Genomic DNA, 144179 nt, shown 5'->3' on the forward strand with positions numbered 1-144179 from the left:
CGTTTATTAGTATATAAGTGCTTTGTTAGTAGTTCTATCGCTCGAAGTGGAGTCGAAAGAGATGAGTTTTCAGTCTGCGCCGGAAGGTGTAATTAATTCCTTGCATTTATTATAGCGCTTTCCAGTACTCAAAGCGCTCATTCCACCATTTTGGAGCCAGGATAGCAAACCTACGTGTTTTTGCTGATGGGAACTTGGGTCCCCCTCGCAGTGCGGGTGCAGCGAGTCGTTTGGCTGATGCAGAGCGAAGTGCACGTGCTGGGATGTACGGTTTAACCATGTCCTGGATGTAGGAAGGGCAGCTGGGGACGTATCTTCCTGATGTTGTAAAGCGTGTATCTGCAGCAGCGGGTTGTAGCAGCGATGTTTGCAGTGAAGGACAGGTTGTTATCTAGGATCACACCCAGATTCTTTGCAGTCTGAGTCGGGAAAACAACAGAGGTGCCAATGTTGATTGTTAGGTCAAGAGTGGGACAATCTTTTCCCGGAAGGAAAAGCAGTTCAGTCTTGTCAAGGTTGAGCTTGAGGTGATGAGCAGACATCCACTGAGAGATGTCAGCTAGACGAGCAGAGATGCGTGCGACGACCTGGGTCTCTGAGCGGGGAAAGGACAGAATTAATTGGGTGTCGTCAGCGTAGCAGTGGTATGAAAAACCATGCGGGCTAATGACAGATCCGAGCGAGTTTGTGTACAAGGAGAAGAGGAGGGGACCAAGAACAGAGCCCTGAGGGACCTCTGTAGTTAATTGACAAGGGTCGGACTCGGACCCTCTCCAAGTTACCCTGTAGGTACGGTCTTTGAGGTATGAGGTGAGGAGGGAAAGTGCAGAGCCTGAAACTCCAAGTTCTTGGAGAGTGTGAAGGAGGATCTGATGATTCACTGTGTCGAATGCAGCAGACAGGTCCAACAGGATGATGACAGAGGAGAGGGAGGCTGCTTTAGCCGTGTGCAGTTCCTCAGTGACAGCAAGGAGGGCAGTTTCTGTGGAGTGACCTGCCTTGAAACCAGACTGGTGCGGATCCAGAAGGTTGTTCTGATGGAGATAACAGGAGAGTTGTTTAAAGACAGCGCGTTCAAGTGTTTTAGACAGGAACGGGAGGAGAGAGACAGGCCTGTTGTTTATAACATCAGACGGGTTGAGAGTGGGTTTCTTTAGGGTTTACTCTTGCCTCCTTGAGACTGTTTGGAAAGTGAGCAGAAGTTAGAGAAGTGTTGATGAAATGGTAGAATATCAGGAGCGATAGTCTGAAGGAGGTTTGAAGGGATAGGGTCCAGAGGACAGGTGGTAGGGCGGGCAGAGGTAATGAGGGTAAGAACCTCACTTGGAGAGAGAGGGGAAAAGGAGGTTAGTGTATGGGTGAAAGGAGGGTCTGGTGACCCAGCGGTGAGTAGAGGTGAGTCAGAAAAAGAAGAGCGAATATCATCAACCTTTTTTTCAAAGTGGTTAACAAAGTCGCTTGACAGAAGGGAGGAGGGGGAAGGGGCTTTGGGGGGGTCCAAGAGGGTGGAGAAGATGGAAAATAGTTTTTGGGGATTGGAATAGGAAGATTGGATCTTATCTTGAAAGAAAGTGATTTTTGCCTGAGAGATCGAAGCAGAGGAGAGGAGAGGCTGATAGGTTAGGACAGGGGTAGGCAAGTAAGTTTGGCCGTGGGCCAATTTTTTGCTGAGCCACAAAATGGCGGGCCAGAACATAATCAAAGCCTAATTCAAGGAATTGATTTTGGTAAGAGGGCGCAGCGCCACTGTTCCCCGGTTCAGAAAAAACTCTGATATCGCTGATAACCCTCCCCATCAACACTCTGATGCGCAGTCAGATCCGCTGATTGGTTCACTGATGATATAGGTGCCCAATCCAGAGCCTCTGGCTAGACCCGCCCAAAGGGAGGCTCGTCCTCTCTAGCCCCATTTCAGTCCCAAAGCCAGGGCTATTATCTGTATTTTAACAGACTTATCTTTTACATTGAGGTGTATTTATTGTTCTCTTCAAAGTAAATTTTTCTCTGAAATTGTCAGGAGGATAGTCCTCCCTTTCCTCAATGGACGAGCCTCCACTGAGTAAAGTAGAGTTATTAACTAGGTAGCAGTGTTATTTAACACTTTTATTCTGATAAGTATTGTCAAGTTCTCTGGGTTTTTGGCATTTATTTGAGTGTTTGCCCACATTTGAGAGGCTTGAGGGGCAACAGAGGACGCATGGACAACTGGAATCCTTTTTCCTTTTCTTTATTTCAACTTTTCAAGGACACATTAGGATTCTTTCAGGTTGAAAACCTTTAAAAAATATTAAAGGACAAAATAAATCAATTACAGCATTTTGCTTTGCAATTTAATATATTATAACCTAAATTAATTAGTAACCAAGTATTTTACTCAAACTCAATGTATTTAATAGTTAAATAAATACATTAATTGACCTGGTTCCCCACAACCACACATTTGCCATATGTGACCCGCTCTATCGAAATCAGTCGGAAATCGCAACGGCTCATTTAAAAAAAATAAACGTGGATTTGCGTAAAAAACTAGTTTTTCGGGTGTTTTGTTTGATTTTAAATAAACAAAGTCTTGGCTTTCAGAATATGGAACTTTTATTTCCAAAATCACACGATAAATACATGTTTGAAGCTTGTAAAGGGAAGATGACAGCTCTCCCTCGCGCTCTGCTCTAACACAGCGCCGCTTCCCCTCCCGCTGACATTATGAATGTATATTTCAGGACAGAATTTATTTTACCGGACGAATTCGAAACTTACCGGTCATGTTTCAATAATAATAATAATAATAATAAGAATGGTGTAGCAAAGTTTCCGTTAGCAGGTAATCACCGGACTATGACCGGATATGCTGATGTTTAAAACTCAGTTAATGGGAGTAATTTTTAATATTGCTTCAGTTTATAATCGTAACAGATCGAACAATTCTGATTCATTTTTCAATAAATGATTCCACAAACAACATAATTATTACATTCAAACAAACTACTTGTAGTAGATGAAGTACATTATTCAAAAGTTTACATTAACTTTGGATAATAACACGGGAGAAACGGATCCCTCTCTTCTCCCCTCTCCCTCCCTCCCTCTCCCCTCTCCCTCCCTCCCTCCCTCTCTCTCCTGACAGCCTGTCAGTTTCTCATGCAGCTCACTAAACAGTGGGCGGAGCTTCAGGTGATTATGCAGCAGCTGATCTGATCTCTCTCTCGGGTCCGGTTAAACTTCACTCACGTTTATGTCCATATCGATCAGATCCAGCTCTCTTGATCGGCCTTTATAGAGAGCACCGATCAAACTATTAAGAGTGAATATCGGCCGATAATGACCGGCGGCCGATCGATCGGAGCCTCCCTAATTAGACATTTTGACCAACAGGTTTTGAATTTACCGGTTTTTAATGAATTTTACCAGCTAAAAACAGGTAATTACCGGCTAACAGAAACCCTGATGTGCGACTCTCGGTCCTATGTTGTAAGAAAAAAAGAATCTCAAAATAATGTTTTATTTTTGATTCTCAAAATTACAGGCCAAATATTATTGCTGGCGGGCCAACAATGGCCCGCGGGCCGCCTGTGGCCGACCCATGTGTTAGGAGGTCGTCATGGTGTTTGGATTTCCACCGTTTCCGCTCTGCTGCCCGAAAGGATGGTTCTATTAGCACGCAGTGCGTCATTTAGCCAGGGAGCAGGAGGGGACTGACGAGCCTGCCGAGATGTGAGAGGACAGAGAGAGTCCAGAGAGGATGAGAGAGTAGAGAGGAGAGTTTCTGCAGCAGAGTTTGGAGGCAGGAGTTGGAACGAGTCAGAGGAAGGGAGGGCTGAGAGCACCGATGAGGCAAAGGTAGAGGGGGAGAGGGAACGGAGGCGGACAGGTGCAGGATGAGAAGAGATTAGTTCGTTATGTTTGGAAAGGGGTAGAGAGAATGAAATGAAGAAGGGATCGGAGGTGTGGAGCGGGTTTACAGAGAGGTTAGAAGTAGTGCAGTTCCTTGAGAATATGAGATCGAGGACATTGCCAGCTTTATGAGTTGGTGGGGACGGAGACAGTGAGAAAGCAAAGGCGGTTAACAGAGATGTTAGTTCGTCTATCTTCCCTGTATGGAGGTTGAAGTCTCCGAGAAGTACAGCGGGAGGACCAGTTTCAGGGATGTGTGAGAGGAGGTTATCTAATTCCTCCAAGAAGTCCCCCAAGGCGCCTGGTGGACGGTAGAGAACAACAATGGTTAATTGTATAGGATGGGTTACTGTGACGGCATGGAATTCAAAGGTGGAAGGAGCGAAGTTAGGTAGCTTGAAGAGGGAAAAGCTCCATTTGGGAGCAGGAGACCAGTGCCCCCTCCTCTGCCAGTGGGTCTGGGTGTATGGGAGAAGGAGGATGCTGTGGAGAGAGCTGCTGGGGTGGATGTGTTGAATGGAGTAATCCAGGTCTCAGTGAGAGCAAGGAAATCCAGGGACTGCAGGGAGGCGTAGCCAGAGATGAAGTCAGCCTTAGGAACAGCTGACTGGCAGTTCCACAGGCCGCCTGAAACTAGATGCTGGATCTCAGTGGAGCACGTGGGATAGACGAGAGCGGGCCGGTTATATCGATTAGGAAATACACGGGGCCAGTGATAATTGCGAGAAGACACATACACAGGAATGGAGAAAATACATATGATTATAGCATGAGGGGCTAAACAACCAAATAAAATACTAGAGATACTTAGCTCAATCAAAGTAGGATTTGCCTCCTCTTTGCCACCCTTGTGACTCCCGCAGGACTCCTCAACCCTGTATTACAATAGGCAGGGCCTCTCAGCTGTCGCCCATCAGCTGTAGAGAGTTAACCAATTAGAGGGACGTGGCCCCACAGCTGTGAGAACTCAGGAACTCAGCAATCAGGTGTCCATTTTAGGTAGCTCTTTCCTGGAGCGTCAGACATTGGAGTCCTGAGACGAGTGACTCACTGAGACCTGTGTAACAGGTTCTGTTGAGCAGGTCTGAGATTTAAACTCTCACAAAAGCGCAGTTTCAGCTACAATAACTACAGAACAATTATACAGAGTAGAATAAATGAAACAGAGAAGTCTATTTAAACAAGAATATAACTTACAGTGATTGCTGAGTCAATAGGTAGTGTCGTCACCCGGTCTAGATGCACACTGAGTTCTTCAGATTTTGAATGCGGTATTTGAGGAATTTTACCTGAGGGAAGGATTACTAAATCAAGCTGTTTGTACTTCACGCAATCAGCAGTCTTCCTGCCTATTGTAATGCAGGGATGAGACGAGTGACCCACTGAGACCTGTGTAACAGGTTCTGTTGAGCAGGTATGAGATTTAGGCTGCGGCCCCACGAGGACGAAAACGGCTAAACGCATAGGATTAACGCAAACGCAATCGCAAACGGCTTCCGTCCACATGCAATAATTATCCGGATAGTGTCTGCCCACACGAGACCGCTCCGTTTAGCTCCAACCGCTGGAGAAGCTGCAGTACATATGCAGGAGCCTCTATGTGGCGCTGTAACTTCCTCCACAAAAGCAGCGAAGAAGCATGGTTGTCATGGTTGCCCTTCTGTTTATTCTCCGCGGTGGGGGCCAAGGGAACCGGGCAGAGTTTTTCGCCAGTCAGCGTGTATTAAAGTTGAAATCTTCCGGACACAATTATAAAAGTGCCGGTCAAAGGTCTTCTTTGTTATTTATTGAGCTTTAAAACAAATGAATAACGACTCTATATATTATAATAATAAAATACACGGAGCCTCTCTTTTTCCTCCCTCTCTTCAGACAGCGTCAGTGTCTGTCTCATGCAGCAGCTGATCCAGTAATGAGTGACCCGGCCGACAGTAAAAAATAAACATATTTATAACTAGTTTAGGGAGTTTGAGAGGTAATTAAAATAGCTAAGGGTGATGATCTGACTTGAAGTGTGTGTTTTGCTGCAGAGGGAGGAGCTGCAGGTGAGCACAGCTGCGTGTCTCCGTCCTGTCAGATTAGACTTCACTCGCGAGAGAAAGATAAATAATCTGAATTCAGGGTGCAGTTTACTTTGACGTGGGGGTGAGCAGCAGAGGTGGGGAGAGGCGGGGCTATTGCCTCATCATTATTGCTGTAGATGTTGCACAAACAACTGTAGCATGGTCAATAGCGTCCGGAGCACGATAGCAACTCTGCGATCCGCCATTGTTGTTGTTGTTGGTGGCGAAACACTTCAGCACTGGCGCGGGGTAAGCGGAGGTGAGCAGAAGAGGTGGGGAGAGGCGGGGCTATTGCGCAATCACTATCAGTGATCTGAAAATGTCCGTATAGGGCGCACACACGGAGCCGTTTGACCCCCCAGAGAGTGGCGTATGCATTTCTATCCACCTTGGGACCCGTTGTCGTTTCCTCAGTCGTTTAGTGCCGTATTCGGTCGTCCTCGTGTGGCCGAACGGTCTATATGACACTAAACAGTAACGCAAACGACCGAATTCGTCCTCGTGGGGCCGCAGCCTTAAACTCTCACAAAAGCCCCGTTTCAGCTACAATAACTACAGAACAATGCATCTCTGCAAATGACTTGTCACAGACTGCTACCTATTCTCTACTGGGGCACTGTAATACGTTACATTAAAACTTTGTATATTGAGCTATTGTATATTGCATACTTTTATTAAGATGTAACTGTATTTTGGAGCAACCTGGCAATCCTTCGGGATTAATAAAGTTCTATCTAATCTAATCTACACACCTTAACATTACACCTAGATTTGACTGAATAGGGATTATAATAATAATTATATAATATTATATAATAATATATGATATAATACTATTATTATATAACACAGAGCACCTCTTTAAATAAAATGTACCACTTAAATAAACATAGCATAGTAAAAGAGGGTAGATAAAAGATTTTGAATCTTTTTCTGGATTCATGTAATGGAAAGATATGTGCCCAAAGTTAAGTGTTTTTTATATGAACAGTCATTTTGAAGTTGTTTGTAAAGCTGCCATGTTTTTGTTTTCTTCCATATAAAGGGGATCAATCTGAAAATTGACAATTTGGAAAATGAAATGAAGGAGCAAAGCAAGTGGACTTTTCCTTCCGAAGTCTGCTACAACCAGCTGCACTTCTCATGCACCTGCCTCTCAGAGGTATTACACTCTAAAACCATTAAATGCACACACATCTTGTTAAGTATGCAAAGTAGAGTTAAATACTCTGAATTATGTGTTGATGCATCATGTTTACATGACACATTGGAGCACTGTATTGTTATGACTGTTTCAGCATAAGTACTTAAACTGAGAACTAATTACCTTTTTCTTTTTTCATAGACGGAACAAAACACAGCAAACTGCACCAGTAAGTCTCATCACCTGTCAGGCTTTGTTTCATATCTAAAGGGTATTTCTGTATATTTACAAACTACTGACATTTAAAACATGCTTTAGTCAAAGTTCAATCTTTAAATGTATTTCCCGCAATGTTCTGTCATAACAATATCTTCTTTTTACAGCGGACTGCAGCAGGAAAGAAAGTAAGGCACTACAATAAATAAAATACATTTGAATGCAACACTTGTGTGCTGCTTCTAAATATTCCTGTCCTCTGTTACAAGGTGTAGGTGATCAACAAGAGATGAAGAATGACCCTACAAAGTCTGCTAAGGACAAAGGTACACACTTTATTGTTTCTTCAAAATAACATGATAAGTTAATATGTAAAATGGTATCGGGAAAACCAAAAGACAAAACTAAGAGATGTGTATATCAGAGGTCGCGTTAACCGAATATTTTCCATCTATGACGGATTTTTTTTAACAATGACGGACAAATCTGAAAGCCGTCCGTCATTTTGACAGATTAGAACAACAAACAATGAGAGTTGTTTTTTGTTTGTGTTAGTGTTTGATTGTCTGAAGGTGTTTCTCTGCCAGTAAAAAAAAGTGAAGGGATTGTACTCATGTGGTAAGTTGTCAGGAGGTGAGTCATCCAGGGGCACGTCAGCCCCGCTATCTGTTCACACTACAGTAAGCAGAACCCCCCAAAAGTACAATAGGGCCCCTTTAACTCAAGTATTGCAACCAGACATGTCCGGACATGTCCATGCCCCAGACTAAATAATGCTTAATGCCTTCCTTTGTTGTGGCTGTTAATGCTATATTTGCAACACTCTTTAACCTGACGCAAGAATATATACCACATTACAAGTATCTGATAACAGTTATCTGAAAAAAGGGATAAGATTCAGGCATAAACATTGTTTTGAACTGAGCAGAAAGGCATTAAGTGTGAATGAAATCTATGAAGTTCTCTCACACTGTTTGTGAAACGTGAGAAACCGTTGTTGTAAAGTTACATAATATTTCATGACTTCCTGTTCACTCAATATAGCCGGAAGCGGTGAAATGATTATTGTTATATCACAGATGTTGGCCTCAAATCTCTTTTCATTCATAAATCCTAGCGTGGGTTGAGGTTACAGTCATCTTACAAAGTCAAATCTTTGCGTAGTAACCCTAAACCTTTTTTGAATACGTTTGAAAACTTCTGTAGTTTTACTTGTAGGCTACTTAAGTGTTTTTAATATTAAGTAGCCTACGTGATGTTACATTTAATGATGTATTGGACATTGAAATATAAATGTTGCCTGTTGGTGGATTAACTGTCAAACAACACTCATCTCTTGACAGAGACTCCCCGCCACTACTGGATGTTGATGGGATCTGGTATCCTCTTTGTGCTGCTGCCGCTGCTTCTCGCCTTCTGGTACAGAGATCATAATTCCAGGTATTTAAAATCATCTATTTGTTTTCATGAGTTTCTCTGCCATAATCTGACATGTTTTCTAATGATCTGTTCTTGTTGTTGGTATGCTGCAGGTGGTGTAAGAAGAGCGGGAGCAACAACATGCTTGTGTAATAGTTTAGGAACATCAGGGGTTTTTAACTTTTATATGACATTTTTGTAAAAGTATCTCTTAAGGCCAATTCGTTTTGATAAGGTTGCTGCACCACAACACTCCAGTGCCTTAACTGTGTGAAGAAACATGGCTTACATACTATATATTTCTATGCTGTTGTCTTCGCTCTATGAATTTAATATATTTCTATGCTGTTGTCTTCGCTCTATGAATTTAATATATTTCTATGCTGTTGTCTTCGCTCTATGAATTTAATATATTTCTATGCTGTTGTCTTCGCTCTATGAATTTAATATATTTCTATGCTGTTGTCTTCGCTCTATGAATTTAATATATTTCTATGCTGTTGTCTTCGCTCTATGAATTTAATATTTTTCTATGCTGTTGTCTTCGCTCTATGAATTTAATCAGCTCATGACAATCATGTAAATTATTTGTGATTTTCTTCACAAATAATACTGTGCAAGCAAACCCTTGTGAGACAGATGTCAACATACACAATGCTAAATATCTACTACTATAAGCTCTGTTTTCTCTCTCAGTATTCCTACTACATTCCAGCTAAAGCCAAAACCAGTGTCCAGATGTTTTTAAAGCTAAATACTTCTTGCTCTTTTTCTGCTTATATATTTCCTTTTTTCACTTTACTAAATCAGAGTTGTAAGATTTATATTGCTTAAAATAGGATGATTAAAGGAGGGTCTGGTGACCCAGCGGTGAGTAGAGGTGAGTCAGAAAAAGAAGAGCGAATATCATCAACCTTTTTTTCAAAGTGGTTAACAAAGTCGCTTGACAGAAGGGAGGAGGGGGAAGGGGCTTTGGGGGGGTCCAAGAGGGTGGAGAAGATGGAAAATAGTTTTTGGGGATTGGAATAGGAAGATTGGATCTTATCTTGAAAGAAAGTGATTTTTGCCTGAGAGATCGAAGCAGAGGAGAGGAGAGGCTGATAGGTTAGGACAGGGGTAGGCAAGTAAGTTTGGCCGTGGGCCAATTTTTTGCTGAGCCACAAAATGGCGGGCCAGAACATAATCAAAGCCTAATTCAAGGAATTGATTTTGGTAAGAGGGCGCAGCGCCACTGTTCCCCGGTTCAGAAAAAACTCTGATATCGCTGATAACCCTCCCCATCAACACTCTGATGCGCAGTCAGATCCGCTGATTGGTTCACTGATGATATAGGTGCCCAATCCAGAGCCTCTGGCTAGACCCGCCCAAAGGGAGGCTCGTCCTCTCTAGCCCCATTTCAGTCCCAAAGCCAGGGCTATTATCTGTATTTTAACAGACTTATCTTTTACATTGAGGTGTATTTATTGTTCTCTTCAAAGTAAATTTTTCTCTGAAATTGTCAGGAGGATAGTCCTCCCTTTCCTCAATGGACGAGCCTCCACTGAGTAAAGTAGAGTTATTAACTAGGTAGCAGTGTTATTTAACACTTTTATTCTGATAAGTATTGTCAAGTTCTCTGGGTTTTTGGCATTTATTTGAGTGTTTGCCCACATTTGAGAGGCTTGAGGGGCAACAGAGGACGCATGGACAACTGGAATCCTTTTTCCTTTTCTTTATTTCAACTTTTCAAGGACACATTAGGATTCTTTCAGGTTGAAAACCTTTAAAAAATATTAAAGGACAAAATAAATCAATTACAGCATTTTGCTTTGCAATTTAATATATTATAACCTAAATTAATTAGTAACCAAGTATTTTACTCAAACTCAATGTATTTAATAGTTAAATAAATACATTAATTGACCTGGTTCCCCACAACCACACATTTGCCATATGTGACCCGCTCTATCGAAATCAGTCGGAAATCGCAACGGCTCATTTAAAAAAATAAACGTGGATTTGCGTAAAAAACTAGTTTTTCGGGTGTTTTGTTTGATTTTAAATAAACAAAGTCTTGGCTTTCAGAATATGGAACTTTTATTTCCAAAATCACACGATAAATACATGTTTGAAGCTTGTAAAGGGAAGATGACAGCTCTCCCTCGCGCTCTGCTCTAACACAGCGCCGCTTCCCCTCCCGCTGACATTATGAATGTATATTTCAGGACAGAATTTATTTTACCGGACGAATTCGAAACTTACCGGTCATGTTTCAATAATAATAATAATAATAATAAGAATGGTGTAGCAAAGTTTCCGTTAGCAGGTAATCACCGGACTATGACCGGATATGCTGATGTTTAAAACTCAGTTAATGGGAGTAATTTTTAATATTGCTTCAGTTTATAATCGTAACAGATCGAACAATTCTGATTCATTTTTCAATAAATGATTCCACAAACAACATAATTATTACATTCAAACAAACTACTTGTAGTAGATGAAGTACATTATTCAAAAGTTTACATTAACTTTGGATAATAACACGGGAGAAACGGATCCCTCTCTTCTCCCCTCTCCCTCCCTCCCTCTCCCCTCTCCCTCCCTCCCTCCCTCTCTCTCCTGACAGCCTGTCAGTTTCTCATGCAGCTCACTAAACAGTGGGCGGAGCTTCAGGTGATTATGCAGCAGCTGATCTGATCTCTCTCTCGGGTCCGGTTAAACTTCACTCACGTTTATGTCCATATCGATCAGATCCAGCTCTCTTGATCGGCCTTTATAGAGAGCACCGATCAAACTATTAAGAGTGAATATCGGCCGATAATGACCGGCGGCCGATCGATCGGAGCCTCCCTAATTAGACATTTTGACCAACAGGTTTTGAATTTACCGGTTTTTAATGAATTTTACCAGCTAAAAACAGGTAATTACCGGCTAACAGAAACCCTGATGTGCGACTCTCGGTCCTATGTTGTAAGAAAAAAAGAATCTCAAAATAATGTTTTATTTTTGATTCTCAAAATTACAGGCCAAATATTATTGCTGGCGGGCCAACAATGGCCCGCGGGCCGCCTGTGGCCGACCCATGTGTTAGGAGGTCGTCATGGTGTTTGGATTTCCCACCGTTTCCGCTCTGCTGCCCGAAAGGATGGTTCTATTAGCACGCAGTGCGTCATTTAGCCAGGGAGCAGGAGGGGACTGACGAGCCTGCCGAGATGTGAGAGGACAGAGAGAGTCCAGAGAGGATGAGAGAGTAGAGAGGAGAGTTTCTGCAGCAGAGTTTGGAGGCAGGAGTTGGAACGAGTCAGAGGAAGGGAGGGCTGAGAGCACCGATGAGGCAAAGGTAGAGGGGGAGAGGGAACGGAGGCGGACAGGTGCAGGATGAGAAGAGATTAGTTCGTTATGTTTGGAAAGGGGTAGAGAGAATGAAATGAAGAAGGGATCGGAGGTGTGGAGCGGGTTTACAGAGAGGTTAGAAGTAGTGCAGTTCCTTGAGAATATGAGATCGAGGACATTGCCAGCTTTATGAGTTGGTGGGGACGGAGACAGTGAGAAAGCAAAGGCGGTTAACAGAGATGTTAGTTCGTCTATCTTCCCTGTATGGAGGTTGAAGTCTCCGAGAAGTACAGCGGGAGGACCAGTTTCAGGGATGTGTGAGAGGAGGTTATCTAATTCCTCCAAGAAGTCCCCCAAGGCGCCTGGTGGACGGTAGAGAACAACAATGGTTAATTGTATAGGATGGGTTACTGTGACGGCATGGAATTCAAAGGTGGAAGGAGCGAAGTTAGGTAGCTTGAAGAGGGAAAAGCTCCATTTGGGAGCAGGAGACCAGTGCCCCCTCCTCTGCCAGTGGGTCTGGGTGTATGGGAGAAGGAGGATGCTGTGGAGAGAGCTGCTGGGGTGGATGTGTTGAATGGAGTAATCCAGGTCTCAGTGAGAGCAAGGAAATCCAGGGACTGCAGGGAGGCGTAGCCAGAGATGAAGTCAGCCTTAGGAACAGCTGACTGGCAGTTCCACAGGCCGCCTGAAACTAGATGCTGGATCTCAGTGGAGCACGTGGGATAGACGAGAGCGGGCCGGTTATATCGATTAGGAAATACACGGGGCCAGTGATAATTGCGAGAAGACACATACACAGGAATGGAGAAAATACATATGATTATAGCATGAGGGGCTAAACAACCAAATAAAATACTAGAGATACTTAGCTCAATCAAAGTAGGATTTGCCTCCTCTTTGCCACCCTTGTGACTCCCGCAGGACTCCTCAACCCTGTATTACAATAGGCAGGGCCTCTCAGCTGTCGCCCATCAGCTGTAGAGAGTTAACCAATTAGAGGGACGTGGCCCCACAGCTGTGAGAACTCAGGAACTCAGCAATCAGGTGTCCATTTTAGGTAGCTCTTTCCTGGAGCGTCAGACATTGGAGTCCTGAGACGAGTGACTCACTGAGACCTGTGTAACAGGTTCTGTTGAGCAGGTCTGAGATTTAAACTCTCACAAAAGCGCAGTTTCAGCTACAATAACTACAGAACAATTATACAGAGTAGAATAAATGAAACAGAGAAGTCTATTTAAACAAGAATATAACTTACAGTGATTGCTGAGTCAATAGGTAGTGTCGTCACCCGGTCTAGATGCACACTGAGTTCTTCAGATTTTGAATGCGGTATTTGAGGAATTTTACCTGAGGGAAGGATTACTAAATCAAGCTGTTTGTACTTCACGCAATCAGCAGTCTTCCTGCCTATTGTAATGCAGGGATGAGACGAGTGACCCACTGAGACCTGTGTAACAGGTTCTGTTGAGCAGGTATGAGATTTAGGCTGCGGCCCCACGAGGACGAAAACGGCTAAACGCATAGGATTAACGCAAACGCAATCGCAAACGGCTTCCGTCCACATGCAATAATTATCCGGATAGTGTCTGCCCACACGAGACCGCTCCGTTTAGCTCCAACCGCTGGAGAAGCTGCAGTACATATGCAGGAGCCTCTATGTGGCGCTGTAACTTCCTCCACAAAAGCAGCGAAGAAGCATGGTTGTCATGGTTGCCCTTCTGTTTATTCTCCGCGGTGGGGGGCCAAGGGAACCGGGCAGAGTTTTTCGCCAGTCAGCGTGTATTAAAGTTGAAATCTTCCGGACACAATTATAAAAGTGCCGGTCAAAGGTCTTCTTTGTTATTTATTGAGCTTTAAAACAAATGAATAACGACTCTATATATTATAATAATAAAATACACGGAGCCTCTCTTTTTCCTCCCTCTCTTCAGACAGCGTCAGTGTCTGTCTCATGCAGCAGCTGATCCAGTAATGAGTGACCCGGCCGACAGTAAAAAATAAACATATTTATAACTAGTTTAGGGAGTTTGAGAGGTAATTAAAATAGCTAAGGGTGATGATCTGACTTGAAGTGTGTGTTTTGCTGCAGAGGGAGGAGCTGCAGGTGAGCACAGCTGCGTGTCTCCGTCCTGTCAGATTAGACTTCACTCGCGAGAGAAAGATAAATAATCTGAATTCAGGGTGCAGTTTACTTTGACGTGGGGGTGAGCAGCAGAGGTGGGGAGAGGCGGGGCTATTGCCTCATCATTATTGCTGTAGATGTTGCACAAACAACTGTAGCATGGTCAATAGCGTCCGGAGCACGATAGCAACTCTGCGATCCGCCATTGTTGTTGTTGTTGGTGGCGAAACACTTCAGCACTGGCGCGGGGTAAGCGGAGGTGAGCAGAAGAGGTGGGGAGAGGCGGGGCTATTGCGCAATCACTATCAGTGATCTGAAAATGTCCGTATAGGGCGCACACACGGAGCCGTTTGACCCCCCAGAGAGTGGCGTATGCATTTCTATCCACCTTGGGACCCGTTGTCGTTTCCTCAGTCGTTTAGTGCCGTATTCGGTCGTCCTCGTGTGGCCGAACGGTCTATATGACACTAAACAGTAACGCAAACGACCGAATTCGTCCTCGTGGGGCCGCAGCCTTAAACTCTCACAAAAGCCCCGTTTCAGCTACAATAACTACAGAACAATGCATCTCTGCAAATGACTTGTCACAGACTGCTACCTATTCTCTACTGGGGCACTGTAATACGTTACATTAAAACTTTGTATATTGAGCTATTGTATATTGCATACTTTTATTAAGATGTAACTGTATTTTGGAGCAACCTGGCAATCCTTCGGGATTAATAAAGTTCTATCTAATCTAATCTACACACCTTAACATTACACCTAGATTTGACTGAATAGGGATTATAATAATAATTATATAATATTATATAATAATATATGATATAATACTATTATTATATAACACAGAGCACCTCTTTAAATAAAATGTACCACTTAAATAAACATAGCATAGTAAAAGAGGGTAGATAAAAGATTTTGAATCTTTTTTCTGGATTCATGTAATGGAAAGATATGTGCCCAAAGTTAAGTGTTTTTTATATGAACAGTCATTTTGAAGTTGTTTGTAAAGCTGCCATGTTTTTGTTTTCTTCCATATAAAGGGGATCAATCTGAAAATTGACAATTTGGAAAATGAAATGAAGGAGCAAAGCAAGTGGACTTTTCCTTCCGAAGTCTGCTACAACCAGCTGCACTTCTCATGCACCTGCCTCTCAGAGGTATTACACTCTAAAACCATTAAATGCACACACATCTTGTTAAGTATGCAAAGTAGAGTTAAATACTCTGAATTATGTGTTGATGCATCATGTTTACATGACACATTGGAGCACTGTATTGTTATGACTGTTTCAGCATAAGTACTTAAACTGAGAACTAATTACCTTTTTCTTTTTTCATAGACGGAACAAAACACAGCAAACTGCACCAGTAAGTCTCATCACCTGTCAGGCTTTGTTTCATATCTAAAGGGTATTTCTGTATATTTACAAACTACTGACATTTTAAAACATGCTTTAGTCAAAGTTCAATCTTTAAATGTATTTCCCGCAATGTTCTGTCATAACAATATCTTCTTTTTACAGCGGACTGCAGCAGGAAAGAAAGTAAGGCACTACAATAAATAAAATACATTTGAATGCAACACTTGTGTGCTGCTTCTAAATATTCCTGTCCTCTGTTACAAGGTGTAGGTGATCAACAAGAGATGAAGAATGACCCTACAAAGTCCTGCTAAGGACAAAGGTACACACTTTATTGTTTCTTCAAAATAACATGATAAGTTAATATGTAAAATGGTATCGGGAAAACCAAAAGACAAAACTAAGAGATGTGTATATCAGAGGTCGCGTTAACCGAATATTTTCCATCTATGACGGATTTTTTTTAACAATGACGGACAAATCTGAAAGCCGTCCGTCATTTTGACAGATTAGAACAACAAACAATGAGAGTTGTTTTTTGTTTGTGTTAGTGTTTGATTGTCTGAAGGTGTTTCTCTGCCAGTAAAAAAAAGTGAAGGGATTGTACTCATGTGGTAAGTTGTCAGGAGGTGAGTCATCCAGGGGCACGTCAGCCCCGCTATCTGTTCACACTACAGTAAGCAGAACCCCCCAAAAAGTACAATAGGGCCCCTTTAACTCAAGTATTGCAACCAGACATGTCCGGACATGTCCATGCCCCAGACTAAATAATGCTTAATGCCTTCCTTTGTTGTGGCTGTTAATGCTATATTTGCAACACTCTTTAACCTGACGCAAGAATATATACCACATTACAAGTATCTGATAACAGTTATCTGAAAAAAGGGATAAGATTCAGGCATAAACATTGTTTTGAACTGAGCAGAAAGGCATTAAGTGTGAATGAAATCTATGAAGTTCTCTCACACTGTTTGTGAAAACGTGAGAAACCGTTGTTGTAAAGTTACATAATATTTCATGACTTCCTGTTCACTCAATATAGCCGGAAGCGGTGAAATGATTATTGTTATATCACAGATGTTGGCCTCAAATCTCTTTTCATTCATAAATCCTAGCGTGGGTTGAGGTTACAGTCATCTTACAAAGTCAAATCTTTGCGTAGTAACCCTAAACCTTTTTTGAATACGTTTGAAACTTCTGTAGTTTTACTTGTAGGCTACTTAAGTGTTTTTAATATTAAGTAGCCTACGTGATGTTACATTTAATGATGTATTGGACATTGAAATATAAATGTTGCCTGTTGGTGGATTAACTGTCAAACAACACTCATCTCTTGACAGAGACTCCCCGCCACTACTGGATGTTGATGGGATCTGGTATCCTCTTTGTGCTGCTGCCGCTGCTTCTCGCCTTCTGGTACAGAGATCATAATTCCAGGTATTTAAAATCATCTATTTGTTTTCATGAGTTTCTCTGCCATAATCTGACATGTTTTCTAATGATCTGTTCTTGTTGTTGGTATGCTGCAGGTGGTGTAAGAAGAGCGGGAGCAACAACATGCTTGTGTAATAGTTTAGGAACATCAGGGGTTTTTAACTTTTATATGACATTTTTGTAAAAGTATCTCTTAAGGCCAATTCGTTTTGATAAGGTTGCTGCACCACAACACTCCAGTGCTTAAACTGTGTGAAGAAACATGGCTTACATACTATATATTTCTATGCTGTTGTCTTCGCTCTATGAATTTAATATATTTCTATGCTGTTGTCTTCGCTCTATGAATTTAATATATTTCTATGCTGTTGTCTTCGCTCTATGAATTTAATATATTTCTATGCTGTTGTCTTCGCTCTATGAATTTAATATATTTCTATGCTGTTGTCTTCGCTCTATGAATTTAATATATTTCTATGCTGTTGTCTTCGCTCTATGAATTTAATATTTTTCTATGCTGTTGTCTTCGCTCTATGAATTTAATCAGCTCATGACAATCATGTAAATTATTTGTGATTTTCTTCACAAATAATACTGTGCAAGCAAACCCTTGTGAGACAGATGTCAACATACACAATGCTAAATATCTACTACTATAAGCTCTGTTTTCTCTCTCAGTATTCCTACTACATTCCAGCTAAAGCCAAAACCAGTGTCCAGATGTTTTTAAAGCTAAATACTTCTTGCTCTTTTTCTGCTTATATATTTCCTTTTTTCACTTTACTAAATCAGAGTTGTAAGATTTATATTGCTTAAAATACACAAATATTATACTTAGTAATACAAATTGCACATGTGGTATCAAAGTTGACAAAGCTGTGGAAGCTGGAAAACTCTCTGGGGCACCAGTGAGTGCACTTTGAGAACTCACGGCTACTTATCTTTCTTTGGGTTACATAGCATTAGTGATTCTAAGCAGCTGGTTCTGTTATTTATGGTTAAATTATGAAAAAGCACTGATATCAGATAATTTTCGTTATAAATCTTAGACCATTTCTGCTGCCACAACAGAGAAGCACACAATGTTTATGTCCAATTACATGTAGCATTTAGTTATTTATTTAATTTAAGGACTCTATTAAAAGAGTAAGGATTCAAATGGTTTACTTTTTATTTCCAATTATCATCACAAAGTTGCCTCAGGGACCAAACATTTGAGTAAAGTTGAACTGAAGCTGTGGAAGCTATTGACTTGTACTGGAGCACCAGCGCGTGCGCTTTCTGTGTCTTTTAGCATTACAGCGAACCATTAAACCTCAACCTAAAGCCTTAACAAACCATAGTCTTCTCTTTTGCTAATGCTCCACTATGTAGATATTTACATATCTCTTTAAATAAATAGTATTATTCGAGTGGGGTGATATTATATTATATATATTATATAAATTATATACATATTACATAGCCTATTTATTTGTATTTACACTGTTGTTACAAGTTGGAATAACACACTTATAACCTCTTCTCATGAAATGATTGTGTGTAGAAATAGGAATAAAAAGAGGAATTTGTCTCAAACAAAACAGTGTATTATTACATGTACTTAATTATACTTTTGGGTTTTCAACTCAATATAGAAAGACAATCTTGAATCATTTGATAATGATACCTAAAGGTAGTATATGTAACTTTCCGAAATCTTTTTCTATGACATTGATAGCCATCGTTGACGTTAGCCGTCATATTAGCTAGTAAAGTAACTAGTAACTACGTAATTTGGCAAGCTAGCCAACCAACAATTCCACGTTGAGGATATTTTGTTAGCAATAAAGTTAGCGAGCCAAAGTTGGACAGCTATCATTTAGCTATGCGTTACATTATCTGTTACAGTAATCTGCCATCCACCCAACTATCTACTTGGATCGATTTCTGCTAGCGATAAAATAAACAAGTAAGCTTAGATTAAATGCTTAACTGTAACATAACAACCCTGCAAAAATGTGGCTGTTGTTTTGTAATGTTAGCTGATAAAGTCATGTGCCATCGAGCAAACAGATATAGGTCTATCCACTTTTTGCCAGCATAACGTTAGCAAGCAAGCTAAAGTTAAACAGCTAGCTATAACTTAGCTACGCTGCATACATTAGGCTGTTGTTGTTGTTTAACATTAGCTGTTAAAGTGATTTTCCGTGAAGCCAACCATTCCTTTAGATTTAAAATGTAGCTATAGCAATATAGTTAACAAGCAATCTAAGGTTAAACACCTAACTGCAATTTAGCATTGCAACAAAACTCTGGCTGATGTTTTGTAATTAGCTGATAAAGTAGTTGACCATGTGCAGTGATGTACCTGAACGAGTTCAATGAACGATCGTTCATGAACGCGTTCATATTTTGGGCGAACGTGAACTGAACGTACTGTATTTCCGCTCGATGAACGTAATTGAGAACGCGTTCATTCTCAGCGCTGTATAACGGCGTTCAAAAGTGCGTTCGTTCATTCTCAGCACTGTATTATAACGGCGTTCAAAAGTGTTCCAGATTTCATATGCCTTTCAGCCGAAACCCCAGTTAAAACACACAGTAAACAGGCTTCAAAATAATGCGGAAAACCACCCAATCTGGCAACAGCAAGCTGCCTGTGACGCGTACGCGCCTGTCACCCGTGGCTGTCGCACTAAAATATAAATATACTAAATATATCAGACTCCTCACAACAAACAGTGTGGAACCGCGGAACCGGCGAGCATTGAATGAATGAATGAATTAGTATGGACGAGGCCGAGAGCAGCTGGAGCAGCACTCGCTCAGAGTGAGACTCTACGGCAGGGGTGGGGAACCTCCGGCCTCCGGGCCGTATACGGCGTGTACGGCCCTCGAGGTAATTTATAAACACACGCAAAAAATAAAAAAATGAAAGAAATCTCGACCGCAAAAAAATTAAACAAGCGAGTGCCTGTTTTTCCTGGCCAAGGTCAGGGTCCTTGAACACAACACTCCAGCACTTCAGAAATTGCAGTACCGATAAGTCCATACACATGCCGCAGTTTCTGCGTGTCTGTGTCTTTAGTTGAAAGCCCAGTGGCGATCTGCTCATCTGTCATACTGATCAGACAGTCAATAACTGTGTTGTTATCATTAGCATCTGGTTAGCTAGCTATGCTAACGAATATAAGAAGCTTTTTCTACAACCAATGAGGTAAAGGCACATCTTTATATGATCATTATAGTTATAAAAAAATAAGAGAATAAAGTAAACAGGTATAAAATACTATATGACAGTTATTAATAAAGAAGAATACAGTTTGAAAGGGGAGTGATTTGTCAAATATCCATAAATTAAAAGAAAATCTGCTTACAGTTGTGTTTGGGTGTTGAGAGATGTGTCCATAGATCTCCTAATGTTGCTCTCAAAGTGCACCAGATTGATGCTTTTAACTTCAACATTTAAAAAAAAATCTTCCCAGGGGGGCACGCCACACCCTGCACGTGCATGCATACGCGAGTCATGGTGAGATATCTGGATTAAGAGGTTGCTTTTTCTTTGCACAGAATGAAATGAATGGGCTGTGATTTTAGTTTGTTTAAGCAGAGGTCAATAACTTGTACGGCCCTCTGAGGATATTGTAAAAATTGAAATGGCCCTTGAGAGGAAAAAGGTTCCCCACCCCTGCTCTACGGCGTCGGCGTATGAGCATTTAAAAGAGTTTTACGTTAAAGTCAGTACTGACTCAGACGGAAAAAATGTTTGATGATGTTTCTGCCAATGAGAGCTGGTGATCCTGTGGGGTGATTACTGGCATCCCACAGCCAAAACGTCACATGTCTCTAATGTCAGATATGGTAAAAGTTACATTGTCATATTAAAGAAACAGGAGGGATTGTGTCATGTGTTTGTGACCTGAATGATTTGTTGGTCTACCATCAGGAAACGCACTGTACACATGACCATGTTTGGAAGGTATGCTGTACTTCTCATGAGGTTACTTTAGGTCACACATTTGCAAAGTGATCTTTAATATCTAATGGAGTGTACAATGCAATGTCACTCAATAATGGAAGTGCCAGCTGCTGATTGTGTTGGTGTTATAGAGGGACTGTGTATTTAGTTTGTTGGATTGCATTGCATTGTGAAGGGATAATGTCCGGACATTGTTTGTCTTATAATCTGAAATTAAATATCCAGTAAGTCTGTAAACTCTGCCTGCCTAATCAAATGATGTTTCCTATTACCATGGATCGCTTTTATACAAAAACACTTTTATTTAAGAATGAGTATTTTTGTATTCTACATAAAAACATACTACTGTAGACAGAGGTGTTATTATCTGACAAACTCCCCTCTCTCTGGGAGAAACAGGAAATGCCCGTTTCAAATCGGCAACTCAAAAACTAAAAATGTAAACTTGAAGGTTTGTAATTGGGCCGAAAGGTCAGCATATCCTTCAAAGTAAACCTATTGGTTGAAAAAAACTGGGGTCATTCATCAAAATAGTTCAAACAGACTAACAGGAACTGCACTAGGCGATGAGTCAAAGCACTTTTTTTTTCTTTCTTTGTTACTAGTGGAACGTGTGTGTGTGTGTGTGTGTGTGTGTGTGTGTGTGTGGTGTGTGTGTGTGTGTGTGTGTGTGTGTGTGTGTGTGTGTCACGGTGAGCCTCTTACCTTTATTTAAAAAATGACTAACCTATCTTACGATTGTAGCTCCGCCTTTAGGACCTGTGTGAGGTTAACGTCTGTCTCTCTGCTGAATGGAGCTGCCTTTTGCTTCCTGAGCTGTTGAATCCACAGCTTTGGTAACTTTCCATGTTTTGTGTGTGTGCATGTGCGTGCGTGTGTGTGTGTGTGTGTGTGTGTGTGTGTGTGTGTGTGTGTGTGTGTGTGTGTGTGTGTGTGTGTGTGTGTGTGTGTGTGTGTGTGTGTGTGTGTGTGTGAAAGAGATACGGAAGTGTGCAGCCTTGTTGCAGTGTAATGCTTTCACTCTTCAAGAAGTCAAGCCTATTTCCATGTCTAAGTCATAACAGCAATTCCACTCTTTATTGAGAAAGTATAAGTAAGTAATCTCATTCCCACCAACCCACAGTATCAGGCAAAACCTAAAGAGATATTAATATCTAATATATAGAATTCCTATTGTTATCTAAATATCATGGGACTTTATAATAATTCAATATGTATAGTTTCAGAACCAGGAAATTATCATATGGATGTTAGGGTTGTAATTACCATGCTGTACTTCCCCTTCTTTCCCCCACCTTTCTTAAGACTGTAATGTAAACGACCTAGCTGAATTAATCCTCTTCCCTTTGTAAAGTCATCGCTTTCCTGCGTAACTTGGTCAGATCTTTGTATCACATCAGTGATGCAGGTTATCTGTCCTTCCTGGAAATAGATTGATTCTGTTAAATGCTATAACTCTTTATTAAATAACACAGCTTTGGTTTAAGCTTGTGTCTTTGTTCTTTTCTTACCAGAAGATTAAGTGTGGGATTTCCACCACGCGAAACACTTCCAACTATTTGTAAACAAAGGGAAAAAAGAAAGCATGAGGAAACATCTGTGACTCTAACAGTCTCTTGGTCCATGGAAAGATAACAGAGTTTAAACGTATTTAGAGCTGATATGAGAGTTATCCTATCAACAGAAAATCTATTTCTGTTTCACAAAAATAAGAAACCACACATCCCCCAGCTCCTCCCCCCCAGTCTGAAATCAATTATTTATCATGACTAAGCTTACCTAAAAATATCCAAGTGAATACAGATTGTGGCCTTTCTTGATCGTTTCTATTTCATATTTGATTTCAAATCCTGTATTAATTATACTTACGATATTTAGACTATGCTTGTTAAATTACTGTTATGTACCATATTAGAAAGGGGTTGCTGTCTCTTAACTCATATATGTGTAAGATTAAGATTTGTAATTGTATGATAAGTTATCTTACACTAACCCATTTGTTTTGCTGCTCCTGGGACGGTTGACTATTCTGCCTTTGTGGCTCAACTAAATGTGATCTTAATGTGTCTGCTGTATTTCACACTCAATTAGCATGGCAGTTATCGTGGTCTGGAGGCTACAGTTTCAATGTTGGTATCACGTTTCCTGGCAACACTACAGCTGTTGAAACATTTCACTGAAAAGTACACCTTAAATCCTCATGGTGGTGTCACATTAAAATGATAGGTACATCAAATGTAACCCCTTTTGTTTTGTTGCTGAAAACAGTCAATGTTAAGACTGGAAATGAAAAATGTGTTCGTTGCAGCCCTTCCTTTTATACGCCTGTATGCTGCAGGGTTTTCGGGATGATCGGAATTTGAGACTGTGTGGCTCAAAATGTCAGAGAGACAGCCAGAGAGATAGTCTAAGTGCACTCCCAGGTACCTGTAGTCCTCCACCAGTGCAATGTCCTCTACCAGAATGCACAGGGGCTGTGCAGATGTCCTCTACCTCCTGAACTGAATACAATAATAGTATAGGAATGTTGCCGTATCTGATTGATCGTAAGATATGGTGCTTGCCAACATTTACTCGCAACACACCGTCTGACAAATGGTTTCCTGAGTAACTGTCCAAACAAACACATTGAGGGCGAGGCGAGGCTGTGTATGTATGACAGTTATTCATATCCACTGTTTGTGCTTGTGCATGGGACACATATCATGATGACTCAGCTTAACAAGAAAATAAATCTGTGTAAAACATGGAGGCCTACCTCCATAACACTCGTGCTTCTTTGGAAAGAGGTGCTGCAGCACATGAGAAAAATAAAGAGCTCTTTGAACATTAAAGCATGGAGACATGTCCCAGTAGAGACACTACATACTGATATACACCTGAACATCAGCAGGAGAGGACTCTTTAAAGTAGAGACACTACATACTGATATACACCTGAGCATCAGCAGGAGAGGACTCTTTAAAGTAGAGACACTACATACTGATATACACCTGAACATCAGCAGGAGAGGACTCTTTAAAGTAGAGACACTACATACTGATATACACCTGAACATCAGCAGGAGAGGACTCTTTAAAGTAGAGACACTACATACTGATATACACCTGAACATCAGCAGGAGAGGACTCTTTAAAGTAGAGACACTACATACTGATATAAACCTGAACATCAGCAGGAGAGGACTCTTTAAAGTAGAGACACTACATACTGATATACACCTGAACATCAGCAGGGGAGGACTCTTTAAAGTAGAGACACTACATACTGATATACACCTGAGCATCAGCAGGAGAGGACTCTTTAAAGTAGAGATACTACATACTGATATACACCTGAACATCAGCAGGAGAGGACTCTTTAAAGTAGAGACACTACATACTGATATACACCTGAACATCAGCAGGAGAGGACTCTTTAAAGTAGAGACACTACATACTGATATACACCTGAACATCAGCAGGAGAGGACTCTTTAAAGTAGAGACACTACATACTGATATACACCTGAACATCAGCAGGAGAGGACTCTTTAAAGTAGAGACACTACATACTGATATACACCTGAACATCAGCAGGAGAGGACTCTTTAAAGTAGAGACACTACATACTGATATACACCTGAACATCAGCAGGAGAGGACTCTTTAAAGTAGAGACACTACATACTGATATGAGCATGACAATGAGCATAACAGGGCCCCTTTAACTTCTAAGCTCTGTTTATATTTCCTCCTCGCTGTCACCACAAAACAATCTCCACCATTGACCCCTGGCATCTCTAATAAAGTGGAGAGCTTTTGTATGATAAAATAAAACGTTACGAATAAATATTCTGCACAATTAATGTTGTTAAAATTCTGTCTATTCCTGTGAGCGTTTGATTTACATTCTCCAGCTGTGGACATATTAACATAACACATATGCATCTAAAGAGATGAAACCCAATAATAATGCACTATTGTTCCGTGATGATTTATTGTGTGTTCTGACATTTTGCTGACTATTAGCTGATGCAATCTTTTTCATTGGCCATAACCCAACACGGTGAGCAAGACAACTACAGAAAAACCCCTGCTCTTGTGGTTATGACTATGACGCAGGCCCTTCCTGTTTGTTGCAGCTTCAGGAGGTTGCTCAAAGCTAAACTCCATGACAACTGGAGAGCAAGTTATACAAGTGTTTGTGTTATCGTAATGCTTTCTCCTTTTCAGTGAGAGATAACGGAATCTTATTCTTTCTTTTCCTGTGTGTCGACAAGACTAAATATAACGTGCCTTTCATTATCAATGTAGTGGTTTCCTCAGTGGTTGTGGCTTTTTTTCTTGCATGTTATATGACTGTTTTCTTAATGTCTGAGTGATGGTTTTCAAAAAACGATTAGATTATCTTAAAGAGGAACGTTGTTGAAAAGGAGCTGTTTGCAGACATCCATGCTACAGTATAATAATCTCAAAACACCTCACAGGAAGTTGCTACTGTCCTCACATTTTGTAACATCTCCTGTCTGTGCTGATAATCACACCTTATCTTTGCTTTAACACACACACAGTGACCACAATATGCAAATGAGATCGAGTTACAGAGGAATTCAAAGGCTGAGAGAAAATATTTAGTGCAAAAGTGTCAAGACTGGTTTTGAATCACACCAGAACCGTGAAACTAAAATATCCAGCTACTGTTAATACACACTTTTACTACAACAAATTACATTGAGGTTTCAAACACGAGGCCTTTTTGACTAACATACTACGTTAACACCGCCTTTCCGTGGTGGGGATGTGATGTCATAATACGCAGGAACCTTAAAGGTCAAAGGCTCTGACTAAATAGGAAAGGAATGTATACAGGCGTGTGTAAACCATTTCAAATGTACAGTAAGTCAATCTATGCCTTTGTTTGACTTTGAATACCTTTATTTCAGAGGACAGTCCTATTATCTTGTTCAAGGATTGAATATAAAACGGTGAGGGCCTTTTTGACTAACATACTACGTTAACACTGCCTTTCCGTGGTGGGGGTGTGATCCGTTTTCCATTAAAGTCCTATTTTCCCTCACTTTCAAAAAGGAAAATGTCCAGTCTTGTCCACAGAACATTTCAAGTTCAAGAGCACACACACAAAAACACAAACTGTATCAAGGGGAAAGTACGTAGGACCATCCGATGTTGGACACTGGAATTTCCCGAGAGCAGAAGTGTAAAAGGTGTCCAATCCTGGTTTTGCAAGGTATTTGGTCCATGTGTCTTTTCTGCTTTTACTGTTTCTGTGTTTTCCAGCCAATTTCTCTGATTCATTTCACCTGCTGCCCTTCTTGTTTATATAAACAATACATGGTTCAACTTAATAGTATTGCCTTCAACCAACCTAATAAAGTTAGGTGAAATCTGTTGACATAATACATTTAATTAAAGTCAACGGTTCAGGTTTTTCAGTGTAGCCAATGTTTTCCAGGCTTTTGCCCTCCTATCAGTGCAAATGTGTATTTACAAATCAATTACATAATTTAACACCGCCCACTTCCTGACCGTGTTCATTTAGCACTTAAAGAGTCAATTTTAACACTGAGCCAGTGACCATATGGTCCTTATCTCAGAGTGTTAAATTAACACTCCAGATTTGACTGTGTACATAAAGCAAACAAACTAAATGATAAACCTGTGTCTAACAGCCTCAGGATGGTCTTATGGAAAAGGTGGTAAGAGCAATTGAGGCGAAGGAGGAAGTGCATCTTTGCCAGCAGTGCGGAGTTATCATGAGAAGAATTTACTGAAATAGCATGCAGCATTAATGAACTGTCACGTAGCAGTGTTTTAACAGACCTTAGTCATGGGTTTGTTATGAAAATATACACTCAGGCCCAACATCCAACGTCTGTGGGTTTTCTCTGGAAAAGGAAGTGACTGGTTGCTATGACAATCAATCAATCAATGAATGTTTATTTATATAGCCCAATATCACAAATGTTACATTTGACTCAGTGGACTTCACAGTTTGTACAGAATATCAGTATGACAATACGACACCCTCTGTCCTTAGACCCTCACATCGTACAAGGAAACACTTCCAGAGAAGGAATAACCCGATCAGGGAAGTATATGATGAGAATCAGGCAGGACTGCAGAGACAGGTTCAGCCACGACTCGAAATCCAGGACTCAGATCTGACTCAGGAGTCAGGACTCAGGATCCAGGACTCAGGACCGCAGCAACAGGATCAGCCACGACTCAGGATCACGGCGTAGATAGACACCAAAAAGAAATTTGGGGGAAGCTGGGTTATTCGGAACATGAGAGTACACAGGTACAGACAGAAAGAAGGAAGAAGTAAGGTGTCCCCCCCACCAGGAGCGTCTGCGCTGCGGCGTTTTTAGCGATCGCGGCCACTCTAGTCAATGGGTGCTATTCCACCAGACCGCTGCGCCGCACTGCGCCGCACTGCGCCGCACTGCGCCGCACTGCGCTGCGCCATGGCTCGAAGCGTCCCAGAAGCTCCTCGCCGCAAGGAATTTCTAAAATATAGGATAAATCCTATTTTTTACGCAACGTGTGCTGCATTGCTGTAACAAGGTTCAGACGAGGTGCATCTGGAGAAGGAAGTGCTTAAAAGCTCCAGTGCAGAAGAGAGAGGCCTCTGGTGTGGGGACTGCTGTGGTTCTGCCTCTCATTCTAGGATGGATAGTTAAACATTTGATGTGTTGGTTATAATAAATCCTATGGATTTGATGATTTTAAAAAGGTGTCTTTTGTGTTCTATTTGGGTCATTGGTGGAATTTTGTTAGCCCCATAGGCAATTTTAAGGGTGGGCGTAACAAATAGGGGCTCGTCCGGGATAGAATGAGGTCAATTTGTAAGCATGTGTCTGTATCTAGTGGCCGTTTGCTTTGTGGAGAGATTTAAGGTGAGTTAAGGTGTGGTTGTTTGTTTAGTTGGGCATGTAATTGTTTCACCAGCTTGCAATTTCAGTGTTCAGTGTTGACTAGTTAGTCACCGGGCAGGTTTGAAGATCTTGCCACTTTGGTTTTGCCTTTCTTATTTTTGGTACGCTTCAGTGTATTGCTTTAGGCTATATCTATGGTCTTCGGTGATGCACTGAGTTCAGCGTTCAATGTCGCCTCGAGCTCGGCAAGCCACTGAAGACTAGCTAGTTAGCCATCTCCATCAACAGCTCAGGGTTGGGGTGCCTCACTACTGCTTGTTTTCCCAGTTTTTGCACAGCAACTTTTGACTTTTTGTTTGGCCACTCTGTGGAGCTATAATCAATGCACGTTCAGTAACCTGTGGTATGTGACTTTAGGTGGTGGTATCTGCAGTCCACATTAGTTGGGTCAATTTCGGGTTGCTGCTTAGGTGTAAGTAGGCAACCGTTGTGTGTAGTTTACTACAGTGTGACCATGTGTGTTGTGGTTGTTGCAGTCCACTTGTTGGTGGTCACTTGTGTGTTGTTGCTGTCATGTATTTAATTATATGTATGCTGATGACACTATTGTATATTCATGTGCTCCTTCTCTGGATATGGCCGTTTCCAATCTAGAATCTGATTTTATCACGCTGCAGCATGCACTTCTTGATTCCAAACTGCTTTTGAACAGTAAGAAAACCAAAGCAATGCTCTTTGCTCCAAGTCAGCGTCCTCTTGCCTCTCCATTGACACCCTTGATGGCGTCTCTGTTGAGTTTGTCGATGCCTACAAATATCTGGGCTTTTGGTTGGACAGAAATCTGAACTTCAAACACCATATTGAAGTTCTAACTAAGAAATTGAAATGCACTCTTGGCTTCCTTTACAGACTTAAATGTTGTTTTTCAACTTCATCCCGTAAAAGGTTGGTCTCTGGCTTATTCCTGTCCCAGCTGGACTACGGTGATACAATCTATAGATTTGCCTGTCCCACTGTTTTGGCCAACTTGACCCACTCTACCATGCTGCACTGCGTTATATATCAAATGCACCCTATAGGACTCATCATTGCAAACTGTACAGCCTAACTGGATGGTCCTCACTTACTATGCGTAGGATGCAGCATTGGTTTTTATTAATGTATAAAGCCATTTTAGGAAAGCTTCCACTGTACATATGTGCCAGATTTGCTCCAGTTTGTGACTCTTACAACCTCAGACCCAGTGCCTGGATACGGGTCCAGGTTCCTGCCGTGCGGACTGAGGCTGGGAAAAGGAGTCTTTTTTATTATAGTCCTTGGTCTTGGAATGACCTTCAATCACGCCTCAAACTGAGGGAACTTGTCTCAATAGCATGTTTTAGATTGAAGTTGTCTGAAGTCCTTACCTCCAGCTGCTCTTGCAGTAATAAGTAGTGCAGCTTTCTTACTGTCCTAATGTGCACAATGTAGTGACTGCTTTTTTGTCTTTTGTTTTCTTAGTTATGTTCTCTGTATTTTATATGTTTGTGTTATGTGTTATGTGTAACGTTGCTGCCTTCTTGGCCAGGTCAGCATTGCAAATGAGATTCTATCTCAATGCTTTTATCTGGTTAAATAAAGGTTAAATAAAAAAAAAAAAAAAAAAAAGTTGTAGCAAATTAGTAGTTTGGTGTGCTCATGCCGGTTCGTCAAGTGGGCTTGTGTTGCTGGTTTCCTGCATCCATCACTTGTGTATGCGGTTGGAAGATCACATGGTGTCCATTTTCGTGTTGTGGTAGTGGCAGTTCACTCTTGTTGGATCATAGTGTTGCTATTAGTGAATGGCAGCAACTTTGTAGTTGGTCTACTTGTGGTGATCCTTAAGGTTTGTGGCTGTTGCACTCCACATTGTGTTGGACATGTCTGTTGCGGTTTGTGTGTTGGTAAACGCAGTAACTTGGTTTGGCTTTGTAGTTTGTTTGTCACCTCATGGTGGTAGCCATTTAGTTTCATTGATTTGGCTACTCGTGTGGGTGCTGCTCATTCTGTGTGGCAGCATCTTAGTTGGCCCTGTTTTAGAGTTTTAATATATCTTGTTGTTCCACATTTGACCCAGGTTGACCTTTTGTCAGCAGTCCTTAATCTGTTGTCTGATCTAATGCATTCATTTCATATTGATATATTAAGTCTGGTGTGCTTAAGTGTATGCCTGCATACAGCCTTGATAAAAGTCACTGAAATTCCACATTCATTTCAATGAATAGAATAGTATGCTGTTAGTTTTCTATTTATTCATTGTTTTAAGGGTGTTACGGCTGTATGTATTCCCTGTTTCTTTTCCCCTTTGGTTCCTCTACCCAGGTGTGCTGCATTGCTGTGACGAGGTTCAGCCGAGGTGCACCTGGAGAAGTAAGTGCTTAAAAGCTCCAGTGCAGCAGCAGAAGAGAGAGGCCTCTGGTGTGGGGACTGCTGTGGTTCTGCCTCTCATCCTAGGATGGATAGTTAAACATTTGATGTGTTGGTTATAATAAATCCTATGGATTTGATGATTTTAAAAAGGTGTCTTTCGTGTTCTATTTGGGTCATTGGTGGAATTGTGTTAGCACCATAGGCAATTTTAAGGGTGGGGCGTAACAGCCTATATCAGCAAAACTAGGGGCTGAATCTAATCAGCCCTAACTATAAGCTTTATCGAAAAGGAAGGTCTTAAGCGCACTCTTAAAACGGATAGGGTGTCTGCCGCCCGAACACAAACTGGAAGCTGATTGCACAAATGTGGAGCGTGATAAGAAAAGGCTCTGGCTCCCATTGTACTTTTAGAGACTCTAGGAACAACCAACAACCCTGCATTCTTGGAACGCAATGCCCTAGTACAGTAGGGTATAATGAGTTCTGACAAGAGCATGTATGTGAAAATGTCTCATATGATTTCATTGCTCTCTCGGTATTTCTACATTTTCAGAATACAGCATGAGTCATAATGTCATAACACGCAGGAACCTTAAAGGTCAAAGGCTGTGACTAAATAGGAAAGGAATGTATACAGGCGTGTGTAAACCATTTCAAATGTACAGTAAGTCAATCTATGCCTTTGTTTGACTTTGAATACCTTTATTTCAGAGGACAGTCCAATTATGTATGTGTGTTGATTAAGAGGAAAAGGTGCTTGGTATTTTTATTGTTGTTACTATCAGGAAATGTACAGCCAAATCCAGGTCCACCGAGCAGTATTAGTCAAATAGCTACTCCTGCTGATTTTATATCTAGATCTGGGCTAGGTTTAATTCATTTAAATGTGCGTAGTCTGTTACCTAAATTAGATTTTGTCCGTATTTGGGCGAGTTCTACTGATGCTGATGTCATTGTCTTATCAGAAACGTGGCTAGATAAATCCATTTTGGCCTCTGACATTTACATAAATGGTTACAGTGTATATCGTACTGACCGGCCTAAAAAAGGTGGTGGCGTTGCCATTTACAGTATGTGAAAAATAAGTTTTGTGTAACTAATATGGTTTCCAAATCTGTTAGTAAACAGCTAGAATTTTTAGCCGTGAATATTGAGGTAACAAAGGGTCAACAGCTCATGGTGGTGGGCTGCTACAGGGCCCCTTCGGCTGTCAAGGACTCTTTATCGTCATTGGCAAAACTGTTATCGCAACTTTCCTACAAGGAAATAGTGCTGCTTGGTGATTTTAATTGGGACTGGTTAACTTCTGTGTCAGAGGATTTTAAAAACCTGTGTACCTCTTTGAATTTTACCCAGATTATAGACAGTCCTACTCGCCCAAATATTAAGTCCCCAAATAAATCCTCCTTAATTGATCTAATTTTAACAAATGTTCCACATAAATACTCATCTGTGGGAGTATTTGCTAATGATGTGAGTGACCACTGTGTTGTAGCCACAATTAGGGACACTAAGGTCCAAAAGGTTAAACCACGTGTCATCACAAAGAGAGACAAAAAACACTTTGTGGAGCAGGGTTTTGTGCATGATCTGTTTGATTTTGATTGGGGTAGAATCAATTTGTGTGCTGATGTAGAAACTGCATGGTCTTATTTTTATCTTGGTTTTATGAAAATTATAGATAGACATGCACCTCTGCGTAAATTTAGAGTGAAGGGACGAAACAATCCCTGGTTTTCTGCTGAGCTGTCCAGTCTCCTTCATGAGAGAAATAATGCTTGGGCTAAGGCTAGGAAATCAGGCTCAGAGGTAGAATGGCTACATTTTAGGCAGCTAAGAAATAGCTTCACATCCCAAATAAAAAGTGCTAAATCAAAGTACTATTTGTCAGTTACCACAGAAAACCTGAATAATCCTAGGAAATTTTGGAAAGCCATAAAATCGATTTCCACTGGTGATATCCCAAATGAGCTACCTCCGTGCCTTACCACAGCATCTGGCACTATATCAGACAGGGCTACTATGCTAAATTGTTTTAATAAGCATTTTGTGTCTTGTGACTCTCTGTTTGGCTGTGTGGCTCCTGTGAACGCTCCAATCCTTGACTCTGAATGTGGTCTGGAAAACCCTTTCAGTTTTACTCCTTTTACTGTTAATGTTGTTCATGAAGCCTTATCTAAGCTAGATCCTAGGAAACCGGCTGGCCCGGACAACGTAGAACCTTTCTTTTTAAAGATAGCTGCAGATTTTATTGCTCCACCTCTTACTTCTCTTTTTAACCTCTCCCTCAGCACGAACACAATTCCAAAAGTATGGAAGTCTGCTTATGTCTTGCCTTTACTGAAAGGAGGGGAGGCAACTATTTTAAATAACTATAGGCCAATCTCTAAATTGTCAGTTCTGGCTAAGGTGCTCGAACGACTTGTGAGTGAACATGTAAAGGAGTTTTTATGTATAAATGACATCCTGTCTAAACATCAGTCAGGATTCAGAAAGAAACACAGCACCATCACTGCCACGATGAAAGTGGTAAATGACATTACTACTATTTTAGATAATAAGCAGAGTTGTGCAGCTCTGTTTATTGACCTTTCCAAAGCGTTTGACACCGTTGATCATCGCATTTTAAAGCAGAGGCTACTCAGTATTGGCATATCCAGCCATGCAGTGGGGTGGTTTGTGAACTACCTCTCTGAAAGGTCCCAATGTGTTCACTTTGATGGGCTGTCTTCTGAGTGGTTAAACATTTCTAATGGTGTACCACAAGGTTCTGTTTTAGGACCACTTTTATTCTCCATATATATTAACAGCGTAGGTGATAAAGTGGATGAAGCTACTTTACATTTTTATGCGGATGATACTGTGATGTATTGTGCAGGTCCCTCTATTAAAGAGGCTGTTGTTAAATTACAGGCTGTTTTTAACACTATTCAGACTCAGCTCTCTGAACTAAAGCTTCTTTTAAATGTGGATCAAACCAAGGTAATGCTCTTTTCAAAAGCTAAAAAGACTCCAGAGCCTGTTTTAGATATTGTAACTACGCAAGGAACAAAACTTGAAGTTGTTGCCTGTTACAAATACCTTGGTATCTGGCTTGATGATTGTCTCTCTTTTAAACTTCATGTCAATAACCTGCTAAAAAAACTGAGGGTTAGGCTAGGTTTCTTTTTCAGGAACAAGTCCTGCTTCTCGCTTGAGGCCAGGAAAAGGCTAGTCACTGTGACCTTTTTACCTGTGCTGGACTATGGGGATCTGGTCTATATGAATGCACCTGCCAATTACCTGAGCAAATTGGATGCTGCGTATCACAGTGCTCTGAGATTTGTCACAAATTGTAAAGCGCTTACTCATCACTGTACACTGTATACCAAGGCAGGTTTACCATCTCTCTCTGTACGGAGGCTCAGTCATTGGTACACTTTTATCTATAAATCTTTGTTGGGTAAACTCCTGTATTATATCTGCTCGCTGATAACACAGAGAGTTGCAAGCAGCTATTGTCTGAGGTCACATGATGTGGTCTTGTTAGATGTGCCAAGAGCAAGGACTGTCTCAGGTAAGACAGCTTTTATGTGCGCAGCTCCACTTGCTCGGAACAATCTTCAGCAAGAATTGAAACTGAGCAATCTCATTCCTCTGCATGTTTTTAAAGCTAGGCTAAATGAAATGCTTGCCGATACAATGGGCACTTGTAAATGTCTATAACTATGTATCCTGTAAATATAATGTATAATGTCCTTTATTGTTTTATGTTTCATGTGGAACCTATATGCTGCAGGTCTCCCTTGAAAAAGAGATCTATGATCTCAATGGGACCAATCTGGTTAAATAAAGGTTTGAAATGAAATGAATCTTGTTCAAGGATTGAATATAAAACGGTGAGGGAAACGGGGTCACAGTCTGTGGGTTTATCTGAATCGGAAACGACTGGTTCGCAGTGCAGCATGACAAGACTGAGTATATAAAAGACAAACAATGCATCCGCTTCAATCAGACTTATTGAAATGACAAAGAAAACACAACCTTGTCTCCTGTAGATCACTAGCTGGTTACACAGGAGCTCCTCTCAACCTACAGTTATCAGATTTACAATTAACCGTCAAAACTGTGTGTGAAAATGTGTCTGCTCTTGCCAGCTGATCAGAACCTCGTACATACATACAGTCTAAAAATACGTCTTTGTTTCCAATATCGATTTTAAGGATTTCATAATTAAATGACGAGGGAACCCGGGTCACAGACTGAGTTTTCTCTGGAAAAGGAAGTGACTGGTTGCTTTGACAAGAGCATTTCAGTCAGACAACTCACGTGTTTCTTAATGTTTATTAGAAGCAGCATATAGTTTGAGTTTGGCGTCGGCTCGGGCCTCATCACTCCAAAGATTTACAAAGAACATTCATTGAGTGATGATTAGATAACTATCCCCCGAGCCTACAGGTGGAAGCTGGGGTGGTGGTGGGGCCGGCGAGCAGCAGCAACATGAACGCAGCAATAGCAAGTGAAGACAGCAGTGGCAGCATGAGCGAGGCAGAGGCAGGAAGGGACTATCTGTCAAAAAATACTGTGGTACATGTACCGTGGTAAATATACCATGGTACTACTATGGTACGAGTACTACATTTCATATGGCTGTTGGAGGGCTTGATAACCCACTACCCCTGACACCATAACAATTCCCATGGTAAATACATATGTTCTTGTATTTGTGTCATATAGTGTACTAAACTGTAGATACTGTAGAATGTACAATGGTAGGCTATATCAAATAAAAATCATGGACTGAGGCAAATACAAATAATACATGGACTCAACATGTATTAACATTTTTTATTTATACTACAGAACATACAATATTGCATGAAAAAACATAATGGCCGAACAAATAGATTTTTTTTATAAATGTTTTCCTTTTGAGGATCTTCGCCAAATTGGAGAGTTTCTGGCATATGTAGCCCTTGATCTCCGCCTCTGTCTTCTCTTTGAAGACAGATTCAACTTCACCTAATGAGAGAAAGAAATAAAGAAAAGGGGAATTAAGAGATGAAGAGACAAATTACAAAAACAGACGGACGGACAGACAGACAGACAGACAGCAGGGATGCAAACTCATCAGGTATGAAAAAGGTGACAAGGATCCGAGCCCCCCGACCCCACGGAATATCGGCTTTAAAATTAAGAATAACAGAGGATTTAACAGAACTACTAAAGCAGCAGTATCAATAATAACAGAAACGCTAAAGAGTCACATCTAATAGAAATATATAAAAGCATTTATTTTAATTGTGTAGCAGTCAATTTATAATTTTGGCAGCACTGTTGAGCATTTTGAAAATGTATTTTCATGCCTCTGTGCAAGGCTTAGTCTTTCTATCTGTATAGCCACTGGTGTAACTAAGTTCATAAACTCAACAAGTAGGCCTACTATACTTGAGTACAATTTTGAGATACTTGTACTTTACTTACCTGAACTACCTCGCAGGCTTTGCCCCATGTACGTGAAAGACAATGCATCTATTTTGATCAGATGTATTGAATTAACAAAGAAAAGCAACTTTGTTGACTGTAGATCACTATGGTTGCACATGTGCTCCTGTCAACCTACAGTTTTCAGATTAAAACAATAATCCGTCAAAACTGTGTGTGAAAAAGTCTTATATGATCTCATTGCCCTCGTGATTGTATTTCTCTTACAATTCCATTTGAAGTAAATGATCCAATGCTGCCACCTTGTGTCTAATGGATATAATGTGTATACAAGTGTGACTTTTGCTCTGTTTCTAGTCTGCCGAGTCATAAACCAGTAGATGTCCCTACTTTCTTTGAGAAAACTTTAGGAAACACAACCACATTAGTGTACACAATGTGGTTTTGCGTAATTGGGACACAATGTAATCAAAAAGTGAAGCCGCCTGAAACCTAGAAAGAGAGAAAAGGAAATAAGCTTAATGCTTTATAAAATCAAATCAAAGTTTATTAATATAGCCCAATATCACAAAACAGGTTTGTCTCAGTAGATTTTAGAGATTAAACATATGAGCATGCTAAAATATAAATAATGAGATTTAATGATATCATTGTGAGAATACAGACTGAATATTGTTGGAGATCAAAGAGAGAGCATGACGGTAAATAAACACACTCAGAAATACAAATGGACGGGACAAAGGAAACAAGGTAATTCAAAGAGAATCAGGGCCGGGGAATCTCTCCGTGGTGAAATGAAAACAAAGAGAAAGTGAAGATAGAGGGAGGAAGAGGAGACAGGCGGCGAAAGATCAGAGTCGTCAAGGTAGACAAAGGAGAAGAAGCTCCTCCTCCTCCTCCTCCTCCTCCTCCTCCTCCTCCTCCTCCTCCTCCTCCTCCTCCTCCTCCTCCTCCTCCTCCTCCTCCTCCTCCTCCTCCTCCTCCTCCTCCTCCTCCTCCTCCTCCTCCTCCTCAATCATGAAAAGGAAACAAAGCAATATATCCTGCAGAGTTTCAACCCCAGCTCTTCATTTGGAAAATATGAAATGTCTTCACAAGTAAAACCCACAAGATACTTACAGTGTAGGCTACACCACATTTGCTGCACCTTTACCAGCTTGATGAATGCATCAATAATTATTATCACAATTATATATATTATTCGGCATAATGAGTACTTTTGATACTATACTTTTGATGCTGATACTTTTGTGGTTTTACTTAAGTAACATTTTGAATGCAGGACTTTCACTTGTTGAGTATTTTTCTACAATGTGAGTACTTCTACTTTTACTTAAAGGTGGGGTAGGTAAGTTTCAGAAAACAGCTCGAGATACACTTTGTTATATTCCATGGAATACTCTTAACATCCCGATAGCAATGAATATCTGAAGTGCTTTGACAAAAAATCCATAACAAAATGTCATCTGTGGAAGCCGTGATGCTGTAAAAAGTACAACCAATCCATTTAGCCGGCCTACCTGCCTGTCAGCCTTCCATCGGGGCACAAACTTATCTCGTGCCCTCATTGGTCATGTGCGCGTTCGTGTGTGTTGGAGGAGGGGCTCTGTGAGGAAGTGGCAGATTTTCTCCGGTTGTGTATTTTCAAATTCTAGCGATCTCGAGCCGGTTTCTCAAATGTACCTACCCCACCTTTAAGTACAAGATCTGAGTACTTCTTCCACCTCTGCTGATACGGTAAACAAGCTTCAGACAGAGCGGAAACAGTGTGTTTCTCCAGAGCCTCCCAAACACCACATAACACCAGACCAATGCCCCCCCCCAACCCCCCCGACACAGCACTCTGCTGATTAATGGGATTAATGGGGCGCTGCTGTTTTAACTTGGTGATGTCTTTACAAAAGCTGGGATGGAAACAGACGGGGATCAGTGGAAGAGAGAGAAGAACAGCAATGCATTTAACACCTTCATTTATATCCAATTAGTTCATTACCTCTCCTGTGAGCATATGGAATAAATGGTGAGAAAATATGTGCATCAAATACATTAGAAATGTAATTAAGCAAAACACCCATGAACTGATTTCTTCAGCTGCCTGCATGCTAGTTCCTTTTTAGTATTTCACCTGGAAAGATAGAGGCCCCACGCTCAGTTACTCCTCCTGCTGAGTGCCGTTTACCGCGGTAATTAAAAGCTAATTAAAAAAGGGGATCAGAGCAATCAGCTGCTGTGTAACACATCATTGGGGAATCCAGCGTTTATATTAGTTTCTCCTCGTTGCCGAGCGTGAATGTAAATGAACATCCCTCGTACTATTTTGGAACATTTCCTTAGAAAGCAAGCAAATTGTCGGTGAACATTTGAGCTGACACGGTTTCCTTTGCACCCAAAATGAGCTCATCTGCATAAAAGTCAACTGGAAAAGGCTCAGGACATCTTGTAAGAGTGCTACTGTCTCATATGTTAGATCTGTTTCCATGGCTACATATCAACACACTCAGTTAGGTGCGTTTATATAAGCATTTACTCACAACACAAAAAGGGTAAGAAAGGAAATTCACCAGACAGAGACCATCTTGTTTCTTGACCCGAACCCTCCAACAAACCAACTAAAATTGCAATACTTTTGAGATGTGCTGCAAACTACAAACAAACACAATGGGGACTCAGCTTTCCTCTGTGTGAGGAATCTTTTTTTGACACACACACACACACACACACACACACACACACACACACACACACACACACACACACACACACACACACACACACACACACACACACACACACACACACACACACACACACACACACACACACACACACACACACACACACACACACACACACACACACACACACACACACACACACACACACACACACACACACACACACACACACACACACACACACACACACACTTTGGTTTTAGTGCTTGAATATATTTTGATGCCAATACTTTTATACTTAAGTGAGAAATTCAAAGCAGGACTTTTAGAGTACCCTACAATTTAGTTGTACTCAAGTCAAGTGTACAAGTTCTTCCACTACTGGATATAATAATATAGCGGAGGAAGATGAGGGAGGTTGATTATGGCAGCAGGCTGATTCTTTCATCTCACAGCGGTGTTTTTTCAGTGACTTAGTTTCTCCTCCAGGATCATGACGTCCACATCAAACACAGAAAATCTGAGGCTAGTTTTCCTCCAGGCACTCAGAGGTGTCAATAAACACTCTCTTTCTTGATTGGCTGAAATCTGTCACTGTCCTGCAGAGGTCAGGGATCTGTGAAGAGTAATCCATCAGTGCCTCGGCTCTCTGGCCTCTCGGCTCCGACCTAGGGCCAGAAACAGCGTGACTCGTGTATTTCAGCCACTGAGAGTGAAGGATCATGGGAGACGAGCGGACCTTCACCTCATGCTTGGCTATACATATGGATCGAGAGCTGAGAGTCATCCATCACATCGCTGATTACATGCAGAGCGAAAAGCAACGTGTGGGTGGTAATTGGGATGGAGCTGGAAGCAGAGCTGTCAGTCACAACCCTCCCATCTGTGTTGAATGAATATGTGCATGGCCGAAGGTGTGATGTGTAACACAACGAAGGTGTGATGACTGCTGTGATACAATACAACATAAGGCAAGATGGTTTTGCGATTTCTAAATGAAGCTTGGGCAGAGGTGCTTTTTGTATTTTAAGTCTTTTAAAGAGGACATATCATGCTAATTGTCAGGTTCATATGTGTGACATGTCTCCATTACATTACATTGCATTTAGCTGACCCTTTTTCCAAAGCGACTTACAATAAGTGCGTTCGACCAACAAAATACAATCATAAAGTACATCAGGTTTCATAGAGCCAAAACATTTAAAGTGCTACTCAACTGGCTTTAGATAAACCAGTCCTTTATTAGTATATAAGTGCTTTGTTAGTCATTCTATCGCTCGAAGTGGAGTCGAAAGAGATGAGTTTTCAGTCTGCGCCGGAACATGTGTTTCTGCTGTCCTGATGTCAATGGAGAGCTCATTCCACCATCTTGGAGCCAGGATAGCAAACCTACGTGTTTTTGCTGATGGGAACTTGGGTCCCCCTCCATGCTTTAATGTTCTTTATTTCTCTCATACTGCAACACATCCTGCCTGTTCATCGTCTGCGATGTTTTGAAGCGCTAGCCAAAAGGAGCGATTGGGTTGAATAGTGAGCAAGAGAAACTCACTTTGGGATTAAAGCCTTTGCCGACCGTTGACATGCACAGAAACCTATGACTACAGGAAAGGCAGAACCCCAAAAAGCATAATGATGCCTCTTCATAACACCGTGTAGCCCTTTAAAATACATTTGAACGTGCCAATATGTTATAAAAGTTTTATTTGCGGCATTTGGTGAAATGGAGATAAGCGGATGAAGGGCTGAGGGAATATCTTTGTGATTCCGAACCTGGTTTCTAAACTAAATTAAAACGCAAAGACAACCGTGCACCTTTCATTTGCTAATCCGAGTTTAACTTCCAGTGTCACTGATTTGAATCCAGTTGCACGGAAAAAAACGAAACCAGGGATGACAGCTACGATGTGAGAAAGTAGCAACTACCGCTGTGATTCTGGTGTCATGTGGCGAGTGAAAACAAAAGTTGTTATGAGTACATTTATCTCAGCTGCGGTTACGCTTGAGCGGTTCGACCTTTAACCTCTGTGCTGCTGATCCCTGACGACCGCTCTGTCTAAACCAACACACTCTCACTCCCTAAGCGTCCAATAGCGACGTTTGGTCAGTGTCCGTGGCGTCCAATTGTGACGCTCCTAGGCTCCTTCAGCGTCATAAAAGGGACGCAAATAGCTTTCAACTGATTGCAATGTATTCCCATCTGCGTCAGGATTTGACGCTCATGGAAGCACGGCATTCGTTTATGCCGGCTGCCCTTAAAGGCAATGTGAGCATCCATTCCCATTGGATAACGGAGAATTTTACACCCGGAAGTAAGTACTCCTCTTAGGCCTACTGTCGATTGATTTTACAGTGATATCTGCACTACTCATCGACTAAAAAACACCAGATTATCCTTGTTAATTACACAACATTGATTGGTTTAAATTGTGTGCAATGCTTTTGTATTTTTCCCCTTCGATTCGGAGAAACAAATATGTTTTCTGAGTAAAGGATGGCAGAAGACACTACCCAGAATCCCCAGCTAGCATTTGGACTACACCATGTGCTCTGTTTGACAAACCCCGTTTTTTTCACCATTCATTCCGATGGCTGGCGTCTATGTCACGTGATCTTCAAATTTCTCCCTGCAGAAAAAGAAAACATGGCCGAAATTCGTTTTATTCTGGGTGTAAAATGCCTATTTTAAAGTTAGTTTGGCCATTAAAATGCGTTTTGATGTCATTTGATGCGAGAAATATGAGTTGTTATTTCAGATTATGTGTGCAGTGGATGTACATGATCTTTAGTTTGCTAGTTATTACGAAGATTACTTCAGGAAATCGCGACGTTTTCATTGTTACCAAGGTGGTTGCTAGGGACGCTGCTATCGATATTATTTCTGTTATGTTGTGTAACTGTTTAATGGTGTTATCTTTATTGCTACCCCCTTCCCCGTCAATGTATAGTGTTGGTCCACAGCCTAAACATATTAGTTTAACAAAATCCGCATCTAAAGATACGTTATTTTCCCCTGTGCAATTCCAGGCTCACATCTCAGAGCACATCGTCATTAACAAATACCGGAAACAGACCAAAATAATAATAATACCTTATTCCGAGTGTGGTTGCTTTTCTCTTTGAAAGTCATTACATAACGGCATTGTAATACACGGTTCGGCTGCATTACATATTAGCCGTAGTTCTGTATTTATAGAGCCCTGATGAGAAGACAAACATGAGGAACTGAAAACGTGACTTGGATCATAAATATATCAGCCATTAAACAACATCTTACATTTCTTTTCACACAATACGTCTCCTTGCAGTATCAACACTAATTCGGCTCACTTTTATATTTGATCCAGTTGGTAGATAGGCTGTATTTACACCATAAAGGTGCACAGTTGATATAAAGGGACACCTGGTGGTTAAAGCATGTTATTGAATTTCAATATTTTTAATATTAGATATTAATACGATCCCTATAAAGTATATTCATTACTCGTTATTCTCTACTAATTGTTAATTAAAGACTGTATGTAATGACTATTTTGCACATCCCTTTCAAGATTTCAAGATTTTCTAAGGTTTATTGACATATCATATAGGCCTACACAACTGTGGTGTAATTCTGCACTGAATGAAAAACTTGGGTTGCAGGTTCCTCAATAGTGCATTACAAGACATCTATCAATATTTGTGCATACCTCCAGCAATGTTAACTATGTTGAAGCACTTATTTTAACTGATATTATACATAATGTATTATACTCTTATGAGATGTATGTAGATATTTCATCTCCGGCCTTGTCAGGTATTGAACAATCAATAAAGAACACAGAATTGTTGAATATAAAACACAGAATTGATGTGATTATACTAAATGATTTTCAAATAAACACAACTGCATATTTAACTGTTACACATGCTGATGTAACGCAAATGTTCCAACTTCGGATCAATAAAGTATATCTTATCTTAAGCTGATCGATGGCTACTGCCATATTTGCAAAATGTGCCTCTGAACCTTGACAAGTGCATGTTTCAGGCTTATCAATTAATGTAATGTAATGTTATCACAGGGGTCACACACATAAGACCAGCTGTTAAATAAAGCTCTTCTGACCTTAGCTGGCATGTGGGTATATATATTAATACTGCCCATAATGGGCACCATTTATTAATTATATGTTTTAAATGTGAGTGTTTCCTGTCCCCTAAACCTCCAGGGATGTACACAGTTTCATACTGGCAACTTCTTATTATGGGAAATACGAAAACGTCTTTTAAAACTACAACTCCCAGTAGAGACGTGCCATAGAGAACATGTTGCGAAACAGAATAGCCAGCATGTGTAGTTCTGGGGACGGGGTGGGGGAGGGGGGATGCGGTGGACCCGTTCAAATCCAGTTTTGGACAGTCTGCCGTGGTTCCATCCCATTTCAAGTGCTGTTCGAGAATCGGCTTAACCCTCGGAGCACACTCTCCAATCACAGAGCTTGAGGACTATCATGGGGTTTGGCAAGAGCACATGGTGTAGTCCAAACGATAGCTGGGGATTCTGGGTAGTGTAGTGTCTTCTGCCATCCTTTACTCCTGGGAATGGACGCTCACATTACCTTTAAGGGCAGCTGACATAAACGAATGCCGTGCTTCCATGAGCGTCAAATCCCGACGCAGATGGGAATACATTGCAATCAGTTGAAAGCTATTTGCGTCCCTTTATGACGCTGAAGAAGCCTAGGAGCGTCACAATTGGACGCCACGGACACTGACCAAACGTCGCTATTGGACTGGGAGTGAGAGTGTGTTGTCTAAACACCGTCTGCAGCGCCTCGAACAACGGCACCAGCAACAGCAGGACACACGAGACATCTCTTAACACCATGCCACTTCAGGCGGTCTTTGGGGCTGATGGTGCTGCAGTCTGTGGGGACCTTTAACCAACAGCAGGAGGCGGTTCGTTATCTGCAAAGCGCTCCACTTCACTCCTTTATTAAATGGACAGTGATGACATGAGATAATACTCATATCATTGTATCACTTTGAACACCTGTGGAGATCATCTTGACTCATGTTCTAAATTGTTTTCCTCTTGTGGTGCAGCAGCACGTGTCATCACAACACGGCCTCTTGTTGTTTCCGTGTTATTTGAAGCGTGAGTGAATCCCTCTTTGTAAATAATACCAGCTGACAACCACGCTGTCACCTGGACCATCAGGGGACATAATGGAGGTCCCCATCATTAATTTTAGGGTGAAGACTTGGTAAGGGTGTAACGATCAACTATCTAAACTAGTTGTGTTAATTAAACGCACAAGGGGTTCTTGAATGAAATAAGATTATAAAAGGTAAACAGAAATAATAAGCGGATAATCTGCGCCTTAAACAAAATAAACAGAGACAGATTTCATGCATGGATCCATTATATTGACAGTTTTCCAGCCAAACAACGCAAACAAAACTAAACAGTCCGCTCTGCGATACACAAAAAGTGTCTTTACTGCCTAATCCAGGCTATTGTTCATTGACAAAACAACTGTTGCTCCTGCGCCCGTCGGCGGCAAAAACAGAAATGTTTGTAGGCCTTTTCAGGCTATATTCCACACAAAAAAGGAAACACGAGGTCCTGCGTGGCACACAGGAGCGATCTCACCCTGTGTCGGAGAGAATCTCTCTCTCTGTGCGCGTCCTCTCCAAGGAGACGTGCTTCCAGGTCGGTCGATGCAATATCCACATACGGTTACTTTCAGTTACTTCCCCATTTTACATATATACACATGCTGAGAAACCGTAACTATCCCGCTGAATACCCGCATTCACCACACACAGGCTTCCTCCTCCCGTGAGAACCACCCCTGGCATCCTGTTGACGTGCCCACTAAAAAGCCTCTGGGCGCGCCGCGACAGGTGAATATGCAAATGAGGCTTGCAGAACCACACCCTCAAACCTTACATAAAAGTGGACATTTTAACGACTGTAGTTGCGAGGATAATACACATGCATCATAGATTCTAATTTCATTTGAATCTAAACGACATGCCTTAACCCTTTCCCCTGCCCCTACAGTTTATAAGAAACACTGAGATCAATCTGCGACTGTCACAAGGGTAAGGGTTAGGGTTAGGCATGTGTTGGTTATGGTTAAGGTTAGAATAAGTCTCCAGAAAATGCATGTAAGTCAGTGTAATGTCCCCTGAACTGTGTGTGTGTGTGTGTGTGTGTGTGTGTGTGTGTGTGTGTGTGTGTGTGTGTGTGTGTGTGTGTGTGTGTGTGTGTGTGTGTGTGTGTGTGTGTGTGTGTGTGTGTGCGGGGGAGGACAGCAGGCAGTGGGAGGTTTTCATCATTTCAGCCGGAGAGAGTTTCATTAAAGAGGTTCTATTATACTTTTTGGGGTTTTCTCTTTCCTATAGTGTGTTATATAGGTTTGTGTGCATGTAAACGGTCTGCAAAGGCTACAATTCCTGTGTTCCCTTTGTTTACTGCCGGAACATAGTGACATCACTATTTAACACAAGCGCTTCTATTGGCTAGCGCTCAAACACATCGTACGTGATAGGCTAAGGGGCGGGACATCTCTAAGCGGTTGACCAATCACAACAGAGCCGGCCAGCTAACCAATCAGAGCAGCTCTGGTTCCAGACAGAGGGTGAAAAGAGCTTTCTGAACATTAAAGCATGGAGACTTGTCCCAGTAGAGACACGACATACGGCCCCTATGAATAGAGAAATTAATACACATTTAAACGTTTGCCAACCTAAGAGTTTAAAAGGTATCTATGGATCTAACTTATAATCTTGTGTCTCAACTCTAAAACATCTCTGCATTTATAAAACACGGTGTCTGAGTCAGCAATAAAGGTGAAGGATTGTAATCGACTCAAAAGAAGAGAAAAGTCCGTCTCATAAAAAAAATCACACGTTTATTTTTCACTGAACAGTTTTGTATTTCTTACTAAAATATCTGTACAAGTTAAAATCTCACAGCGAGTCACTCCAACACTCTGACACTACAAACATCCTCCAGACCATGATGATGTGTTTCCAGGAGAGGAACTAAACCACAAACTCATTCCTCAATTTAAAGTGACGTTCAGTAAACGGTTCACTCTGCATAAAGCTTCCTCCATTGTCTCTGTGTTTAGACGAGTTGTGTTTCTGATTTTCCCCCTCCAGTAGATCTGCAGTGAGGTGCATTATGAGTGTATATTTTACATTGTTATAAATACTATGGATTAGATACTTTTAAAGGTGTCTTTCTGTGTTGTATTTGGGTCAATGGTGGAATGTGTTAGCCCCATAGGTCCACCTAAGGGTGTGGCGTAACACTTGGTAACAGAAAGTTGCATCCTTCTCACCGCAATACCTACTGTTTGAAACAAAACTGTACGCTGGAGGCACAGGAAAGCCACAGAAAACAACAAAACAAGCAAAAGGAATATACAGGAAGTACAATAAATAAAGATTTCAGTTTTTCATAGAGAAGCGAAGTCCCTCCCTTTCCGGTGGAGCTCCATGAGACCTTATTTTGGAAAATTATGTATTGAAGTCAATGGAGAGAGAAAGATTGTGCCACGAATTACACAATTTAAAAGAGAATTTTGCAAGTCAAAAAAAAAAAAAGTGTAGTAAACTGTGAAGTAACACTTTTTGTGTGTGAAACGCTCAATGAACTACATCTCCCATCTCGCACCACACACCAAGACGGCCGTCACGTTGGAACATTTCACTTCTTTCTTTCAGAATGAGGCGGAAAGTATTAAAAGAGGTGAAAATCACTCCAAGTCTGGGCATGTTGAGAGCTGTGCATACACACAAGGGGAGTTAGTCTGTTCGTAAGAGCCAGCATGCGGGACCGGGATTCTGGGATTTGTAGTCTTTCTAGTTGCGTATTTTTCATAGTCTTATATTTCAACAGTTTTACGACAAACTGTGACTTTTTTGACACGGAAATAATTATTTAAGATTGACAAACATCATATGTGTAATTCGTGGCACAATTCAAACGGGATGGAAAGATAATCTTTCTCTCTCCATTGACTTCAATACAAACTTTTTCCGAAATAAGGTCCCATGGGTCGGAAGTAGATGGGCGGGACTTCGCCTCTATTTCATTTTTTCAGCGACAACATAATGAAAACATAATACTGATAGGAAAAACTTTGAGATAAAATGAAAACATTTCAATGTGAACGGATCAATTTAGCCTTGCCACAGTTCAAACAGTAAGCAAACAAAATTACAAAACACAAACTTTAAATATCCAGCAATCCAATGTGTTTAAATAACTTAAAACCAAACACTGCTTCCTTTACTTTCAAAAAACAGTTCCTTTTATAATCGTTTCAAACATTTCAACACGACCGATTTAAATAAAGTAATTACTTTGAAGATTCACATCATTAATTAAATATTTACAATTTCACTGCCAGTATTGACATATTATAAACACGTTGTAGTTGTGCATCTATTTACAGTCTTTACAAACGTACAACCACAGGAAGAGAAAAACCAAACGAGTGTAAAGTGTGTGTGTCAGTCTGTAAAGCACAGAGGCTTGACAAGGCGTCGGTCCGTCGGGGTCAAAGCCCCTCCTAAATGTAATATTCTCTCTGGCTCTCGCTCTGCACACCGCCCTGCAGGCTGTCCTCAGGCTTCACTTCCTGGTTCCGACACGTCCCTTTCCGCCCGTGGACGAGTCGGGCCGTCACGGCTAACGCTGACACGGTCACAAAGATCACCACCGCGATCACGCCTGAGAAGACGAAGCGGAAATAGCAAAAATAATTAGCTATACTATAATACTAAATACTATAATACATTTGATTTACATAGCACACTTTAAAAACAACGTCATCTCAAGGTACTTCACAATGCTATAAGGAGAAAATAATAAAACAAATACAATTAAAATATATATTTAAGAACATATTGAAATATGGTACAAAAAAAAGAAAAAAGGTGAAGAGTCGAGCAATGTTTTACGTGATAAAGATTGTTTTCCCACTCTGAATCACTTGATTGATAAGGACGGGTTAACATTTACTTAAATACAATGTTATGACAGCTCAAGGCTTTTATAGAAACTATCACCAAAACACACAGATTTTTTATCAGCTTTGTGTACTTGTATTGTTTCTAACCGAGTGAGGTTTGAATACCCTACATTCACCAATTTGACGTAACATACATGACATTTCTTTCCCCCAAAATAAGCAAACAAACATAATAAATTATATAATAAATCAATAAATAAAATTAAAGAAAACATTTGTTGTCATCACATCCAATTGCGTCCCCACTCACACAGGGACGCTTTCTGTCCGAGTGACATTAACATTAGTGTGAGAGTGAAACACGTTGCTGCTACCTCCAATCAGAGCCGAGTCGCTCCTCATGGCGTTCACCAGAGGCTGACCTGCTCCCACTGATCCGGACTGACCTGCAGCACAGAGGCCAGAGACACGAGGGACAGAGACAGGAGGGACAGAGACATGAGGGACAGAGACAGGAGTCAAGAAAGCACAAAGAGAAACCCTCTCCCACGGGGATTTTAGGCTTTGCAGACCCTTTACATGCACTAAAACCTATATAACGCCAGATAGCATAATAGGGCCTCTTCAAAGGTCACCTATTATACAAAATCCACTTCTTCATGTCTCTTCTACTTCAACATGTGTCCCCTCTTCTTAATGTCTCTTCTACATCAACATGTGTCCCCTCTTCTTCATGTCTCTTCTACTTCAACATGTGTGCCCTCTTCTTAATGTCTCTTCTACATCAACATGTGTCCCCTCTTCTTAATGTCTCTTCTACATCAACATGTGTCCCCTCTTCTTCATGTCTCTTCTACATCAACATGTGTCCCCTCTTCTTCATGTCTCTTCTACATCAACATGTGTCCCCTCTTCTTCATGTCTCTTCTACATCAACATGTGTCCCCTCTTCTTCATGTCTCTTCTACATCAGCATGTGTCCTCTCTTCTTCATGTCTCTTCTACATCAACATGTGTCCCCTCTTCTTCATGTCTCTTCTACATCAACATGTGTCCCCTCTTCTTCATGTCTCTTCTACATCAACATGTGTCCCCTCTTCTTCATGTCTCTTCTACGTCAACATGTGTCCCCTCTTCTTCATGTCTCTTCTACATCAACCTGTGTCCCCTCTTCTTCATGTCTCTTCTACATCAACATGTGTCCCTCTTCTTCATGTCTCTTCTTCATGTCTCTTCTACATCAACATGTGTCCCCTCTTCTTCATGTCTCTTCTACATCAACATGTGTCCCCTCTTCTTCATGTCTCTTCTACATCAACATGTGTCCCCTCTTCTTCATGTCTCCTCTCCATCAACAAGTGTCCCCTCTTCTTCATCGTCTCTGCTACATCAACATGTGTCCCCTCTTCCTCATGTCTCTTCTACATCAACATGTGTCCCCTCTTCTTCATGTCTCTTCTACATCAACATGTGTCCCCTCTTCTTCATGTCTCTTCTACATCAACATGTGTCCCCTCTTCTTCATGTCTCTTCTACATCAACATGTGTCCCCTCTTCTTCATGTCTCTTCTACATCAACATGTGTCCCCTCTTCTTCATGTCTCTTCTACATCAACATGTGTCCCCTCTTCTTCATGTCTCTTCTTCAACAACATGTGTCCCCTCTTCTTCATGTCTCTTCTACATCAACATGTGTCCCCTCTTCTTCATGTCTCTTCTACGTCAACATGTGTCCCCTCTTCTCCATGTCTCTTCTACATGTCTCTTCTACATCAACATGTGTCCCCTCTTCTCCATGTCTCTTCTACATCAACATGTGTCCCCTCTTCTTCATGTCTCTTCTACATCAACATGTGTCCCCTCTTCTCCATGTCTCTTCTACATCAACATGTGTCCCCTCTTCTCCATGTCTCTTCTACATCAACATGTGTCCCCTCTGTGTAAAGAGACTCTGAAAGTTTCAGGAACAAAGATTCTCTCTCTTTTTGTCCTGATCCATTTCTATAAAAACCTGTCTGAAATTGAGCTGATCAGATTTTGGCTACTTAATGATGTCATAACAATGTGTTGTCGTGTGTAACCATTAGCCAATCAGCAACCAAGGTAACCCCCCCCCCCCCCCCCCCCTTATCACCTGAATCTCCTCCTATCGAGCACCATTGAGTTCTTTGTAACCAAATGTCTCTCAGAGGGGCTCCTTATTTTCATCTAAAGTAACAGACAGAGAATCAGCACTTTGGAAACAGGGCTGAAACAGAGGGGATTATGGGTAATGCTGCAATGATCTGTTTGGTGTTTGGAGCCACACACTTCAGAGACAGGTTCTGTATATATCTGAGAGCTGTAATGTATTGATGAGAAACAGTATAATAGGAGACCTTTAAAGTGTGAATGAAGTGACCACTAAAACACACACATTTCTCCTCTGACCTGACAGGTGGTGTGTGGTTTCTGCTGCGTAGGGATTGGCCGAAGTGGAGCCACATGTGTTCGGGAGCAGAGGGCCGGTGACGAGGTCCGGGTGGAGCAAAGCGGCTTTCAGAGGGCTGACGGAGTTAAAGAGGACGGCCGACAGACAGCCTGTGAAACCCAGAGAGGAGAGACGAGACATCTCCGGGTCCAACTCAACAGAGTCTGGAGAGGAGAGAAGCATGCTTTAAAGACGGATCAGGAATCAGGAGACACCTGACATTTGTGTTTCTGAAACGTATTACAACGATATACCGCCTTTTAAACGGTTGTTTTTTGGCCAAATAGCAGCGCAAAACATATTTGGAAGCAAAAAAGAAACAACTACAACATACAGCGCACCTTCAGTGTCTAATTTACTCAACCACAACTTTATTTCGATGTATTGACCCCTTCCTAACATAACAATACATACATCTGACTTGCACAATAATGAACATAATAATAATTCCTTACATTTATTATAGCGCTTTTCCAGATGCTCAAAGCGCTTCACAGATACACATTACACATATTTTTTATACATGCAATGGTCACTGTGGAGCAAGTGCAGGTGAAGTGTCTTGCCCAAGGACACACGGCTTTACAGACGCTGCAGCGACGGGTTTCACCCCTTGATCTGATGATCAGATGCACAGTGCACTGCGCCACACCGTCCATCTTCACGCCTCGAGGTCATCGAGGCGCTTTTACAAGTACACATTGATATTATACATGTACTGTGGACAATACCAACAGGAGCAAATCCAGGTGAAGTGTCTTGCCCAAGGACACAACGGCCTGACGCAGTGGGGGCGGGAGCGGGGTTCGAACCGGAGTTCCCCAGCACCCCTTGATCAGATGCACAGACCACTGCGCCACCCGTCCTTGACATAATAATAATAATAATAATAATAATAATAATAATAATAATAATAATAATAATAATAATAATAATAATAATATATTTAATTCATATAGCGCTTCTCATCTGCCAAGTGCTTCACAACAAGGGATACTGATACGCTTTGAGATAATAAAAGACAAATAATTGTAATAATAATAAGAAATCAAAAAATCAAAAATAAAATAGAGTACAAAAATAAAAGTCGGACATGCAGGTAATTCACTTGAAGTGAGCATCTCCACTGTAAGTGTTGCTGCATTAAATACAATGGAACCCCGATAACCCGACTGCGTACGCCGGCACAAACTATTATTGTTCGGTTGTCGGAGAAAATGTAATGTTTTGAGTGTTTGTTGTTTAGTGTGTAACTTCCGGGAAAAGAAGGAAATCCAATTATAGCCAAATCTAGCATAAATCATGTCTTCTCTTGTTGAGATGAATGTATTTTATGCACGGTCCTTGTTGAATAAAGACATAATAATAACAATAATAACAACAATAAAGAACACTTCAGCTTTTCAGAACAACTGACGATGCAACGTCTTCCTCCAAAGAAGATGCATTATGTAAGAAATAACAGAAGCATCATGAAAGAACATCTTAACGGGAACATCCTGAACGTTGTTGTGGCTTTTGTTTCCTCTCGCTTCACAACTGTGCGAACAGTTTGAAAACTAGTTGGGAATATGTTTTCTAAAAGAACATATTCAGAACATCTTGAATAATAGATACAAACTTCAGTTCATCCGGCTGAGTGGTCGGAATATGAAGGATCTTTGTCGTGTGCCCTTTCTGTTAGTCGTCTGTCTGCCTTTTTCTCTGAAGCAATTCTCTCAGTTAAGAGCTAGTCCGTGGCATCCATTGTGTGTGTGTGGTTTTAATCACATCACATCTTAGTGCTTAAAGGCTCCAGTATTTATATGTATGAGTACAAACAACAGCTGTCCCTGGGATGAGCAGCGGTCTGAGAGACTGTCTGAGTGCTCTGAGCTGAAGGCCTCGCCTGGTTTCTACAGACTCACCTGGCACTCTGCCGAGCACCAGAGACCGGGGGCTGTTCAGTTCTGCATCCGACGTCAGGTTGAAGTCCTCTCTGGTGTTCTGGTCAATCTAAAAGAGATTATAAAGAAGCGTCTTCAAATGGAATATAAATACTTAAAAGGGTTATTACACAACTTTGACAGAAGTCATATGAAATCTCCATGTTTTTGCAGAAAGGATGCTTTTGTTTTCTGTGATTTTCCTTATTATTGCACAGTTATGTGTGATATAAAAACAACCACAAAGCAAAAGGATGCAACATACTAAGGATGTGTTGAACTTCTTACAATTGTACCGACAGGACCTCAGAATCAGTGAGACAGTTTCATCTGGTTGGAACACAGTTGAAGAACCAGCTATGTATCATCAGCATACCACCTGTTTTCTTCAAGGTTGTGTCTTCCTGGTCGAATGTACTTCTTGTGAGTCGCTTTGGATAAAAGCGTCAGCTAAATGTAATGTAATGCATCCTGTCTAACTGCAAAGCGCTCTCATGTATTTCCCTCTGCAAGCTATTTTTAACAAATGATGCTTATAAAAAGTGGGGTGTACAGAATTGGCAATTTCCAAAAGTGAGGCGGACATGTCTCCAGCATCCCCAGCGTAAACAACACGGACCTGACAACTAACATGAGACATGTTAAGCATGAGGCTCTGGTGCTCAAAGCTTAGAAAGCTAGTCTTACTTTGCAGGTAAGAGAAAGAGCCTGTTTGTCGGAGCTGATAACGTGAGAGTCCGTTGTTTCACTGCAGATTTATGATCTGTGAGTAATTCCAGCAACTCGTCCCTGCATGTCGTCTTCTTGTAGATTCTCCCGCTGGTCGCTGCAGTCGACTGACAGAGAGGCTGCTGGGAATTGCAGGGTGACTCTGGTTTTAGTACTGACAGAGTGTGAGTGTGTGTGTGTGTGTGTGTGTGTGTGTGTGTGTGTGTGTGTGTGTGTGTGTGTGTTACCTGCAGAGAGACAGCATCTGCCCTCCTGCTGATGCTGACAGCATGAAGCTGTGCGTTGTTGAGGTTCCTCACTTTGCTCCTCAGGATCTCTGCCTCTCTGCTGCCGTCCAGCCTGTAGCGCACCTCCAGCATGTCTGCGCGCGCACACACACCACACACACACACACACACACACACACACACACACACACACACACACACACACACACACACACCACACACAACACACACACACACACACACACCACACACACACACCACACACACACACACACACACACACACACACACACACACACCACACACACACACACACACACACACACACACACACACACACACACACACACACACACACACACACACACACACACACAGAGAGGCAGACGTTAACCTCACACAGGTCCTAAAGGCGGAGCTACAATCGTAAGATAGGTTAGTCTTTTTTAAATAAAGGTAAGAGGCTCACCGTGCTTGTTGAGCAGCACAGCCAGGTACTCTCTGTGGAAGGAGCTGACGAAGAGGAGCAGAGCCGGACTCTGACTCGTCCTGAAGCTCAGGGAGATGTTCTCTCCTCTCGGGGAGATGTTCTCTCCTCTCGGGGAGATGTTCTCTCCTCTCGGGGTGAAGTCAGAGGAAACGGAGCTGCCGTTCAACACCGACTCCCTGAAGGTGTAGCTGACGGATGTTCCCGACTTGAAGCTGGCTGAAACCTCTGCAGAGAGGGAGATGATGTCCGGAAGTTTAACAACAGGGTGGTAGGAGCGATTGTCTCCTTTGTAGCTTTACAGTAAGTAGGTGTAAAGCATAATAGGGCCCTTTAAACGCAGATACTTCGATGAGGTTACTGTCCATGATAGCAAACACATGAAGGTAAACTAAATCAGTTCATCTGGGGATTTTTCACTATCCATTAGGCAACGCAAGTTAATTGATACAACTAGTTAGTCAATTTATTGAAAAAAAATATAACAATAATATATATATTCTCTTTTTTTCTTTTTTTCACTCAGATTAATAATTATAACAAAGTACCAAAAATAATAATAATAACAACAAAAAAAAATAAAAATAATTTTCAGATAGTCTCTGTTCATGTTCAACAGGGGCAAGAAGAAGCTTAAAAAAACTTTTCTGGTCCTCCCCCCTCTAACATATATGTTTCATATAAAACATTAGGTCATTGTCATCAGCGACATGTTTGTCTTGTTAATCTTTTTTTTTACAAAACAATCAGAAAGAAATTACTTTTTACAATTACAAGAAATAACAACAAATGGGATTTTACAGGTCCTGTTATAACCATTAATGATTTGACTCCTAAATAATACTTTCATTTTTAGATAGACTTGTACAATCTTTCAGTGCATCGTTACAGTTATTCCACAGACTAACACCTTTTGATGAGATGCAATGAAGTTTGGCATTTGTTCGTACGGGTGGTTTTTTGAAAATGCAGTTTCCTCTCAACATGTGTATGCTTTCTCTCTGTGTGAAAAGTCCCTGGATGTTATGTTATACTAGTTTCAACACAAGGCAATTCAAAGTGCTTCTCAAAAAACATTAAAAGCATTAAAACAGTGTTGATGAAACACAACAAACAGTCACAACAAGCTTAATTAGTTTCATTTGGCAGAAAAAGAGAGAAATGAACACTAAGCAAAGATAAAGTCAAGTATAACCCTATTGTTTTTCTTTTCGAATACAGATTTTACTGCTATTATAAGTTTTCTGTGAAAATGTGAATAGTTTCAGTTCGCTGCCTTCAAGGTGTTTTCACACACACACCTAGTGTTCTCGTTAATTACGTTATCACGGGAACAAAGAGTCGTCACATCAGAAACACAACCACTTGTAAAAAAGCACACCAGCTGTTTTTTTATGCGAAGACATTACAGGAAATCACAGCTCTGAGTGTTTAATTATCAGATTCCTTTCGTCAGCTGCTTTCTGCTGGAAGAGGAGCAGCAATTAGAGTCGTCAGAGCGGCTGTTCAAACACTACATGTATCAGTTATAAGATGCAGAGCGAAGACATAGTGGCTTTACTCATTCAAAATTAAATGCAAATGATACGATACCTGCAAAACTGTGAACCAAACTTTAACTTAGTCAAACTCAACTTTTAACAGTCGAGGCAAAAGGAAAATGCAGGCGGTAAGCCAAAGCTATTTGAATGAGTGAAAACACACAGAAAATTAATCTGTAAAAGCTTCTTCAAATTAAATGTTGACCCTTTGAAGCAGCTTTTACTGTATGGTAATGTTGTTCCTAATTTCTCGTGACATTTCCACCCTGACCCAAAGTCTGACCCGTTACTCCCCAAGCTTGTTTGCAATGTAACACATTCAGTATTCAGGCTGTGATTTTGGGGGTCAGCAGTTTTTGGACATCAGCCACACACCAACAGTTTCCAAAGATAAGCATCTGTCAGGATTAGTTCTCGGGGAGATGTTCATCAAACAAATATTGGAAGAGGAAGAAATTGTAGCACGATCATTTTGCCACAAAAAATACTTGAAGGTAAAATGATTTCTCCAAATGTTCATACTGGTACAGCCGACAATAGGGTCCTTACATCCCCATCATTATGCTCCAGGTGCTGCTGGGAGATTAGGCGTACCTCCAGAGATGGCACAAGTACACACATCCTTTACTCAAGTAGAAGTACATGATACTCGTGTTCAAACAAACATGGTGAAAGTAGAAGTACTGCCTAAACTTCTTTACTCAAGTCAAAGTAAAGAGGCTTTGAAGTGTACTTCAGTAGAAAGTACCCATAACTAGCAGCTGCTTTAAAGACTACCTGACCTCCCTTTATATTAATAGAACAATAATGTCATTGTTAGCTAATGAATGTTTCCATGCTGAACAACGGCAACATGACAACGTTTCCATTGGTCCCTCTTCTTTAGAGAAGACCAGGAAGTGATGGATACACGGATCGTGTTCCAACCAATAGGCACGCAATGACTCTAAAGAATAATGAACACGCACCAACACACATTCAGACTAAAGGAACCAGCTGTTTGGGAAATGAGAGAAGTAGAAAGTACAGGTATTTTGGTTCAACATGTGAGAAGTAGAAAGTACAGGTATTTGAGTTCAACATGTAAGAAGTAGAAAGTACAGGTATTTGTGTTCAACATGTAAGAAGTAGAAAGTACAGGTATTTGAGTTCAACATGTAAGAAGTAGAAAGTACAGGTATTGGGTTCAACATGTAAGAAGTAGAAAGTTCGGTATTTGAGTTCAACATGTAAGAAGTAGAAAGTACAGGTATTTGTGTTCAACATGTAAGAAGTAGAAAGTACAGGTATTTGAGTTCAACATGTAAGAAGTAGAAAGTACAGGTATTTGGGTTCAACATGTAAGAAGTAGAAGTTCAGGTATTTGTGTTTAACATGTAAGAAGTAGAAAGTACAGGTATTTGTGTTTAACATGTAAGAAGTAGAAAGTACAGGTATTTGTGTTCAACATGTAAGAAGTAGAAAGTTCAGGTATTTGTGTTTAACATGTAAGAAGTAGAAAGTACAGGTATTTGTGTTCAACATGTAAGAAGTAGAAAGTACAGGTATTTGTGTTAGAAATGTAAGAAGTAGAAAGTACAGGTATTTGTGTTAGAAATGTAAGAAGTAGAAAGTACAGGTATTTGAGTTCAACATGTAAGAAGTAGAAAGTTCAGGTATTTGAGTTCAACATGTAAGAAGTAGAAAGTACAGGTATTTGTGTTAGAAATGTAAGAAGTAGAAAGTACAGGTATTTGTGTTAGAAATGTAAGAAGTAGAAAGTACAGGTATTTGAGTTCAACATGTAAGAAGTAGAAAGTTCAGGTATTTGAGTTCAACATGTAAGAAGTAGAAAGTACAGGTATTTGTGTTAGATATGTAAGAAGTAGAAGTAAGAAGTCGTCACAAAAATAAGTAGTGGAGTAAAGTACTGAAACCAGAACAATGTACTTAAGTACAGTAACGAAGTATTTGTACTGCACTACTTCCCACCTCTGGGCGTACCTGTGTGGCAGAAGGCTCCGGTGAAGGCAGAGGAGGAGCAGTCGCAGGAGAAGCTGAGCGCTCTCTCCACACAGCGACCCTGGTTCTTACAGAGCGAGCCGTAGCTGCTGCAGTGACCCGGACAGCCGGCCTGGACCCCGGGGGTGATCCTCGCCCTCTGATCCAGATCCAGGGTGACCCCGTTCAGCTGCAGAGAGCGAATACACCCCCGAAAACCCTTCTGCCTGGACGCTGTGCCCCCTGAAGAGAAGACGCAGAGGAAACATTTCAGCATGCCTTTTCTCTTTTTATATGACTGTTAGAAAAATATCACTCGTCCCCGTCTTGAGCTTCAATCTCAGGATCCATGTATCTGTGATCCTCTCCAGATCGAAGCAGTCATCACATACAGAGCATCAACTAGTTCCTGAACAGTGTCCTTCACATGCTGATATCCAAGAGAGGGATTCAATGTTTACTTCAGATTAGCTCCACGTCAGAAATGAGCATGCTTGCCATATGTCTCTCTCCATAGAGGCTGAATCATCATGTTAATCACATAGCTATCATATGCCTCAAACAGTGCTGATGCTCTTCTAGGTCATCATACATCCTGTCAAGTACACAGCTACAGTTGGGATACCTTTGTTATCATGTGGACTCTGATATTGGAAGAGGACATTCAGTATTTTCCCAACAATGTCTCACTCTCTTCTTCACTGCAAAAGCCGTCCTTCTTATAACAAGGAAAAAGGAGTGTGATTTGAGGAGATACAGATTTAAAATAACCGGTCTCGTGCGGAAGTACAGCGCCACTTACAGGCCCGGCATATGTACTACAGCGTCTCCAGCGCTTTCGTGCGGTCTCGTGCGGAAGTACAGCGCCACTTACAGGCCCGGCATATGTACTACAGCGTCTCCAGCGCTTTCGTGCGGTCTCGTGCGGAAGTACAGCGCCACTTACAGTCCCGGCATATGTACTACAGCGTCTCCAGTGCTTTCGTGCGGTCTTGTGCGGAAGTACAGCGCCACTTACAGGCCCGGCATATGTACTACAACGTCTCCAGCGCTTTCGTGCGGTCTCGTGCGGAAGGACAGCGCCACTTACAGGCCCGGCATATGTACTACAGCGTCTCCAGCGCTTTCGTGCGGTCTCGTGCGGAAGTACAGCGCCACTTACAGGCCCGGCATATGTACTACAGTGTCTCCAGCGCTTTCGTGCGGTCTCGTGCGGAAGTACAGCGCCACTTACAGGCCCGGCATATGTACTACAGCGTCTCCAGCGCTTTCGTGCGGAAGTACAGCGCCACTTACAGGCCCGGCATATGTACTACAGCGTCTCCAGCGCTTTCGTGCGGAAGTACAGCGCCACTTACAGGCCCGGCATATGTACTACAGCGTCTCCAGTGCTTTCGTGCGGTCTCGTGCGGAAGTACAGCGCCACTTACAGGCCCGGCATATGTACTACAGCGTCTCCAGCACTTTCGTGCGGAAGTACAGCGCCACTTACAGGCCCGGCATATGTACTACAGCGTCTCCAGTGCTTTCGTGCGGTCTCGTGCGGAAGTACAGCGCCACTTACAGGCCCGGCATATGTACTACAGCGTCTCCAGCGCTTTCGTGCGGAAGTACAGCGCCACTTACAGGCCCGGCATATGTACTACAACGTCTCCAGTGCTTTCGTGCGGTCTCGTGCGGAAGGACAGCGCCACTTACAGGCCCGGCATATGTACTACAGCGTCTCCAGTGCTTTCGTGCGGTCTCGTGCGGAAGTACAGCGCCACTTACAGGCCCGACATATGTACTACAGCGTCTCCAGCGCTTTCGTGCGGTCTCGTGCGGAAGTACAGCGCCACTTACAGGCCCGGCATATGTACTACAGCGTCTCCAGCGCTTTCGTGCGGAAGTACAGCGCCACTTACAGGCCCGGCATATGTACTACAGCGTCTCCAGTGCTTTCGTGCGGTCTCGTGCGGAAGTACAGCGCCACTTACAGGCCCGGCATATGTACTACAGCGTCTCCAGCGCTTTCGTGCGGAAGTACAGCGCCACTTACAGGCCCGGCATATGTACTACAGCGTCTCCAGCGCTTTCGTGCGGAAGTACAGCGCCACTTCCAGGCCCGGCATATGTACTACAGCGTCTCCAGTGCTTTCGTGCGGTCTCGTGCGGAAGTACAGCGCCACTTACAGGCCCGGCATATGTACTACAGCGTCTCCAGCGCTTTCGTGCGGAAGTACAGCGCCACTTACAGGCCCGGCATATGTACTACAGCGTCTCCAGTGCTTTCGTGCGGTCTCGTGCGGAAGTACAGCGCCACTTACAGGCCCGGCATATGTACTACAGCATCTCCAGCGCTTTCGTGCGGAAGTACAGCGCCGCTTACAGGCCCGGCATATGTACTACAGCGTCTCTAGCGCTTTCGTGCGGAAGTACAGCGCCACTTACAGGCCCGGCATATGTACTACAGCGTCTCCAGCGCTTTCGTGCGGAAGTACAGCGCCACTTACAGGCCCGGCATATGTACTACAGCGTCTCCAGCGCTTTCGTGCGGTCTCGTGCGGAAGTACAGCGCCACTTACAGGCCCGGCATATGTAGGCTACTACAGCGTCTCCAGTGGTCTCGTGTGAACGGACACGTTAAATGAGCCGAATGCGTGTGAACGGAATACTTTTTTGAAAACGAATTCGGTGCGTAAACGCAAACGTTCCGTGTAAATGGGGTCTTACTCCGGAAAAAGTCAGAAAAAGAAAGTTAAATTGAACTTCATATTTAGTTCACCTTATTTCTTTCTTCTGCCTGCGGAGGCTCTCACACATCACTCATGCAAAAAGGTGCAGTTTTTTCAAGCCGGATGCTCCTAGTGCCAAACTATTTTGAGCAATTATTCCTGTTCAATAGCCCGTCTAACTCGGACAATTTAGGGCCATTTTCTGCCACTTTACTTTATGTTCCCGGAAGAAATTAATTGACGAGTAGAAGGAAAACTTTTCGACCTTTAGACACGATAAATGTGAAACCCATACTAATGCTACAGCAGCTCATTATAGGAGCAAACCTCAAGTCACAATGCTTTTTATAACTACTGACTATTTGTTCAAAGGAAAATGTGCTTTTTAATGTAAATTCACACTTTCCAAGCAGCGTTTCCTTCGTATCTGATTAGTATTAAACTTCCTACCTAGTTTTAATCACAAAGTCTTCATTATTTCCTATTTTCGAAGTGCAGATTGATTTGAAAAAGTCTGCACTACTTGATAGATAGAGTGGGAGGGATGAAACCCTCTTTAATGGTCACACATGCAGAGCACACACAGTGACGTGTGTTCTCTGCATTTAACCCACGCTAGTACCAGGAGACTAGTACTAGGAGCAGTGGGCAGCTATTGTACAGCGCCCGGGGAGCAATGGGAGTGAGGGGGGTGTCCGGCAGGGCAGGAGGTGAACTGGGACCTCTCCAAGTAGCAGTCCACACTCAGGTCTGGTCGGGGACTTGAACCGGCGACCCTACAGCTCCCCAACTGACTGAGCCACTGCCTTCATATATTGATATATCTCAATCAAATATAAATGCAGATGTGATGTTCTCCATGATGGATTATGCAAGCCAAGCAAGCCTTTTCATACAATATATTATTTAATCAAAATAAAATCGTATTATTTCTGTAATCAAATTGCAGGGTGACAGTGACTGATATCACATTTTATAATAAACACCTACATAAACAAAGATTTGCCACCACCTTCAAACTGGATTTCTGAAATGATGAGCTGATGAAACGCTGTGAAACAAAAGCTGGCAGGTGAAAAATTCAAGGCTTTTCATTGGCTGTTATCACCAAACCGATTGCTCATGTGAAAAGCTGGCAAGCCGTGAATCTTTCTGACAAATCTCCTGTCTTGCCTGGCATGTTTTTCCCTTTCCAGCGCATAATTTAGACTCCAGAAGTTATTGTTTTCTCACATTACAACCTCGAACTGTCCTCCAAGTTTACTCTGCTGCCATATAATTGCCAAACTGGCAACTTGGAGACTTTATGATGAGATAAACAGCTTTCTGGGACCGCAGCGCTGATGAGGTTCATATCAGGGCTCGGAGTTTCATCAGGAGCTGTCAGGAAAGTTCCTCCACTAATGGACTCGATATAAACTCTGCACCAAGGTTACTGGGAGGAAACTGACCACTACAAAACAAGACTTTCACAGCATCATCCTGAGGACTTTACCTCAGTCTATTAGGTGTTTATAAAGGTATCAGTTCCATAACCTTAGCCTGTGTTTCGTTCCTTTGCTGAGGTTTTGGATTGATTGATCTTTTTTAAATCTGTCCGTTTCAATGTGGATCAATGAGCAGGCAGCTGCTCCCTGTACAGAGCGAACTAAGATAGGAGCTTTAGTGAGAAGTATTGCTGAAGGCTTAACGTTTCCGTCACTATCTGTTTACTTCAGGAGGCTGCCAGCTTCCCTTGGGGTCAATACAAAAAGCCATGCAGTTTGTAATATTTGTGTGTGTGTGTGTGTGTGTGTGTGTGTGTGTGTGTGTGTGTGTGTGTGTGTGTGTGTGTGTGTGTGTGTGTGTGTGGGTGAAAGAAAAGGTACAGAGTCAAGGAGAGAAATTGAATGGAAGGCAGAGAAAGAAATATGGTTTTCATTGAAGACTGAAATGATGGGGAGGTTATTGGAAATGTGTACACCATGATTGTGTATAGAGATGGTGAATACCGTATTGTTTTCTTTTGAATTGCATCTAAATGAAGTTAGCTACATTTTCATCCCTTTCTTCTTACACCACTTTTACATTACATTACATTTAGCTGACGCTTTTATCCAAAGCGACTTACAATAAGTACATTCGACCAGGAAGACACAACCTTGAGGAAAACAGAATCATATAAGTACATCAGGTTTCATAGAGCCAAGTATTTCAAGTGCTACTCAACTGGCTTTAGATAAGCCAGTCCTTTATTAGTATATAAGTGCTCTGTTAGCAGTGCTTTGTTAATAGTTCTATCGCTCGAAGTGGAGTCGAAAGAGATGAGTTTTCAGTCTGCGCCGGAAGATGTGCAGGCTTCATCCCTTCCTTCTTACTTCCCTTGATCCCTATCTCTTCATCCCTTCCTGCCTAGATGCAATTTTCCGTTTATCCCTCCCTTACATCCTATAGCGACAGCAGGAAACAAACAAAGTCGCTGAGAGGCAGAGGCCGGGCCCGTTTGATATTGTGTGACACGCTACAAAAAAGTATTTGCTGCAATCAAAAACTCTGTTGAAAAATAATGTGGTTTCATGAAAACTGGGATGATCAGCTTATTCTCCTTGGACATGAACATTGATATCAATCAGTGATCAAAGCAATCATTAAAACGTGCGGCCAACAAAAAGTACAACGGCCCTGCGTCACCTCTTTTCCACACACACACCTCACGCAGCTGAACAGGATTATAATGAGTGCCGGCCATACCCATGTGACCCAAGCCAACCAATCAACAGCGACCAATCAAACATCCTATATCAAAAACAAGCGCATTGTTATACACGTTTCATGGCTCCGACACATCCATTCATCTGTTCATCCCCATCCCCCCTCCTTCATCCCCCCTCCTTCATCTCACACCCCCTACATCCCTTCTTCCATCTGTACATCCCTATCTCCATACATCCATCACTAGATGCCTTCCTCCTTCTCTACATCACCACATCCCTTCCGCCCTACATGCAATCATCAGTGTATCCCCCTCTACATCCCGTCATCCCTTTATCACTTCCCCCTCTACACCCCTCATCCTTTCATCCTTTCCTACATCCCTTACAATCTATCATCCCTTCATCCCTTCCTTCATGCTCTTCCCTCTGTCTCACATCATTCCTCTATTTAATGTCATGCATCATTTCTGTCAGTGCAGTTACCATCCAGGGCTTCTATTCAGATTGTGCACAAACAACATCCCTCATCCTTTTTCGCCCCAGCCCCTTACATTCAATAGCTCCTGTAAATACACTCACTCACTCACTCACTCACTCACTCACTCACTCACTCACTCACTCACTCACTCACTCACTCACTCACTCACTCACTCACTCACTCACTCACTCACTCACTCACTCACTCACTCAATCACTCACTCACTCACGCACTCACTCACTCACTCACTCACTCACTCACTCACTCACTCACTCACTCACTCACTCACTCACTCACTCACTCACTCACTCACTCACTCACTCACTCACTCACTCACTCACTCACTCACTCACTCACTCACTCACTCACTCACTCACTCACTCACCTATAAATAGCTGGCTGTTGAGCTGCAGGTGGATGTGCCCGTCAGCCGGCGCCTCCTGAGTGGCAGCCGGCAGCTCGTCGAGGCGCAGCGACGCCTCTTTAACGTTTCGCTCGGCGCGGATGCGGTGCCACCGGTTATCATTCAGCGGAGAGTCGGCCTGCACACGGACCTCCAGAGGACCGTTCCCCACGTCGAAGGAGAACACCACCTCAGAGGAAGCTGAGGAGAAGAGGCAAGACATGTGTGCATAGCTACAGTGTAATTAAACAAGTACATGCTTAGGTCACAGGCTCCTCCAACAGTAAAATAATGCAAGTTAAAACGAATACAATTGAATATAATAGAAATAGTGCAGAACAGTCTATATACAAGTAATTGGAATATGGATATATATAAGTATTCCTGCACATATTTAACAAAGCCAAAGCCCTTTCACAGCAAATATTCATGTGGTGTTTATTCGTGGATTGGAAAATGAAAAACATTTCTCACTTTCTGTTTTTATTTGTGGGAATTGAAACTTATTTATCTCCATTGGAAAAAAGTGGGATTTTAATTGGCATAAGCCGGAAAATAGTTAATGTCTTGTTGTGAAAGCCTCATGACTTATGACACGCGTCGCTGTGTTTCATCATAAATTGGCAAAACTGAAACCAACACTAAAATAAATCATTAGAAAGAATCAGATATTTGAAAATAATAAGTAAAGGCTTTAGTGTCAAGGCAAAGGGTGTCCTTTCTTTGTCAGTCCACATTCTGCAGCTTCACTTATTACTAACAAACATGGCAACTTTCAAGAGAGACATCTGATGGCCGGCTGCAGCCTTAAATCCGATTTCCTGCATAAGCTAGTTTCTTATGTGGAAATATGAATATATATATTTTTGTATAGGTGTCATCGAGGTATCATAAAGAGTGACCTGTCTACAGATGAGTATTTTCTTTGGCTAACACATAACATATTAAGGGCTGTTGTCATAAAGCACATCACACACTATGTGATCTACCATATAATATTACAGCCAGATGACTTCAACAGAAATGCACTACAGCGATAATATAACTATCAACCACGGTGGGCATAAAGGAAATGTGTTGCAGTGGACTAGAACAATGGCACCGCAGTGATTTCCCAGAGGCGCTCTTGGCTGAAACTTGTTATTATTTTTAGGGTTGAGGAGTTCTGAGACGGTCACCTCGAGCCGAGTTCAATCCAGGTGAAACGTTAACTCCCGGGTCGATCCCTCCTGCTCACATCTGAGCGCAGTGCGGATTAGACTTCTAACCGGACGGGTTTTACTTACAGCTGAGTTCGATCCGGATGAAGTCTTTGATGCCCAAGTTTTCCAGGAAGACTCCGGAGGACGAGGTGGTTTTAAACAGGAAGGAGACGTCTGCACTCAGCTCTCCGTGGAATGTGGGAAAGTGGAGGTACGATGTCTCCTTGTCGAAAAACGCAGCATTCCAGACATTTTCTGAGGATAAATGGAAAGCTATAAGCATCATCCAGGTCAGGGGTGTCCAAACTACGGCCCGCGGACCATTTTGAAGCCCTCAGCAAAGTCCAAAAAGAAAATGGAATATGGCCCTCAAATCTAACTTGTGCTTGTCTTATATTGTGCAACTTCAATATAAATATAAACATATATTACACAGTAGTATTCATGTGTTAAGATAACTTTTCAAATATATTCAGTCAATTAAAGTCATTTTCTAACATATCTGAGTTGATAAGAGAAAAGCCCAATGACTTATTTACATAACAAGCTTGAAATGCACCCTTCATATTTGTCCTTATGATAATCAATCTGAGGCTTCTGTTTTAAGGGATGAGCTGCCAACACTCACGAGCATCACTTACCTACATTTAATTGATTTCGCTAACTTATAACTGAACTTAGTGAGTGGCCCAGCCCTTCGTATATTTTTCTGTATGTGGCCCTGGGTGAAAACTTCACCATTCATCCAGGTCTTTTGGTTGTAAAAAGAAAAATATTGACTTACTGTCCCCGTGGCAGCGCAGGGGCCCGACCCTGAAGGCGCTCTCTGAGCCCGGTCTGTGGACGTCTCCAAGAACCAGAGAGCGGACTGGGAGGGTCTCCTTATGGGTCAGCAGCCCCGAGTCATTCGCCCTGAGAGGTGGGGAGGAGACGAGAGGGGAGGAAGAAGAGGAAGAAGCTGGATATAAAGAGGAAACCAAAGACTTGAAGGTGAAGAAATAAGTTGGAGAAGCCTGTGACCTAAGATTTTCATCGGCATAACTATACGCTATGTTCGTGTGACAAAATAAAGAACCTTGAATCACGATCTTATTATAGGATAACTTATATTTTAAGTGTTTTCAGAGTATGGTAAACATGCTTTACGGTCAATTTGATTTTGTAGCCATGAACTTGAAAGGTAAGTGAAAGAAAAAGGCTTTGCCGGATAATCTTCATTCATTACAAATATATGTTCCGTCTGTGAAACAGGGGGAAATGGTTGATCTTGCCTGGAGATAAAAAAGTCCATGCTATTAAAACTAAAATAATGTTTTTCACTTCTACAAGCCCTAACACAAAGTTATTGTGTGTGTGAGAAAGTTACGTAACATTACCGTGTTGCTGCCTTTAAGCACAAAACAAAACAAATCAAGAAAATCCCCTAATGAACTTTTCAAACATGTTTTCGCAGATGAAACATTGGAGAAAATTATCCCAACTTTTTCTTTATTTTTCTTACTGGCTTTAAAGGTCCCCTATTATACTGTTGTTCATCAATATATTATAGGCCTCTGTTTCAGCCCTGTTTCCAAAGTGCTGATTCTCTGTCTGTTACTTTAGATGAAAACAAGGAGCCCCTCCCCACGCCCCTCTGAGAGAGATTTGGTTAGAAAGAACACAATAGTGCTCTTGAAGAGATTCAGGTGATAAGGGGGGGGGGGGGGGGGGGGGGTTACCTTGGTTGCTGATTGGCTAATGGTTACACAAGACAGCACATCGTTATGACATCATAAAGTGGTTTTTATAGAAATGGATCAAAAAGAGAGAGAATCTTTTTTCCTGAAACTTTCAGAGTCTCTTTCCACAGAGGGGACACATGTTGATGTGGAAGAGACATGAAGAAGAGGGGACACATGTTGATGTAGAAGAGACATGAAGAAGAGGGGACACATGTTGATGTAGAAGAGACATGAAGAAGAGGGGACACATGTTGTTGTAGAAGAGACATGAAGAAGAGGGGACACATGTTGATGTAGAAGAGACATGAAGAAGAGGGGACACTTGTTGATGTAGAAGAGACATGAAGAAGAGGGGACACATGTTGATGTAGAGGAGACATGAAGAAGAGGGGACACATGTTGATGTAGGAGAGACATGAAGAAGAGGGGACACATGTTGATGTAGAAGAGACATGAAGAAGAGGGGACACATGTTGATGTAGAAGAGACAAGAAGAAGAGGGGACACATGCTGATGTAGAAGAGACATGAAGAAGAGGGGACACATGTTGATGTAGAAGAGACAAGAAGAAGAGGGGACACATGCTGATATAGAAGAGACATGAAGAAGAGGGGACACATGCTGATGTAGAAGAGACATGAAGAAGTGGATTTTGCATGATAGCGGCTTCCCTTAATTGTTTATTTGTGTTGCTCTGAGTACGCGTACAGTACCAGTGAGTGTGTCCAGCGTCACAGTTGCAGTAGTGTTTGGGGTCCACACAGTTCTGCTGCAGACCACAGGCACACTGCTGACTTCCTGCTGGAGCTCCGCCCCAATACGTCTGCACCTGTCCTCCGCCCGGACCCCCCACCCACCAGCTGAGCAGAGGGCCGTCTGCAACACAAACACACTTTAATGTCTTCCTTTTGTCTGGACAATGAACTACGCAGCCCTTTACGGCTAGTCTCATCGGTGCTGCTTGGTACGGTATATGTTTAAACGTATTGTTTTTTAAATGATTTGTATGTATTTTAACCTGCACATGTAAAGTCTAAAATGTATCTTTATCATTATCATTGTTATATGTGTTCATATTCCTAATTTAGTATATCGTATTAATCTTTAAACGTGTAAAGCTTGAGAAGTGCTTTTCAAATAAAGTAATTGTTATTATGAAATGATACTCCACATTTGTACCTGGTGTGTTGAGGAGGCGGGACTTCCTGCAGAGGTAGATCACTTCCTGTTCGCAGTGCTCTGATTGGCTGATGATGGCGGTCAGCTGCTCCTCTTCAGCCGTGTATTCAAAGTGAGCCGAGTGCTGATTTTTCCCCGGAGAGGGTCGGACCCTCGTCAGATCCGTGTTGTTGTGTTGGACCACCGTCCACGTCTGGTCCTCTGGAGGAGGGAGACGCAGAAGAAAGGAAATAAAAAAATATGCATTTATTTAATGTTTTTTTTCCGTTTATGTGGGACATTTAAATGCCGTTAGAGGTCAAGGCTGCAAAATCTGTCTTGTATGTATTTCATCCCATCCTTTTGCATTTTATAGTACGGTATAGTTTGCTGGTATTTAGTTCATTTTATTACCTGTGTGTGTTTATTACACTTTATGTGTTCTGTTTTTATGAGAAAGCTACTTTTTACAGTCTGAAAGATGCTATATAAATACATTTTATGATTAGACATGTCAATACAGGCAAGAAATACGGACAAATATAATGGGGAATGAAAGAGACTGTACAAAGAGAGTGTGTGTGTGTGTGTGTGTGTGTGTGTGTGTGTGTGTGTGTGTGTGTGTGTGTGTGTGTGTGTGTGTGTGTGTGTACTGTATACCTGTCATGTTGCAGTATATCAGCTGTGGTCTGATGGGCCCGCTGCCGTCAACATCAATGTAATAAAACCCCGACGTGTTTCCTCTGTGTTTGTACGCCTCACAGGACTGCTCGTATATCGCTGGGAGAGACACACGGCATTATCATCAACTGTCTTTCGGAAGTATTTCTCAAAGACAGTCAAAGCTTTCCTCCCAAAACAGGCATTGCACTGCACTACATCATTATTATCCTAAGTAGATGGCACTACACACATATTGGATCTTATATCATAAAAAATCTCTTTTACAGCAGAGGGAAATAAAACGTTATTTTTAATTAGTCCCCTCATTTTTAAAACCGTTTTTATTATATATTTAGCTTCCTCCTTTTTTTCTATTCTAAATCTTCTCCACACTCCCACTGATGGTTGCTGACCAGATTTCAGCCTGACCTTCTCCAACAACGTCTGCAGGGACTTGTCTTAAAGCAGCATTTTGACTCATTACAGGAAACATGTGGACACACACACACACACACACACACACACACACACACACACACACACACACACACACACACACACACACACACACACACACACACACACACACACACACACACACACACACACACACACACACACACACACACACACACACACACACACACACACACACACACACACACACACACACAGAGTCCATGCTGTGTGTGTGACCTTTAAACAACAGTGACCAGAGCGTTGATCTTACAGCTGTGACAGGTGGCTCCGCTGTACCCCGTGTCGGAGCAGTTACAGTGGAAGGAGCTCCAGGACTGACTGCAGCCGCCTCCATGCTCACAGTGACTCAGAGAACACCTGAGAGACACACGGAGACACACTTTAAGGTCTGGTACCAGCATCCACTAACCCACTTTTACTCTGTTTGCGCGATGGGTAATAATCGAATAATAATACATTTTATTTAAGCCGCCTTTCATGACACCCAAGGACACGGATTAAAACACAAACAAACCATAATGGAGAAGACAATTAAAGTGGACACAAATGATAGGGACAGGTTATTCAGGGGAAGCAGATGATAGGAAGCATGCAGTGAGGAGGCTGATCTGAACAGGTGGGTTTGGGGGGGACTTGAATGTGGTGATTGTGTCAGACTGTCGGATGTGAAGGGGGAGAGGGTTCCATAGTTTGTGTCTACTACTTTTAGTGCCTTTTCAAACCAACAAGTAGAGAGGTTGGAAGTGGAAGTTATAAACCATCAAACAGCTAGTAGGATTATGGCAAAAATTATAATCTCGATTTTTTTTTTTGGTCAACAATTGATATCACGATTATTAAAAACAATTATCCATTCACTTTGAAAACATCCATTTATTGAATTTTTCTTTTTAAAAGTCTGTTTGTAACAGTTGATTACCCGGAACGTTAACTATAATTCAACTGAACAACCAATAAAATAAAAAAATCGTTTTATTTCGATTATGTTGTTTTCATAATCGTTGCAAGCCAACATCGTAATTGCGATTAAAATACGATTAATTGAGCAGCCCTAACAGGTAGTTATAAAAACCCTCAAACAGCACCTTAGCATCGGTCCTGACGTTATCGAATCCCCCAGGTAGTGTGCCTGACGTTGAAGCAAATGTTCGAGTGGCAAAACGAGGGTACTACAATTTCTGTGAACCCTCGTACGCAAATTCGACCGCTCAATGGACTCCTGGATGACCATGGTATTGTTGTACCTAAAGTAAGAGAATTGTGGCTTTTATGCGCTACTTTCATAGACGAGGCCCCACATTTAAAGCTGTCCAGTTCTTGTTATACATCTATGACTAAACCAGCTGCCTTACCGCGCTGTGAAAATATACTTTGGTGCACTTGGTACTAGTCAAGTGTGCAAAATAAGATCTAGCTGCTTGTGAGAACTGCAGTGATTTATTGGATTGTAAATAAGTGTCTGTCCTCCAACTTCACATAACATTGAGCATGAACTGCGGCATCTAAAATACAGAAAGTGGAACACGCTTGAGCTGCTGTTGTTAACTTTCTCAGAGTCGGCCCTGTGTCAGGACTGAGCTGTGGGCGGAAAGCAAAGAAAGGAAACCAAAGGAATAACAAAGGGTTATGACATAAGAAACAGAAAGAGGAAATAGTGTCAGGGTTGAGTGAAGCAGGCAGGACCCAAACGCAGAAACAGAAAATACCTTTATTTCAAGGCTAAGGTAAGAACAGAACTCTTCCCAGTGAACACAGTCAAGACAAACAACAATCCAACAATGACAGACAGAAAAAGCAGAACTTAAATGCACACAAGACTAAGCACACAAACAAGAGACAGGTGAGGAGGGAGGAGAAAACACACAGGGGCACCAGGTGGACACAACCAGGAAATCAGACACAGAGACAGGAATCAACAGACAAGACAGGGGGTGAACACTTTTCAAAATAAAACAGGAAACCAGAGTGTGACAAAGGGAACTTCGTCACATGGACTAACGGCTTCAGGCTGGGTAATATGGCACTTTATTAGCGTGATTGCACATGTTGTCTGTGGCTGATGATTGTGGGCACCTGGTGTCCTGTGTTGTCTCCTCCCCCCTCACCTGTGTCTTGTTGTGCTGATTAGAGTGTGTGTATTTAGGCTCTGTGTCTCTGTCTGTTGAGAGGGCTCGGTGTGTGTGTGTGTGTGTGTGTGTGTGTGTGTGTGTGTGTGTGTGTGTGTGTGTGTGTGTGTGTGTGTGTGTGTGTGTGTGTGTGTGTGTGTGTGTGTGTGTGTGTGTGTGTGTGAGATCCTTGTGGCTGCAGGATGTGTGAAAGGAGAACCGCAGGATTGAGGCGGTGAACTTTGTGCCCATGATTTTAATAAATGCCCACGTCGGGTTATATTTGTGGACGTTCTGCCTCTGCCTCCTTGCTTGGTCTGGGCCGCTCAACGGTCAGCTTCACACAGAGACAGACAGAACACAACACAACACAACACAGACAGACCGTGACAAATAGAACAACATGGTGGAGACACTGTGGAGAGAGAGAGAAATCCAGGAAGAGGAATTAAGGTTGAGAGACGGATCGAAGGTGGAAGCAGCGACGCCAACAAAGGGGATGAAGGTTGGCATGAATGGAGCTCAGCGGCCACTGTAAACATATTTTTAACAAGAAATTAGGTCAGGAAAATGTGAATGCAAGAGACTGAAAGAGAGAGAGAGAGAGTGGGAGCAGCTTGTGTTTTTAATCTTTAAGTCAGTGGGAAATTCACAGTTAGAAAAAGCCTGACTCAGCGGACTTGTCAGATAGAGGTTTTTTTTTTTGCAGCAATTTCTTTTTCACTGAAAGTAAACATGGAGCTGCGTGATTATGTATTTACTCCACTAAATTAAATATATGCCATTGTTGCCTCCTTATCTGCAAACACGCACACACGCACTTCTTCAAAATAAGTGTATTTTTCCAAAGTCTCAAGGTAAGTTCAGTGTGCGTACGATGAGTGCTTTCAGAAGAAAATACAGCTTTCAGGTGAGGGGTTGGAGAAATGTTAATCGATTTTTCAAGATGGCATTTATTGCAAATAGAGCTGCTCAGAGGATAATTGGTATGCTGTATTCCAGTGAGCTGTAGCGATTTATAAAAAGCTCTAATGACATGTTTCTGAGAAAAATGTGCTATTGCTCACACTCACCAAATAATAAACTGACACTGTATAGCTTGAAGATACATTTTCGGCAATTAAGACATACGAGAGGCTGAAAAACACGTCAATAATATTGATTCTGTCAATAAAATAGATTTTTATATTGAACAATAATGTGTCTTGGTTCACCAGAGTTTACATTCTCAAGATTCATGTCTGTATAGTTCTAACCAGCATGTTATGCTCGAGTACCGTACTTTTCGGACTATAAGCCGCGACTTTTTTCCCCATTTTTTTTGTACAGCTAACGGCCACTAGGGAACCTCCTAAATCTATGGATTTTACAGGTACAATTAACCACCTTTAACGCTATGGGCTCTATGACCGGTCCGCGCCCGGCTTATTTTAACAATGTGATCAAATCTCTATAACAAATCACCTCAGAAGTCTCTGCTCCATAGTTTCTCTTGGAATACAATCACACTGTACATTTTACATTTATATATTCAGTTTAATATTTAATATTCCATCTGTCACATACTTATAATATATATATATATATATATCATACCTTGCTAAAGCAATATATAAATATCTTGTTATTGTACATTTGTAAATTCAACATGTATATTTTCTACTTTCTTGTTTATTTCTTGTCTTTTAATTTTTATTGTACAAAGCCATGTCTTTTTATGCTGCTGCAACACAAACATTTCCCACATTGGGTTCAATAAAGTTCTAAATCTTATCTTATGATTCCATCCCTATTATTGCAGAACTGCAATAAGCTAGCTAATGTAGCTAGTAGCTACATTAGCTAGTAAACTAGCTAATGTAGCTAACCTAGTTAATTCAAATAAACTTACAAAATACAAAAATTACGAGACAGACCAACCCTGCCACACCGAGTTAATCTAATTTAATATAACTCATTCAGACATTTGGTGTTTCTGACTTGAGTTCAGGAGACTCCCGCTCAATAGTGCTAAAAGTAAGTTATATCACTTTAAAATGGGTTTACCCAAAGTTGGCCTACAAGTGCAATGGAGTCCTGACAATCAACAATCAGCATAAGCAAGAAGTGTATCACGATAATCATAATAAATTATATTTCTATAGCGCTTTTCTTGAACCCAAAGACGCTTTACATTTGGGAGGGAGGGTAGACCAACAAAACAAAAACAAAAGCAGTCAGGAAGTTGATTGAGAGGGGGGGGGGGCTTATGGATACAGAGTTGAAGAGGTGGGTTTTGAGGCGGGACTGGAACAGGGTGAGGGACTCAGACTCACGGAGGTCTTTGGGGAGGGAGTTCCAGAGCTTCGGGGCTGCCACAGAGAAGGCTCTGTCCCCGAAGCTCCGGAGTTTGGCCTTTGGGGTGGAAAGCAAACCGGCTGAAGTGGATCTGAGGGACCGGGGGGGTCGGTAGAGGATGAGGAGGTCAGTGAGGTAGGGGGGGGGCAGATGGTGGAGGGCTTTGAAAGTGAGGACCAGGAGTTTGTAATGGATGCGGTGTGAAACGGGGAGCCAGTGGAGTTCTTTGAGGACCGGGGTGATGTGATGCCATGATTTGGTGTGGGTGAGGAGTCTGGCGGCTGCGCTCTGGACACGCTGGAGTCTATTGAGGGATGTAGTGCTGATGCCGTAGAGGAATACATGTTTTTAAAGCTCGGTTGGATGCTACACAATCAGATGCTGTTGGTACCTGTTCATGTGGTTAAATATGTAAATTGTAATCCCTGTACATTTTGCTGTATGATGTCCTTTTGTTGTTCTGTTGTTCATGTTTTTATGTCTTCTTGTGGAACCTACTGCTGCAGGTCTCCCTTAAAAAGAGATCATTGATCTCAATGGGATTTTACCTGGATAAATAAAGGTTTTGAATTGAATTGAGTGAGTTGTTGCAATAGTCAAGGCGGGAGGAGATGAAGACGTGAATGAGTCGCTCAGCTGCAGGGCGGGTGAGAGGGGGACGGAGTTTGGCAATATTGCAGAGGTGGAAAAATTAGGCTTTTACAACTTGACTGATGTGGGGCTCGCTCGAGGGAGAGGGTGGGGTCAAATATAACGCCACGGTTGCGTGCCTGGGTGGAGGGGGAAACAGGGGTGCCATCAATGGTGACTGTCAGGTTGGGGGTTTTGCTGAGGGGGGATTTGGAGCCGATGAGGAGGAGTTCAGTTTTATTGCTGTTGAGTTTGAGGAAGTTGTGTTGCATCCAGGATTTTATTGCAATCAGACAGGATTCAATGTGGGTGAGGGGGGGGGGGGGGGGGGGGTTGTGGGGGGGATTTGGTGCTGAGGTAAATCTGTGTGTCATCAGCGTAACAGTGAAAGTCCAGGTTGTATTGGCGGAGAATCTGACCAAGGGGGAGGATGTAGATGATGAAGAGGAGGGGGCCGAGAATGATGATGATCATCTGGCAACAGTATCTGAACAGCAGTAGCAGAAAGAAAGCTGTTTTTTTAAACCTCCCAATAATCTATTTTTACTGACACTAACGTCGAAACAATTTGTCCCCAACTCAATCCCACACTGAGACAAAGAGCCAACCATCTCCTAATGTTGGTGTGTGTGTGTTTTTAAAACAAATGATGCTTATAAAAAGTGAGGCGGACATGTCTCCAGCATCCCCAGCGTAAACAACACGGACCTGACAACTAAAATGAGACATTTTAAGCATGAGGCTCTGGTGCTCAAAGCTGAAAAAGCTAGTCTTACTTTGAAGGTAAGAGAAAGAGCCTGTTTGTCGGAGCTGATAACACGTGAGTCCGTTGTTTCACTGCGGCTCAGATTTATGATCTGTGAGTAATTCCAGCAAGTCGTCTTCTTGTAGATTCTCCCGCTGGTCGCTGCAGGGTGACTCTGGTTTTAGTACTGACAGAGTGTGTGTGTGTGTGTGTGTGTGTGTGTGTGTGTGTGTGTGTGTGTGTGTGTGTGTGTGTGTGTGTGTGTGTGTGTGTGTGTGTGTGTGTGTGTGTGTGTGTGTGTGTGTGTGTTTGTTGTTGCTTCTCACAAATAATTCAACAAGTGAAACCACATTTCAGCTCAAAGACAGAAAGCTGCGTCTCACTCTGTCTGAAGCTTTATAGACAGAACAGAAACTGAATTGTTTTCTTAGCGAGAAAACATTGAGACTGGGACACTGCCGCCATAATCTCTCTGTTTCCAGTCCTCTGCTGTCTAATAATCCATGAGCAACCCAATTTCACAGGAAACCAGTCACAGAGCCTTCAGGGGGAGATTAGGAACTGAACAGGCTTTTTGACACAAACTATTTGGTAGTACATATTATACAAAGTGCCTAAGATGGACACATAATTGTAAGAACCAATTTACTACAACGTTTGCTTTTATGTCAACTTTTCCTGAAAAACTGATGGTCTGACCTGTCGATGATGCCGCACATGTCGATCTGCAGGTGACTGTAGTTCCCCATCAGCCTTTGCTGCACCTTTTTTAGGTCCACAGGCTGGTCGTCGACAGTCAGGAGACGCATGCAGCCCTGGAAAGCCTTGAAGGGGTTCACACACTGATCACTGCTCCCCTCAGAAGGACAACCTGACCCAGAAGAGGGAACAACATCAGAAAACTTACAATTCAATTCAATGCAGTTTAAAAATACAGGTGGTAAGGTATGACAAAAAACGACGGACAAATGTAAAATCTAAAGATGTAATGAAATGTGCAATAAACCCAGTCAAGAAATAAATCAACACTCATTTCACTCATACATCTACTGTAGAAATGGAAAATATAGTTTATGTATTATACACAGTATTGACACGCTTAAAAACACCTAAAAGAATTCCCTTAAATCTAAACTAAGCTAATTCTAACTAAATGGTTAATTGTATCACTCTAAAACAAAGGTTTAATGAAGAAATATATAATAAACATATCCACATTACAAGGGGAGATAATGCATTTCAGCGTAAACTTGTTCTTCTCTGAAGTTTAAAAGTCCTCTGCAATTATTTCAGATGATAAGAACGTCTGACTCTCTTACCACCAAAGAAGAGTTGACCGTCAGTGGAAACAGGAAACGGGGGGCTGGCGTTGGCGGTGTCTCCTTCCCCCCCGTCCACAGAGACGGAGAGATGTCCTCGTCTGGAGGTCAGCTCCACAGAGTGCCACTGACCGTCATCCAGAGCTGATCCTGAGTACACAGAAATACAGAATAGAACAGTGATTCTCAAATGGGGGTACGCGGGCCCCTGGGGGTACGTTGGGGTACTGCAGGGGGTACGTGAGATTTAAAAAAAATACAATTAAAAAAATGTTAATTAAAAAATAAGCTTAGTAAAATAAGTTAAATAGAAAACACAATTGTATATAAAACATTCCTAGAACCACCAAGGGGGTCCTCATATAAACATGTCAAATCTGTGTATTGTATTTTATAGTTTTTCACAATAACATATTACTTAAATTGAAAAACTCCTTGGAAAAATCTGTTTTATAAAAGTTTTTTTTCATGCATAAAATGAAAATATCCTTAGTTTGTTGTAATGCATACCACGAAGGAGTTAATACATCACACACTGAGGGAACATCACTATATTGTAATTATTCATATAGGCTTTTTCGATCAAAAATGTTCGGGATCGGTCAGGGGGTACTTGGCTGAGAACATGTTTCAAAGGGGGTACATTCCTGAAAAAAGCTTGAGAAGCACTGGAATAGAAGTTAATAGAATAGAAGCATTTATTGCCGTTATACAAGTACAACGAGAAGAGTAAAGCTACTCCTTTTAAGGTGCCATCAAAACATTCAGAAAAGACAAGACACACAGCATTCATACATACAATAATAATAACAGAAATATACTGTCCACAAAGATACAGATATACAACTGTCTGGTCTTTATTTCCTGGAGGTTAGGATTATAATTTCAGTCATTAATTTATCGATCTCTGCGGGGAGATTTCCCGTGATTGCCTTGGGCCTCAGGGAGGTCAGAGGTGGAGTTTAGCTACGAATCAATGTTGTAAAACCTGGAGGATTCAGTAATTGGCTTAATCACCCTACAGGAAGATGGCTGAATGGATTCCTCTGTTCTTCAGGCCTCAGGAGTGACATTATATTTATATAGTTTCTACTAGTGGAAATATGTGCGCATTTCTTTTTGTGTGATGCTGTTGTACTAGTAACTCTATACTGAAATGTCAGTGACAGCTTATCTTTTTCACATACAACTAAACTAAAGGACAGGGCAGACATGTGCTTCATTGGACTTCTATAATACTCGCTCTCCTATTGGCTAGCACTCCAACACATTGTACGTGATAGGCTAAGGGGCGGGACATCTAAGTGGTTGGCCAATCAGAGCAGACTGGGCTCTGGTTTCAGACAGAGGGTGAAAGGAGGTGCTGCAGCACAGGCAGTATGAGAAAAATAAAGAGCTATTTGAACATTAAAGCATGGAGACATGTCCCAGTAGAGACATTACATACTGATATACACCTGAACATCAGCAGGAGAGGACTCTTTAAAGTAGAGTCACTACATACTGATATACACCTGAACATCAGCAGGAGAGGACTCTTTAAAGTAGAGACACTACATACTGATATACACCTGAACATCAGAAGGAGAGGACTCTTTAAAGTAGAGACACTACATACTGATATACACCTGAACATCAGCAGGAGAGGACTCTTTAAAGTAGAGACACTACATACTGATATACACCTGAACATCAGCAGGAGAGGACTCTTTAAAGTAGAGACACTACATACTGATATACACCTGAACATCATCAGGAGAGGACTCTTTAAAGTAGAGACACTACATACTGATATACACCTGAACATCAGCAGGAGAGGACTCTTTAAAGTAGAGACACTACATACTGATATACACCTGCACATCAGCAGGAGAGGACTCTTTAAAGTAGAGACACTACATACTGATATACACCTGAACATCAGCAGGAGAGCACTCTTTAAAGTAGAGACACTACATACTGATATACACCTGAACATCAGCAGGAGAGGACTCTTTAAAGTAGAGACACTACATACTGATATACACCTGAACATCAGCAGGAGAGGACTCTTTAAAGTAGAGACACTACATACTGATATACACCTGAACATCAGCAGGAGAGGACTCTTTAAAGTAGATACACTACATACTGATATACACCTGAACATCAGCAGGAGAGCACTCTTTAAAGTAGAGACACTACATACTGATATGAACCTGAATATGTCCTCTATATGTCCTCTTTAAGGCTGAGAATTAGGGTTGGATGAGGAGGATTTTCAAACTGACCTGCACTGAGCTCCAGTGGCGCTCTCCCAGATTTGTGGATCTGTAGATGAAGCCGGGTCTTACTCAGGTAGAGCCAGACCGCCCCTCCTTGCTTCGGGAGGTCAAAGGTCAGCAGCAGCCCCTCCTCGTTCCACGTCCGAAACTGAAACCCCACCGTCATGCTCGATGTTAACCGTTCACTCATGCTCGGTAACCAGAGGAAGCTTTGGGGACTGGTGAACGTCATCGCAACAAAAACGGGTTCTTCACAGGAGAAGGTCACGTTGCCCTGAGATATGTGGAGTGGAGAGAGAAATAAATGAATACAGAAAAAAAGGGAAAACTCGATAAAGCATGAATTTGAATTAATTTCCAGAGCTGCGTGGCGGCGCCCTGATGCAGAGATCTCATCAGCAAGAGTCCTTAAAAGCATGCGAGTATTACCATAATGACAATAGCTCTGAATAAGCACCAAGAGATTAAGCTGAATTTAACCCAAGGTCAGAGAGGAGGACAGAAAGAGATACATAAATAATAAGGGACTGGGAGCATTTGGGCATCTTGTTTTCCGCCCCATTGTCAGTGGTAGAAAGTAACCAAGGGCAATTACTCAAGTACTGCACTTAAGTGCCGTTTCGAGATATTTTACTTCAGTATTTCCTCATTATCCTACTTCCTACTTTTAATCTAATACATTTTCTTGGTAAAAGTTGAACTTATTACTCCACTACATTCATTTTACAGCTTCTGTCGGAAGGAAGTGACATTTTGTGTTGACCGCAGTATCCATCACACTTCCACTTGCACTCACAGTTACTGGTATTGGAATGAACTTTATCTTTGCCTCGTTCGTGGAGGAATAAATGGTCAGACGATTTTGTTTTTGGATTCTCTGTGCACGACCAAGTGTTTTCTTCCCATGTTTACCGCCTCGTGGCTGTTGTTGTACAGCTTACAGCCTAATTGTTGGTGTCTCCATGATTTCACACTCAGACTCACAATGTTAAAGCAATACCAGCAGTCGGTAAAAAAGCTTTTATTGGCACATTGTGAGCCATTTTACCTTCAGAGTTACCCGCTGGTCTCTCTGTTTGGCGAGGTCTATCAGGTTCACACCGTTGTACTCCAGGTTTTCCAAACAGCCGTGGAAATGTCTGTTGATCGACCTCTGAGAGCCGAGAAACTGGTCTGCTCCCACACTCATCTGTGCGGAGGAAACGTGAGCATAAAGACGAATAAGTCAATAAAACTCAAGCAGGTGTGAATGTTAGTGTTAGAAACGTATCACTCGTCACCGGCTTGAGCTTCAATATCAGGATACATGTATTTATTATCCTCTCAAGAATGGGAGTAGTCATCACATACAGAGCATTTGATACAACTAGTTCCTTCACATGCTCACAAGAGAGGGAGTTACACAGTCACAAGATACAGGCATACGGGTAGCCTACTGTAGGTAATCAATCATACATCTTGCCGTCATGTACAAAATACTGATCAAAATCAGTACAATCACTTTTTCTCAAAATTCTGACTTTCTCTCAAAAATTCTGACTTTTTCTCAAAGTTCTGACTTTTTCTCAAAATTCTGACTTTTTCTCCAAATTCTGACTTTCTCTCAAAATTCTGACTTTTTCTCAAAATTCTGTGAGTGTGTGTGTGTGTGTGTGTGTGTGTTTGTGCGTGTGTGTGTGTGTGCGTCCCTCACCTGGTCATGGTCCCAGCGGGTGAGTCTTGGTGGGATCTGCACCCACAGAGTGTTCTTGTCCACGGTGAGGTTGAGGTGGGTGCTGTGGTGCTCCACGGTGACCTGGTGCCAGTGCTGGTCGTCCAGCAGGCTGCCCACAGACACCATGTGCTGGCTGTCGGGGGAGGAGCTCCTGCCTGGAGAGCAGGAGGAAGACGAAGAGTGAGATGAAGAGGATGAAAAGGAGAGGGAACTTCAATTGAAACTTTTTTATTTAAGTGCATTATTATTATTTTTTTCAAAGCATTATTGTTTATAATATTATTATGTTATATTTTAAACACGCACAAAAGCACTGTATCTGTCTTCACCTGTCCTGTTATCGCCAAATAAAAAATACAAAAATAAAATACAAGAATGGGATGCTTAAAATCTCAGATTGATTTAAAATATTTGAGGTTTATTCCTAATGTTTTATTCATTAAAATAGTTGTACCCTCATATCTGAAGGTTTTTTTTTTTTACAGCTCTGGTTCCCCATCTCTCAGGAACACAATATCTCAGTTTGCTGGAGGTTAATGCTGTTTTTATGTCTCCAAATTAGTAAATTAGCGTCAAACTTTTCAGCAGGGGATTAGATCTCAAAACTGATACAAAAACACGAAAATGAAGGTGACAACACATAATGAATACTAATGTGGCAGAGATCGAGGTAGAAAAGTTTAAAAAAGGCGAAGTGAAGACAGGGCGCAGAGCTGAGAGAAGGAGGTGAGAAGCAGACGGAACTTAAGGCACTCGGGTCATTAAATATGAATTAGATATTGTTTGAATGGAGTCTGTGTGGTCAAAGGAGTCGAAGAGAAAGAGAGACCGAGAGAGTGAACCGTGTTCGGTGATCAATCATCATTGATCTGTGAGACGGATACTGAGCAGAGGAGAGACCGCAGAGGCAGAGAGCACTTCATCTCCATTCATCAGGAGGTAGTGTGTGAGAATGAGAGAAACAGGGAGTTGATGTCAAAGTCAAGTGTACTAAGTCATTACTGATCTTTCCTTGCAACCCTGTCTCCTATACATACAGCTTTATATGCTAGATATTCTCATGTACAGCTAGCTTGCAGCAGCAACTGCATTTCAAAGGAAACACAATGACGTTCAATATCAGCCTGTTGCAACTAAAGCATTGTTTACATTTCCTTTAGTTATGTTTATGCACTTAGCATTTGGTTAAGTTTAGGTACATCGCTTTGTCTTTACTACAACAATTTATTTTACTTTACTTTACTCTAATCAGCTCCACTTCACTTTACTTACCTCTATATTTACTTACCTCTACTTTTACCTTACTTTGCTTTTCTGAACTTGATTTGACTTTACTGGACTGTACTATAATAATAATGGGTTTCATTTATAAAGCACTTCATAATTGACTTCAAATCCCGAAGTGCTCCAAGCAGTGAGCATGAACAGTATAAAAACATTACACAACACGGTAGAATTAATAAAAAGCAATACAAAACGAACTATAAAAATAAAATAAAGGGGTGGTAATAAATAAAAGGTGTAGGGAAAGGCTCTGTCGAACAGATGGGTTTTGAGGCCTCCACGGTCTGCGGTGCTCTCATGTGCTCGGAGAGCGTTCCACAGACTGGGAGCAGCCGAGCAGAAGGCCCGGTCTCCCAGAGTACGGAGCTTAGTCCTGGGGGGGTTGAGGAAGTTGGAGTTGCTGGAGCGGGTGGTCCGCAAGGAGGTATGAGGGGTGAGGAGTTCCTTGAGGTAGGGGGGGGGGGGGGAGTTCCATGGATACACTGGTGGGTGAGGACGGAGACCTAGAATTCGATCCTCAGTTCCACGGGGAGCCAGTGTAGTGATTTAAGGATCATCAGGATCCGAGCAGCGCTGTTCTGAATGTACTGGAGCTTCTGGATGCTTTTGTTAGGGATCCCGACGAGGAGTGCATTGCAGTAGTACTTGACTTTATTTAACTTAACTTTACTTCATTTTATGGATGTGTGTTCACTGTTTCCACAACCCATGTTAACTTGTCACTTTAACTTATTCCGCACTTTATAACTTAGATGATGACCAAATATATATATATGCTGACAGTTATTTTACTCTTATTTTTATTTATCTCCTATTTTCATAGTCTTTTATTATTATCATCATTATTTCCTTGATTTTATGTTATTTATGATTTATTTTAGATTTTATTGATCTGTGTGAATCTTTGCTGTACTGTTTTTTTCACACTTACCCTGTTGCTGCTTTGTACAACTGAATGTCCCCTCGGGGATTAATAAAGGTTCATCTTATCTTATCTTATCTTATCTTATGTGTATCAATCGTTAAATCACAAAAAGCTGCTGTCATAGATTAACTTTGAATTGATGTGAATTTGATCACTGAGCTAATCTTAATTCATAGAGAGTTTGGTTAACTTGACACTAAAGTAAACAGATATTGTTCTAAACTGTATTAAAGTAAACAGATATTATTGTGGACTGTTTTAAGTAATCCTATATATATAACCTTCTCACCTACACTCACTGACCAGATACCAGCACACACACATATTCTTTTCAAGGTTCTTTCTGGGGCCAATATAATCTCAAGCACCAATATATCTGTGTGCAGTGTTTGATTGTCTGGGAAGGATTAGTTTGTGTGAAATATTCCTTGGGAAAGTAAAGCAGGGTATATGCAGGAATCCTGAAGTCAAATTTAATACCTTTTAAGACCTTTTTTAAGACCCTTTCCATACATTTTAAGACCTCATCGCAACTTCGAGTTCTAACCGGTTACATTGGTGACACAATTTACCTCACATTTACTATATTGATTGTAAGATAGCACAACTAAACAGAGTGCAGACAGACTACTGAAGCCTCCTCTCCACATGAACTTCAAACTCTCTGTGGGTTAGGGTTAATGCAGTATGCTGCTTTGTTGCTTCTGTACTCTGTGCTCTTTCATTCCAGTAGAACCATCAGAAACCATTAGAAACCAGTATTTGACCAATAAACAAAACAATTGACAAAACTTTGAACTATGAAATATATGAAACTTTGGTGAGCTTCAGCGGGGTAATGCCATATAGGAGCTCCCTCACAAATACCCAGGGGTTAAATTGGGCTGGGGCTGTCCGGGGCTAAGCCCGGCACAGAGGACGATGCTCTAACGTCATCACCCTCACACATTTGTCATATGTTTACAAAAAACGATATATATGTTAAGACTTTTCTCGTTCTTAATATAGACTATATTTAGGGTCGATATGTGTTGACCTTACTTTAAAATAGCAGATCTCTGTGAACGGATATAGTTTGGCTTAGACCCCGGCCCCACGAGGACGCATACAGTAAAACACATACGCAAACGCAAAAAAGTCTTCCGTTCAAGCGCATTCGATTCATTAACGTGTCCGTTCACACTAGACCGCTGGAAATGCTGGACACGCTGTAGTACATATGCCAGGCCTGTAAGTGGCGCTGCTGCCGCCACAAAATACACCAACAGCAGCGAAGAAGACCCCGGAGCATGGTTGCCCTTCTGTTTATTCTCCGCGGTGGACGGCGTGTTCTCCTGCTGTATATCTCTCAGGTAGTCCACCAGCAGATAACCCCCCCCCCCCACACAGAGCGGAGCAAGGCAACGAAACTTAAAATAAGAAGCAGCATTTTATGGCACGCTATGCATGGGGCCAACTTGAGGGGGTTTCCCCGACATGTTGTTTCAGTAAATTAAAGGGTGTTTCATGTTGTCGTTGCTGTGGACCTTCTTAATACCTTGGAAAATGCCGTTTAATACTTTTTAATAGCCTTAATTTTCGCTAAATTGATTGATCAACTTTTAATACTTTTTAAGACCCCGCGGACACCCTGTAAAGGAGTGAACTCAGGTGCAAGATAAAAAGTGACTCAGTCCTTGTTTACTTCCGAGGCTCTCACGCTCTGTTCAGAAGAATACTTTTCCCCAGAACTCTGATTCGCTGTATTACTTGTATTACGGCCAAGTAGCACGTACGGACTGCGCATGCGTGAGTGGCAATAACTCTCCTTACCAGCAGGCGGCGGTAGTGTGTATTCGTCATTCAAAAGAGGCAACAACCGGAAGACAGACTGCGTGATAAGCGAGAGAAGAAGAACAGACTGCGTGATATATATACAAACAACAAATAGCGTGCACGTTCCATGTTCACTCTACAGCGAGAAGCTCACGGGGCTTTCCGGAACCTGAGTCGAGAGCTGGAGTTAAATGAAATCTCAGATTTGCCTTCTTAATAGTTTGTTTGGGTCCCTCACTTCCGTTTCGCTCCTCATGCGCTGATTCGCTAGCTGAACAGCCAATCAGAGGGATTTCTGTGGCTGACGGCCTTTAGCTGAAGGTGTCGGCACGGCCGAAAAGACACGACGGTGTGGGACACACCAATCTGAGTAGGGCGACACGACGCTCATCGACGGCCGAAATCGGCTTGGTGTGTTACGGCCCGTCCACACGGCGGCGTGCGTTGGCGCTTGCCGGCGGGCGTGTCTGAAACTCGACCAACAACCAATCACATGAATCTCCCGCCCCTGACACACAAGCAGAGGTTTGATTGGCTAGAGCTTGTACTGGCATATGATTCGATTGGCTGAGGCTTCAAAAGTTGAACATTGCTCAACTTTTGCCGCGAGCCACGCCAGCAAAGCTCCGCGTCGCTTCGCACGATGCAGTTCGGCAAAAAGTGACGTCACCCCATTCAAAGTGAATGGTGAAGCTTTCAACGCACGCCGCTGTGTGGACGGGCCGTAAGGGACTTTATACGATCTTGCCAAAAAGGAGCTTTCTTTTATCCAGTAAGCAATGAGATGAAGAATCAATAACTAGGATTAGTAACTTCCTGGCCTCTCGGTGTCTGTTCGCTCCATTATGGTTATGTTACCTTTTAAGAACTTCTAAAACTAAAACTCATGCAGACACACTTCCCAATTCCTAAATCTCCAGACTTCATAATGGTTAATGTACTGGTTTTCAGGGAGCATCCACAGAATTCATGCTGCCTTTTCAAAGGGACTTTTAAAGGTAAAGTATGCGAGAAGCTGCTTAAAGTTCTTGGAAATCTTTAAACTCTTTACAGTGCAGGTTGTTAGATGACTTCCGACAGCTCCCCAAGGCAATATCACCTAATCATCTGCTGTCTGCTGCTGCATTACGACTCTCCACAGAGACTCTAAATCTAATTTAGTTGGAAGACAAAGACTGCTCTTATCAGATGACAGTAATTGTTTCCGTATTTCCATTTTTATTTCATTTATCTTTGAGACGGAGTGCCTGCACGCAATCAGTCAACACAATGTGTGAGAAACAATCTGCTCACAACAAAAGCTGCAGGAAAACAGTTCAGGAAGGTTTTGTGTTTGAAGACTTCAAAAGAAACCTGGCATTAAAATGAATCCTGAGAAGAAGTCGCCACTGCATTGATATTCCACGGCTGTTCTGCCTTTTGTGAGTCTTTCTTAAGATGCATGAAAACCATAGTAACGTTTGACTTTCTGTCGAGAACGGCCTCTGCTGATAGAAGCAAGCAGACACTGTAATCGTTTCTTTCATTTTTTCCATTTCATTTTCATGAAATCCTCGAAAATCGAGAACACAATTTTTAGAAGCAACATAGTCTTCATAAAAAGTTTTAAAAGTCTCCTAATATGCTATTTTTAGGCATATATTATGGGTCTCAGATACAAATCTATAAAAAACATCTATTATGTGTTTTGCTCAAAATGCCAAACAGATCATGCATTTCAGAAATCCCTCATATCCCTCTGTTTCAGGTGAGTTCCTTTTTTTATTTCCTGCTTTTTTACCCATACTCTCTCCAGTACAGGTTAGCTCTGAGTGTTAGCGATGCTAATGTAAACAAAGACCACATTACGTCCAAAACACGTCGGGCATTGTTTCTGATAGCAACGTTTCTGATTGGGCCGTGGGTCCACATTTCAGATATGACGTCATATCGGACGCAAATCTGGATCAGCTCCGTTGTAGCCCCGTTTTTAGAGATTTGTGTACGGAGGAAAAGAGAGAGGGTTTTGTTTTCTGACACTGCGTGAGTTCCCTGACACACCGGGGACACATAGTTATATATGAAAGACATTAAAAAAGTGCATTTTGCATGATAGGTCCCCTTTAAAGAGGACATATTCTGCTCATGCCAGGTTCATATTTGTATTTTGTGCCGCACTACACCAGTGCTTTTTACTTATTTCTGCCCATTTACTGCCTTCAGTCCATTAATACATGATGTATTCTCCTCCAAATGCAACTGAGCCTCCAGCCCAAGCTGCTGTTACACCACCACAAATCAATCTTCTCGATTTCAGCAGCTTCCACGTGAAACTCTGAGCCACACAGCAGCTCCCGTCTGCTCCTCTGGGTAAATGTGAGCCAGGTCAAAAGTTCCTGCATAAACTCTGCAGACTCTCACTGTGTCCTCGTGCAAACATATTCCCCATTTAACCCTTGTGTGGTGTTCCATTTTCAATGAATACAAAAATATATAAGGATATTTTCATTCAACCTGAAACTCAATGGCCGGGGCTTATTTATTGTGAAGGACATGTGGAATTGTTTTTATTTTTTTCCACTTATGAAAAAATGCCCACCCGCATTTATGTCCTTCATAAGAGGTTCGGATACAATACCAGGACACACACACACACACACACACACACACACACACACACACACACACACACACACACACACACACACACACACACACACACACACACACACACACACACACACACACACACACACACACACACACACACACACACACACACACACACACACACACACACACACACACACACACACACACACACACACACACACACACACACACACACACACACACACACACACACACACACACACACACACACACACACACACTTGTATGCATAGAGAAGCTGTTTGATCCTGTTTTCCCTTGATCTTTACCCGTTGTAGTGTGTACACAAAACTATCCTAGAACATTATAAACATTTTAGATCTTCCAGAAATGTATAAACATTTTACATTTTCTCGCACTGTCCCCCCTCGCACCTGCACGCCGGAGGAGGGACTAAACAGAGACATAACCTCACAGTGTAGTGGAGAACTACAATTATCTACCAGCAAAATGGCCAAAAGATGTTCTGCTCAGAGCCTTGGAGCTAATGATGGATGAGAGTGAGTGGAATGCATCAGAGGAACACGGTGAAGTGGGACAGGAAGACATTTCTGAAGATGAGGATAATGTGGAGGTGAACTCAGAATTTGACAGCAAATTGGAAGATGAACTTGACTCAGAGCCAGCTGCTGGAAGACCCCCACAGTCAGCTGCTGGAAGACCCCCACAGTCAGCTGCTGGAAGACCCCCACAGCCAGCCGCAAGAAGACCCCCACAGTCAGCTGCTGGAAGACCCCCACAGTCAGCTGCTGGAAGACCCCCACAGTCAGCTGCTGGAAGACCCCCACAGCCAGCCGCAAGAAGACCCCCACAGTCAGCTGCTGGAAGACCCCCACAGTCAGCTGCTGGAAGACCCCCACAGTCAGCTGCTGGAAGACCCCCACAGCCAGCCGCAAGAAGACCCCCACAGTCAGCTGCTGGAAGACCCCCACAGTCAGCTGCTGGAAGACCCCCACAGTCAGCTGCTGGAAGACACCCACAGCCAGCCGCAAGAAGACCCCCACAGTCAGCTGCTGGAAGACCCCCACAGTCAGCTTCTGGAAGACCCCCACAGCCAGCTGTGAGGTCTGTGGACCCTCAAAGGACTCCAAGACACAGACTACATGCAGCAACTGCAACAAGTACATCTGTGCTATCCACACGAAGAAGTTCTGTGCATCATGTGTTTCCTAAACGGACCTGCCCATTGACTCACATGATGTTCTGCAGCGTCACTTCATCAATATAGTTTTCGGATATACTGTATTTTATGAATAGTGACTGTTAATTGTTTTTATTTGCTTTGTGTTTATATCTGTTCTTTGTCATTTATATGGATGTTTCATTCTCTCTATATTTCACAGCCAAATACTTTTGTATGTGTGGTTCTTGTGTTCCAATTGCTGCTAAATGGCTTTATTTCCTTCAGGGCTTTGATTATTATATGACAGATTAAAAATAATAAACATTAATGAACATTTTCTTCATTTATTTGTCCTAGAAAAGCATGAGCAAAATGTAAACCTAGTTTTTATTACAGTGTATTATTTTTTTTAACATAAATTACATTTTTAACACAAAAAACGATCGACTCTTCCATTGTTAAATTTGATCTAAGAGTATTTAAAAAAACTAATCATATATTTCATTTATATCGTTGGGGAATGAGTTAAAGACAATATATATAAGGAATTGTGCATGTTGTAGTTAGTTCTGTATTTTTTTTAAACCCTGAAACATTACCAAAGGGTGCAAAATGTGAACATAACGCAAGGCAATTAGTGTTGCATCTTGAAATTCATGCACTACTGTACCCTGTATGCAAGGGCTGGTTTGCCTTCGCTAACCGTACGGAGGCTCAGTCACTGGTACATTTTTATATATAAAGCCATGTTAGGGAAACTTCCATCTTATATCTGCTCCCTGATCTCACGGGAAATTGTAAGTGGCTACTGCCTGAGATCGAATGCTGTGGTTTTATTAAATGTGCCAACTGCTAGGACTGTCTAAGGAAGATAGCTTTTAGATGCGCAGCTCCTCTGTCTGTTTTTATGTTTCATGTGGAACCTACTAGAGCAGGTCTCCCTTGAAAAAGAGATCAATGATCTCAATGGGATACACCTAAGGTTTGAAATGAAATGAATGCAATGTCAGCAAGCTGCAGTGAAACGACTCTGTGTACATAATTTATATCCGGAGAGCTTTTACTTACTTACTATAGAATAAAAACACGACGTTTTAGCTTGTCTTCCTGTTTGAAACCTTCCTCATTCGTACTAAAGCTCAGCCTGGAGGCAAGAAATCAGAGGAAATTGATCGCCGGTGTATTTACGCTTACTAAATAATCCAGTGACAGAAAATAACTGCTCTAAATAATGAGTCAGGAAGCGAGAGAACTAAACACCAACACAACGAAGGTACAGCGAAGAGGGGAAATCTACTTTTTTGGAGAAATGTCATACATTTTAATAAGCTGTTGTATTAATTAAAACTGTTTAGACAGTACGATGCAAAAAGTGACTAAGCATATTTTTTCAAGTGATGTTCGGGATACACAGAGGGAACACAATTCTCAAAATGTTGTTGTGGTGATGGCCACTGCCAACACTGATGAGGATATACAGTAAAGCAGGTAAAGATGCAAATTACTCTCGGGATTACTCTAAGATTTAAAAGAGGTGAACAATTTTTTCGACAAAAAAGCAATGCAATTTCTCCGAAGGATTTTGGAAAATAGCTGGAAATAAGGTCTGTGGTTGACACACATTTAAGAGACGGATCACGTTTTGTTCGGATAATCTCCACATGTCTACCCTACTTTTATCATTTTCGAATCATAAATCTAATCGATAGATTTGTGATCGATTACTTCCGGGTTTTAGGACGCGTCACTGTGGCAATCTATGGAATGAAATAAGAGAGGCTGGTGTTACAGTTAGTGCCATGGAGGAAATAACTTTACTAAGAAAACTGCTCCTGGTCTCCTGTGCTGTGCCTGAGCCATTTGACACATGAGTTTGAGTATTTTCAGGATGGGAGAAACACATTTCAATTCTCATGTTCAATAAAAAAAGTTAGTTCTTTCTTCTCTTTCCCTTTTTGTAAAATATCATGTTTTTGTAAAATATCATGTTTCACAGAAATAGTGTATTTTTCGTCTTTTTTTAACATTTTAAATATTTTTCACGATAAAAATTAGACATTTTATTAGTATTTTCCGTTACATTTGTAGCAGACTAATACATGTTGAATCAGTGGATCAACCTAATAATGAATAAAACATCAACCTAATAATGAATAAAACCAAACCAAAGGAAATCTTATTGCAAGTCACTTTGGATAAAAGTATCTGCTAAACGCAATGTTATTTAATGCAAAATACGATACAACGCTATACTGTACGATGCGATAATACTTGTTTGTTTCCAATTTGATGGTAACAATTCAAATTCACCGCACACTTAGGGCAACAGCAAAATAATAGAAACTAGTGGTCAAAAAACGCCCAGCAAGGTTCAACCACCTCATAGATTACTGATGTTTCCACGCACACAACTGCAGGCTAATCAGAGCGAGAGATATGAACAATATGCATGTTATCACAAGCAGTAAATAAAGTGACATGCTTGATGATAAATCATTAATTACAGTCTGTAGGTGTTATGGCTTCTTATATAAAGTTACCATGGATGTTTGCATCATCTGGAAAGTCTTTAAAACAGTATAGTATAGTAGCTTGTATAATGAAATATAACAGCACCAATCGGAAACCCCCTGTCAACAAAGAACCTGTTTTAAATCTCATAATGACTTTTAGCGATCATGACATTGTGAGTAAGAGGGTTTCGGAGTCGTACCTCTCCGCAGCGTCAGGAGGAGTCTTCCTTTCTGAAGCTGCAGACTGAGGCTGTGTTCGCTCCGTCCCTCAGCGTGAAGCAGAGTCCCCGAGTTACTCAGAGCTTTAAAGATCAGAGAGACGCTTTCTCTGGTCGCCTGCCTCGGCCTGGGGATCAGCCTGTAGAGGAGACTGCTGCGGCCGTCAAAGCTCACCACGTCAGAGTCTGAAAAAACAAAAACACACATTATATTTGGGGACTTTTGGATATTATCACGCAAACTGAACATGAAATAAAGAGTACAACTGATTTGAGTATTGGGACTGTGGGAAATGTCTAAATAATGAGAGAATATACACATGTTATACATATTATACACATATTCCGGATTGTGGAAAACGGTATTTCGATCTCTCTGTCTGTACACACAAACTGAAAGATTGACAATAAAGTTGACTTTGATAAAGTTGACTTTGAAAGTGCATAAGATTTGCACTTGCACATATAATTATAATCACTTGTTGTTCTATGGTAGTCGGACGTCTCTTTCTTGTGGATTGCTCCCTTGACTTGTCTTAGTGAGCTGATTCTGTTTTGTATGCTTCAACTTTATTATTCAATAGTGACTAATGGTAGTTCTGAAAACACTCAATGTCAACTTCTATACTTCGAGCAGGATTTCGGTTTGTTATTATTCGGTTCTCAAGTGTGGGTCTACTGTAGATCATAGCTTTTAACATTGTGTATTTTCTCGTTTCTGCTCCGAGCCGTGAACCAACTGCCAGAGTTATAAGAAAGTGGGCTGAGTGATTGAGCTCTGAACAACATTCTGTTATTTCAGAGTCTGAATATGAGAAGCAGATTATAGACCAGGGAAAATATCTTATATAACTCTTATGAAAATGATACACTAGCCTTGCCTATCATGGCTTTGAGCATCGATGTGCTACAAATCTCCCGCCTATCGTGTCGAAAGCATCACTGAAATACATCAATTTGCATCAACTGGTCTTAAGAAAACACTAATATTTCCTAACAATGAATCGTGTATTGAGCCATTTTAGCCCCTCGTGTATCTTTAATCCTATTTATTTTCAATTGTTGTTGTTTGGTTTACAAATGTCATAATTTACTTTTGCAGTTTTCTTATGTTACACTTCTTTTGTCCACATTTTTTATCTAATTGCGATGATGGATTTGCATGACAAGTGTGTGGAAATCCAGTTGTATGGGGGCCAAGAAGAACTGATTAACTTTTCCCACCGGCTTGACTTCTTTCAGACAGATTACTTCTGCCTGTGTTCCTGTAATGAAGTTTCCTCTGGCAGACAGCAGACCCATGAAGAGGTCCAGAGCTGTCGGAGCAGCAGCTGTCTGCCTGAGCGTCTTTTACAAAACTCGCTCCGTTTTTTCTTTCTCATTTTTAACTCACATCCTGCAGGTGCAATAGGCTCACTGTGTTTTACTCCTTTAGATTATATACTCGATCTGATCTGCTGCCTGCTTAACATCAGCTTCATCTCCAGTCAGTGTTGTGTGTATAAAGTATACATATGAGGTGTGTTTGAATTACATATGCACATCTGTAATTTACACTTTGAATCTCAAATGTGTCTTGACAGATTCTTTAGGAAAAAGAAAAACCAACACATAAATTGCAAAGAAGTTTTTGATGGTTTGTGCTCTGATATGCCAACTGTGGGACCTCATAGACGGGTGTGTTCCTTTCCAAGTCATGTCCAATCAATTGAATTTACTACTGTACAGGTGGACTCCAGTCAAAGCAAAGGGTGTGAATACTTATGTACATGTTATATTTCATTTTATTATTTTTAACACATTTGGATGACGTGGATTGTTCCCTTAACTTTTCTTAGTGAACTGATCCTGTTTTGTATGCTTATACTGTTCAATAGTAACTACAATTTGAATCCCACATTTTTCTTGACAGATTCTTTATGAAAATGAAAAACCAACACAAACATTGCTAAGAAGTTTTGGATGATCATTTTTCAATATAATATTGTCTATGTCATTGTTATTGGATTGCCCTGATTTATAACGGTTACCCATGCTCGACTTGAACTAGGTTATCCTGGTGAAGTTTAAATTGTCAGTGGGATACACGAACACAATGAAGCTTGATATCATCCTAAAAGGGCAGGTCATTCAAGACTTTACATTTGATCTAAAAAATATATAGATGAAGAGGATCATTGGTAAGCTATTACCATGCTCAAAAGTGTCTAGAATTTGAAGTGGAATAGTGAAGCTTTTGTTGGTTTCCACTCTACTCTAATCTTGTCAGTTCATGCTGTACTGTAAGGATTTGAAACAGAAAGCCCAGACTGACTGTAAGGACATCCGAAGGTCTCCAGTCTGAGTCCGATGCGTCCGTTGGGGTTCCAGTCCAGCGGGATCAGGCGGACGTAGCGGCCGATAACCGGCTGCTGGAGCTTATGTTGCACCACACTGTCTGCATTACTGTTCCCTGGGAAAGCCTGCAAAAATAAACAGCAGCAAGTTAACTCTTTTTCTTTCTTTCTAGGCATGCATCTGTCCATCTTTTGACCACAAAGATATCCGTGATATTTCTCCCTCTGGTTGTTACTGTCAGAAGGACATGGATATTGCCAGAGGTGGGAAGTAGTGGAGTACAAATACTTCGTTACTGTACTTAAGCACATTTTTCTGGTATCAGTACTTTACTCCACTACTTATTTTCCTGACGACTATTTACTTTGACTTCTTACATTTTGAACACAAATACCTGAACTTTCTACTTGTTACATTTTTTTTTTTTGAATGTGTGTCTGTCAGATAATGTCAGAACTCAAGCGCATCTGCATATTTTGTTCAGTGTTCGTTATTCTCGCGTCCAGGAGAGAAGCTTTAAAAAAGGAGACTAAATGGAGTCTCTGAGATGGTTCAAAATTGGTACTTTAATTAAAAATAAAGGCGCGGGTATGTTTACAAGCAGAATATTGTTCAGTCAGAAAAACAGCTGTGTTCTGGCTCTAGCGAGCGAAGGGAAGAGACCGCTCCACCTTTCCAGCTGTTATATATATTTCCTCTGCTTGCTCCTCCCTGTGGGCCGGTTGGCGCTGCTGAGGGCCGGCCCTCCACGTATTTCTCCTCCTTAACTCTTTCATGACTTTTCATTTAACACATTCTAAACGCTGTAATAAATACTCTAAAAAATACAGGAAATACTTCACGGCAGTTTGGTTTCCGGTCGTTCCGGATGTTGTCACATGCTACCCACATCTGTAAACAATAACGTATTCAAATAAACTGTACCTTCATTTAATATTCAGCAATAATAATATCTCGACGTCTATAGTTGTAGTGTTAAAATCAGTAGGTTTCGGTGTGCAACACTCCGTGTCATATCGCTACTAAATTCACCTCTATAGTAAATGGTATATTAGCCACATGCTAAATGCTAACCGGAGATGAAGGATTTTCAGAATAAAAGCTTAACAACTGGTTGTGCACAAGAATTTCTGTTTTTTCAGTATAAAACAGCATTTAAACTGACGGTATGTTTAAGCTACTTTATGCTATCAAAACATTGATTTTAATTTCTAACATTTCCAACAATGCATCTTGAAATGCTGAGTAATGGGTGTATATTCTCATCATCTGAACCATATCGTGTGAGTTTGAGTTTCACTGACTGTTTCCTGCTGAGAAAGAGCCAGTGAGAGCTCATTTAGACACTGGCTTTTGAAATCTGACCTGAGCGGAGGAAGAAAATCCTCCAAAGGGAGTTTGATTAGAGAGGAAGCAAAGGGGAGTAACAGAGGGTGAAGGTCTGAGAGGCAGAGAGAAAATAAAGAAGGGAGAGAATCTCCCACACAATCTCTGATGAAATGGGTTAAAGGAAGAGGGATGAGGAAGATTTATGTTGGAAAACACAAAGCCATAACACATTACAAGGTGGCACAACACAACATTAAATCCGTTTTATCTTTTATGTGTATCTCTTGCCTGTATAATGTCAGAGAGTCTAAAATGGTTTTCACTACAAAACTTGATAGAACTCATCCTTATATAGTACCAAAATAAAAGATACATTTAAAAGGTCTGTGTGTGTGTGTGTGTGTGTGTGTGTGTGTGTGTGTGTGTGTGTGTGTGTGTGTGTGTGTGTGTGTGTGTGTGTGTGTGTGTGTGTGTGTGTGTGTGTGTGTGTGTGTGTGTGTGTGTGTGAGAGTGTGTGTGTGTGTGTGACTGAAAAGTTTCAACTTGATAACTTTAGATGACTTAACTCAGTTGAATTAACATTTAAACACTTAAAGGACTTATAAAAGATTATTAAACAAAGTTCAATTAACTTTGATTGTGTAAATCCAGCTTAAAATGATGGTGCTGTTCAAAATGTTCAAAACAACAACATTGTAAAAAATCACTAATAAAAAAACATTTTAATGACAGTCACGGTTCAAGTTTAAAAGGATCCCACTTCCAATTCCTCACCCTCCAAAGCTTCACTGTCTACTGCACTTTTAATTATCACCTGCTGCCTGTTCATAGCTTTTCTCACTTCTCCACACATAGACATACATTCTTTTAATAAGCATCATTATGAGATGAAAATATACTCTTCACCTGAGCTACAGGGACACATATAATGTCCCTCCATTAACGCCTTGCTTTATTCTCTGGAGAGTGTGTATTCCTACAGCTCTTGCACCTCTGCAATGGAGGTGAAGAGAAGAGAGGATGAAGAAAGAACAAGAGGAGTTACTCAGCCTCACAAAGTGTCGGCCTCTTAAAGGAGAGCGAGGTCCTGGAGGAATTGTGACTGATGAAGCATCGCTGTTCCCCGAAAGCCACAATAAACCAGGCTGACTAATATGCAGAGCTTTGGAGGGGCTTTGGAGACATGCTGTGGATTTATCCTGATGTATGCCGAGTGTGAAATCAACAAGCTTTTAAGCCGCGAGAAGTCTTTCCTTTCTCTCTGTGAAGAAGTGTTAGACTAGATTATTTTTACCCTCACTGTGAGAGGCTCATCCATTTTAAATTGAAGCAGTTCCTCGCAGCATCACTATTGAGGAAGGGGGGGGGGGGGTTATATGTCTATACTACGAGCTTTAAGGTAATGCTGGACTGCTTCTACCTACTACCGTGTAATGTGGTTAACAAAGCGAGTGAGAAAGAGCCCCTCGGTGAGACATTTACGAGAGAGTTTTATTTTTCTGTTTATTTTGTGGCAGAGTTTTTCTAAATAAGTGCGCAGCTCCAGTGTGTGTTTTGTCCGTGATATTTTTATAGTCCATCTGATAAACATAAAGGAGCTCCAACAAGCCGTTTAGGACAGAGAGTGAATACACATACAGAGATGCTTTATGTGACACCAATGTGAGTTTGGAAAATTGCACAGTATACATTTATTTTAGTAGACCTCAACAATGGAATTATGATCAGTAGAAATGGCCTTTAAGGGGAAAAAGGTCAAATGGCTGGTAATAACAGCAGTCTCTTCAGCGCTGGTTTGGTTTTAAAGCTGTTTTTTCTGCACAAGGTGCTGTCTGCAGGGTGAAGCTTTAGGAATTTTAAAAGGAGCTGCTTTCAAATGAATATCTGGTAAATGGACTGCATTTATAAATTGTTTTTATTACAAGGCTTTATAATTCTGCTTCTCATTTACACACACACACACTCACACCGTAATGTCCAACCTTCAGGAGCTATTTTGGGTTTGGTTTAGCGCCCAATTACGCCCTGACGTGTGGACAGGAAAAGCCAGGAATCTAACTTAAATTCTTGCAATACCTTCCCTACCTCCTGAGCCAGAGTCCATTTTATAATTTGCAATATAACAGCACTGTTTCAAATACTCGTACTTTTGACTAAGGATTTTTAACATTTTGTCACACTTTGATTGTTGTTCTGATGAACATTAGTCCAAAAATTGTGATAAATATTTTGTATGGGGAGGCTGTGGCGCAGTGGAGTAGTGCGCTGGTGTTGGGATCACGGGGGCACAGGTTCAAACCCCACTGCAGTCAGCATGTCGTTGTGGGGATTGCCCACAGTATTGAGTATGTAAGTCGCTTTGGATAAAAGCGTCTAACATGTGACATGTAATGTATCATGTGTAGTAACTATACGTTAAAGTAGGTAAAACATATTTACAGAAACTTCAGTTACAGTAATGGGAAATATAAACCCATACACTTTGTCTTTTTCCGGCTTATACCAGCGGTATTTTTTACAGCTGTGAGTTTCGGCTGAATGTTTTCCCCTTGGCTTTGTTCTGCCTTCGGCTCAGCTAGACTATTATTAATGTGCCAATATTGACTTTCTAAATGAGAGAATTCGGTATAGGTCATGTCAGAGAAATGTTATCCTACACTTCTTCAATTTACATTTTTCAAACTTGTTTATTTCACGGATAAAAATAACATTATAAAGCATGATTAACATCAGGGGAAAACATTAATTATCGGCAAATTATATGCAAAATTATTCGTGCCAACATTATTGTTTTGACACAGGTGTGGTTTTTAAATAAATCACATGATGACCGAATTTGGTTTGAGGGTCCCTGTGCATATTGGCTCACTGTCACACTTGAATAAAACAGAGCCATTGTTAATTATTTGTTCTTTCACACACTGACATGTCAAAATGTCTGTGTTTTGATGCTTTAGTGTCAGATTATTCCGCTTAACACAGCTTTATTTCATGTATTTAAATCACTCACCCCAATACTGTCTTCCTGCCGGTACTGTCTCCAGTTGTGTCCCGTGTCGCTGAACATCAGCAGGTAGGCCGTCAGCCAATCAGAGCTGCCGTAGCGACCCTGCGTGGAAACAGCGGTGATGTGTGTCCGCTCCCCGAGGTCCACCTGCAGCCACTGATATCTGTCCGAGCTCAGAGGAGACCAGCCTCCAGCTCCTGCAGGCACACGTGCACAGACAGCATGCTCAGAAATATGAGACGACTTCTGTTTCAACATCACATCATATTTGGGTATTTGCAAAGAAAATGGACGGGAAAAAAACTGATAATTGCATACATTCTTAGCACACTTTTCTTAAGAAACTCAGTTGGGAGTGCAGGGAAATTAAAAGGGAACCTTTTTTAAAACATGCGGTTTAATTTTAGAGAGTAACATTTGGTTAATCTGTGTTAATGATTGTTCTGTGAATGATGTTAGCACCAGATGAGCCATTTAGGATAACAGCCGTATACAATATTGAAATGTTAGTCCATGGCAGAGCTTCATATATTCTGAGTATGAGGGCAGATGACCATACGAAGGAGATATTACATTATTAAAGTATCAAAAAGGTCTGTCTGTCTGTCTGTCTGTGTGTGTGTGTGTGTGTGTGTGTGTGTGAGTTGGACCAAATGTTGCTTACAGTACACAAAATGGACAGATTTGACTACATGCCTGCAATTGTACTTCTACCTTTATGTGGACCTTTTTGACATAAATGCATTGCCTGACGCCATTCCCTGAGGATAATTAGCATTTCCAATCTCCCTTAACCTAGCCTCTTTGACAATTGGCCGTCCCTTACTTCAACCATGACTTTGGGGGCCACTCATTGTAAACCACTTCTGCCACTTTTCCAGAAATGGCCCTCACAAAGATAGAAGCTAAAAGCGAATGAACACTTTTTCAAAATCCCATGACACCAATTTTGGAGAGGCTGTGTTTTTGATTCTTTCAAAACTTCTCTCTATATTTGAAAAAGCTCACTTCAGGATGATCTTGAAGTGCCGTCCCTTTGTCCAAACTCCCTTTGTAGTGACCGCCATAGTTGATAGAAATATATTGATGTCTGTAAAAAAGTTCACGAAAAGAATTTGAGTCTGGGCTTTCTGCCAGTCGAGTCACTTATCAGTGGAGTGAGAGGATGTAAACATGGTGTGCTAGCTTTGGCCTTTGTCTCTCCTCACACAACTCCCACATTTCCCTTAAGAATTACATTTGATGAATCAGACCCGAAGGTCAGAGTTTTTTACTTTCAAACAGTCAAGTTTTTTGGAGCTGAGATATCATGATCATTAGAGAAATCTGATTCTGTCCAGAGGCAGTTATTGTAACTTTGATTCCCAAGTTATATGACTTACTCCTGCGTTGGTAGAGATTACTGTATCATTACTGTATCAATGCAGTATCTGTATGCCCGGAATAAAATATGTTATAAGAGTTGAGATATCTTGGATTCAATGTCTGGATAACAGCTGGTGCAGGAGAGGCAGAACCAAGTTATTCAGTGCTGACAGCTTCACCACAAGCTAAAGAAAAGACCCTTTGGCCATCAATAATGCACTCTTATTCTGACAGGACGTCTCTTATTCTGACAGGACGTTTCTTATTCTGACAGAATGTCTCTTATTCTGTCTCTTATTCTGACAGGACGTCTCTTATTCTGATAGGACGTCTCTTATTCTGACAGGACGTCTCTTATTCTGACAGGATGTCTCTTATTCTGACAGGACGTCTCTTATTCTGATAGGACATCTCTTATTCTGACAGGACGTCTCTTATTCTGATAGGATGTCTCTTATTCTGACAGGATGTCTCTTATTCTGACAGGACGTCTCTTATTCTGACAGGACGTCTCTTATTCTGACAGGACGTCTCTTATTCTGACAGGACGTCTCTTATTCTGATAGGAAGTCTCTTATTCTGACAGGACGTCTCTTATTCTGTCTCTTATTCTGACAGGATGTCTCTTATTCTGACAGGACGTCTCTTATTCTGACAGGACGTCTCTTATTCTGACAGGATGTCTCTTATTGTGACAGTCTGTTAGTCTGAGAACTGTGGAGCTGGATGTCCTGTGTGAAATTCATGGTATGTAATTTACAGTAAGTGCTTATAAAATCATATTTTGCATACAGATGTTAATCAACTATTTGGATTTGCACTTTACATTGGTACAACAGAATAAGAGGTTTTACCTTCAGTGCTTTACCTGCTTAGTCTCATCTAATATAAAGTATGTTCCTAGTGTCACTAAATTAGCGTTCAGTTCTGCCCGAATTATTATATTTGGTCATTTCAATAATGTTTGAACATTTGTAAAATAACATCCGGCAGTGTGGATGAATGCGGTTTTATTTAATTTTCAGCCACAATGGAGATTTTAATGTGATTAAACCAACTATTCTAATGGCAATAGGTTTTTATTGAAACATATGAAAATCCTGGTGCAGTCTTGCTTTAAGTCAATGTAATGTACATGTAAGTGTCCCTGGGCGATAACAGTTTTTTCAACATACTTTTACAAGAAGCCTCTAGGCCAAAAAAGGAAAACAAATTAAAATACGTGTTTTTTTATTTAGATTTTACATGCAGTAAAAACAGCCGACAAATTGCCTAAACAAATAGTTTGTAATTGGAAAATATGCATCTTGTATTTTTTAACCATCAAAAGAGTAATATTTGAAATGTGCATTCACCCCAAAGCTCTATGGGCCCGGACACACCAAGCTGACACCAAAGAACTGACACAGACGGACCCGACTGTTGCGTCTGTCACTACCCGATCCGTCCCCCTGCCATCTGTACTGCGCATGTGCGAGATGGTCCGCCATATTGGACAACTCCGGACCCAAGATGGACACTTGACACAGTGGCTTTTGGCAAAGCTCAAAAAGAAAACTCGAGAGAGATGAGTTATTGTTATTACAACGTGACTTCACTATTATTTAACAACTATTTTTATTGGGTTCTTTTATTTGGGGTTAAGTACATTGTCAGAATAAGTGAGAAATTAATTTAACTTCTGTTAGACAGCCATATGCCAGACATGTTTGCATACATTCACAGTAAATGAAATGAATTAATCAATCGGAAGCTATTGGTACTTGTTTATGTGGATAATTATGTAAATGATGCTGTATGATGTCCTTTTGTTGTTCTATTTATGTTTTTATGTTTCATGTGGAACTACTTGAGCAGGTCTCCCTTCTTCTCAATGGGATTTATCTGTATAAATAAAGGTTTGAAATGAAATGAAATATTTATTCAGTATGATAGCTGTCTAACAGAAGTTAAATTCATTTCTCACTTATTCTGACAATTTACTTAACCCAAATCGGTGGGCGACTGCAGAGTGACTGCAGAGGACGAGGAGCAGCAGCTGGAGGAGAACAACCACCGGGGGATGTTCATTTACTCAATGATTTATACAACAGCTGGGAATCTGGAATTAGAGCAGTTTTGGTTAACGTGTGCTTTTGCTTTCAAAACTGCTCATTAGATATATTGATGAGTTTAATTCAATTCAAATCGCAGGCAAGTAATCAATAAGGCATTGCAAACTGAGAGGTGTTATTGTTAGCAAGAAATCCTTGACGAGGAAAATCAAGAGCTAAGAGGGGAGATGTTAGGCACTGAAAGCTCTGCGGTTGCTTGACATCTCAGAGCAGTTTATATAAATCAGTGTCTATCTATTATGTACATTTTCAGGTTCATATATATTTGTTGCCTCTACATGTCTTCATGCTTTAATGTTCAAAGCTCTTTATTTTTCTCATACTGCCTGTGCTGCAGCACCTCTTTTCACCCTCTGTCTGAAACCAGAGCCCAGTCAGCTCTGATTGGTTAGCTGGTCGGCTCTGTTGTCAACCGCTTAGATGTCCCGCCCCTCAGCCTTTCTTGACAATGTGTTGGAGCAAATAAAAGGAAGAGTGTTACACAGTGATGATTTATCTTTCCGTCATGTTTCATTTCTTCCGCATCTCTTTGCTTCTCTCTTTTCGCTTCGTGCAGATAAACTCGGTTCGGTTATGGCGCTTCTGGCACCACACCATCTGATTTTCCTTCCCTTTCCCGTTATCGAAGATTGAACTCGAATCAGTAAACGGCCAGAACTAAAGTGAAGGAACTCGGCATGTAAGCTATGTATCCTCAAAGCCCCCCACATAGTCGTTTTTGCTACTTTTTGCAACCCTTCTGGTGACAAATAACCTTTGCGAAGTGTTTGATCTACACCTGCAACACAATTACCTGAAAACTAAGCAGAAGACACCAGATATACTTTGGTGTTTAGCTGTATCTGTTATTCCATACCCCATCAGGTGTCTGTGTGTCTGTGTGTCTTTGATGTTGTGTGTCCTGCAGGGCGCTAAATTATGGGGGCGAGCAGTGCTGCAACGCATCAGAAACACAGGGGGGCTTCCTTTCACTACTTATTTTTTTGTGGAAGCTCAGGGTGTTCAAATAAATAAATTCATTAAAAAGAGTGAGGAGAAAAGAGGACAAGATTGTAGCGATCATTTATTGATGTTAAACTGCTAAATGTTATATGCGTATACTCCGGAGAATAGCCGAGCGAGAGATGGAGTAAATGAAAGATCGCACTGCGGTACGAGCCTGAGGGGGTGCTTGTTCCTTATATTAGCAGCAACATGCAGTCCCTTGAAGGTGGGTCAGATATTATCATGAGAATCCTTACTTTACCTTAATAAACCTTTATTTTCTTTAAACACATATGCCATCTGTGTTTTCTGCATATCCACAACCTCGACAAATGAACTGTGCATCTGTAGTGAGGTGAAGCTGAATAGAACATCACTAAGTTGAGTAACTGAACAAAAGATTAAAAACATTGTGGTCTTTTTGAGGGGGCTAAATGAATTCACAACAAACGGAGATCCAAGATTGATGAGCATTTTCTAATAGAGAGGCGAAGTCCCTCGCTTTCCGGTGGACCTCATGGGACCTTATTTCAGAAAAAGTATGTATTGAAGTCAATGGAGAGAGAAAACGTATCTCTCGATCCCGTTTGAAATTGTGCCATGAATTACACAATCTTGAACAATTATTTCCGTGTCAAAAAAGTCACAGTTTGTCGTAAAACTGTTGAAATATAAGACGATGAAAAATACGCAACTAGAAAGACTACAACTCCCAGAATCCCGGTCCCGCATGCAGGCTCTCACGAACCGACTAACTCCCCTTGTGTGTATGTACAGCTCTCAACGTGCCCAGACTTGGAGTGATTTTCACCTCGTTTAATACTTTCCGCCTCATTCTGAAAGAAAGAAGTGAAATGTTTCAACGTGACGGCCGTCTTGGTGTGTGGTGCGAGACGGGAGATGTAGGTCATTGAGCGGTTTTCACACAAAAAAAAGTGTTACTTCGCAGTTTTACGACACATTTTTTTTTTGACTTGCAAAATTATATTTTAAATTGACAAACATCATATGTGTAATTCATGGCACAATTCAAACGGGACCGAAAGATAATCTTTCTCTCTCCATTGACTTCAATACATACCTTTCCCGAAATAAGGTCCGATGGAGGTCCCCGGAAAGGGAGGGACTTCACCTCTCTGTAGCTAACCTGTGAGCAACCAACTGCTCACTAAGACATCAAGCAGACACAGATACTCTCACAAGACATTTAGTTAGTTATCCTTGTTGAGGCTGTCAATCAAGCTGCTGAACAGTCAGAAACAATTGTGATTATGCTGTTAGGGGTTGTTGGGAGGTGCAATGTTTACAGTGTAGTTTGTGCAATCGAGAAGGTTAAATAGGGGAAGTGCATTATGTGTAAATAGGTATGGACACAATAGGGATATGTGCAATTTGACGGACACTATGCATAGGTGCAATAGGGAAAGTGCAATTGATTTATGAATACAGTAGGGAAAAGTGCAATATTTGATTTATGTATAAACAAATTGTTAAATATTTCTTAGTCGAACAGGGAGAACAGAGTGCCACCACAGACTAAAAACGGAAAATATCAGCAAAGATGATGGTCGTCACCGTCACTCACCTTCTCTCCGGTTCAGTTTAGCAAAGCCCGGCCCATGGCTGCCCGATAACTGTGAGGAGCTTCTGAAGAACGATGGCAGCAGATTGGATACGAGAGGACTGTGACACACCTCTGTGAAACACAAGAGAGGAGACAAATGGTTTAGAATAACTACAGAAGTCTAAGGAAACATACCACTGATCGCTGAGGTCCTTTCAGTCTGTTCACAGTAAGAACGCCTTTCATAAGTTTTATTTAACTTAATCTCCAATTAGTTAGCCTTATATCAACCTTGTGTTAACTGCTTTTTGACTGACAGAGGCATTCATTAGACAAACTGGCCTCTGAGGTGGCTTACCATACCATATGCACTCTGATGGATATAGATTGTGTAAAAAACAACACATTTACCCGGTTTCACGGACTCAAACAGATTCAGTTTTTCTATTAATATTTCTATATATACATTAATGAGCATTTATATGCAGGAGCCTTTATCTGTTAATGGATGTTTCCTCTATCGCTGAGAGGAGAATATCTCTCAGAGCAGAGATGTATCTCTTGGGAGATTATATTAATGAAGGATCTTGAGCTGTCTTTACTTTGTTCAGTCAAGATTTAATCAGACTTGGCCTCGCTGCTTTGATATTGGATTCCTGCCCATTGAGGGAACTTACAGAGATGGTTTGACTTTGGTCTCTCTTTCATGGGGCTTTGATTTTATCCGGCTTTTGTTTATCGTCGTGAGCTGTCTGCACGTTGCAAGAACAATCTGTCACAATAAGTCTGAGGTATATGTTCCATCATTGTGCATTGCAAACCTGACATGAACTGTGACATGTCTCCATGCTTTAATGTTCAAAAAGCTCTTTATTTGTCTCATACTGCCTGTGCTGCAGCACCTCTTTTCACCCTCTGTCTGAAACCAGAGCCCAGTCTGCTCTGATTGGTTAGCTGGTCGGCTCTGTTGTGATTGGTCAACCGCTTAGAGATGTCCCGCCCCTTAGCCTATCACGTACAATGTGCGAGAGATTCCCTCTGGAGGAAGCTTTGGGATTTTAGTCTTTGCAGACCATTTACATTTACAAAAACCTATATAACACACTACAGGTGTCAGGATTCATGGAAAAAGGTAGGACCCAAATGCAGAATACAAAAAAGGCAAAAAGGTCAAGGAACAAAAGGCGAGCTTTATTTTAAAAAAGCTGATAACTGAAAAAAACATGACATGAAATAAACAGGAAGCACGAGGTAAACAAAAACTGACCGTGACCAACATGGCGGGAAACAGGAAAGACAATGAACCGACATGAAACACAAGGGAAGAGAAGACTAAATAAAAAGAAGGGTAATCACAGGACAAGACACAGCTGGGCAGGGGAGGCAGAAACACAACAGGTGAACACAATCAGACAATCAGACACAGGAGGGAAAACACAGGAAGGAAGACAAGACACAGGGAGAACAGAATTGCAAAATAAAACTCATGACAAGACAGACAAAACTAAGATCGTGACAACAGGAAAGGAAATACAACCAAAATGCATAATAAGCCCTCTTTATGGTAAATGGTAAATGGACTGTACTTATATAGCGCTTTATCCAGTCTTTAAGACCCCTCAAAGCGCTTTACATACTGCTACTGTCGTTCACCCATTCATACTGAGCAGTGTATGTTAGGACATGCACTAACATGCATACACATTCACACACCGTTGGCCATGCCATCGGGAGCAACTCAGGGTTAAGTATCTTGCTCAAGGATACATCGACATGTTGACTGCATGGGCTGGGATCGAACCCACAACCTTCTGGTTGAAAGACGACCGCACTCCCTCGCAGCCACAGTCGCACAGTCGCCCCTCTTTAATTAATACTAAAAGTATAGCAGCAGCAATAATGTCACAAGAATAGAAAACATATTTTCTATCTCTATCGCTGTACCAATGATACATTATTATAGACCCATAAATAATGTAAAAGCTTGAGGGGCCAATTGCACTTCTGGAAAGTGGCTAATGACTCAGAGGAGACGACTACCAAAGTAGAGGAATTATGGAATGTCTTGTGGTTGATACAAAATGCTGCTGACTTCCAAAATATGAAACAAATGTCTTCTTCTGACTCGACTAAAACCAGGGAAGCACAACATCGTCTGACACATCATCAGCAAGTGGAGATCAATCTTGAGCACAAACCTCTTCTCGAAACACTGCGCAGTAGTGAAGACAATCCTGTGAAAAGTTAAAATATAGATATTACTCTCTCTTGTATACATGATTGACTCCAAATAGCTTGGAGGAGAGCTGGCCTGGACAAACTCAATTCATTTAGTGGTTTAAGTAGGGCAGTCATCTTTAAAATAGACACTTTTTTTATTCAGAATCTTTAGAAAGAAATAAGCAGAAGCCTCTATGGGCACGCTTCAAACGTTGGGTACCTCTTTACAATAAGACTACCCTTATAAAGTGTTACGAACAGTTTGTAATTCATTAATTAATTAGGTTGTGAACACTTTATAAATCCTTAATAAGCTTTTATAAGACATGAGATAAACAGGGCGACTGTGACCGGTTGCTTGCCAAATAGTGAGCCCACATTTCTCTGTACTGCTAAGCCTTATTTGAAATGGTAGTAACTCATTAATACATGGGAATGTGTTTTACACTTTACAAGGCTCCCTTTTGGCAGTTATAAATGTTAGTGACTCATTCATAAATGGTCATAAGAGATGCCAAGAAAAATCAAGATGGAAGGGGGGGGATCAACTCAGTGAACAACAGATACCAAGAGGCGCGTTCACACCGCAGTACTTTTCCCACTTTAGTTCCGATATAGTTCCGAAATGTCGCGTTCACACCAAAAAGTGCCGGAACTAAAATTAGTTCATGAGAACCTTTTCAGTCCCTGCTAGAGAGCAGAGACTTTCGTGGGAGAAAAAGGTTCCTATGTCTGATTGGCTGGGCGGATTGCAAACCACGCCCCGTCAAACTCCCAAAAAGTGTTGTGAAGTCGCCATTTTATTATCCTCGCATTAGCATTATTAGCATTAGCATTAGCCCAGCGCAGAAACGCAGAGAGACTAATTTATGGCAACACAAAAGAAAACATGGGAGCGGTGGAGATGAGGAGGTGTCGGCGTTCTGGCGATTTACTCGGAAGGCTTCAGTAGAAGCTGCTGGGACTCCCAGCAGCTTCTCCTGAAGCCAGTCCCCAACTCCCGGGACTTCCGGCCGGAGACTCCGGGTGGCAGTATACGCCGTGAAGTGGTTTGCGGCCTGCCAGTAAACCCAAAGCAGCAGAAGAAGAAGTGATGTCATCGGCTTCATTTGCCTAATCCACCCTCAGGGACTTATTCCGGTGTGAACGAGATCTGTACTTAGTTCATGAGAACTAAAGAGTTCTCATGAACCTTTGTGGGAAAAGTACTGCGGTGTGAATGCGCCTAATGATGCTGGCTGATGAAGAAGACAAAGTAAGCTAGTGCCAATATAAGGCTTTGTCATCTTGCCAAATAGTGAGCCTGTGTTGATATGAAAACTATCTTAGAACTGGTTTATAAATGGTTCTTAATGATTAATAAAGTGTTTACAACCTAATTCATAACCTAATTATAAACCCTTTATTAATCCTTTATTGGGGTAGTCTTATTGTAAAGTGGTACCAAATGTTGTATTACCCTCATATTAGAGGTGACTGCAGTATATAGAGACTGGAGAGAAATGCTATTATTGATCAGCCTCACAGGATAAAACAAAGAGACTCTTCACCCTGAGCCTCTGAAGAAATATATAAGCGTAATAACGTGGTGCATTTTCTACTGAAGGCCATCAATCTGCACCTCAATCAGCAGTCAAGTCACACACTGAGACACTTAAAATGTCAAACTGATGACCACAGTATCGATCAGAGTCTAACAAAGTGGTGCACTCTTTATTTGACAGTCCTATACAATGGAAACAATGTGAGATGTCTTTTCTTAGAGCGGCAATGTCTTCCTGCAGTTTCACCGCAAATCAACCGTTTTATTAAAATACGGGGCTCTCACCAGCTCACTGAATATAAAACATCTGCACTCAGAGCACAAAACAACTCCCCATGTAAGGATCTCTTCTTCATTTTGGTTTGTTTCCGAACCTAGATGTGCGTTCATCTCATCAAACATCAAACCTACTAGAAAATGAAAAATCAATGTGTAAATCTGCTTTTTCCTCTTGCTAGCTTTAGCAGTAGCATTAGCTCTGAACTCTCTTTCGCTCTGCATTGGAACAACTAAGCTTAATACAGCTCTAATAACATCACTATTGGTAAGATAAGATAGCTAAGCACTCCAGAGAAATAAGTAGAATGCTAATGGATTGTTATGTTAGGTTACACAGGCACTGTCTCAGTGGATCATCAACTGCCAGCTTAGCTTAGCCTAGCTTGTTTAGCTTTACTTGACTTCCATGTTTATCTTTAAAAACACAGAACAGACTTGAACATAAATTATTCAGTTGTTCGTCAATGGACTGCACTTTTGGTGAGGTTATTCTCTGACTTACGGTGTTTTCAGACACACCGAAAAGTTTGTTGAACTTTTGACACAGACATGGACACAGAGGACTGGATATAATGCCTGCTGAAAGAGTTTTAGCTCCACAGCCCCTTGGCTTGTGAATCATCAGTTTCCCTCACTCTGTCAGCTCTCACAATGAAAGCTCTGTGAGTTTGAGAGCACTATAAAGCTCTCAGGACTCTCAGCACACGCCTGACACGTGTCTGATCATTATTTATCGCCTCACCAGTATCCTTTCATCCATCCCTCTCTACATCCATAGCATCCACTTTGCCATGTTCCTGAAATATCAACACTAGATGGGGTTGAATCAAGCTGAGAGCATATTCTTCCACTTCATCAATAGATATACAGTACAGAGTCCTGGTCATTCACAGTTCAGTGCATCTCACTGTGCATCTCTCACAATACAGTATTCATGCATCTCCGAGCACCGTAATCACACAAAGGCCTGCTTTTGGCCTCAAACATGAACCATAATCCTCAAAATAAATGGTCTTTTTTGCAGACCTGCACCTCAATCCATAGTTTGACCAAGGAGAGTCAAGGCCGCTGCTTCCAATTAAATATGTGCATTTGTTTTAATAATCTGAATAATATACTTTTTCTGTTTGGAAATCTGAAACTGTAATGAAATGCATGCTTTTTTTTCTGCACTCATTTAATTTGTGATGCTATATCAGGGTAAAAGGAGAGAAGCGAGAGCAGCATAAATAGTGCATGCAATGTATAGTTACATCACGATTTACATGTCAGAGATTTAGACGTCGTTTTTTATACAAAGTGACATTCTGAGTGCATGAAAGACCCTTTTAGTAAAGCACTCAGTTTTGGTCAGCACTATTGCTCAGAAAAAAACAAAGTATTTCAGTCATAATAATAATAATCATTAAACATCTTAAAAATAATTAGGATCTCTAATTTCAACTGCCATGAAATGTTTTCTCTCACTCCTAAAAAAACATTATCAATGCCAGTGAAATATGTACGTCTTCTGTTCAATTAAATGTATTCCTTTTTAACTACTATAGGGGCAGCCTAGGGACTTGAGTATGTGGGTTCGAGTATTCATCTTTAATTAACAATTGAGGAGCAGGATTTGAAAGTTTTCAGCAGCAATCTCACTAACTTTTTTGAAATGTCCGTAAGCTATTTTGACTTGAGTGAGTGTGAATTGTGGCACTGCACTTCATCAGACCGGTCTGGTGTTTTCTGCTCTGACCTGTCTGGCTGCCTCCTTACACGCCTTGCTGGCCCGAGCAAAGATCCTGTCTGTCAAACTGATTCTGAGCTGTGGGAATCAGCACATCCTCTGCCTGCAGGCGGCAAAACAATGCTTCCAGCTTCATGGGAGCCATAAAGCAGACATCTGGTACACCGAAGTGACTCTTGCCTTCTGAAGCTTATCCATCCAAAAAATGTCAGTCAATATATTTGTGCAAAATATCTATACAGTATAGAGTGTGTGACTCACTTACAGTAGAGCGTAATCCACTACTATTGAGGTGCTGTTAAGTTCAGTTAGTAGTTGCCGTTATCATGTATGAAACAGTATGTATTGCAATACGATAATAATGTATTGTCAGATAAAGTCAGAAACTTTACTTGCATCACAGCAGCTCCATTTGCAACATCAAACAAGGACAAAAGTGAAGACATGATACACGCAAAACAAACATTTAACATAACACCACGATACAAGGGTAGTGTATTCAATTGCATCGACTACATTTGGGTGCTACTTGCTTGCAAAATGGATTACATGTCATTTGTTAGATGCTTTTATCCAAAGCGACAGTACTGGAGAAATTTGGGGTGAAGTGTCTCAGGGACACAACGACATGCTGACTGCAGTGGGACTCAAACTCGCTATTCCCTGATTCAAAGTCCAGCACACTATCCACTGAGCCGCAGCCTCCCTACGGATAAAAGGTAAACTGACAAAACTGCATTATCTAACAAAAGTGCATTGACAAAATCAAACTATTTAAAAAATATATATTAATAATCTGACGGGCAAATCTGAAAACGTTCCATTGTACCAATCACATAAAGAAATCCATGCAAAGTTAGATAACTTTAAACAAACTCAAGTTCCAGGTGATGTTCCTTCGACACAGATTAAGTCCACTGGGTGTCTGCTCTGAACACAAAGTGTGTGTTGTCCGCTCCCCTGCTGGGAGGGCCTGACCCTCTGCATATATTGTTGAATTTGAAGGTTGAGAAAGTGTCCATGCAGGAAATTGTCAGAAACAGCAGTTGTCCTTCCTGTTGGGGCTGCTCTTGTGTTCACTGATGCATGTCCTAAGTGTGCTCACAGGCTCACCAACAACTAATTTGGGACAAGGGCACGGAAAACATAAATAGCACCTTGGAAAGCACAAGACAAGTCTGGTGCTCCCATCATCACAAAGAAACGTCTCCTCTATTGGAGCAGCGCTACAATTTAAAGAGGCCCTAAAGGTTTTCCCTTTCCTGTAGTGTGTTATATATGCCTGAAATGCCTCGATTGGACTCCTTTGTTTACTTCTGGAAGATAGTGACATCACTATGTAACACAATACAATACATAAGGGCTTTATTGGCATGACCACATTTTGAACATAGTATTGCCAAAGCATTCCGCACAAGGCGTTATAACAAAGCAAAGACAAAAAGAAACACTAAACATAAATGTGAACAATACATGCATAACACAAAACATACTACACCCGTGTTTCTATTGGCTAGCGCTCCAACACAATGTAGGTGATAGGCTAAGGGGCGGGACATCTCTAAGCGGTTGACCAATCACAACAGAGCCGGCCAGCTAACCAATCACAGCAGACTGGGCTCTGGTTTCAGACAGAGGGTGAAAAGAGGTGCTGCAGCACAGGCAGTATGAGAAACATAAAGAGCTTTTTGAATATACCAAGATACCACAGGATTTAACACCAATGATTACAGTCTTGGAAAACGAAAGAGCTCAACTCTTCAGCAAATCCTTTTTTACTCTGAGTTGGGCAGGTTTAACTTTCATCGCATCTACAAAGACAGAAAACTGAAACCCCCTCAGCTGCAGAGTTACAGAAGGTTACAGAATCTGGCTCATGAATGGAAAATTAGACTGTAATTGCTGAACTGGCTTGGAAAACACTAATGAAGCTCAGCGCAAGTTCAACCAGGAAGGCCTTCCTTACTCTTCATTCACTATTTCCATGTTACTCTCTCTCCTCTCAATAAGTGATCGGGGGCGTCACTCCCCAGCTAACCTATCACTTCGCTCTATTCTCACAAGCCTATCATAGACCGACCCCAACTATCCATTTACCACCACCAGGGTCAAGCTAAGCCCCTCCCCTTCAGACTGACCCCAACTATCCATTTACCACCACCAGGGTCAAGCTAAGCCCCTCCCCTTCAGACTGACCCCAACTATCCATTCACCACCACCAGGGTGTAGCTAAGCCCCGCCCCTTCAGACCGACCCCAAATATCCATTTACCACCACCAGGGTGTAGCTAAGCCCCTCCCCTTCAGACCGACCCCAACCATCCATTCACCACCACCAGGGTCAAGCTACGCCACTCCCCTTCAGACCGACCCCAACTATCCATTTACCACCACCAGGGTCTAGACCCCGGGGGGTTTCATCCGATCGGTTCTCCCCTCCCGAATGATTCTCCTGCACAACGGGGCCTAATCGCCAAAACTCCATTACATTCATTGTGTATCCCTGGCAATAAATATGTATTCTTACATCAAAACCGTCTCTCCTGATTGAACTGACTTTATCCCTTGAACGACGCATTTGAAGCGGAGTGATGCATGAATAAAGGGGACAAATCACCACAAAATCCTAAGTGCACTAGAGGAAGAGCTTAATGTTAGTCCATGTTCCATATTCATAATTTAAAAAAGAAGTTAGATACATTTGAATATTGAATCAAACAGCATACGTCTTCAAAATAGCTGGCAGCTACTACTTAATGACATGAACAAGAACATGACTCTTTACTGTCACAGAAAATGGCTCTCATTGCATAAATATTTTAATTTTCGTCATTTAAGCAAAAACATCCTCAGGCTTTTCAATTGAACCAAATCAGAGAAGATACAACGATATTCACCATAAAGAAACGTGAGGCACAGAAACCAGAGGCCAACACATTACTAACACACTGCAAAATAACTTTTATACAGAAGGGACTTCACTTCGTTATCCATGATATTGAGGCCAGTCGGAAAGTGTGTGTGTGTGTGTGTGTGTGTGTGTGTGTGTGTGTGTGGTCTAGCATTACTATACTTGTGGGGACCTAAATCTGTTTACATAGTCACGTGTGGGGACTGGCTTCCCTTATGGGGACAAATTGGAGGTCCCCATAAGGGGGATCATTAATTTTAGGGTGAAGACTTGGTTAGGTTTAGGATTAGGCATGTGTTGGTTAGGGTTAAGGTTAGGATAAGTCTCCAGGAAATGCATGTAAGTCAATGTAATGTCCCCTGAAGTGATGTATACATGGTATGTGTGTGTGTGTGTGTGTGTGTGTGTGTGTGTGTGTGCGTGCGTGCGTGCGTGCGTGCGTGCGTGCGTGCGTGTGTGTGTGTGTGGTGCAGGTCAGTGACACACATATCTTCTTCATCTCACTGCCATCACTACTGCTGCAGTCATACTTCATTCTGTATTTGTGTTACGCCCTCTGCCCCCGAAGAAACGTTAAAACATAATCACCTGTTGAATACTTGAGCTCTGACGATCTCCCTCTAATGTTTCGCCTTATTGATTCCTGAAGCCGTATTTCACAGGTGGAACAGTGTGCTACTGATCAGCAGTTATTGACAGGAGTTGGCAGGCATTTCAGAACAGGGGTGCTGAAACAACGGTCTCCTAAACATCATCCTGCTGCCGCTGTTTTACACCCAGAGACTTTAAAGAGGATTTAGTGCTAATTTTCAGGTTCATATGTTGTGCCTCTACTGAGGAATGTTACATGCTTTCATGTTCAAAAGTTTGTATTTATTTATAATGATAAGAAATTAAGACACACTTGTTATCCTCCTCTTTTTTAAGCTACTTTGAAGGACAGGGATCATCTTGTGGCCATAGATGATTACACATTTGAGCGGACAAATATGAAGTGTGGAGTTCCTCAAAGCTCCATCTCAGGACCTCTCTCATTAGCATCCGTATGTGTTAGCTCAGATCCTTGTGTCCTTACCTGCCCACTCCAGCTTTGTTGTGTTAATGTGATTAGTCCCATCTCTATACAGCAGTGGCGAACCATCAGGGCCTTCAAGGTATTCAGAGAATACACTGGAACTCTCGGATAAAACAATCGATTTAATTATATAAATAAAATGAATAAATGAAAATCGTATCTGTGTTGTTGATCTCTAATATTACAGTGTTACGTTGATTTGTTTTTCCTTCTCGGACCATTTAATTTTTTTAATTTTAATTTTAATTTATCCTTTATTTATCCAGGAATGTCCCATTGAGATACAAGATCTCTTCTTCCAGGGAGTCCTGACCATGCACTTCGCATTTCAGTGGTTTTGTGTTAGAAAAGAAAGCAACCAATCAGATCTTGTTCTGGGTCTCTGGGAAGAATATCCTTCAACCAAGGTATTCTACATCCTTGATCGAATGCCCTGGCCGTCGCACTGAATGAGAGCGTACGTTTGGACTGACAGTTTGATCAACCAATCATATATTGATTTGAAGCCAATGGGCGTGTTCTTTCAGAGTTCCCCTCGGTTCCAGGTGCTCTAGAAGGCCCGCTAGTTAACTGGCTCGAGACAGAGGATCTAGATGAATGCGACGAAGCAATTCATGCCGTTTTATTGTTTTTAACGTTGAAATGACAAGGGCAACAGGTGAAGATGAAGTTGTTGCGGAATGTGTGAGTACCCTTTAAGACGACGATTCAGTGAAAAGACGGACATTATAACGCCGGGGGGCGACGGCGGGGGTGGCGGCGGCGGGGGGTGTGTGTCTCTACAGAAGGTCCAGTTGTGATAGACACGGTTCGCCAATGCTATACAGTATATGACTCTGTTAAGTTGTCTTTGTCAGTCCGATGCCTTTGTCCCCGTCTGGTTCCTGATCCCCTGTGTTCGTGTCAATGTTCCTACTCGTGTTCCTCATGCCATTCCTGCTCTGTGCATGTTCAGTTTATTCTTTGTTGGATTCCACATTGCCTGGTCCCCCTGTTTTGTGATAGCCTGCTTTTGTATATCAGATTGTGATGAATAAAAGCTCACTTTGTGTAATATATATACCTGCCATCCTCTCTTTACTTCTTTTGTGTCCAACATCCCGCCCAAACCCTGACACCTAGCTGCATGGTGGCTGTTCTGAATAACCAACACGTACCTAAGCTAGCATAACACTGAAGTAAGGAGAGAGATTTCTTCAGCAACTCTGGAGGAACTGCAGGTGTTCACTCCTCTTTCTGCGCTACATCTTTCATCTCATTAACTTAGTCATTAAACGTTATCTCTGTGGCATCTTAAAGGTCGCCTTCGACTCAGCTGCGTCCTGCGGTGTTCAATGTCAGCCGCCTCTGATACCAATAACACTTCTGTTACGCAAATTAATAAAGACACAGCATCTGATCTAATTACCTCTCATGGCAGCGAGGAGTGTTAGAGGGATCCGATCGTGGATAACTCTGAAGGAATACGGAGACAGCTCCAGTAGATCTTCGGTTAAATTATGCCAAGGGCTCTTTTACAGTAAAGATATACAAGGTTAAGTGAAAAGTTAAGTGATTTTTAAGGGTTAAGCACAGGGTTAGAAATTACAATGATTCATTGATGTTTCACAAGCGTACTGCAAGCAAACAACTCTTACACATGTTCACAAGCAAGGTAATAAAATAAAAATGTGTTAGGACTAGGGAAGAATGTCAGCTGTATTTGTGTGTTACGTTTCATTCATCCTCGTCTATATGTTGTCCTTCGTTATGTTTTATTCCTTATTATTGCCATCATGTTCTGATCACAATATAATCTTCTTTATCATCATCTTATTTTTATTTCTATCATCATCAATATCTTCTCCATGACTCTAATCTTTCTTCATTAACTTATTTTCATTTATCTTGATCCACTTTATCATCATAATCGTCTTCATCATCTCCAGGGCCTTCTTTATCTTCGTCACCGTCATTATACCCTTGATCAGTGTCAACTCTGTTCTCCCTCTCCACTTACAGCCACAAGGCAAAATAAAACCCTTCAGCTTGTAATTTAAACACCAAACCTGAGCTTCTGATTACAAATAAAAACACATTACATTTTATTTATAATAGAATTAATTATAAAGGAGGATCTGCCAAAAAAAGATAGAGGAATCTTGGAGCAGCCCTACCTAGACCTTCCCCCCTAGACTAAAAGGCAAATGCATGAAATGGGGCAAAGCCTGCGAGCTAGTTCAGGCAGTCAACTCGAGCACTAATGATACATTAACACGCGAGGCACCTCGTCCCTCTGACAACCAACCAAACACATTCTCCTAAACATGCCGCTCTATTGAAGCTGCCAGGTCTTCCTGCCTCTGCCTCACTATTCTGCCACTGCTGCTGTGTTCACTTGCTACTGCTGCGTTCATGTTCCTGCTGCTGTGTTTCATGTTGCTGCTGCTCGTCTGCCCCCCCACCACCCCAGCTTCCACCCCAGCCTCCACCCAGCTTCCACTCCAGCTTCCACCCAGCTTCCACCCAGCTTCCACCCCCAGCTTCCACCCCAGCTTCCACTCCAGCTTCCACCCCAGCTTACTCAAGAATAATTCAATAAAGAAGATGCTTTTAAGGTAAAGCTGAAGCTGCTAATACTCTACTAACACCTGGACCTGCAGCTACAGACAGTTTTGTTTGTATTCTGTCTAAACTACGACCCCCAGGGAAGCAGAGTGTCAGAGAACCGCAACCTGAGTGGAGTCTGACACCATGATGATGACAGGACCCTTTGAAGAGTGATGATGTGTAGGGAGCCAGAGCACCAGAGGGACTGGCCTCCAGCAAACATCAATAGGTCCCAAACTAAGATGTATAGCCTGCAGGCTTCAGTTTCATCGCTTCACTTTTTGTAGCTGGGTTAATACATCTGGATTCCTTCCTGACAGATACAGGTTTACCCCGACGTACGACGATGATAATATAATGTAACCAAAAAGCATTGTAGCGGCCAAAATCATATAGAACTAAAACAGATAACTTAACAGCCGCTGAGGCACTAGTTAGCGGATCTTACGCAGGGCAATGATCCAGGTCCAGACAAGATTATCCGTTGTGCATTTTATTCCAATAATCGTACAATGAACAGGTTTCCTATACCTCTTTTCCTTAAGCCGTTCCGATGGCTTTCCTTTGTGTGGCTTGAAACACCCTGGTAAAAAACCGTGTGCCTACTAGTGCTCTGGCTCCCACCTCCACCTGTCTCCAATATATACAATTACACCAGGTGCTCTAATCACCCAGTGCCCAAAACATGCCTTCAAAATAAAAGCATAGAAACTACTTTAACTTATGACGCTAACTAAGAATACATATAAATAAATGATAATAATAAACACTATAAACAGCAAGAAAATAAATGTTAAACTATTAAATAATATAAAGAGATATATAGCTCCAACAAGCATGGTTGGGCGCCCAATGAGTCATTTCGTTTATGTGTTAAAGCAACAATCCTCATATTTCCCGTTCACAGAACAAAAGGTGTCAGGGTGAAACTTCTCAGCAAGTGACAGCACAACACTCTGTTAGAATGAGCATCACAAATACAGAAATACCTATCATTTAGCTTCGGGCTGATTAACCAAACACCTCAGCGTCTACAGCTCAGCATCCATCACCAGCCAACAGCTCCCAAATCTAAGAGGCCTCTACAAAGTGACATGAGAGACGACAACACTTCCTCTGCCTCTTCTCTCTGGACTGAAACACTAGCTTTGGCGTGAGCACTCTCACTGCCGGTGACTGTGAGTCCTTCCTTATCTGAAACCACATGTGCACACAGACACACTACTAACCACATTTATAGCCACACAAACACACACTACTGCGTCGCTGCTTAGTATTCCCTTACACGCCTGTCCTGATGTTCACACATGGCCATTAGCTCCTTATCTCAGGACACACACACTAACATGCACACCCTCGAGGACACACATGTGCTCAGGTTGGTATCGCAGCGGCGTTATCTGACATGAGAACACACTCCAGTGACTGAAATCCCACAGAGGACTTGAAGAAACAGAGAGAAATGAAAAGTGTCCAGAGTCTAAAGTTGAGAGGGAATTGTCTCTATCAGACACGGGAGGAGTGCACTCAGAAGCACTCTCTGAATGTCAGTGAGGGGTGTTTCTGCTCATTGCTTATGCATTTCAGCGAGCATTGTGAAGGTAATTGCAGGAAATAAGTGTGTGTTTGTTTTTTATGCAGCATCTCATTTCCTTTCTGGGCAAGAAGATTTCAAGTAAATCCCATCACTGAACGTTAAACTGCTACACGCGCAGAATGAACCTGAAGGCATTTTCTCGGTGTGTCAAGAGAAAATTACACGCAGTAAAACACTATTGAGTAAAAAGCAATTTGCTCTTATTTGAATTCAAGTAAATATGTTCTAGCGGGATACACATCTTCAAATGGTAAACTTTATATGTATTACTGGAACTTGAAAAAGGTATACTAATAATGAAAGAATAGAAACACCTATGGCGATGGTATAAGCACCTCAGCTGCAGTTGCCAATAGCAAATGAAGATAAGTGATTTCTGAACTACAGCATTCACTCCAGTAATGGATTGCTAGGCAACATATTTGCAGGAAGAGGTTTGTATAAATGACTTGCTGTTATGTTTCTGCTTCTCATCTGCAGTGAAAGGTTACAGACGTCTCCTTCCTCATCCAGCAATTAGCCTCTTAGCTCTCTGACTCTCCCAGAGTCTGCGTCGAATGAGAAACATGTTCTTTAAGGTAGAATTTCTATCTTACGGTAAGTGTTGCTGACTGACATCAATCATGTGCTACAGTAGGTGTTGAGTTATGGTTTTAAACACAATTTACAACTTCTCCACCTGCAATGTGTATCCAAATTAGCTGTGTGCTTAGTTGCCTTGGTTCCTAAATGTGTCTGCTGAACAACAGCTCTACTGTATATGTAACTTAAAGGTGGGGTAGGTAAGTTTGAGAAACCGGCTCGAGATCGCAAGAATTTGAAAATACACAACCGGAGAAAATCTGCCACTTCCTCACAGAGCCCCTCCTCCAACACACACGAACGCGCACATGACCAATGAGGGCACGAGATAAGTTTGTGCCCCGATGGAAGGCTGGCAGGCAGGTAGGCCATCCAATCCGTTTAGCCGGGCCGGCTAAACGGATTGGATGGCCTACCGGATTTTTTGTGGATTTTTTGTCAAAGCACTTCAGATATTCATTGCTATCGGGATGTTAAGAGCATTCCATGGAATATAACAAAAAGTGTATCTCGAGCCGGTTTCTGAAACTTACCTACCCCACCTTTAAGTAATTGTATAATATTTGGTACTTATATCAACCCAGTAAAGACAAATATGTCCAACTCTGTAGATACGACATGTGGCAATGCATACGGCATCATCCGACCTACACAGTCTGATGATAGGTGGGACTGCATCAGGAATTAATTAGCCTCAGTAGTGTGGAGTCGCATTAAAGTTTGTACGATACATCACTTTACAAAGCTTTAACATAACCTGCATGGTTCAAATTGGATTTATACGATTTACTCAAACGCAATGTGTCATCGTAAAAAAACACAGGTCTTGGGTCAGATTGGTTGCTCTTCAGGCAGCTGGGAAATGGTGCACAGTTGCACGTCAGCAGGTCCAGACAACTTTAATAAATTACTTACTTTTCAACACAGTCCAGCGCCAACATGCATCCAAATTGTATGTCTTACAAAAGCTTTGAATGTCTGCTATGGGACGACATCTCCAGTCTCCTGGATGAAAGCCAGACACACACATGGGCACAACACATCCTGTATTGGCAATGGATTGGACGTTGATTGTGAGGTGAACACCCGTCCAATATCAGTCTACTAAACCTACTCTGATTGTATATCCCAGAGATATTTGTCACTAGCCATCAATGAGCATGTGTTACATTACATTACATTGCATTTAGCTGACGCTTTTATCCAAAGCGACTTACAATAAGTGCGTTCGACCAACAAAATACAAACTTGAAGAAAACAGAATCATAAAGTACATCAGGCTTCATAGAGCAAACACATTTCAAGTGCTACTCAACTGGCTGTAGATAAGCCAGTCCTTTATTAGTATATAAGTGCTTTGTTAATAGTTCTATCGCTCGAAGTGGAGTCGAAAGAGATGAGTTTTCAGTCTGCGCCGGAAGGTGTGTAAGCTATCTGCTGTCCCGATGTCAATGGGAGCTCATTCCACCATCTTGGAGCCAGGATAGCAAACCCACGTGTTTTTGCTGATGGGAACTTGGGTTGAGCCGTCGTGCTCTCTGTTGGACCCTTCACTTCTTTATAAAGGATACAGTTGTGCTCATGAGAGATTTGTCGGCCTCTCGAGGCTCAAACTTCATGCCACAGAGATGTCTCTCTACCCACGGCCTCCTAAATCCGCTGCTGCTTCAGAGCAGGGTCACCGTGCACGGCTGCAGGAACAGAAACGTCCGCCCTCGTGACGCTTTTACCTCCTTTGTTCACTCTGACAAATAGCTTGAGTCAGACCTTGCCTGTGGCGGTGGAAGAACACGAACACAAAGTCAAATAAAGTGTGGAGAGAGGTCTGCCATCAGAGAATATAAATTGGATGATGTACTCTGTGTTTGCTCTCAAAGAGGGCAGAGCAGTGGTTTGAAGCAGTGCTTATACATTTGAGAGAGACGGTGACATTTTCTTTTGGTTGAGGTTTCTGTGTTCAGCTTTTTATTCTCAAGGCAGAAGTTGATAGACCAAGACGTACATTTAAAATCAATTATACTAAAAACTCCAGAATATCGACGACAGACACAAACAACTAATAAAATATAAGAAATACAAATATAATATAAAATCATATATATTAAAATAAAAAATAAATGTAATAAAATAAAACAATTACAAAAATACACAAAATAAAATAAATATACAAAAATATAAAATGTTGAAATGTATTCTGTTATATTTGTTACTCCAATAGCACGATAACCATTCCTCTCTCATGTATAGTGCTATTAGGGATGAGTATATTAGGGATAAGAGTTATGATACACATAATCTGCACATGGCACAATGGACACCACCATCATGCTAATATGGTTTGTGAATTTCTGTAGTTATTTTAAATATGTTTTACCTACTTTAACGTATAGTTACTACACATGATACGTACTTGTTAGACGCTTTTATCCAAAGCGACTTACATACTCAATACTGTGGGAAATCCCCCACAGGAGCAATTTGGGGTGAAGTGTCTTGCCCAGGGACACAACGACATGCTGACTGCAGTAGGGTTTGAACCTGTGCCCCCCTGATCCGAACACCAACGCTCAACCCACTGCGCCACACGCCTCCATGTTCATGAAAGATAAATCTTTTATTGTACTCTTTCAAAGCCCATTGTGTCAGCGTGTCTCTCTCAAACAGCTGTTGTACATCAAGGGATATATAAACCTGACTTTGTAATATCCATCATGTATCCGTGCCCACTACACCCACACTGTGCTCCTTAATGGCATTTTATTTCCTCTGATGAAACATTATTTGCTCAGGCCTGTTGACATTTAGCTTCTGACACACACGTTATGGAGTGTGTGTGCAGGGTTGTCAGAGTTTGGCACATGCAAACAGCTTCTGTGTACTGTTGACATTTCTGTCAAAGCAACAGTGTATAATCAGGGTGCCAGATTGTTGCAAAAATGATGCCGTGAAATTCGGTGACTCAGGCATTATGAGTCTTTTTTCCAAAATCACAATTTACCAATAAACTTGTTACTCAGATTTGACAGCTTGCTTGCCAAATCACCACACCTCAGGAGAAAACACACAAGTGTGACACGATTAAACTCAGAAAAGGAGAGAAAATCTCCTTTTTTTTAACTGCATTGACAACAAACAGGTTTCCAGAGTGCGAATGAAACATCCCACCATGAAATAAATTAGATTGGAACTAAAGATAACAGAACAAATGAATCCCTAACATTAGCCTCTACATTACATTATGAATACTTAAAGAAAATAAAACGTTTTCACATTCACACTCTTGCAGGAACACTTCAAAGTGCTACTAACTTCTGCAGCCTTCGCAGCTCCACAGCAGGTGCGGGTTGAGTGCCTTGCTCAGGGGCAATGTGCGGAGTGAGAGGAACGTGTTTCTCATTCGCCTCCTGCACACGACCCACACTGTGCCACTGAAGAGCCGTGCAAGCATAACATGTATGAAAAGAAAAATCGATGCGAACATATTGCTGTGCATGTGAAAAATCTCAAAGATCAGACGCCTGTCAAAAGGACTTTGATTAACAACACGCACAACTAAAAACTTGTTTACAAGAGAGATACCTTTTTGATATTGGTAACTTACTACTCGTTCAGACATTTGAGATGAATGAAAACAGTAACCACACATCTGATCTCTTCTGTGACCGAACATAAAGTATCACTGAACTCACCTCCTTGTGTTTCCCCGTGAAAGCTGAAGACTATCAGGGTGACCTGCGTAATTATTCCCCAGACTGTTTTACTCCAGAGATCCATGATGAAGAGGAAGGATGCTGCTATGTACTCCACTCTCCCTCCACACAGGCACACTTTCCAGATGCCTGTTCTGTGTTTGCAGCGCTGAACAACATGCGCCTGGCTCCACAGCGAGGACAGCAAGAGCAAGGGAGGCTCGTCTCTGTTTGGCTGCACTCTGCAGAGTGAGGGGGGAGAAGGGAGAGGAGGAGAGACACAGGGAGAGGGAGAGGGAGGGAGAGAGAGGGAGGGAGAGGGAGAGGGAGAGAGAAGCTTTTACTGTGTTCACAACTCCAGTTACTGTAAAGCTATTGAAAGGACTTGAAGACCCTTTGCTCTGACGAAATGTGTCAACAAAAAACCGACTGCAAGCTACAGATGCTACATCATTCAGGTCCCATTAGTCTCCGCGCTGCTGCTCTCAGTCTGTTTGTCATCGTGTAATGTGTCATCACTGCACAAAAGCATCAGCTCAATGAGAGATATACTTTATTAATCCATCGTGGGGAAATTGTTTCTCTGCATTTGACCCATCCTAGTGTTAGGAGCAGTGGGCTGCCATTTTGAACGGCCCCCGTTGCTCAGGGACACCTCGGTAGCACTTGGTCTTGCCGGGACTTGAACTGGTGACCTTCTAGTTGCCAAGCCAAGTCCCTATCGACTTCGCCACCACCGTCCACCAAATGAAGCATGTGTAATGAAATGCAGCATTTAAAGAGGCCCTTTCAGCTTATTGAGGTTTTTCCCTTTAGTGTGTTATTTAGGTTTAAGTGCATGCTAATGGTCTGCAAAGGCAAAACTCCCTGTGTGTTCCCTTCAGAGGTAGCCCCCCCTTGCGGAGGGGGCCTCACCTTGCGGAGGGAGCCTCATCTGAGCCGAAAATGCGGCGCACCTATGCGCTTATGCGGCGCAATTAGTGTGGCACTCGCGAAACAGAGGGCCTCATCATATGACTTTGCGTGGGGCCTCATGTTGGCCAGGGGCGGCCCTGGATGGTGTGTTCCCTATCTACCAATAGGGAGTCCGATCTGAAAATGCTTCAAATAAATATTGTCATTCAATCTGAAGCTTCAACTTTCTAGTGCGGCGAAACACTGGTGGTAAGTAAATGATGTCCTTCCTTATTTAGAGATGCAGGATCTGAAGTTCTTGAGGTGGTTTCAAATGGTTCAAAACATAACTGTAAACCGGTGAGGAAGCACATAAGATAATTAGGGATATTCATCTCATTACATGTTTAAGACGATCTTTATGTTATCATTTCAAGTACCTTAAAGGTGGGGTAGGTCATTTTGGAGAAACCAGCTCGAGTGCGCCAGAATTTGAAAATACACAACCGGAAAAATGCTGCCACTTCCTTACAGAGCCCCTCCTCCAACACACACGAACGCGCACATGACCAATGAGGCAAGTTTGTGCCCCGATGGAAGGCTGACAGGCAGGTAGGCCATCCAGTTATTTTAGCCGGGCCGGCTCAGATGATTGGTCGTGCTTTTTACAGCGCCACGGCTTCCACAGATGACGTTTTTTAATGTATTTTTTGTCAAAGCACTTCAGATATTCATTGCTATCGGGATGTTAAGAGCATTCCATGGAATATAACAAAAAGTGTATCTCGAGACGGTTTCTCAAAACGTACTTAACTTAACGTACCTTTAACTCTTTGTCAAAGTTCGATTGAAATCCAACAATGTGTTTTAAGTTGTGATTTGAAAGCATTAAAATAATGAGCCTAAAAGCTAATTAAAAATGTAACTAAAATGAGAGAAATCACTAAGAAATCGCAAGAAGTATCCCAGTCTGTATCCCAGTCTGTATCCTAAGAAAACAGACTTTCAGAAACTTTGAGTTTAATTTTGGATTTTACCACCGCCAGCTTTTGTGATTAAACAAAAGGACGTATAAGAGAAGACTGATGATATGTCGCATGAAGAAAGGACAAAGGTCTTTTTTTCATCTCACACAATCACTCCACAGTCATCTGTCATTTGAAAACCGCGGCACAATAGGAAGGTGAGAGAAGTAATTTCTCCGTCCAAATTGGGTTTTCACATACAATACTGAGTAAATATCTCAGTTCTGCAGGGCGAAGAAAGCGATTACGCCTCAGTCTTTATCAGCATTATCACGGTTAATATTACAGCTCCTGGATCACGTCACTGTGCTTGTTTTATCTGTCATAATGACTTACCACACTGCTGCGGGATGTCAGAGCGGCTTTACAGCAGCAGAGAGTTGGGCGGCATGTGAATGAGGCTCGTGAGAGGAAGGGAACAGAGATATGGAGCAATGGAGTCATTCTGCAACTGGAGATTTAGTTTGAAATGTTTCATAAAAGCTTGTCCCTTTTATAAGCGCTTGAGAGTCATTGAGAAAGCGCTATAATAAATATAAGGATTATTATTATTATTATTATTATTATACAACTAAATCTCCCGTTAAAAATGTGCATTATGCATCTGTTTGTCTCAGAGATGGAGATGTAAAGGGTAACTCGACACACATATATGCATAGAAGTTCAAATCCCTTAGAAGTATTTTATTTAAGGCAGATGCTATTTGCACCCGGGTGGTGGTCATTTACATTTTTTTGTTAAAGGTCACCTATTATGCAAAATCCACTTCTTCATGTGTGTCTCTTCTACATCAACATGTGTCCCCTCTTCTTCATGTCTCTTCTACATCAACATGTGTCCCCTCTTCTTCATGTCTCTTCTACATCAACATGTGTCCCCTCTTCTTCACGTCTCTTCTAATAATAATAATTCCTTACATTTATTATAGCTTTTTCCAGTGCTCAAAGCGCTTTGCAGATACACATCACACACATATTTTACATACATGCAATGGTCACTGTGGACAATTCCCACAGGAGCAAGTTCAGGTGAAGTGTCTTGCCCAAGGACACAACGGCGGGTTTCACCCCTTGATCTGATGATCATTGCACAGCTCACTGCGCCACACCGTCCATCTTCACACCTCGAGGTCATCGAGGCGCTTTTACAAGTAAACATTGATATCATACATGTACTGCGGACAATACCCATGAGCAAGTCCGGGTGAAGTGTCTTGCCCAACGGCCTGACGCAGTGGGGGCGGGAGCGGGTTTCGAACTGGAGTTCTCCAGCACCCCCTTGATCTGATGATCAGATGCACAGACGACTGCGCCACCCGTCCCCACATCAACATGTGTCCCCTCTTCTTCATGTCTCTTCTACATCAACATGTGTCCCCTCTTCTTCATGTCTCTTCTACATCAACACGTGTCCCCTCTTCTTCTTGTCTCTTCTACATCAACATGTGTCCCCTCTTCTCCATGTCTCTTCTTCATCAACATGTGTCCCCTCTTCTTCATGTCTCTTCTACATCAACATGTGTCCCCTCTGTGAAAAGAGACTCTGAAATTTTCAGGAACAAAGATTCTCTCTCTTTTTGATCCATTTCAATAAAAGCCTGTCTGAAAATGAGCTGATCAGATTTTGGCCACTTTATGATGTCATAACGATGTTTTGTCTTGAGTAACCATTAGCCAATCAGCAACCAAGGTAACCCCCCACCTTATCACCTGAATCTCCTCCTAGAGCACCATTGTGTTCTTTTTAACCAAACATCTCTCATACACATCAAGGCTTTTCCCGTTCAAGCTCCGTGCTTGAGCTTTTCTGGTTCGGAACCGGTTCTTCGGTTTAGCTCCCGCTCTGTTCACACCGCTCAGAGTCCGACTGGTGCTGCGTCATCGGTTGCGTCATGACGTAACCGTTTGTGTGCCTGCTTCATAAAGCCAAACCGCGCGGGAACCCCCCACATCGACAACAACCACAATGGCAGATTGTATTGAAGCGCTACTCGTTTTGGTTTTGCTCTGTCGAAACGAAATGGAAGAAATGGGACAACTTTACTACCAACTTTACAGTCGTTACATGCTACATTCAAAAGTTCTTTACAATCATCATCAACTTCAACAACGATTCCGTGGGAGAAGGTAAATATACGTCTTACAGTATTCGATGGCGTTAGAGCTAGCTGTTGTTAGCCTCTGCATGCGCCAAGCTCAAAATACCCAGCTTTGCAGCATTAATTACTATGGTATAACATTAAAACTGATTCTCAATGTTATTTCCACAGATCATGTTGAAGCTGGCGGAAAGGCGGATGTCGCGTGTTATTTGGACACAGCCCAGATCCGACGTAAGCGTGACGTACAGTATGCGGTGCTTGCTTTCTAGACCGACAACTTTTTGGTGCTTGAAACAAACCGGATTCCGGAGCTTAGAGGCGGCTCCGCTGCGGTGTGAACAGGAAAAAACGGTGCTTTTAAAGCTCCAGCTCCGAACCGGCCCTGGAACCGCGTTGGTGTGAAAGGGGTATCAGAGGGGCGTGGGGAGTGCCTCCTTATTTTCATCTAAAGTAACAGACAAAGAATCATCATGTTTACAATCCCATTGCTTGCAATCTTGTGAGAAAAAAGTGAAAAGAAACTAAATATGTACCATCAAGGTTATGATTGCTTTAAAATGGAGTTCACCACAGGATTCTGCAGGATTGACTGTATATGCATTTACAAGTCAATAACACTTGTTTAAATGAAAATCAAACGTTTATTTGACACTTTGTTGATGTTTTTTGATAAATTGTTAGCCTCGACTTTGTCACTTTGCTCTGCAGCTGTATTCCAGCCCCTCTGCAGCCCCCTGCCAGGCCTCGTTTTGTATAACTCATTTTAATTTTGCACACCAAATGAAGCTGGCCATATATAATGCACTCCGATTCTACTTTATATTCACAACACCTGCTGCAAGCTGCGTTTTAGGGATTGTGGCTTTGGAACAACAACTGAACAAGACTCATAGTTTGTTCAAAAGCTGGGATGTTTTAAAAGTTATGGTAACACATAATTGTATAGAGAATTTACTTTCTATCCACAATTAATAAAAACACGTGATTCTGCTTCTGGCGGAAAATTGTTAGTTTTGGCTGCCGACACATTTCTCTTCTCTCTTTAAAGATGCCCTATTATGCTTTGTTCCCCCAAAGGCTAAATCATGATCAGAATGATAGCAGATTGCTTCCAAGAGAGCCTTGAATATGAATGAAAGATTATCACTGGATACAGATACGGGACCCGTAGTAACACACTCCGAAAGATCGTCTGATTTGTTGTGTACTTGCAGGCGGAGGCAGTTTTATTTTGCAGTTTGAGTCAAACATCGCAGCCTTCAGAGTTTTCTCATACTGTAGCTGGTTTGATGAATGTGGCACAACACACGCTTATATGTTCTAAATGTGTTCTTAGCATGCGAAGTATGTGCGGAGAAGCTCCGTCACATGTACTGTAAAGCAGGGGTGTCAAACTCAAGGCCCAGGGGCCAAATCCGGCCCGTGACTTCATTTCATGCGGCCCCACAAGAGCTTGCAAAGAAAATAATATGTTTATTATACGTTTACATGCCGATTTACAGAAGCACGTTACCCATAAACTACATGTCCCACAATGCATCTCTCATTTGACTTTTTTCTTAAAATTTGACTTTTTTTCTTCAAAATGTAACTTTTTTTCCTTCAAATTTTACCTTTTTTTTGTGACTTTTTTTCCCCCCAGAATTTGATATTTCTTTTTAAATAATTTTGTGACATGCGCACTGAAGAGACTTGCAGTTATTTGCCCTAGACTTCTGATTTCAGACGTAGTTAATTATGAAGTTATTAGCTTATCCGATAATACTCCAATGCAGAGGCAATAATGTAATATAATACATTATTTTATATATATCAAATATTTATATATGTATTTTTATATAGTCTTAAAGTTACAACCGGCCCTCTGAGTGCAACCATAATGCTGATGTGGCCCGTGATGAAATTGAGTTTGACACCCCTGCTATAAAGGCACCTGAACCACACCTGCGTATGTTTAGGCCAATAAATCTATGAAATCCAACACAAGAGATGTTTCAGATTTGTTTATGAGGAGTCTCTGCACAGCACCCAGATGTCTTCTTTATTGTGCCGCCATCGTAAAAATGGAAGCATAACTTCACCCTCATCCCTCTCACTGAAACACTATACAACCACCTCCTTCAGGTTGATATGCAGCTCATTACACAGACGTGGCTTTGTTACCATTATCGACTTCAGTTTGTTTTGCATTATTGACCAGAAGAAATTGTTGTTTTCTTTCTGGTACAGCTGACCTCCAAACAGATACCTTGGATGCTATCTCCTCATGAATAATGGGAATAACACATCCATACAAGACTCTGATCCTCTACCTTTCAAATACCCATGTCTTAAAACGTAATGAAAGTTAATGTAAGAATCATTCATTTGTGAATTTCAGATAGGGTGCTGTAATTAAAGGGGCTCTATTATGCAAATGTTCTGGTTCGTTATGTTGACTAGATGAGGGAGTCAGGGGAGTGGAGCAGTAACTCATTCTCTAACCTAAAATATTTGACTAAACTCAGGTTAATGACACAATTCCATCAGATTAATGATAAAAACCTAGAGGACATTATTCAACTTCTGAAATCCTCCTGCTGCTGCCTTGATATTATTCCAACAGGATTTTTCAAAGATGTTTTTCATTGCATGGCCTCAGATCTACTTCATATAGTAAACAAATCTCTTCACTCAGGTATTTTTCCACAGGCCCTGAAAACTGCAGTCATTAAACCGATCTTAAAAAAGAATAATCTAGATGCTTCAGTAATGAACAATTACAGGCCCATATCAAACCTGCCATTTCTAGGTAAAATCATTGAAAAAGTTGTTTTTCAACAGTTGAGTAATTTCTTGCATTTAAATAGTTGTTTCGATGTGTTCCAGTCAGGCTTTCGTCCAAACCACAGCACTGAGACTGCTCTTGTAAAGGTCTTCAATGACATCCACTTAAACACAGACAGTGGCAGAACTTCAGTGTTAGTATTATTAGATCTCAGTGCTGCGTTTGACACTGTTGACCACAGCATATTACTAGACCGACTGGAAAACTGGGTGAGACTTTCGAAAACAGTTCTAAATTGGTTTGAATCCTACTTAAAGGATAGAAACAACTTTGTTTCTATAGGTACATACACATCTGAGTTGACAAATATGACATGTGGGGTACCTCAAGGCTCCATCTTGGGGCCTCTTCTCTTTAACATCTACATGCTACCACTGGCTCAGATAATGAAGAACAACAAAATAAGTTACCATAGCTATGCGGATGACACACACATGTACGTAACAATTTCACCAGGAGACTATGCTCCAATTCAAACACTGAGTAAGTGCAATGAACAAATCAATGACTGAATGTGTCAGAACTTTCTCCAATTAAACAAAGATAAAACTGAGGTAATGGTTTTTGGAGCCAAGGCAGAACGTATAAAAGTTAGCGCTGAGCTTCAGTCTGCAATGTTCAAAACAACAGACAAAGCCAGAAATCTAGGTGTAGTCATGGACTCTGACCTGAGTTTCAACAGTCACATTAAAACAGTTACTAAATCAGCCTACTATCACCTAAAGAACATATCTAGGATTAAAAGACTAATGTCACAGCAGGATTTGGAAAAACTTGTCCATGCTTTTATCTTCAGTAGACTGGACTACTGCAATGGTGTCTTCACAGGTCTCACTAAAAAATCTATTAGAAAGCTGCAGCTGATTCAGAACGCCGCTGCTCGAGTCCTCACTGACACTAAGAAAGTGGATCACATCACTCCTGTTCTGAAGTCTTTACACTGGCTTCCTGTGTGTCAAAGAATAGATTTCAAAATACTGCTGCTGGTTTATAAAGCTTTGAATGGTTTAGGCCCAAAATACATTTCTGTCCTCCTGCTAAATTATGAACCATCCAGATCTCTCAGGTCTTCAGGGACTGGTCAGCTTTCTATCCCCAGAGTCAGAACTAAACATGGAGAAGCAGTGTTCAGTTATTATGCTCCAAATATCTGGAACAAACTCCCAGAAACCTGCAGGTCCGCTGCAACTCTTACTACTTTTAAATCCAGACTAAAGACTTTTCTTTTTGCCGCTGCTTTTAATTGAACTATTCACATCTTAAACTGTACTGTAACTTTTATCCATGTATTTTTTCTTTTAATGTTTCTTTTATTAGCTTTTTAATGACTGATTTTAAATGCCATTTTCTTAATGTCTTCCGTTTTTTGTAAAGCACTTTGAATTGCCTTGTGTTGAAAGGTGCTATATAAATAAACGTGCCTTGCCTTGCCTTAAGTGAAATTACTGTGTTCCTTTGATTCACTTATATTGATCGAGCAACTACGATTGTGTCGTGTTCAGTACAATCATTTGCATCCTGTAGCATTTACTGTAGATGGCTTTATCAGATGTGTTTAAATGTAGACATATTAATGCATTTCAAAGGTCCCATGTCATGCTTTTCTGGTTATTACCTATTACCCGTCCCCTTGTGTGTTATGTAGCTTTTTATGCATGTCAACGGTCTGCAGAGTCAAAAACCCTCAAAGTACACCCTGTAGCGAGTAAATCTCTAACACAGAAAAAATCTGTCTATGCTGCCCCAGAACGCCTCGTTGGAGATTTCTCTTTTTCCATTGTTTTCTTCTTGGGTATAGTGACGTATTTCGGGTATAGTGACGTAACTGCTCCGCAGATTGGTCCAAATTGACCAATCTGCGGAGCCGTTACGTCCGCGGAGCCATTACGTTTGGACCAATCCGTGGACTTCCACACACACACACACACACACACACACACACACACACACACACACACACACACACACACACACACACACACACACACACACACACACACACACACACACACACACACACACACACTCGGCGGGACCTCGCTGCTGCTAGGAGCGGGAGAGTGTGAGCTGAGTTTTCAACCTTGTTTTGTGCAACCAGTTAACAACACTAAATTAAATAAATGTTGTAAATGTGTGCATCAGGTGCACGGGAAGAGAAGGACAAAGAGGCAGAGTAATGTGAAACTATACTGGTAAATCTATGTACACCACCATACTTTACTGAACAGTAAGGTGTGGAATATAGTTGCATTGTGTCTCAAATTAGCTTTCTGCAAACTATGTTCAAGCAGGGGCTAATTAAACGTCATTTAGCGTGACTGATAGTGAGATAAGCAGAACCAGCTAATCACTGCTAACTAATGCCATGAAGGACAGTGGGTTGTGACAGTTTGTGACATGAATTCAATAAACCGCGCTACAAGCTGTGACTCCTTGACTGACTGACTGCATGACTAGCTAACAGGCTGTCTTGCTGACTTGCTGACTCTCATTTCCCTCCAGACAAACGACAGCTGATTTCTCCTCCTGGATTTGACCTCGTTGGGCAGCGGGGTGAATGCATGTCTGTCCTTTGCTGTTCTGGGAGCGTTTACGGGCTGAGCGGGGCTGTTTTCTGCGGGGGACTATTGACGGGGTTGTGAAGCGTGATATTGGTGTTTGCGCCGGGACGCCCCGAGGCCCAACGATCCCCGAGCCTCGCTGACCTGCCCGCAGACTGACAGAAGCCGCTCAGCTGGAAGAAACACCGCTTTGGGCCACAAGAAGGAGACAGTCAGAGGGTGAAGTTATAATACAGAGTGGTAAACAACATGGGACAGTTCATACTTATGAGCAAACACACAGTGTCCCTTATGCTGAGTAATGTAATGATATGGGTCACCTTGCCTAAACGAACATGAAGATGCACGAGTGCAACATCATTAAAAAGCTGTTTCAAGCCTTGTTGGGAGTATGATTTGCCTTATTTAATTTGAACTGTTTTTCAGAAAGACACATAGAAAATACATTCGGTACATTGATAGGTTAGATTGAACAGTGCAAAGCTACTAGTGTTCAGCCATAGTCTCTACTATTGTATATCAATTGACAAGCCATACAGTAGGCTACACGATCTTCACTTGAAGGCGACATTATTTAAACCACAAATTATTAATTTGAGTGGCTTAATACAAATTTAATTCTAGCAGAATAGTCTTATTTGACGTCAACAAGCGCTCCGGTGTGTTTTAGTGTCCTGTTTCCGTTGTGTTTTAAACTTATTACAGCGTTTTGTTTTTACTAAACCCAGTTTATTACAGTTTGTGAATGTTTTCAAAATGCAACGCATGTGTTGTCAAGGTGGTGCAAATGTTTCTTCATTTGCATGTGTTTTGGCAAATTTGTGTTTTTATATATGCTGAAATATATCCTGCCATACATGTCTGAGAACTTTAAGCAGGCTGGTGCCCTTAGTTTTGTTTTGCCCCTGCTCCCTAGAAAGTCTTTGTCCTCCACTGAATTGCACTGACTTCAATTTGACCTCTATCATTCCTGAAGGGACGGTTGCAAACTCTAAGCTGCAACCACACTTTAACAAAATATACAAAACAAGATTCAAAACAGTCCAAGCTTGCATAAAATCATTCAGCTCGGAATATTTTGATATGCCTTGTGTTTCTTGTTCTGTGGAAACTGAATATGTAATGCCGTCGTTGTTCCACTTTTCATTGTAAGTTAAAACATGTAAGACTCGTGTTGCTTTTATTCATAGTTTTTGTTTTGTTTTTGTACAAATTGAAGCCTAGAGAGAAATGTAATTTAAGTCTGCTTGTCGTATATTAGACTGTTTTCTGTTTAATAAGCACAGTGATGAAGTTACCAAGAATTGTAAAAAGGACATTGAAGTTTGAAAGAAGGGAAACACAGACTGCTTTAAACATTTGTTTCTCATAAATCTCAGTTGCCTGAAGAAAAACATCTAGTCTCTGTTGTTCTGTTGTGTGTCGACACCACATTCTTGTTAACATCTCACACGATACAAGATGGATGCTGCTCTGTCTGGCTGTATCTCTGTTAACAGCATTACATGTCGTCAGTAAATCTGTCTCAGTGCCGACCTCTGATCTCTGCAGTGGGTTGGTTTTTTGTGTAATCATTCAGTATATCTAACCGTACAGATGTCTTGTCCTCTCTTTCTCATTGTTAGATACAGCAGCACTATAAATACCCTCACATATCTGGCTGTTCTCTGCACTAAATGTATGAAGGCGGTGAAGATCTCTCTCAGAACGCTGTGATCGGGAACAGGAACATTTACAACGGAGACAAAGATAACCTCTGCTCTCCAACACACACTCCATCCATTTCAGCATCAACGATTCTCTCTCTGTCTCCCTCAATTATTTGTCGTCGTCTCTCTGTGTCTCTGTTTCTTGGTTGTTTCTTTCACTGTTAATACCTGTTTCCTCTCAGCCAATCTCATCCTGACACAAGCAGCGTTCATCTGAGCACATTGGAGGTAAATAACAGCAGGGGTTTCTTTACTGTATATGTAACAAGGATGTGAAGGTTAATTGCTAAAAAGTAGGTGTTGGCACAAGAAGAGCACACTCAATTTCAGCACTTTGTTTTAAAGTCAAACAAATGTGGCATTTCGTGACCACTTACAAGACAGAAGCTCAGCGCAAGTTAAATCAAGGAGACGGTCTCTATATTCATGTCTCCTAAAGTGCTTGGCTTGTCCCCCACCAGAATATATATTTCTTCACGATGGGTATAGCGGGCGAAAATATAAAACTTAAAATCCCACCGTGATATCATCATATTGGTGCTTTGGTCCCACTAATCAAATTCAACTAAATATATCCTCCAAATCTGACGAATAAGAGAAGAAGCATATCCTAACATTTGAGAAGCTTAAACAAAGGAATAATTTTCGTATGACTTGTTTGATTGAATCCAAATTCCTGTTGTCAAAAGACTAGTTGATAAATCAGCTAAATGAGTTATAAAATCTAATAATATCTTGTGAATTCACAATTTAATCAACAAAGAGCTACCCCGACTGAATTCAAAGCGTATTAAAGACAAAATCTGTGAAAATGAAAAACGGCCGCACCAACGTGTCATCAAAAACACAAATAACTCAGGAAGCTAAATTAAGAAGCTAGTTATTATAATCAGGTGTATTCAACCCTTCTGGTAGAAAGACAGCAGGTCGTTAAGACATATTTTTTTAATGATATTCATAGAAAATATAAATCCCTTTTCCAAGACTTTGCAAATTGTTGCTCAGCTGTTCTTTTTTAATGAAGCAATAGATTAAAAACACATTAAATCACTTCCTCAACACATTTCAAGCATTCACTGGTTAATTCTGCATTTTCATCCTCGAAAAGCTGCCATTTTTAGATTACATTACATTTGTTAGACCCTTTTATCCAAAGCGATTTCATTCGGTAATGTGGACAATCCCTTGGAGCTATTTGGGGTGAAGTGTCTTGCCCCGGGACACAACTACATGCTGACTGCAGTGGGACTCGAACTTGGTATCCCCAGATTCGAAGTCCAGTACACCATCCACTGAGCCACAGCCTCCCTTGAGATCCATCTCAATCACATTTAATCACTCTGCTGTTTGAAATGCTAGCAGTTTATTGCGGTAAACCGACAGAGAACGGAGGCGACGACTTAATGGAGAGACTGACGACGGTAATGGAGTCCTTTGTGCTTCAGAACGTCTGGTTCACAGGGTTAATGGAGTATTACTCATTTAAAACTGTGACGAAGTGTAAACTGCCGGTAAGAGCTGTAACGCAGAAGAGAAGAAAGAGTGGAGATGGAGAGTCAAAACCAAAAAGAAGAGAAAGAAATTGTCCTTTTGTTTTATGACTCATTAAAAGTTTTCAAAAGTTAGTCTGGCAACCAGACCCTCTTCGCTCTGGCACCTCTCTAAAAGAAATGCATGTGTTTGTGCCATAGATAATATAAAGGTCTGTTCATACCTAAGACCTAACCTGTATATTTCCTATTTGTTTATATACTATGTCAGAGTTTAATTTATGTCTCGTAAAATATCAATTGTAGAATGATCCTGGGAGAAATAAGCTAATTAAGTTAGTATGATGTTGTTTAATTTAAATACTGCATAAAACAACAATACAGTCCTTTCTGCAGATCTGGAAACGTGTTGTTCTGGAGGGCTTGGACCAACAACCTTTTTAGACATACTGGGTGTTTCTCAATGTCGAGGACGCTTGCTTGGTAGCAGATGTCTTCCGAGTCACTTGCTTCAGATGCGAGGCAAGAATCCTTCCTAGCCTCGGAAAACGAAGAATTGTGGAACAGGCTAACAGGTGTGCGTCATATGCGAGGCCCCGCCTTAAATGGAGCGCGATTTCCGCCAAAGATTTGGAAATTGGTCCGTGCGCAAAGCATTGTGGGGATTTTAAGACCGCGGAGTCTACACATGTGCAGCCCCGAAATTTCTCGCTACGAAGTACGCCGGCCTCGGTAGAATTCCAAGTATGCTGGACATTGGAACAGTCCTTCGGCAGCACTCGATTGAAATAGTGGCTCTGGAGTAGCCTTCCTCAACATTGAGAAACACCCACTGTATAATTTGGAGTTTTTTTTTCAAAATGACATGCCAGCTAAAGGATAAGAGTTTTAGATAGTTTGTCAATATTGTCTGTAAGAACAGCTCGCTAGCAAACCATGTACGAATATAAGCCTACAGTACAAGTACGCCAACGACTAGAAGCAGTTATGATATTCAGAAAATATTCACAACTTTAAATCCCCACCTGTTTTTTGGTTTCTTGCAGTCCCAAAATAAAAATGTTGTTTATCTGAAATCCAGTCCAGCAGAACATTTTCCATTGTTCTTAAAATCATGCAAACACTGCCAAACATACATATTGATATGTTATTCTGCAGGCTCTACAATATTTAAACCTTCAGTTTCTCTTACCCTTTTGTGCTGTGGATTAAATGTATCCACATATGGCTCGTTGCATTTCTCACCGTCTTCCTGTTGTGTTTCTGCCCACTGTTGCACTGAAGGTTGCCATGTGGGCAATTTTTCATCTGCTGAAATTAATTCTAGCCGCCTGCCTTTATCTCTGTCTCTCTGGCTGTTTGGAGGAAGAGGGCGATAAATCAGAAAACTTTTCCTTTTGTCTGCGGGGGCAAAGAGGTCTGCGGGGAAAGACGAAGTAAAATAAAAACGTTATCTTGGCCGGAGTGAGACGGTGATGTGTTTTAATTCAGGGCCATCGCCGGTGACCTCTAGACGGAGTTACAGTGGATGGATTGTTTTTGTTAACTGGGTTTGGCACTTATATAACTGTGACTGTCCAGGAACAGATCATTTGATCTACTCTGCTGTTGGCGGGGGTATAAGGAAGTGTGTAGTGCACTTTGGTCTAATAGTGGTCAAACTTTTAGCTTTGATTAGCGAGAAGTTCATGATGCCACAATGGTAACCTCCGAAGCTTCTGTGCAGGAATGGAAGAGATACTGTGAAAAACATTTGGGCGTGTGTGTGTGTTTTTTTTTCTTTTGGCAGGTTAACATAAGGCCATTATAGCGAAGAAGTGTCCATTGTTGACTTGACGGAAAAATGTCTCTCACACACACATAAGATATTGGTAACATGTTATAAACGGACTTTCAAAAAGTACATTTAAATAAATAAACAAAATCTGAAAAATCATAAGAAACAAATAATGTTGCTCAATGGGATTTAAAGCCATCTGTAGGAGCCTTCTTTTCTGTGTGTGTGTGTGTGTGTGTGTGTGTGTGTGTGTGTGTGTGTGTGTGTGTGTGTGTGTGTGTGTGTGTGTGTGTGTGTGTGTGTGTGTGTGTGTGTGTGTGTGTGTGTGTGTGTGTGTGTGTGTGTGTGTGTGTGAAAAACTCATCTCTTTCGACTCCACTTCGAGCAATAGAACTATTAACAAAGCACTTATATACTAATAAAGGGCTGGCTTATCTAAAGCCAGTTGAGTAGCACTTGAAATGTTTGGCTCTATGAAACCTGATGTACTTATATGATTCTGTTTTCTTCAAGTTTGTATTTTGTTGGTCGAACGCACTTATTGTAAGTCGCTTTGGATAAAAGCGTCAGCTAAATGCAATGTAATGTGTGTGTGTGTGTGTGTGTGTGTGTGTGTGTGTGTGTGTGTGGCCTAGCATTACTATACTTGTGGGGACCAACATCTGTTTACACAGTCACGTGTGGGGACTCGCTTCCCTTATGGGGACAAATTGGAGGTCCCCATGAGGGGACTGTTGGGTGTAACGCGTTACAAAAGTAACGTAGTTACAGTAATATATTACTTTTTGCTGTAACGAAGTAATGTAACGCATTACTAATGAAATGTGGGTAATATATTACCCGTTACAATGCTCAGTAACGCAGTTACAACACATTTTAACCCGAAATTAAATGGTGTTTTGTTTTTTAACAATGTACTAACATAGCGAGACATTCCGACACCAGACATACGTGCGAGTAGATTAGTAAACCAGGTGTTTACCCTTCAGGCCTCGCGCCGGGATCTATTCAAAAAAGAGAACGGAGCGAAAAATACTAACAACAAATTGTGTCAGGTGCGCGTGACCTGCTCCGCTGCGCGTGCATCATTTCCAAAGTGCTTCCACAGCAGTGACACACATCTGTGGATAATCATTTATACGAAAATTGTTAAAGCAACCATCACTAAACGCCAGCAACACTGCATCTACTGCAGACTGCAGCAACAGGTCAGATGGGGACATCACGTTACCCTCCGTTGTGGACACTAGCTTACTCCCGCCTGACTCGCCGCCCTCAACCCCGGAGCAGCACTCTTCATCGCCCGAAACACCGCCGCCCCTCTGCGGCCCGCAGGTGCCAGCCAGGATACCACGACGAAACAGAGCCTGCCCAGGTAAATCTAAACAAGTACCCGCCTGTACAGTGGGGTTAGGTGGTCATTTTGCAGCTCGTGGTATACAAATAGACAAGGGCTAGAATATGTGAAAATAGTGCCATAGTCTGCCATGCCTGTAGAAATGTTGGGTCAAAAATAATGCATACAATAGCACAGATGCCTTCACCACGAATGGCTACACAAAGATCTCATATCCCAAGCTTATCAACGAGCTAATGTTGCAGCTGAAATGATCTCCAGGTCACAAATTCAACCTCACATGATGATGTGATACCAGTTTTCAAGCACAGTAAATACTCTCTTCCCAGAGTATATGATGGGACCAAGGTGATGTTTAGTAGGCTACATGGTTTTAATAATACTTTTGCTTTTCAATGTTTGCCATTTCAAACCATGAGCTGGTTCAAATAATATTTGCCTTGATTTACAATATGTTCTCATTTGTTTTATCAGTACAGTTTTGAAGCTGTTGTGCTTTTCTTTGCCACAGTCCACTTTGGACTGTATGAGATATTTCAGGATTGCACTTTTAACTCACTTGAAATGTTCTCACTTGCTTAGTTTCAAAACATAACAAATGCCATAATCTGTTCATTGGGGACCATCAATGCTATTTTTCATTGCTGTTGCCGGCCACTATTGCTCATGTAAACCTGCTACTGCTGCGCCCCCTGTAACCTCAGATGCACCCGGAGTCATGTTGTTCTGGAGCCGGGCCTGCACACGGCCATATACTAAACAAAATACAGAGACCATTCCGTGCCCTGTTAGTGTTTACTTCCTGTTTGCCTTCTTCTGGTGATTTATCTGACGTCCAGCGCTCCGTCTTTTAACCTCTTTTCCTTTCTCTTTCTTGATCCTCCTTAGCAACCTTCGTTATAGTCCTTGAGAGTGGTCTGTACTACTCTATTAACAACGTGTCACATGTTAAGAAGTTACAATCAGAATGGAGTATTCAACTAAGCCGTGTAATACAAGTTGTTAGTAGCCTTAAGGGCCTACACAGTTGTTATGCTATACCACATTGCCCTTCACTGGATGTAGAATGAGCTGCACTAAACATTTTTAGCATTTAAAATACCTAGCCATTCTTTTGCGGTTATTTTGGTGAAAGTAACTAGAAAAGTAACTAAAGTAGTGTAACTCATTACATTTCAGAGAGAGTAATTTTGTAATGTAACTTATTACTTTCAAAAGAGAGTAATAAGTAATATGTAATATATTACATTTTGGAAGTAACTTGCCCAACACTGGAGGGGAGTCATTAATTATAGGGTGAAGACTTGATAAGGGTTAGGGTTAGGATAAGTCTCCAGGAAATGCAAGCAAGTCAATGTAATGTCCCCTGAAGTGATGTATAAATGGTGTGTGTTTGTGTGTGTGTGTCTGTGTGTGTGTGTGTGTGTGTGTGTGTGTGTGTGTGTGTGTGTGTGTGTGTGTGTGTGTGTGTGTGTGTGTGTGTGTGTGTGTGTGTGTGTGTGTGTGTGTGTGTGTGTCCTTCAATTTCTTTTCCTGCAGGAGGATTCTTACACTAACTCCATCCCTCAACTTTTTCTGCCACAAACCAACACGTACTTAAAGCTCACAAACGACTGAACATTGTCCCCAACCAGCATCAACATTAAAGTATCAAATGATCAACAAACAGCTCAAATTGGGTCCTTCGTGTCCATTTTCCAGATGAAAGAGCTGCATCCAGTCGGACCACGCAGCGGCAGCCTGTCTAATGTATTCCTGAGCCTTTGTACATTTGTCATTTGTTGCATTTCAGTTTGTCGCTTGCAGACACTGATAAGGGAAATGGGAAAGGGAGGCTTGGATCTGCTCCAGGTTTTTAAAAATGATTCCCCCCTCTCTTCCTTCATTTCGGAAGGTCTCACACACTCTAAACATTTGGAGCTTCATCAGAGATTCTTAAAAAGAGACCATACGAAACGTGATGACGGAGCAACGGCAGGAGTCAGCGACCGCTCGTTTTATATAATTCACCAAATTGAGAGATTAATATGTTAAAGTGATATTAGTCATTGTGAAGCATGACTGAACTAGTAAAACATACAATGACTAAAACACAGAGCAATGTCCAATCGTAGTAAAATATCTCAATGCACTGTCGCTAATAAATCAAATCAAATCAAATTTGATTTGTAGAGCACATTTAAAAACGATTTTGGTCGAGCCAAAGTGCTGTACGTGTAATTTAAACACATACAAACACATTACATCACAATAAATCACAACAGATAAAGCAACACATGGAACAGTCAGGAGTCGTAACCCCACTCTGACTAGAAGGCCAGGGAGAAGTAGTGAGTCTTTGGTGTGGATTTAAAAGCCCCTAGGGTCTGGGCCGACCTCACATGGAGGGGAAGAGTGTTCCAGAGCCTGGGGCCAGCTGCTGCGAAGGCTCGGTGCCCTCGGGGTTTGAGCCTGGTCTTGGGCACTACCAGTACAGCAGCTGGTCAGCAGACCTTAACGCTCTGCTCTGGGGTGTAGCGATGGAGGAGTTCAGCTATATAAGCCGAAGCCAGCCCATTTAGTGCTTTAAATACAAATAAAAGGATTTTAAAATCAATTCTGAACCGGACTGGAAGCCAGTGTAGTGAGGCCAGAATTGGGATGATGTGGTGACGCTTTTTGTGGCCAGTCAGGAGACGTGCAGCTGCGTTTTGGACTAGCTGCAGGCGTTTAATTGATGCCTGGTCCAAACCCACATACAGAGCGTGTGTACAAACAAAAGAAGCTACATGCAGATGAAGCAGGCCGACTCGTCTGCCAGCTCGACGAAATCTGTAATTTCGTATTTAATGTTTCGCCTCTTGGAGCGGCTTTGATTTTGCAGAGCAGCCAAAATGACACAGTGTCTGTTTATGAGCGAACATAATAAAACATAGGAAGAGATGACTGATGAGACTGATGAGACTGATTTAACGGTCTAATGTTTTTATTTTTCAATAAACTCTTGGACTGTACCATATTATAAAGAAATGACTGCAGAAAATAGTCCCAACACATCAGTAATGTTAATTAAGTTAAATCGAAATACATGTGCTGCACAGTTAAAGTATGTTACTGTTATCACATACTTTGATATTCTTAAATGTTACTTAACATTAAGAATTGAAGGCAGTAGACAAATGTTTTAATGCGTTAACATAGACAATCAGACATTTAACATAAAAAGAGACCATACTGTTGTTAAGGATGTGTAGGTCCCTTAAATACAACGCAAACCCACTGTGCATTACTTTTTACTTATGTGTACAAAGTACAACACGTACTTCTTTACTGGAAGTATAAGTAAAACAAAACAAAGACACGTACAATATCGTGTGCCTCAAATCTTAAAACTTTCTTTGTTTTCAGCGTGAATGAAAGACCGTGCATTACTACTGAGCCTCTTCTGAAGGATAACCAACACTTTGGAATAATAATCCAGGCTTTCTGTTGTTTTTGGTTTATTTAAAAATCAGTCCAAAATATATTTTACAGAAACTAACTACTTGCTTAGTATTTGTATTCATTCACCGTGAGTGGGACCGCTTTGAAATTCAGAACAAGCGCTGCATCTGGACTGGAAATAATCTACAAAATACATAACTTCTAATGAGTTGTGTCTGACATAATGGTTGTTGTTTGGCAGTTGACATATTTCCGATATCAGGCTGTCCTTGAACACACCACACGGAGATTTTTTCCCAAAAGATCCCTTCTGGTAAATGTGATAACAAAAACTTTGTACAATGTAAAGAGGTATTTAAAGAGGACATATCCTGCTAAATTTGAGGTTCATATTTGTATTTACAGTAGTGACATGTTGACATGCTTTTACGTTCAAAAAGGTCTTTATTTCTCTCATACTGCCTTGTCTTTTCAGGAGAGAAACGCCAAGGGAACTTAGGGATTTGAAACTTTTCAGACCGTTTACATGCACAGAAACTCCGGTATATAACACACTACAGGAAAGGGAAACCCCCAAAAGCCTAATAGGGTCTCTTTAATGTGCAACAAGTCTTCATTATGGCTTGGCGTCGCTGCTGCAGCTGGGTCAAAATTCCGCTAATATTATTCTCCTTTTTCTCTCATCACTGCTTTAAAAATATGCACAAAATGATGGGGATATTTAGTGCACATGCAGAGAACATGTGGGAGTGAATCAGATAAAGTTTTGTTGAGTTTGACCGAGTACTTTCAGCAGCATTGGGATTCAGCACAGTTTTTAATCATATTTGGCGTTTGCTGGCCATATTTCACGGTACAAATCTGTTAACTTCCATTTCATAGTCCACTAATGGAGCAGTGCAGGCGGCTGCTCCGACTACTGATTGGTTTGAAGTGTGTGTGTGTGTGTGCGTGTGTGCGTGCGTGCGTGCGTGCGTGCGTGTGTGTGTGTGTGAGAGCTGATGACAAGTAGACTCCACAATCACAGCTTCCTTTGAACAAACAAAAGAAGCTAAATGCTTAATGCCGATGAAGCAGGCCGACTCATCTGCCAGCTCGACGAAATCTGTAATTTTTGTATTTAATGTATCGCCTCTTGGAGCGGCTTTGATTTTGCAGAGCAGCCAAAATGACACAGTGTCTGTTTCCACAGTCATAAACAGAATACCAAATGGCAGCGAGGAGCAGATACACTCCGAGTTAAAAGACTTTGAAGAACATTTTGAGGTTTTATCTTCTGCGATTGCACACCAGCGGAAATTCCTTCAGATGTTTCCATCAGACTTTGATGGTAGAATGAGAAAAGTCATATGAGATAGGCATCGATATAAACTGTTTTATGGGTATTATTATTATTATTATTGTTACAGTGCTACTTTTGCACTATTTACCATTACCTGCCTAACACACCTTAATTTGACTCCTTTACTTACTTATTTGTGACATCACTATGTAACACTCCAACACATTGTACGTGATAGGCTAAGGGGCGAGACATCTCTAAGCGATTGACCAATCAGAGCAGACTGGGCTCTCTCAGACAGCTCTTTTGAAACAAGTGTACAGTGTGTTCAGCTTACCAGCAGCCACTCTAATCATTTCTTTTATAACAACGACCGAGAACAAAGCAATTCTGAAAACGTGGGAAATACAAACAGAAAGTAGCTCAAACCCTGTCAGCATCATATTTCCTCCATCGATGAGTTTTTCACTTCCTCTGTTGCCTTTCCCGTGACACGTCTGACTTGAGCGTCAGGACGGATGTTTCAAGGCAGACAGCTCGTCAACATGAGTGTCAGCAGAGACGTCAGCTACTGAGGTCAAGTACAACTGGAGTCAGGCATTCAGTGGTTGGAGGCAAAGAGTTGCATGCAGTCACTTTAATCATAATAATGTCCTATTCCTCCCTGTGGGGATTTCTCTTTAAACTCGTCCTCTACCAAATGTTCAAAGGTCACGGTCTGGCAGCAAACAGCATCAGAGCTGCAGAGAGTTCAGTGTCTTGAGACTTTCTAAAGATCCGCGTGCCTCTGACTTTGGAGGTTTTATTCTGAATAAAAAGCTGGATTCCTTTCCTGTGCATATCCTCCTCTGGACTTTCATCCTCCTTCAGATCTGCACTCAAAGCTCCTTGATGTAGATGACATCACACTCTGTGATCAAAACAGCAGTGACAGATGTGTTGACTGAAAAGACAAAAAAACACCTCATTTAACCCACTCAGACTTCATTTGATAAACCTCTTATTCATTTATTCCAAAAGTATTACATTGTAATTATTTACACCAAATGCTAAATAATACAGTAGCAGGTCTAGCTTTCAGTTTCCCTGAAGAGGTCGCAAGAAAAGGGAATAACAAGATAAATAATGGGTACTTTTATCGCTTCAGTTCACTGGAACACACCGCAAAGACTTCAGCCGACGGCCAAGAAGCACGTACGAACTGCGCGTGTGTGAGTGGCAATAACTCTCCTTACCAGCAGGCGGCGGTAGTGTGTATTCGTCATTCAAAAGAGGCAACAACCGGAAGACAGACTGCGTGATAACCGAGAGAAGAAGAACATTACATTACATGTTACTTGTTAAGCGCTTTTATCCAAAGTGACTTACATACTCAATACTGTGGGCAATCCCCACAGGAGCAATTTGGGGTGAAGCGTCTCAGGGACACAACGACATGCTGACTGCAGTGGGGTTGAACCTGTGACCCCCAGATCCGAACACCAACGCACTAGTCCACTGCGCCACACGCCTAGTGCCTTTCAGGTTTAACATCACATTTCTCTGGTAAGCCACTGTAGTATTTCACATGTTGACGTCCGATCCTATCAAAGCCTGCCATCATGTCCACGTCCAAAACCTCCAACACTTTGCAACAACGAGTTAAACAAGACACTATCAGAAATTAGAGTTTAAAGGTGGGGTAGGTAAGTTTGAGAAACCGGCTCGAGATACACTTGTTGTTATATTCCATGGAATGCTCTTAACATCCCGATAGCAATGAATATCTTAAGTGCTTTGACTAAAGAAATGTCATCTGTGGAAGCTATAGCGCTGTAAAAAGCACGACCAATCATCTGAGCCAGCCCGGGCTAAAGTAACTGGTTGGCCTACCTGCCTGTCAGCCTTCCACCTGTGCACAAACTTATCTCGTGCCCTCATTGGTCATGTGCGCATTCGTGTGTGTTGGAGGAGGGGCTCTGAAAGGAAGTGGCATATTTTTTCCAGCTGTGTATTTTCAAATTCTTGCACACTCAAGCTGGTTTCTCCAAAATTACCCACCCCACCTTTAAGTTTGTTTATGGTATGAAGCAGATTTAAATGCACTTAATTAACAGGACAATTATTCATAAAAACAATAAAACACAAAGGGGAGAATCAGAGGTTGCAGCACTGCCAGCAGAGGGAAACACAGAAATACACAGAAATACGAAAGCAACTCTCAAGGTCAATATAATGTGTTATTTCAATTCTTTAATTTGCTTCATGTAAATGTGCACCCCTCAGCCTCTGACTGCCCACAGAGAGCCTCCATGTTTCTCTCAGCGCTCGCTTGGTTTCCTGATTATATTCAATATTTCATATTCTGTTCAATTATATGCTCTGCATGTTTCCAGCTCAGCAGCTCTTGAGAGGCTGAGAGCCAGGTGCTGCCTTTACATTTCAGACAGTATGGATTCAGATCAGTGGTAAGAAGTGATAAAGTATATTTACTATTGTGCAGAGGGGCTTGTACTTAAACTGTGTTTTCATTCTACACTACATTTTGGAATATTGCAATTAGTACTCCACTAGATATATTTGACAGCTTTAGTTACGTTACAGATTCAGATTATAAGCTTATGCAAACATTCAAATCAACTAATAATTAAACATTGAGTTATATTTGTATAGGTTAAAGTATCCAATATAGGCACTGTTTTCCCCCCAAAAAATAATAAAATAATAATAATAAAATAAAAAACAATAAAATAATAAAATAAAAAATAATAAAATAATAATGTAATAGAATAATAAAATAAAAAACAATAAAATAATAAAATAATAATATAATAAAGTAATAATAATAAAATAAAATAAACAATACAATTAAAAACAATAAATAAAATAATAAGAATACCATTAAAATATCCAATATAAAATATTTTAAATGAGCTGTGAACACATTAATGAATTAATAATCTTAATCGAGTAATTAATACACATGATAATATACTTTACTTTGTTTTATGTAGGCCTACCAGTAATCTGAGTATGTTTTCTTTATGTAA

At 41.5% G+C, this 144179-nt stretch overlaps 2 protein-coding genes and 1 long non-coding RNA gene across 3 annotated transcripts in view; 2 read left to right on the top strand and 1 right to left on the bottom strand.

Annotated features, from left to right (window-relative positions):
- The window catches only part of LOC117459310 (uncharacterized), a 14051-nt gene extending 4367 nt beyond the window's left edge, over positions 1-9684 (top strand). The window contains exons 3-8 of the mRNA XM_034100064.2: positions 7000-7116; positions 7300-7327; positions 7482-7502; positions 7584-7640; positions 8658-8754; positions 8847-9684. Of these exons, the coding sequence (XP_033955955.1) occupies positions 7000-7116; positions 7300-7327; positions 7482-7502; positions 7584-7640; positions 8658-8754; positions 8847-8886 (360 nt within the window). The 3' untranslated portion in view covers positions 8887-9684. The remainder of the gene's footprint in view (positions 1-6999; positions 7117-7299; positions 7328-7481; positions 7503-7583; positions 7641-8657; positions 8755-8846) is intronic.
- A 5352-nt stretch (positions 9685-15036) lies between these two features.
- On the top strand, positions 15037-15847 carry LOC117459311 (uncharacterized). The gene is made up of 4 exons (XR_004553510.2): positions 15037-15336; positions 15520-15547; positions 15703-15723; positions 15805-15847. It is a non-coding gene; the product is annotated as an uncharacterized lncRNA (long non-coding RNA).
- Positions 15848-45252: 29405 nt separating this feature from the next.
- Positions 45253-96535, bottom strand: LOC117459802 (contactin-associated protein-like 4). Its single transcript, XM_034100929.2, has 22 exons — positions 96467-96535; positions 92105-92252; positions 89773-89976; positions 79240-79415; positions 78595-78735; positions 77553-77820; positions 75283-75432; positions 74663-74834; positions 68397-68503; positions 67664-67783; positions 67025-67225; positions 66559-66721; positions 64909-65036; positions 64209-64379; positions 62905-63123; positions 56638-56877; positions 53096-53341; positions 52627-52760; positions 51653-51740; positions 49706-49909; positions 47650-47721; positions 45253-47034 (listed from the first exon to the last, which is right to left on the bottom strand). Exons 1-22 carry the CDS (start codon positions 96521-96523, stop codon positions 46874-46876), a joined length of 3570 nt encoding a protein of 1189 aa, XP_033956820.2. The 5' UTR covers positions 96524-96535; the 3' UTR covers positions 45253-46873.
- Positions 96536-144179: the final 47644 nt, after the last annotated feature.

Source organism: Pseudochaenichthys georgianus, chromosome 15 (genome assembly GCF_902827115.2).
Source record: "Pseudochaenichthys georgianus chromosome 15, fPseGeo1.2, whole genome shotgun sequence".
Classification (NCBI taxonomy): Eukaryota; Metazoa; Chordata; class Actinopteri; order Perciformes; family Channichthyidae; genus Pseudochaenichthys; species Pseudochaenichthys georgianus.

Bases quoted from the DNA above. Each gene is read 5' to 3' on its own strand.
- LOC117459802 (XM_034100929.2), bottom strand. From the start codon at position 96,523: ATGTTCAGCGACACGGGACACAACTGGAGACAGTACCGGCAGGAAGAC. The intron at 74,835-75,282 runs GTAAGAGAGTCA...CTTCTGGGTCAG, and splicing joins CGGTCAACTCTTCTTTGGTG to GTTGTCCTTCTGAGGGGAGC. The intron at 68,504-74,662 runs GTCAGACCATCA...TGTGTCTCTCAG, and splicing joins ATGTGCGGCATCATCGACAG to GTGTTCTCTGAGTCACTGTG.